Source organism: Drosophila miranda, assembly GCF_003369915.1.
Source record: "Drosophila miranda strain MSH22 chromosome Y unlocalized genomic scaffold, D.miranda_PacBio2.1 Contig_Y2_pilon, whole genome shotgun sequence".
NCBI classification, from domain to species: Eukaryota; Metazoa; Arthropoda; class Insecta; order Diptera; family Drosophilidae; genus Drosophila; species Drosophila miranda.
Window position 1 is genome coordinate 3,535,471 of NW_022881614.1, and position 144,179 is coordinate 3,679,649.

General features: G+C 47.7%; 5 protein-coding genes and 3 pseudogenes across 5 annotated transcripts; 3 read left to right on the top strand and 5 right to left on the bottom strand.

Annotated features, from left to right (window-relative positions):
• Positions 1-394: 394 nt before the first annotated feature.
• On the bottom strand, positions 395-9,269 carry LOC117185933 (serine/threonine-protein kinase 10-like). Its single transcript, XM_033398492.1, is given in 13 exon segments — positions 395-1,711; positions 1,714-1,825; positions 2,702-2,834; positions 2,895-3,001; positions 3,057-5,315; positions 5,390-5,718; positions 5,773-5,848; positions 6,759-6,899; positions 6,970-7,280; positions 7,344-7,542; positions 7,608-8,122; positions 8,432-8,605; positions 9,066-9,269. Coding segments are annotated over 11 exon segments (4,935 nt in total). The 5' UTR covers positions 7,932-8,122; positions 8,432-8,605; positions 9,066-9,269; the 3' UTR covers positions 395-767.
• A 538-nt stretch (positions 9,270-9,807) lies between these two features.
• Positions 9,808-11,352, top strand: LOC117193764 (26S proteasome non-ATPase regulatory subunit 7-like). The gene is made up of 2 exons (XM_033398495.1): positions 9,808-10,196; positions 10,254-11,352. Exons 1-2 carry the CDS (start codon positions 10,022-10,024, stop codon positions 11,108-11,110), a joined length of 1,032 nt encoding a protein of 343 aa, XP_033254386.1. The 5' UTR covers positions 9,808-10,021; the 3' UTR covers positions 11,111-11,352.
• LOC117193763 (sodium-dependent serotonin transporter-like) lies at positions 11,202-49,969 on the bottom strand. The gene is made up of 8 exons (XM_033398494.1): positions 49,471-49,969; positions 48,035-48,590; positions 47,691-47,967; positions 14,156-14,366; positions 13,642-14,094; positions 13,276-13,570; positions 12,474-12,674; positions 11,202-12,415 (listed from the first exon to the last, which is right to left on the bottom strand). The coding sequence occupies exons 2-8, from the start codon at positions 48,242-48,244 to the stop codon at positions 12,170-12,172; spliced, it is 1,893 nt and encodes a 630-aa protein (XP_033254385.1). The 5' UTR covers positions 48,245-48,590; positions 49,471-49,969; the 3' UTR covers positions 11,202-12,169.
• Positions 49,970-58,605: 8,636 nt separating this feature from the next.
• LOC117192902 lies at positions 58,606-62,014 on the top strand (annotated as a pseudogene).
• On the top strand, positions 61,969-62,575 carry LOC117193377 (pupal cuticle protein G1A-like). Its single transcript, XM_033398101.1, has 2 exons — positions 61,969-62,061; positions 62,127-62,575. Exons 1-2 carry the CDS (start codon positions 62,056-62,058, stop codon positions 62,499-62,501), a joined length of 381 nt encoding a protein of 126 aa, XP_033253992.1. The 5' UTR covers positions 61,969-62,055; the 3' UTR covers positions 62,502-62,575.
• Positions 62,576-62,863: 288 nt separating this feature from the next.
• Positions 62,864-72,062, bottom strand: LOC117193759 (annotated as a pseudogene).
• A 3,352-nt stretch (positions 72,063-75,414) lies between these two features.
• LOC108158076 (granzyme C) lies at positions 75,415-76,516 on the bottom strand. The gene is made up of 3 exons (XM_017290225.2): positions 76,219-76,516; positions 75,871-76,150; positions 75,415-75,804 (listed from the first exon to the last, which is right to left on the bottom strand). The coding sequence occupies exons 1-3, from the start codon at positions 76,479-76,481 to the stop codon at positions 75,424-75,426; spliced, it is 924 nt and encodes a 307-aa protein (XP_017145714.2). The 5' UTR covers positions 76,482-76,516; the 3' UTR covers positions 75,415-75,423.
• A 624-nt stretch (positions 76,517-77,140) lies between these two features.
• Positions 77,141-78,525, bottom strand: LOC117192904 (annotated as a pseudogene).
• Between the last annotated feature and the right edge of the window lie 65,654 nt (positions 78,526-144,179).

Below are 144,179 nucleotides of genomic sequence, written 5' to 3' on the forward strand. Positions count from 1 at the left end.
GAGACGAGTTTGTTTCAAAATTTCGCCACACCCCCTTCCGCCCCCGCAAAGGACGAAGATCTGGGGATATTCAAAAATCTCAGAGACTATTAAGGCTAGAGTAACCAAATTTTGGTATCCGCACTCCTGTTAGATCTTACTATAAAACGTGTATCTCAAAATTTCGCCCCACCCCCTTCCGCCCACACAAAGGACGAAAATCTGTTGCATCCACAATATTGCACATTCGAGAAAACTAACGAGGGGGAACGTTGTGAGTTGCTGCGGACACCGCAACTCTACAGTTATACCCGATACTTAGTCAGTATGGTATTGTTTTCTTGATTCTGGCTATAATAATAATACGATCTGGTTGAGATTTTACACTCTAGAACATATAGTCATCCTCTACGATTCTGCGTTTTTGGTTTTATCGTATCTTTAAAAATGTAGAAAAAGCACACAAATCATTCATTTTTCGCTTAACTGACAAAACTAATCAACTTTTGGCAAGACACAGAAATTATGGCAAATCCGGATGCAGACGATGCTTAGGCGGTGTTTAGGGGAAAAGTCAAGTCTGTTATGTTAGTGAGAGATGTGATATGTGGTGGGGAGGGAGGGAGTGTGTTGTTTATTTTGTTAGCATCAGCACCAGCACCAAGCGGGGGAATGGAAAGCGGTTTTGATTTGAGTACAAGTAAGTGTAGGGATTGTATTGGGTATCGTTAGTAGCTGGAGGGTATGCAAGGGACTGGAGTGGCTGATCCTTCTGTAGACGTTCTTCTCTAGACGGCCGATGCATCCTCTTCGAGGCTGAGCTGACGCTGATTGACCCGCGGCAGCTTGTACTTCTGCGCATACAGCTCGTAGTAGAAGTCGTCCGTTGAGGCCGCAGAGTCCGCTGAGACGGAGCTGCCATTCAGGCGGCTGTGTCCCGGCTTCACGGACGAACGCAGATCCGGCTGCACTTCATCCAGGAGGGCGGCTGCTTTGAGGCCGGCGTCAGAGAATATCAGCTCCGCATCGCTGGTGTATCTGCAGTTGGCCAGCTCGTTCATGTTGTACATGGACTGGGCGCTGCTCAGGGAGGATCGGCCGCTGCTGCGCCTGGCCAGGGAGGGTCGCTTGAAGGCAAACGAGGTGGAATGCAGCAGGCGCTTGGTGTGGGCCGTCAGCACCGGTCCCTGCTGGATGCGTAGCTCGACGCTGGCCTGCTCAGCGGCCTTGACGTCGATCCGGCTGAATTGGTTGCTAACCAGCCCCAGATCGTCTGGCGTCTTGGGTAGCGGTGGCGGTGTGGGCGTACTCTGCCTGAAGGTGCTCATGGCGGGCTTGCCATTGGGCTCTTCGGCACTGTTCAGAGGCGGAGTGCTGGTCACCACTTTGACCAATTCGTTGGTCGGCATCTGTGTTGCCGTTTGGGTTGTGATGAGCCTCAGCTGGCTCTGGGCGGGCAGGGTGGTTACGCTGGCCCGCTTCATTTGCTCGATGAGCAGGTCCTCGTCCTCCTCCAGCACCAAGTCGCCCATCATCTGGGCCCGCTGCTGCTTGTGCATGATGGGGGTGCTGGGCACACTGCGGCTCAGATCTGGGGCAGAGCCGCGGAAGTTGTACAATCGTCCGGCACTGCCGCCCATCATCAGGAGCGAGGAGCGCGAGCGCGGCATCTGCTGCACATCGATGAAGGTGTTGCGGGGCACCAGTCTGGTGGAGCGCTCGTTGAATATCCCCGCAACCGCACTGGCAGCTCCACCTCCTGGTCCTCGAACTCCGCCCGATTGGACACTAGACCAAAGCGCTTCTCGTGCTCATCGATGGCCGTCTTGATCAGCGCATTCACTCTCTGGATTCATTCGGTCGTTCGTTTGGTTGGTTGTTAAGAACACATGCAAGACCAATGCCAATGCCAATGCCAATCCCAAAGGTCGATTGATTGGTTGGTTTTTTTTTTGTTTGGTTAGTAGTTGGGAAGCACAGCGGTAAGCATTTGAATTTTTGATTTTGGTATTGGTTTTTGTTTTTTTATATCAGTTATCATATTTTTGTTTTAGGTAGTAGGTACAGTAGGCCACCAAAGAGTATGCATTTGAGTAGGGTGTAAAGAGAGAGAGAGAAAAAGTTGAAAAAATAATTGGATTTTGTTAAGGCCACGGTTCCGCCACCTGGCCGCGGATTAGAGATGAGCAATCACCACTTGCAGTGCCACAAATTAGATCATTAATCACCTGATGATGATTCAATTCAGTTCAAACTTAGTCACAAATTCAATGAATGAGTCAGAGTCAGCGTCGGAGTCTATTTAATTTACGACGAATGGTAAAGAAAATACATCGATGGAGCTTCCTGCTAAAGCATTAACAAGAAAGAAATATTGCTCAAGTCTAAACCGCAGGCATTTGACGGAACGCTTTGCGGATTGGGTTACGCTTTTGAAGGGATATTTTAAGGGGTCCGGGGGGGGGGGGGGAATACACAAGACACCAAATTTCACCGTAAACCAATCAATATACAATAATTACGAGTATCAATACCAACTTAAATCAATTGAGTTTTGATCTACTTTTTACAGCAATAAATAAACACACAAAACACCAACAAAATAAGGCATTGAACGGCACTGGCACAGAGCCAGTGTTTGGCTCTTGGAGCGACTCTTCGAATGGGGGATGGGATGGGTCGGGATGGCCGGGTTGGATGGAAGGATGGAGGGCATTCACACCTGTTTGCGGGGCACCAACTGTTCGCGCCACTCGCGCAGCTCAGTCTTGAGGCGCTCATCGATCTCCTGGAGCTTGACATGCTCGTGCTCCACCAGCGCCTTGCGCTTCTCATTCTGCAGTTGCTCCAGTTCCCTGTGTAGAGAAATGGGATAAGAAATTTATTTTCCTTTCTGAGATTGTCCTAGGACTGACCTTATAGCGCTTTCGCGGGTAGCGCGCAGTTCTTCCAGCTGCTTCTGATGCTTGATGTCGAAGCGACGCTCCTCCTGCATGTAGCGCTTCTTCTCCTGCTCTTGGAACTGAAAATAGAATTGCGGATTAGTTATGTTTAGAGGCTCTATGCTTTCTGCTTACCTTCTTCACGCGATCGCGCTCGATCTCTGGATCCAGGTTCGTCGAAATGCGCAACGATTCGCGGAACATGAGGTCGCGGGCCTTGCGCTCGGCGCGGATACGCTTGGGCAGGGCACGCTTCTCGAGCGTCTGCTTCTTGACCATGTCCTCCTCCTTGCGCTGCAGCATGCGCTTCACCTGATCGAGCTCCTTTTCGTGTCGGACGATCATCTGATGGCGCTGCATGAAGCAGATCTCCTTCACGTGCCTTTTCGACAGCTGATGGCGTTCGTGGAGCTGCTTCTCCTCCAGCTCCCAGAGCAGGGCCTCCCGCGTCCGCATCGCATTCTGTTTCTGCTGCAGGAAGTTGCGGTTGATGGTGGCCCGATGGTCGCGATGCTTCTCGCTGAGCCGCCGCAGCAGCAGCTCGTGTCGTTCCTTAAGGGAGTCGAGGAAGGCGCGCTCCTTCTCCTCGTGGTCGAGCTCCATGGCCGAGCGTCGCTGCTTGAACTCGTCCTTGCGCTTGTCTTTGGGAAACAGATCGACCTCCTGTTTAAGCAAACGGATCTCCTGCTTGAGGTTCTCGCGGAATATCTTCAGTTCCTGCTCCTGCTCGGAGCGGATGCGTTTCGAGGAGGACCTGAGCTCGTTCTCTTGCGTTTGCTCGGTCTTCTCCACGAGCTGCTTGTGCTGGCGAGCCAGCATATCCATATCCGCCTCGTAGGTCTTCTCCAGCGAGGAGCGTTCCTGCTCGAAGCGGCGATCCTGCTGCTCTTTGGCCATCTGCTCCTTCACATGCAACTCGTTCTGCTGCTTCTTCTCCTGCTTCTGCAGCATTTTGAGCTCGCGCAGCTCTTGCTTCCGGAAATCGTGATCGTCGTAGATGCGCCCGTTCTCCTCATCCCCATAGATCACCCGACTCGTGGTGGTCGTCATCTGCACGCCATCGATCTCGAACTTACGCGTCCTCTTGCGCGTTTTCTTGCGCAGATTGCGCAGCTCTATTTCCTCTTTGGTGAGACCACTGGAGCCCCCGGACTTGGCCACCGGCGGTACGCGCGTCTTGGGCCGTATCACGACCTCCTCCTCCTCGTCAATGGTCTGCGTGTGGTTGTTGTACGACGGAGGAGGCGGCGGCATTAGCATACTGGCTGCTGTCTGCTGCTGCTGCGCCTGTGGCTTGTGGTCTGTCTCGTGTCGGCTGTCCTGACTAGTGTTGGTGCCGATGCTGTCCACATCCGAGCCGCTGATCTGTACCTCAATGCCGCGACGTCCTCGCACCGAACCGTTCTCGCTCAACGAGCTGTCCGGCGAGGTGCGCTTTTCATGATCGCTGAAGGGCTTGAACCGATTCACGATTATGTTCACGTCTTCGGGTACAATGCCGTTGGGCTGAGGTCGCTTGAGTACCTCGTTGCTGCTGTCCTTCACCTTGATGACCTCGTCGCCCACAGTGACAACGGACACATGGCTGGTGTCCATCAGCTGGTCGCTGTGGTCGTGACTGTGACTGCCCGAGGCCGTGTTGTACGCCGAATCATCGTCCGCAAAGGAGGGGCTCACAATCAGGACCTCGCTCTCGTCCAGTTTGCGGGCATGCACTGCTGCTGCAGGCTGTGGTGGGGCCGGTGGAGCTCCGGATGGCTCATTGACGGACAATATCATCGATGATTGCTTGTGTGGCGGTGTCGTGGCATCGCCCAAACTGTCGTCCAGTGAGGGGAAGTCATCGTCCGTGGATGACTCATTCAGATGTGTGCTCTTGTTCAAGTCGTTCGACACAATCACCACCGCGTTGTGGGGCGGCACAGAGTTGTCAATGAGGACAGGCGGATGGGTGCTGGTCACGACTGTAATCTGACTAACCGACTCCAAGCTGTTTGGCAGCACCAGGTGCTGTGGTTGCTGTGGCTGGGGCTGCAGATGCAGCTGCTGCTGCTGTGGCGGGGCATCGCTGTTGATGGTGATCAGGGAGGTGCTGGAGCTGAGGACAGCATTCGACACACTGCCCCCGGACGAAGACGACGCGTTGGAGGAGGCTACCGACTGCACGGATATGATGGATGAGGCTGTGGGCGATGGTGGCTGCGGTTTCTGCTGCTCCATTGCCTCTGGGCCACCAATGGCCACCTCAATGGCTGATGTGGGGGAGTGGGAGGGGTGTTCGGGCGTGGTCTGAGGCTTTGCATTGGCAGCGGCAATGGCTGCGGTGGCTCCCGATGGCGATGACGTTGTCGATGGTGGTGGCGGCGCTTTGCTCTTTTCCTTTTTGATAAAGTGCTGTGGAATACAACGAATTTCGTGTGTGAGTACAGCGAACAGGGCATTGTGCTGCATTAAGGAGGGATCCCTACCTTTTTATCCGCTTCTACAGCAGCAAAATCTTCGGGTATCTTTTGCAGTACTGCAGCAGGAGCAACAACTGCTTGGGTTTGCGGCTGTGGCTGTTGTTGTTGCTGGTTTTGTTGGGCAAAGCTGTTGGGTGGCGCTGGGGCAGGCACTTTGGTATGCGGCGGTAGAGCTGCCGGTTCAGCCAGCACCAGCGCATTGTCCTCCTTGTGGTCCTCCTTAGATTGTTTGTCAGGGATTGTGGCTTTAGTTGCCGCTGCTGCTGCTGCTGCTAACGCTGCTGGTTGGGACTGCTCTTTGGAATCCCGCAGTATGGATGTAGGTGTACCTGGAACTGTTTTAGTGACAATTAAGCCCAATGATGACCACGTGTATGCCTTCAACTTACGTTTGTCAATGTCTTGGCTCCGCAGCGAGGCGGAGTCATCGTCCAGGTCGAGCTGGAGCGCCGAGTTGCGGGGTTCCTGATGGAAATCAAGAGGGAAATCCTCATTAGCATTGAATAATCGAGAGGAAAGTGATTCCTACTACTCCAAAAATTAGATACAAAAGATTATCAAGAGCAGATTTCGGCAGGCCGAATCTTCCTTTGAGTGCGTTTTCTAAGGATCTTGGGGCAATACGACAATAGACAAGATAGCATTCTAGGTAAGGCATTGTACAATTGTCACCTGCACCTGCTATCATTAACGCAAGAAACTGATATGATATGAAAATGATAACAAAAGCGTGCAAGATGGAACAATCCAGACTAGACCATGGCTGGAAGGGGCAGGGCAAGGCGGCAGTGGAGGGAGTGATGGGCATTTGGCAACGCTGATAAAATAAGTAAACTAATTGTAGGCCCGTTATCGGAGAACAGTGGAGGCGGGGGGATGGGATGCAGGGCCGGATGGAGCATGGAACGGGGTGGAGTGGTTGCTGTAGAACGACTTACCAACCCTCTGATAGAGCGAGCGCCGCTTCACTTGCCGTTTAAGCTTCTATATTAATCGTTTCGTTTGTGTGAAATAATCATAAGAAATGATAAGAGCGAATATTGCGACAACGGAAGGGGAACGATGGGGGAAAAGAAACGAAACGAAAGAATAACAACCGAGAGAGATAAACGAAAATATATTAAAAGAATTTATCGCACGGTGCGAGAATGTTTTGGAATGTTGTTTTTTTGATTTTGATTTGGTTTTTTGGTTTTGGGTTGAGGCAGCAGCGTGTAAAAGAGAATAGAGAAACAGAGAGAGCGATTGGAGAGGTGAGATTATATAGAATATTGTGTCATATCTAGCATTGGACTACGAGGGTGCAGCAGCGCAGCGCAGTGCAGTGCCAGTGGCCAGTGGCCCAGGGGCACAGGGGCCTTCAAGAAAGACTCACCTCGGTCTCGTCATCGACCACCTCCTCCACGACCTCGGCCTTGTATTCGAGCAGCAGATCCTTGATGGGCTTGCAGTCCAGATCCCTGTTGATGAAACTGTGCTGCACCAGCACATCCGATGTGGGTCTCAGCTGGGGGTCCTGTTGACCGAAAGAAACAAATCATTGAGGGGAGTGGCGATGATAGATCTATAACAGATAGATGATTTACCTTGACTAAAGACTTCTTTAGGAAATCGTTGAATTCCTTGCTCCACTGGCTGGGCTGCTCCAGTTTAGGTGGCTCGCTCTTTTGGATCTTGAGCAGCACTCGCATCGGGGACATTTCACTGTTGGGCGGCTCCATTTGGGCCAGCTCGATAAGTGTTATGCCCAGCGACCAGATGTCCACCTTGTGATTGTACGGATTGTCACGAAACGTTTCGCACAGCACCAATTCGGGGGCCATCCAATAAGGTGTGCCGATGAATGTGTCATGCTTCTGCATTGTGTGTTTATTCTTGGCCGAGACACCAAAGTCCGCTGGAGAAGAGGTTGGAATTATAGATATCGGTAGCTGCCAGATCGGTAAATGCTATAACTTACCCAATTTGACGCCCCCCTCCATGGTGAGGAGAACGTTTCCGGCCTTCAAGTCACGATGAATGACCTTGTTCTTGTGGAGAAACGTCAGACCCTCCGACATGTGCTTGCAAACGTAGGCGATTTGCGGCTCAGTCAATGGCTTCTCCAGCTCCACCATGATGCTGTCCAAGGCCCCACCATCGCAGTACTCAATGAGCATCTAAAGAAAGTCTCGTCTCGGTTAATAATTTATTAATTGATGGGATGCTGGCGAGCCCATCTTACCCACAACTTGTCCTCTAGAGAGAAGGCCTCGTAGAGTTCGACGATGTTGGGATGCTTGATCTCGGAGAGGATATCAATCTCGACCATGTGGTCGCTCAGGTTCTCCTCATCCTCCAGCGTGCACATTTTGGCCGCTGCGAAGCGCCTATGCTCCCTGTGCTGGGCCTTGTAGACCTTCCCGAAGGCTCCGTCGCCTAGTTCGCCAACCATCTCCCAGAATTCCGCCGGATCCGAGTCCATTTTGATGTTGTTGTACAGGCGCTTCTTCTTGGCCTCACCCCCGCCGAGGTGAAAGACCTTTTTAAGGTTAGTTATGAACGACATCTTTGCTCTACTGCTTCTGCTTTCGATTCTGCTTATTCTCGCTCTCCTTCGCCTTCGCTGGCAGGCAATTAGTTGCTACTTTAGTTGGTCTGTTTCTCAGTTCGATGATGATATTTTGGCCTCTTCATAGTGCAGGAGCTGGCGACGGCTCTGGGCGAGAGTCCAACAAGGAAAACTAGATTTGGAGAAAGCTGAAGAGACATACGAGTGTACACTGTACATGGATGGTTTGTATATTTGTATGTGCAGTACGACTGACTGCGACTGCGACGTTCATTGATTGATTTTGCACTTGGCGCAGAGACCAGAGACCAGACACCAGCTACCAGAGTTGGCACGGATGCCAAGTGGCAGCGCGGGGAAGCAGCAGGTGCTACAGATCCGCCGTAACGGAGTTATTTCAGTTAAATCAGGCCAAACCAAACACTACGGATCGGATCGAAGCTCCAAGCTCCATCCCCAAGTGACCGCTTAAGCGCCTAGTTTAAACTGTGGCTCACCTTCTATTAGTCTTTTTCTGCCTGTTTCTGCTCTTCTGCCTCTTTTGTCGTATCTTCTTTGCGCCGCCTCAGCGAAATAGGCCAAATAGTGGGGATTGTGGGCTTGGTTGGACGGTCGTCGTCTTCTTTTAACGCTTCTGTATGTTTTATAATTTAATTAGCAGCTCGCGAGCTCTAATATTTGTAGAAAAAACCCGTACGAATGGGAGGAAAATGATTACAAACGAGAAAAAGTCAAAGACGTAGACAAAAGAGCGTACTGCGTGCGTTCGTGTGTGTGTGTGTTTGTGTGTGTGTGGGGCTCTCTTTCGGTGCCTAAGTATTTGTGAGCTGGTCTCTGGGCTTTCGGTGGTTTTCTTCTCTTTCGATTTGGCAAAATTTCAGTGAAATTGTATAGCCCCCCGTCTGGATAATGTGCCTAAAACACTGATAACACCTTAATTAACGCAAATGCAGGGCCAAATATGCGCCCAACACGCGCACTTCAAGCCACGATTTACAGTTGCGGACCTCGGCGAACGGAACGGCAACGGAGCAAACGACAGCTCATTGATGATAACGACGAAGCCGCCGCCTGACACTGCGTTGGATGGGCGTGAAACTGTAGACGAAGGCAGAGGCAGCCACCAATTACCTCATCCGCACACAAGAGCGCGGCCGCACACTCATTCACTGATATCGGTATGACACAAAGCAGTACACAGTGGATATTTTATGGTCCGAATGAACACTTTGGGGCTTAGATAAAAGCGTGTTTTTAACTGCACACAATTTGACTGCGCTGCGTTTTATTTGTATTGTAATTTCTCTCGCGCAACGGCAGTGTGACCGTGCGCCAAAAATGGCGTTTAGGTCATCTGTGCTAGAGGAGCGCAGCAATATTTGCTTCCGCCAAGGGCACAACAGAAACAACACTACCACACACGCACCACACACAGAAAATAAATAGCGCAAGGAACTACGTACTACATTTATATTTGACGCAGAACTGCAGCTGCAGTCTCACTGATGGCCTTGCACATTTCTTTTTGCACCACTTCTTGCTAATTTTCCGCTTTCTTTCTGTTTGCTGAGCAATTTTTTTTTCATGATTTTCTTCCCGTCGGCAGCAGTGAGACCGCGGATTTATTGATAAAACATACCGCCCGACCCTCAGGAATATACCGAAATATACCGTCTCCATTTCATAATATACCGATGAGAAAAAGCGCACTTAACCCACAACCCTCTTCTATTTAATTATATTATACCGGCAAAAATAACACTGTTTGTAAAAGGTCCTTGTATATCATTTCTCTTTCCTTACAATAAAAACTGCGGAGATATCTTTCACTTGAACTGAAATTTATTTTCGTGGGGTGGTCGAAGTACTCCGTTCGGGGTGAGTGGCGTTTTTTGGAAGAGGAAGAATCGATTCTGCTTGTCATTTCAGGCCTCACAGTTTTTGCCGCAAACGCAACAATACATTTTTGTTGCGAAAAATTTGATCGGAGTTCCCAATTCTGCGCAAACTTCAGAGCTCAGTGAAGAGCCAAGCACGCTGTGCGTAAAGCAAACTACAGTTTACCACAAACTACAACAGAAACAGAAATGCCGTCGATGGAGGTTAGCGTAAACAAAGTGATAGTGCACCCTCTGGTGCTGCTGTCCGTCGTGGATCACTTCAATCGCATGGGAAAGATTGGCAACCAGAAGCGTGTCGTGGGTGTCCTGCTCGGCTGCTGGCGCTCCAAGGGTGTGCTCGATGTGTCCAACAGTTTTGCAGGTTAGTGGAAATATTTACTGGACATAAAAAGATGAACTAATTTGCTCCGCTTTGCAGTGCCTTTTGATGAGGACGATAAGGACAAATCGGTGTGGTTCTTGGACCACGACTACCTCGAGAACATGTACGGCATGTTCAAGAAGGTGAATGCTCGGGAGCGCGTGGTGGGCTGGTATCACACGGGTCCGAAACTTCATCAGAACGATATTGCCATCAATGAGCTGATCCGTCGCTATTGCCCCAACTCGGTGCTGGTCATCATCGATGCCAAGCCCAAGGATCTGGGCCTGCCCACAGAGGCCTACATATCCGTGGAAGAGGTCCACGACGATGGCTCGCCCACCAGCAAGACCTTCGAGCATGTGCCCAGTGAAATCGGTGCCGAGGAGGCTGAGGAGGTGGGCGTGGAGCACCTTCTGCGCGACATCAAGGACACCACCGTGGGCAGCCTGTCGCAGAAGATCACGAACCAGCTGATGGGCCTGAAGGGCCTCAATGCCCAGCTGCGCGACATCAAGCAGTATCTGCAGCGTGTGGGCGATGGCAAGATGCCGATCAACCATCAGATCGTCTACCAGCTGCAGGACATCTTCAACCTGCTGCCCGACATCACCAACGACCAGTTCACGGGCACCATGTACGTGAAGACCAATGACCAGATGCTGGTCGTCTATCTGGCGTCCATGGTGCTCTCGATCATTTCATTGCACAATTTGATCAATAACAAGCTGGTGAATCGGGATGCCGAGGAGGGCAAGAAGGCGATTGAGTCGACTGACAGCAAGGATGCCAAGGACAAGAACAAGGACAGCAAGGACAAGGATAACAAGGACACGAAAGATAAGGATGGCAAGAAGACGGAAGAGAAGTCGGACAAGAGCAAGGACGACAGCAGCAAGAGTTCAAAAAAATAGGAGTGGAAGAAAAAGCACAAGCCACGTCGCAAGCGGAAAAACAAGGGCTGCAGGCGACACTATCACCTCTGAAAACATCATCCTCTAAATCGCCACAACTGGAACAACAATCACCAACTTTCGATCATCGCATCGCTCATTTACTTATTTTTCATGTAGGATCGTCTCCTGTTTTTATTTCGCCCAGGTATGCGTATCAGTTAACGAACGGCAAGTCAACCGAAATAATATGTATGGAATATTTATTATTTAATTTTAATATCAACGAACACGCGTTAGAAAAACAATGTAAATGGCTGTCTTACGATTGTTTCTCTAACCGACAACAGAGGGAAATGTTTTGTGTAAGTGCAGGCATTGTAAAGGGTGTTTCGAGAATGTATTTTATGTATCTACTAGTTTTCTATGAAAGCATTTTACCAAATGTCGCTTTACTTGCGAGCTGAGCTACGCTTAACGCTTACAAACTAAACGTGAAAGAGTACACCTGTCCTGTAATTTGGTACCAAGTGGAGGACACGCACACCGTGCACTTTGGGAAAGCCCTGCAAAATGGCTGCTTGCAGAGCTTTCGTGGGTGCTATCGTCGCGGATGCTCCTTCAAACCAGCCACTCGCTGGCCAGGGGAAACTTCAGCGGCTTGCAGCTGCCGAGCCTCAGGCCGTAGTTATTGTCCTCGCCAGCAGTGGCAGCAAAGGGGGTCCTGCTATGGAGACCTAAACTGTTATGGAGACCTAAACTATTATGGCTATGCGAATGCGAGGGCCTAACACTAGCACTATCACTAGCGCTATACGTAATAATATCATTGTCGATCCAATTCTGATCCACCCCATTCGGGGTGTGGGTGTGCTTTGTGGGATCTGCGTCTGGATCTGGATAGTGGTAGCTAAGATTATTTGTGTGGTAGGAGTGGTAGCTATTCAGGAGCCTATTGCTGCTGCTCTCTTCGAGGGGTACTGGTACTGTCGTTGTTGGTGAAAAGCTTTTACAATTCAAATTATATATCTTGATCTTGGTCCTGTTGGTGTGGATGTTCAAGTGCACGACGTTGTCATGTCACACCGAGGTGCCCTGCTGGCCGGGGACCACCGAGCCACTGCTGTCGTCCGGCTGGAAGGAATCCTTCAGCCGCTGCCGGCAATCACCCTTGGTCGCAAAGCAAAACTTGTAGATGATGTACATGGGTATGCACAGCACGGAGGAGCAGGTCACTGCCCAGCCCACCTTGTAGCTCCAGTCCGGATAGTAGTACTCCTCGCCCAGCATCTCCTTGTAGCCCAGGATCGAGAATATGAATATTGTCTGCAAGTAATTCCCCCTTGAGTGGCTGTCGGGGATGGTAGGATCGAGGCAACCTTACCAGCAGGAACACCGGACTGATGTAGGTCCAGCAGATGCGCCAGAACAGTCCCGGCTTGGAGCCCAGCATCTGCTCTACATCGGAGCTAAAGCGGTCCACGCCGTAGAACCAGAACACTCCGGCAGCCTCCACGAACACCACAAAGAGGATGGCCAGTCCGGGCCCGTAGACATTCAGGAAGTTGACCAGGACAACGCCTCCCTGAAAATACACACACACATTACAATCAATTGAATGCTAGAAGAGAGTTCTGCTCTCCCCCATCCATGGGGGAGGGACCATTGTGTTTGGCACTGATTAATGGATGGGGGGGATGCGGTTGAATAGCTTGATCCATTGACCGATAGAAGCTACTCCGATAGAAGTGTCCGAGTCAGAATATAGAATATAGAACGCAGCAAATTACAATTTCAAATTTAATCAGATAAAGTGGCAGGAGAAGGAACGGACCAGCTTAAGTGTTTGAACAGCAACAGCCAGCACCAGCGCCAGCGCAGGAATAGGAATAGGTGGTGGCTGGTTGCTGTTTGGCCAGGGCTGGGCAGGGGAGACAAGTCCACCGAACTTGACAGGTGATAAAAATGCAGAAAAATAAGAAAGGCAAAGAGTCCATCGAGTGTGTGTTGTGTGAAGATTAACTGGGCGAACGATAAAAAGCACTTAACTCGGCCATCCATCGAGCATTCGAGCGATGGGGAATATGCATATGTATGTATAAGCCACAATCTCACTTAAGCGTTAATTAAACGAATCACTGGATAAGCCTTATACGGATAGGATGGGATGGGATGGGAGTACTTACATAGGTCATTGTGGGCAGGGCGCACAGGAAGATGAAGACGAGCAGCAGCAGGACAAACAGCTCCCGACGCCTGCCAATCGCACGGGGATACTCGTCGCACAGCGCCGTTATCATGGCCTCCAGGCCCCCAAAGGTGCTGTCCAAGCCCAGGGTGATGAGCATCAGGAAGAATATGATGCTCCAGAACACAGAGCCGCTCATCGTGGCTATGGCCTCGGGGTAGACGATGAACACCAGCCCAGGCCCCTCCAGCCCCACCTTATCAATGGATGTCTTTTGCACATAGGCCATGTATCTGCAATCAGATAGAAGCCCCCTCATCAGTAATCCACTGAACAGGGCCGAACTGAACTGAACTGAACTCACCCCAAGACCGAGAAGATGACGAATCCGGCCAGGAAGCTGGTCAGGCAGTTAATGGTGCTCGTTATGAGGGCATCTCGATAGCAGTTGTTGTTGAATTTGTTGTAGCTGGAGAGGGCGAGGAGTGTGCCGAAGCCGGGGCCCAGAGAGAAGAAGATCTGCGAGGCGGCATCTATCCAGACCTTGGAGCTCTTCAGCTTGTGCCACTCGGGCGTCAGGTAGTACTTGATGCCCTCATCGGCGCCAGGCAGTGAGACTCCGCGCACCAGGAGGATGATCAGCACCACATACGGGGCCAAGGCCGTCACCCAAACCACCTTTCCGGCACTCCGCACACCCTTCCACAGCGAGAAGTACACCAGCACAAAGACCCCGAAGACACACAGGGCTAGGGTGGGCTTCACGGGTCCCATGTAGTCCAGACCGTTGCCCTTGTAGCTCTCCAGAACTCGGCGCCTGCATTGAATAGAGGGAATAGAGGGAACCGCTGGACTCCTATAGGACTCTTGGCACTTACTCGAAGAACTCTTTGGCTGGCGAGGTGGCCAATTCGGTGAAGTTTTCGCTGGTCACGGGCATACAGTTGTCCGTGGTCCACGGATTATCGCACGACGTCCACGGCAGCTTCGAGGTGAATGAGGCAAACAGATAGTAGACCGCCCATCCAATAATTGTGTTGTAGTACATCCCCATATAGATGTCGATTAAACAAATCGCATAGCCAACACCTGTTGAAAGTCCATGCCTTTAAAAGATTTCCTCTCAACTTATGTGTATTTCCCTAGAACATTCGATTCAACAAGTAACCATTAAAGGAAACAATAATCTGGCCTGGGACTGGGACTGGGCATGCCAATATTTCTGATTGAAAGAGCGATGGAAAATGAGAAAAAAACGCTAAATTTGACTATTCCCACGTGACATTTTGCAGGTTCTTATCATCTGGCAAACGATTGCATCTACTTAGTCACATCGCTTTCCCCCTCTTTCCCTTTCCACCCTCTCTGGCAGCAGCAGTTTTCCACTCAATTTTACTTATGAGGCCAATAAGACACGTCACGTGATTCCCGAAGCTCCAGCAAGATTTTTCCGCCTTTCCTTTTCCTGACTTTTCTATTCATTTGAATCGCCCTGGCAACAGGTTTCCCAAAGCAAACACTTGTTGAGGAATTGATGACTTGCCACAAAGTGATGTTTGCTGTTCTACTGAAAGAGAGGGGCACAGCCCGTGGGGGAGTGGAGGGGAGGGACTCGGACTGGGACTGGGACTTCGCTTGGTAGAAAAGTTTTGACCGAGTTGAAAGAGAGATGGCAAATCCAAGGATGGAGCATGCAGAGTCGTTTTCAGAGTACATTTTGTTTGTCACCTAACGAAATTATCAAGTTGATATGCAAAAACTCTCTGAATGGAAGTTCCCTCTGGTTCCGTTCCGATTCGTTCGGCTGCTGCTGTAAATCAATTTTGAGCACAATTTAATTAGAGCCCGGACTCGGATTGGGAGCTTGATTTGGGCTTTGTGTCGTTCTTGTTCGCTTGAATGCGCCATTAATTGTTGCAACAAATCTTTCGCATTCAGCCCCAACGACTCTTTTATCCAACGTCCTGTTTGATAATGTCGCCGGCACACAATGACCCGCCTTCCGCCCTCCGCTCCCCTCTTAACTGTGGTCCAGACCCAAAAAACAATGCAGAAACCGAGCACTCGTCCTTTGTGCGGGTAGCCACTGTGGCTCGGGCTCGGGCTCGGGCTTAGTAACAGGACAGATAATATTGCCAAGCAGAGCGTAAAATATCAGACATCAACAACATAATGGCTATCACAGAAAATATTAAATTAAGTTAAGTAGATTACGTAGTTATTTTTTTTTTAGTTGTATAAGGTAATGCCGAATATTAATGTAACGCATATTTTAAGGCTTTTTTTGTTTAATTATATTTTCTATCTTCATTTAAAATAAAATCATTATTATATATACCTCTCTGAAAAGGTAAAACTTCAAGCTTTATTCCCTCATTAAAATTTTTTTATTTTTTTGTAGTTTAATGCATTTTATTCGCGTTTGAAGTTGAAAAAAAAAATGCCGAATATTAAAGTTACCCACTGTAGAAGTAATCTTTATATATTATGTAAAAGAACATTTTAATATAACTAAAAATGTTGAAGAAAAATTATTAATGGCTGCATAAAATTTAAATATTAATATATCAGTAAAATCATTTTATTTTAAAATTTTAAAACCCACGGGCCTGTTAAGGGTTAATCAACATCAACATATACAACATCACTCACACTCACTATACTATGTGCCCTTCACTCGCACTTATTGCTAGCATACGTTAAGAGACTAACTTTTGCCGACGAGACCACCTTGTATAATTGCATCATGGACGGAACGCCGCGGACAGTGACTAGAAAAGCAAGAAAAAGTGTTGAACGGCCGGGCGCGCAAGAAGAGGAGAAGAATGGACGAGCTGCAGGAACACAGACGCCGGATCCGCGGGTGAGCTGGCCGATGGCCAAGGTAGTGGTAGAAGTAGAAGGGAGTGCGAGGGAAACCAGGCCAATAAAACTTCGATCATATGACTAAGAATTCTACTGCTTCCATTTGCTTTCCCCGGTCGGACCACCGACTGCGGTCATCTCTCCCCCCTTCCCCATCCGTTTTCCTGACTGTTTTCGGTCCCTACGCTCCCGCTCTGACTCTGGCAACAGGGTTTTACCCTGCTGGAGTGAGAAGCGGTATGTGTTCTCTTCCTTTCCTCCTCCTCACCGGACCCGCGGCTCTCCTCGATCTTGGCAACAGGAGTTTTTACCCTGCTGAAGTCGGGGTGTGCAGCGTCCCTGGTGAGTTTCGCGCCGCCCGGCCCAACGACCGATTCCCTTTCCTCAGCCCCCCCATAATTTCTCCCGAAGGCCCCGTCGTTGACGACGGCTCGGCGATCCCTGCGCCAACGACCCGCCTCCCCCCAGTCTCAACGTCTCAGCAACTTACAAATAAACTGTAGGTGACCCTGGGCAGACTGAGACTGACCCCAGCCTAGGATCACTACTTTACAGATGGCGCCCGAGCAGGGACTGTTGAGACAATTCAAACGATAGTTTTCTGGGGGATTTCACCCTTCGTGGCCTAAAGACCCACAAGTAGATCGCGTAGGTAGCGCCGCATCAAACCGAGGAGAAATTTATAGGGTATCAATAGGAAAATACGATACGAAGGTACAGGCCAGCAGCGAGCAAAGCGTGGCCGAAAATCTGTACAATCCCCGTTAGCCGTCGGCAAATGGAGAGGAGAGAACGGGAGAGAGGATAGGAGAGAGGAAAACGACAGAATGAAAGTACAGCCCACAGCCAAGCAAAGCATAGCGATGTACTTCCCATGTCCAGCAGAAAGAGAAAAAAAAATGAAAAAGCAGAACGAAAATTCCGTGGTCCCCGTTATACTCGGGCAAAACCATGCGGGATCATAGCTCCCGGTACAGTGGGGAAAGAGCCAAGGGCAGCCAGACCTCTGTTACATTTCAGTGGGGAGAGAGTGGGTGAAGACCGGAGAACAGTTCTGGGCGTCGGCGGCGAGGAGGTGCCGAACGACCCACGAGTATAATACATGCAATTATCCCTTCCTCATACTACCCGCACCCCCGATATTCGACTATTTACCTAACCATTCGCCCGCGGCTCTCTCGCGTGGTGTTCTCGGCCGATTCCGAGACGTCGACGTCGGCAGAGGCTCGGCCGTTCAGCCAGACCCAATATAAGCCGGGTTGTACACAACGCAAGGGATAGTAGTCCTCAGCCTTCGATCAGTATACAACGCGCGAAAAGACAGTAGTCCTCAGCCTTCGATCAGTATACAACGCGCAAAAGACAGTAGTCCTCAGCCTGCGGTCAACATACAACGTGTGAAACAGAGTGATCCCCTGCCTTCGATCGGAACACAACGGGCAATACAGTGGTCCATATCCTGCAGCATACAACGTGCGAAAGACAGCGATCCCGCGTCTTCTGTCCATCTCGCGCTCCCTCCGTAGCTGAACACGAACCAACGGATTCTCATCGGAACGATCCTGCAGAAACCAACGACTAAAGTACCCCTGAACAAGCGCGTGTTAATTGGGTTGCCAGCCCCGTGTACAGGTCCCCGACCAGGACGGCCCACCGGTAATTCACCACCGAATAGTCTCGCACGCGTCTTCGCCGTTTAAGGATTCAGAGCCCCGTCTTTCGCCGCATCATTAGCTACGTTTTTTGATTCTTCGGGCGACGCCCCGGACATTCGATCGTAGACCACGTGCAGCAGCAGTGACCCGGACCAACTCAGCATGGGAGTCAAGTGGATTTCGGTTAGGCGCAAAAACGAGTTGGAGACGATTACCGCGGAGCTTGGGTTAGACAGTGCTGGAACTGTCGAAGAGTTGAGTTGTCGACTCGCGACCTTCGCAAACTCGGCCGATTTACCAAGTACGGTGCGCTCTCGGTTGGTGGAATTGGAGGCCCAGTACGGAGTCGCCGTGACTCCAGAGGTTAAACCACTTTCTCCCCGTCCTTCTACACTCGCGCCTCTTAGCCTACAAACCGTTCCCCCGGCTGCGTATGATGTCGTACCCGCCAGTAGTCGTAGTATCGTGGCGTAGGGATCCGCTGTGCCGGTAGAGAGCCTGCTCCACGGCATCGACGTCGGTGCCGCGCAGAGAAACCTGCACGGTAGCAAGGACCCATCAACGAAGGGGCCCACCTGGAACGAGGAGCATTTTAACGCTGCGATCACCGAGAAAATGGTCCGCTGGGGAATCGTGTTTTATGGGTCCGGCGATCCGTTAAGTTTCCTTGAGCACGTGCAAGAGAGGGCAGCCACTTATAGGATAGATCTACGACACTTATCACAAGGAATCCTCGTGTTGTTGACCGGTCGGGCCGAGAGTTGGTTTCGAACGAGCCGCCTCAGTGGAGAACCATGGGAGACCTTCCGCAAAGAGTTTTCAGAGTTTTTTTTGCCTTCCCGGTACTTTCAACGGCTAGAGGACGAGATCCGAACCCATTTTCAACGACCAAAAGAAGCGTTTAAAACGTACCTCGTGGACATTCGACTAATGATGCAGCGCGCGGGATACACCGAGGCTCAGGAATTGGAAAGGATATACGATAACATGCTCCCGGAATACCAGTTGTTTACGAGGCGAAAAGATTTTGATTCTCTCACCGAACGAAGGCAACTGGTTGTGAACTTCGAGGTGACGCGTAACAAGGGCCCGTCGGAACTCACGGGCTACGCGAACCAAGCACGAGACACCCATCCCCGGGAAACTTCAAGGCCAACGGCCGGCCAACGAGGACCAAGGAATCACGCGGCTGCGAGGACACAGGATCTCCGGCACGATAGAACCCAGGTGAGGGATTGGTCAACGGACTCGCAACAGCCGGATGCCAGGAATGGAACCATCATCCAAGACGCCGACACCATAATCGACGTGCAGCATGCTTGTAGGAACTGCGGCGGGACCGGACACTTCTCCAGGGAGTGTGAACAGCCCCAAGGCTTATACTGCTGGGACTGCGGCCGTCGCGGGCTACGCACCATTGAATGCTGTCGCAGGAATTCGTCGGGAAACAGACAGGCGCTTGACTCGGCAGGGGACCGGGCGAAGACCGCCACTCCCACCCCGAGGCAGTAAAGGGAACCCTGCGGCTGGAGAGAGGACGAATTCGCGCGCAAGTAACCATGGAAGGAGAGGACCTGCTCGCTACTCTGGACACAGGCGCCACACGGAGCTTCGTTAGCAAACGCAAAGCTCTGAAGCTGGATAACGGACAGAGTATAGCGATGGTACGAACGACGATCAGATTGGCGGATGGGTCCCTCCGGGAATTGACTCAGGCGCTGATGGCAGACATACGATTAGGAGATCAACAAGTAAAGATGCCGGTGCTGGTAATGAAAGACGTGCTGGATGACGTCCTCCTCGGGATGGATTTTCTATGCGGAATAGACGCGACCCTGCAGTGTGGAGGAGTCCCCTTGCGCCTGAAATTTAAACACAGCCATGATACCAGGACTCAAGACTCACCCGAGACCGGATCACCCAGCATCAGGACCCGACGAGGAACGACGTACCCAACGAGGAGTGCGTGGCCGATCCCCTGGGATCCATGATGGTGAGGTGGGAAAAACTTGCGAGGGACGACGTACCAAACGAGACGTGTGTGGCCGTCCCTTCAAGGGATTCTAGGAATTCGGACGAGGTTTCGACCCCGGCAGGATACCAACCCGGATAGAGATCGGCGCTCCCCGGCCTCGACCCCAGAGCCATGCGGAAAAACCCCTTCCGAGTACACAAGGTACAGCGGCGATCCAAGAGACTCGTGCGATTCGAACCCGGCACTGGCGACAACGGACCCCGCCGTAGGAGCACCGGTGAATGGCAACGGACCCAATGAGCAACAGTGGCCACCGTGGGTATATCCCAATTGTCCGACGTTTTGACCCCTGGATCCGAGCCCAAAGACGACGAACCCTTGGAACCCTGGATCGCCGAATGGTTGCAACAAGAACTGAAATAATTCGACGGCCTCAGCGGAGTGTCCCCCATTGCAGAACAGACTATCGTGATGCGCGATAACAAGCCTATAAAACAACGTTATTATGCAAGCCGTCATTAATAAACAGGTCGACGAACTGCTTAAGGAAGGGAAAATTGAACCGTCGAAGAGTCCACATAGCGCCCCAATTGTCCTCGTGGGCAAAAAAACAGGTGACATCAGGATGTGCATAGACTTCCGACAGTTGAACGCGCGATCAATCCCCGACGCGTACCCCCTCCCCAGGATTCAACACATATTGGAAAAGCTGAGAGATGCCAGGTACATATCGACCCTGGATCTGAAGCTACTGGCAAATTCCGCTTGCCCCAGCCAGCCGCGAGTGTACGGTGTTCACCGTGCCGGGCCGCAGATTGTTTCACTGGAAAGTGATGCCTTTTGGCCTTAACTCCGCCGGCGCGACCTTCCAGCGAGCACTGAATAGCGTGATTGGCCCTGACATGGAACCACACGCGTTCGCCTATCTTGATGATATTATCGTTATCGGGCACACAGTGGAGGCCCACATGCGGCATCTCGGGACAGTTCTACAGCGACTGCGCAAGGCTAATCTTCGACTCAACCAGGACAAATGCAGCTTCTTCAAACGCAGACTGAAATATTTAGGGCACGTCATCAGCGGGAACGGCATACACACGGATCCTGACAAGATCGCCGCAGTGCGCAACCTGAAACCCCCTGCAGGTGTCAAGGAACTTCGCCGATGCATCGGTATGGATCAGGTTAACTGAAGCGCCGGTTCTCGCCTGCCCTGATTTTCATGAAAAATTCTCATTGCAAACCGACGCTAGCGAACAAGGATTAGGAGCCGCTCTTACGCAAAAGAAAAGGAACGAGGAACGAGTAATAGCCTACGCGAGTCGACGCTTGTCCAAAGCCGAGGAGAACTACTCCGTTACTGAGAAAGAATGCTTGGCAATAGTGTGGGCAATCCGTAAGCTGCGCTGTTACTTGGAAGGATACCGATTTGACGTGATCATGGACCATCTCGCCCTGAAATGGATCAACTCGATCGACAACCCCACTGGACGGTTAGCACGTTGGGCTTTAGAGCTGCAGCAGTATCAATTCGATATCCACTATCGCCGAGGGAAGCAAAACGTGGTAGCAGATGCACTTTCCCGCCAACAATTGGAGTTACTACATAAAGCTCTGGAGGAAGAGTCACAGTGCAAGTGGATCAGGAAAATGTTGGCGAGAATCAGGCAGCAGCCGGGCAAATACGAAGACTACCGAAGCGAGAGTGGACAACTGTATCGGCGACTGCACACCGTGCCCGAAGAGGAAGACTCCACCCCATGGAAACTCTGCGTCGCTGCAGACCACAGACGACGCGTACTAAAAGAATGCCATGACCACCCGACGGCCGGACATCTAGGAATCCGAAGAACAAGCACACGAGTCGCCCAAAAGTACTACTGGCCAGGCCTGTTCCGAGAAGTCGCCAGATACGTTCGCCAATGCGTAGTGTGCCAAAAATACAAGGTGAGCCAGCTCAAACCGGCGGGGAAAATGTTCACCAGACAAGTTGACTAACCCTTCAGCGTGCTATGCGCCGACTTTGTTGGGCCGTTGACTCGCTCCAAACATGGAAACACCGTCCTCCTTGTTTTCTTCGACGCATTTAGTAAGTGGGTCGAACTGGTGCCTACGCAAGGCAACTACGCCATACCTGGAAAGATCGTTACGAGAAAGAATCCTCAGCCGCTTTGGTACCCCTCGTACCTTCGTTTGCGACAATGAGGCACAGTTTACCAGCCGATCGTTCAAAGGATTCTGCAAAAGACTAGGGATGGAACTTCAGCACACTGCCCCTTACACTCCCCAACAAAATCCAACAGAACGCGCGAACAGAACAATTAAAACGATGCTGGCGCAATACATCGACGAAAAACAGAATACTTGGGACGAGCTCTTGCCAGAAATCACGCTCGCGATTAACTCTAGCGTGTCCGATTCAACGCGATTCAGCCCCGCGTTTTTGATCCAAGGTCGCGAGCCAAGACTGCCAGGCGCCTTGTATGATGAGGTTACGCCAGGAACGGGAACCAGCATCGCCGACCCGGAGACCAGAGCCCGACAGATGAGAGAGGTGTTCGAAATCGTAAAAACAAACTGCGACAAAGCATCAGAGGAGCAAAAACTACATTACAACCTCCGCCGTAGGGAATGGAAACCGGCTATCGGATCCCAAGTGATGCTACGTCGCCACACTCTGTCGAAATTCGAGGGACCATACCGACCATACCCGGACCGAACCAATATACAACAATCTTGATTACAACGCGGATCTACTCAAATCGCCACAACGATGCTGACCCCCGGATACACAGAGACGAAACCAATCAGGAACCCGGATATCTTGCGAGGAACGACGCACCGAACGAGGCGTGCGTGGCTGCTCCTCCTGGACACATCCGCTTCAGGAACCCGGATAGCTTGCGAGGAACGACGCACCGAACGAGGCGTGCGTGGCTTCTCCTCCTGGACACATCCACTTCAGGAACCCGGATATCTTGCGAGGAACGACGCACCGAACGAGCCGTGCGTGGCTGCTTCTCCTGGACACATCCGCTTCAGGGACCCGGATATCCTACGAAGAAGCGGGCGTGGCTGTTCCTTCAAGGGCAAACCGCAACCGTGATTGTACCGAACCAAGGCCGACATTTTGGAGATTCACATTACGTCTATAACCACTCCGCCGCACTCGTAGGGTATCAAAGTATTTCTTGCCTGTAGTCAACAAGTCTATTCCTATTCACAGCTCATCGAATGCTAGAGACCCCCGCCGACGGAGAACCACGACAAAAGCCAAGTCCGAGCCCCCAGTCGACTGGGAGATCATCGAGGAACTGATTCTTCGCCCCACTCCGCGAGAATGCCAAGTCCACCCAGAGGTCCTCAGCTGGGAAAATCTATGCGGCGACGTCGTAAGCTGGCCACGCATGGACCAGATCCCCGAGGTGCACGATTCAGACCCCGATCACGTCAATATTACGGGAGACGTGGCCGCCAACGCCCGGGACCCAAGCCCTGGCACCGTCGCCAAAGCCACGTTCACCCACGCTCAGGGCACCGGCCGAGTCAACCCCGACCAGGTCGTCGAAGAGCACGCGCAGGGCCCTGGACACGCCACCGTAGGAGAAGCAGCCGACTTCACCGCTCCGGGTTCGAACCCCGACGAGGGGGCAGAGGCCATCACTATTCCTGACGTACGTACGCCCGACGGCCGGCTGCCAGACACCCTGAAGGCCAGACCTCCTGGCACAACTCGTCGACCCGCGGCGTAAAGATGTCCGATTCTTGGCAGAGGCGGACAACACCTTCTTCCAGGTCCACATCAGCAAGACGAGCAAAGTAACCATTCGCTCACGGGCCCCCGAAGCAAGGAGAGGGTGTGAGGACCCATACTGGGAGCCTCACATAGTAAAAAGAGTTAATTGATTAAGAAGACAACCTGAAAATATAGGACATCGCAATGGAGCGAGATTCGTATCAGTCAAAATCATCTTCTATGTTAGTAAATAAGCTAGTTAATTTTTGCATAGCCGAAATCCCGCCAAACGGCCAGCTCACACAGAATAACCGCAAAGAGAACAGCGAAGAGAGAGAGCCATGCTCAGCCGGAAACAGAGCGGATCTCTTTCGAGAAAGTCCCGTTGGCCAGAAAACGAGCGCCAGGCGTGGTGAGAGCGTCGAGCGACCGTGGCGAGAGCGAGCAGTCGATTTTCGGAAGCGAGCGAAGACGGAACGCCGCGGACAGTGACTAGAAAATCAAGAAAGTGTTGAACGGCCGGTCGCGCAAGAAGAGGAGAAGAATGGACGAGCTGCAGGAACACAGACGCCGGATCCGCGGGTGAACTGGCCGATGGCCAAGGTAGTGGTAGAAGTAGAAGGGAGTGCGAGGGAAACCAGGCCAATAAAACTTCGATCATATGACTAAGAATTCTACTGCTTCCATTTGCTTTCCCCGGTCGGACCACCGACTGCGGTCATCTCTCCCCCCTTCCCCATCCGTTTTCCTGACTGTTTTCGGTCCCTACGCTCCCCTCTGACTCTGGCAACAGGGTTTTACCCTGCTGGAGTGAGAAGCGGTATGTGTTCTCTTCCTTTCCTCCTCCTCACCGGACCCGCGGCTCACCTCGATCTTGGCAACAGGAGTTTTTACCCTGCTGAAGTCGGGGTGTGCAGCGTCCCTGGTGAGTTTCGCGCCCGGCCCAACGACCGATTCCCTTTCCTCAGCCCCCCCATAATTTCTCCCGAAGGCCCCGTCGTTGACGACGGCTCGGCGATGCCGGCGCCAACGACCCGCCTCCCCCCAGTCTCAACGTCTCAGCAACTTACAAATAAACTGTAGGTGACCCTGGGCAGACTGAGACTGACCCCAGCCTAGGATCACTACTTTACAGATGGCAAACGATAGTTTTCTGGGGGATTTCACCCTTCGTGGCCTAAAGACCCACAAGTAGATCGCGTAGGTAGCGCCGCATCAAACCGAGGAGAAATTTATAGGGTATCAATAGGAAAATACGATACGAAGGTACAGGCCAGCAGCGAGCAAAGCGTGGCCGAAAATCTGTACAATCCCCGTTAGCCGTCGGCAAATGGAGAGGAGAGAACGGGAGAGAGGAAAGGAGAGAGGAAAACGACAGAATGAAAGTACAGCCCACAGCCAAGCAAAGCATAGCGATGTACTTCCCATGTCCAGCAGAAAGAGAAAAAAAAATGAAAAAGCAGAACGAAAATTCCGTGGTCCCCGTTATACTCGGGCAAAACCATGCGGGATCATAGCTCCCGGTACAGTGGGGAAAGAGCCAAGGGCAGCCAGACCTCTGTTACATTTCAGTGGGGAGAGAGTGGGTGAAGACCGGAGAACAGTTCTGGGCGTCGGCGGCGAGGATGTGCCGAACGACCCACGAGTATAATACATGCAATTATCCCTTCCTCATACTACCCGCACCCCCCGATATTCGACTATTTACCTAACCATTCGCCCGCGGCTCTCTCGCGTGGTGTTCTCGGCCGATTCCGAGACGTCGACGTCGGCAGAGGCTCGGCCGTTCAGCCAGACCCAATATAAGCCGGGTTGTACACAACGCAAGGGATAGTAGTCCTCAGCCTTCGATCAGTATACAACGCGCGAAAAGACAGTAGTCCTCAGCCTTCGATCAGTATACAACGCGCAAAAGACAGTAGTCCTCAGCCTGCGGTCAACATACAACGTGTGAAACAGAGTGATCCCCTGCCTTCGATCGGAACACAACGGGCAATACAGTGGTCCATATCCTGCAGCATACAACGTGCGAAAGACAGCGATCCCGCGTCTTCTGTCCATCTCGCGCTCCCTCCGTAGCTGAACACGAACCAACGGATTCTCATCGGAGCGATCCTGCAGAAACCAACGACTAAAGTACCCCTGAACAAGCGCGTGTTAATTGGGTTGCCAGCCCCGTGTACAGGTCCCCGACCAGGACGGCCCACCGGTAATTCACCACCGAATAGTCTCGCACGCGTCTTCGCCATTAAAGGATTCAGAGCCCCGTCTTTCGCCGCATCATTAGCTACGTTTTTCGATTCTTCGGGCGACGCCCCAGACATTCGATCGTAGACCACGTGCAGCAGCAGTGACCCGGACCAACTCAGCATGGGAGTCAAGTGGATTTCGGTTAGGCGCAAAAACGAGTTGGAGACGATTACCGCGGAGCTTGGGTTAGACAGTGCTGGAACTGTCGAAGAGTTGAGACGTCGACTCGCGACCTTCGCAAACTCGGCCGATTTACCAAGTACGGTGCGCTCTCGGTTGGTGGAATTGGAGGCCCAGTACGGAGTCGCCGTGACTCCAGAGGTTAAACCACTTTCTCCCCGTCCTTCTACACTCGCGCCTCTTAGCCTACAAACCGTTCCCCCGGCTGCGTATGATGTCGTACCCGCCAGTAGTCGTAGTATCGTGGCGTAGGGATCCGCTGTGCCGGTAGAGAGCCTGCTCCACGGCATCGACGTCGGTGCCGCGCAGAGAAACCTGCACGGTAGCAAGGACCCATCAACGAAGGGGCCCACCTGGAACGAGGAGCATTTTAACGCTGCGATCACCGAGAAAATGGTCCGCTGGGGAATCGTGTTTTATGGGTCCGGCGATCCGTTAAGTTTCCTTGAGCACGTGCAAGAGAGGGCAGCCACTTATAGGATAGATCTACGACACTTATCACAAGGAATCCTCGTGTTGTTGACCGGTCGGGCCGAGAGTTGGTTTCGAACGATCCGCCTCAGTGGAGAACCATGGGAGACCTTCCGCAAAGAGTTTTCAGAGCTTTTTTTGCCTTCCCGGTACTTTCAACGGCTAGAGGACGAGATCCGAACCCATTTTCAACGACCAAAAGAAGCGTTTAAAACGTACCTCGTGGACATTCGACTAATGATGCAGCGCGCGGGATACACCGAGGCTCAGGAATTGGAAAGGATATACGATAACATGCTCCCGGAATACCAGTTGTTTACGAGGCGAAAAGATTTTGATTCTCTCACCGAACGAACGCAACTGGTTGTGAACTTCGAGGTGACGCGTAACAAGGGCCCGTCGGAACTCACGGGCTACGCGAACCAAGCACGAGACACCCATCCCCGGGAAACTTCAAGGCCAACGGCCGGCCAACGAGGACCAAGGAATCACGCGGCTGCGAGGACACAGGATCTCCGGCACGATAGAACCCAGGTGAGGGATTGGTCAACGGACTCGCAACAGCCGGATGCCAGGAATGGAACCATCATCCAAGACGCCGACACCATAATCGACGTGCAGCATGCTTGTAGGAACTGCGGCGGGACCGGACACTTCTCCAGGGAGTGTGAACAGCCCCAAGGCTTATACTGCTGGGACTGCGGCCGTCGCGGGCTACGCACCATTGAATGCTGTCGCAGGAATTCGTCGGGAAACAGACAGGCGCTTGACTCGGCAGGGGACCGGGCGAAGACCGCCACTCCCACCCCGAGGCAGTAAAGGGAACCCTGCGGCTGGAGAGAGGACGAATTCGCGCGCAAGTAACCATGGAAGGAGAGGACCTGCTCGCTACTCTGGACACAGGCGCCACACGGAGCTCTCCCCAGGATTCAACACATATTGGAAAAGCTGAGAGATGCCAGGTACATATCGACCCTTGATCTGAAGCTACTGGCAAATTCCGCTTGCCCCATCCAGCCGCGAGTGTACGGTGTTCACCGTGCCGGGCCGCAGATTGTTTCACTGGAAAGTGATGCCTTTTGGCCTTCACTCCGCCGGCGCGACCTTCCAGCGAGCACTGAATAGCGTGATTGGCCCTGACATGGAACCACACGCGTTCGCCTATCTTGATGGTAATATCGTTATCGGGCACACAGTGGAGGCCCACATGCGGCATCTCGGGACAGTTCTACAGCGACTGCGCAAGGCTAATCTTCGACTCAACCAGGACAAATGCAGCTTCTTCAAACGCAGACTGAAATATTTAGGGCACGTCATCAGCGGGAACGGCATACACACGGATCCTGACAAGATCGCCGCAGTGCGCAACCTGAAACCCCCTGCAGGTGTCAAGGAACTTCGCCGATGCATCGGTATGGATCAGGTTAACTGAAGCGCCGGTTCTCGCCTGCCCTGATTTTCATGAAAAATTCTCATTGCAAACCGACGCTAGCGAACAAGGATTAGGAGCCGCTCTTACGCAAAAGAAAAGGGACGAGGAACGAGTAATAGCCTACGCGAGTCGACGCTTGTCCAAAGCCGAGGAGAACTACTCCGTTACTGAGAAAGAATGCTTGGCAATAGTGTGGGCAATCCGTAAGCTGCGCTGTTACTTGGAAGGATACCGATTTGACGTGATCATGGACCATCTCGCCCTGAAATGGATCAACTCGATCGACAACCCCACTGGACGGTTAGCACGTTGGGCTTTAGAGCTGCAGCAGTATCAATTCGATATCCACTATCGCCGAGGGAAGCAAAACGTGGTAGCAGATGCACTTTCCCGCCAACAATTGGAGTTACTACATAAAGCTCTGGAGGAAGAGTCACAGTGCAAGTGGATCAGGAAAATGTTGGCGAGAATCAGGCAGCAGCCGGGCAAATACGAAGACTACCGAAGCGAGAGTGGACAACTGTATCGGCGACTGCACACCGTGCCCGAAGAGGAAGACTCCCCCCCATGGAAACTCTGCGTCGCTGCAGACCACAGACGACGCGTACTAAAAGAATGCCATGACCACCCGACGGCCGGACATCTAGGAATCCGAAAAACAAGCACACGAGTCGCCCAAAAGTACTACTGGCCAGGCCTGTTCCGAGAAGTCGCCAGATACGTTCGCCAATGCGTAGTGTGCCAAAAATACAAGGTGAGCCAGCTCAAACCGGCGGGGAAAATGTTCACCAGACAAGTTGACTAACCCTTCAGCGTGCTATGCGCCGACTTTGTTGGGCCGTTGACTCGCTCCAAACATGGAAACACCGTCCTCCTTGTTTTCTTCGACGCATTTAGTAAGTGGGTCGAACTGGTGCCTACGCAAGGCAACTACGCCATACCTGGAAAGATCGTTACGAGAAAGAATCCTCAGCCGCTTTGGTACCCCTCGTACCTTCGTTTGCGACAATGGGGCACAGTTTACCAGCCGATCGTTCAAAGGATTCTGCAAAAGACTAGGGATGGAACTTCAGCACACTGCCCCGTACACTCCCCAACAAAATCCAACAGAACGCGCGAACAGAACAATTAAAACGATGCTGGCGCAATACATCGACGAAAAACAGAATACTTGGGACGAGCTCTTGCCAGAAATCACGCTCGCGATTAACTCTAGCGTGTCCGATTCAACGCGATTCAGCCCCGCGTTTTTGACCCAAGGTCGCGAGCCAAGACTGCCAGGCGCCTTGTATGATGAGGTTACGCCAGGAACGGGAACCAGCATCGCCGACCCGGAGACCAGAGCCCGACAGATGAGAGAGGTGTTCGAAATCGTAAAAACAAACTGCGACAAAGCATCAGAGGAGCAAAAACTACATTACAACCTCCGCCGTAGGGAATGGAAACCGGCTATCGGATCCCAAGTGATGCTACGTCGCCACACTCTGTCGAAATTCGAGGGACCATACCGACCATACCCGGACCGAACCAATATACAACAATCTTGATTACAACGCGGATCTACTCAAATCGCCACAACGATGCTGACCCCCCGGATACACAGAGACGAAACCAATCAGGAACCCGGATATCTTGCGAGGAACGACGCACCGAACGAGGCGTGCGTGGCTGCTCCTCCTGGACACATCCGCTTCAGGAACCCGGATAGCTTGCGAGGAACGACGCACCGAACGAGGCGTGCGTGGCTTCTCCTCCTGGACACATCCACTTCAGGAACCCGGATATCTTGCGAGGAACGACGCACCGAACGAGCCGTGCGTGGCTGCTTCTCCTGGACACATCCGCTTCAGGGACCCGGATATCCTACGAAGAAGCGGGCGTGGCTGTTCCTTCAAGGGCAAACTGCAACCGTGATTGTACCGAACCAAGGCCGACATTTTGGAGATTCACATTACGTCTATACCGCACTCGTAGGGTATCAAAGTATTTCTTGCCTGTAGTCAACAAGTCTATTCCTATTCACAGCTCATCGAATGCTAGAGACCCCCGCCGACGGAGAACCACGACAAAAGCCAAGTCCGAGCCCCCAGTCGACTGGGAGATCATCGAGGAACTGATTCTTCGGCCCACTCCGCGAGAATGCCAAGTCCACCCAGAGGTCCTCAGCTGGGAAAATCTATGCGGCGACGTCGTAAGCTGGCCACGCATGGACCAGATCCCCGAGGTGCACGATTCAGACCCCGATCACGTCAATATTACGGGAGACGTGGCCGCCAACGCCCGGGACCCAAGCCCTGGCACCGTCGCCAAAGCCACGTTCACCCACGCTCAGGGCACCGGCCGAGTCAACCCCGACCAGGTCGTCGAAGAGCACGCGCAGGGCCCTGGACACGCCACCGTAGGAGAAGCAGCCGACTTCACCGCTCCGGGTTCGAACCCCGACGAGGGGGCAGAGGCCATCACTATTCCTGACGTACGTACGCCCGACGGCCGGCTGCCAGACACCCTGAAGGCCCGGCTCCTGGCACAACTCGTCGACCCGCGGCGTAAAGATGTCCGATTCTTGGCAGAGGCGGACAACACCTTCTTCCAGGTCCACATCAGCAAGACGAGCAAAGTAACCATTCGCTCACGGGCCCCCGAAGCAAGGAGAGGGTGTGAGGACCCATACTGGGAGCCTCACATAGTAAAAAGAGTTAATTGATTAAGAAGACAACCTGAAAATATAGGACATCGCAATGGAGCGAGATTCGTATCAGTCAAAATCATCTTCTATGTTAGTAAATAAGCTAGTTAATTTTTGCATAGCCGAAATCCCGCCAAACGGCCAGCTCACACAGAATAACCGCAAAGAGAACAGCGAAGAGAGAGAGCCATGCTCAGCCGGAAACAGAGCGGATCTCTTTCGAGAAAGTCCCGTTGGCCCGAAAACGAGCGCCAGGCGTGGTGAGAGCGTCGAGCGACCGTGGCGAGAGCGAGGAGTCGATTTTCGGAAGCGAGCGAAGACGGAACGCCGCGGACAGTGACTAGAAAAGCAAGAAAAAGTGTTGAACGGCCGGGCGCGCAAGAAGAGGAGAAGAATGGACGAGCTGCAGGAACACAGACGCCGGATCCGCGGGTGAGCTGGCCGATGGCCAAGGTAGTGGTAGAAGTAGAAGGGAGTGCGAGGGAAACCAGGCCAATAAAACTTCGATCATATGACTAAGAATTCTACTGCTTCCATTTGCTTTCCCCGGTCGGACCACCGACTGCGGTCATCTCTCCCCCCTTCCCCTTCCGTTTTCCTGACTGTTTTCGGTCCCTACGCTCCCGCTCTGACTCTGGCAACAGGGTTTTACCCTGCTGGAGTGAGAAGCGGTATGTGTTCTCTTCTTTTCCTCCTCCTCACCGGACCCGCGGCTCACCTCGATCTTGGCAACAGGAGTTTTTACCCTGCTGAAGTCGGGGTGTGCAGCGTCCCTGGTGAGTTTCGCGCCGCCCGGCCCAACGACCGATTCCCTTTCCTCAGCCCCCATAATTTCTCCCGAAGGCCCCGTCGTTGACGACGGCTCGGCGATCCCTGCGCCAACGACCCGCCTCCCCCAGTCTCAACGTCTCAGCAACTTACAAATAAACTGTAGGTGACCCTGGGCAGACTGAGACTGACCCCAGCCTAGGATCACTACTTTACAGATGGCAAACGATAGTTTTCTGGGGGGATTTCACCCTTCGTGGCCTAAAGACCCACAAGTAGATCGCGTAGGTAGCGCCGCATCAAACCGAGGAGAAATTTATAGGGTATCAATAGGAAAATACGATACGAAGGTACAGGCCAGCAGCGTGGCCGAAAATCTGTACAATCCCCGTTAGCCGTCGGCAAATGGAGAGGAGAGAACGGGAGAGAGGAAAGGAGAGAGGAAAACGACAGAATGAAAGTACAGCCCACAGCCAAGCAAAGCATAGCGATGTACTTCCCATGTCCAGCAGAAAGAGAAAAAAAAATGAAAAAGCAGAACGAAAATTCCGTGGTCCCCGTTATACTCGGGCAAAACCATGCGGGATCATAGCTCCCGGTACAGTGGGGAAAGAGCCAAGGGCAGCCAGCCCTCTGTTACATTTCAGTGGGGAGAGAGTGGGTGAAGACCGGAGAACAGTTCTGGGCGTCGGCGGCGAGGATGTGCCGAACGACCCACGAGTATAATACATGCAATTATCCCTTCCTCATACTACCCGCACCCCCGATATTCGACTATTTACCTAACCATTCGCCCGCGGCTCTCTCGCGTGGTGTTCTCGGCCGATTCCGAGACGTCGACGTCGGCAGAGGCTCGGCCGTTCAGCCAGACCCAATATAAGCCGGGTTGTACACAACGCAAGGGATAGTAGTCCTCAGCCTTCGATCAGTATACAACGCGCGAAAAGACAGTAGTCCTCAGCCTTCGATCAGTATACAACGCGCAAAAGACAGTAGTCCTCAGCCTGCGGTCAACATACAACGTGTGAAACAGAGTGATCCCCTGCCTTCGATCGGAACACAACGGGCAATACAGTGGTCCATATCCTGCAGCATACAACGTGCGAAAGACAGCGATCCCGCGTCTTCTGTCCATCTCGCGCTCCCTCCGTAGCTGAACACGAACCAACGGATTCTCATCGGAACGATCCTGCAGAAACCAACGACTAAAGTACCCCTGAACAAGCGCGTGTTAATTGGGTTGCCAGCCCCGTGTACAGGTCCCCGACCAGGACGGCCCACCGGTAATTCACCACCGAATAGTCTCGCACGCGTCTTCGCCGTTTAAGGATTCAGAGCCCCGTCTTTCGCCGCATCATTAGCTACGTTTTTCGATTCTTCGGGCGACGCCCCAGACATTCGATCGTAGACCACGTGCAGCAGCAGTGACCCGGACCAACTCAGCATGGGAGTCAAGTGGATTTCGGTTAGGCGCAAAAACGAGTTGGAGACGATTACCGCGGAGCTTGGGTTAGACAGTGCTGGAACTGTCGAAGAGTTGAGACGTCGACTCGCGACCTTCGCAAACTCGGCCGATTTACCAAGTACGGTGCGCTCTCGGTTGAGTTCTCCCCGTCCTTCTACACTCGCGCCTCTTAGCCTACAAACCGTTCCCCCGGCTGCGTATGATGTCGTACCCGCCAGTAGTCGTAGTATCGTGGCGTAGGGATCCGCTGTGCCGGTAGAGAGCCTGCTCCACGGCATCGACGTCGGTGCCGCGCAGAGAAACCTGCACGGTAGCAAGGACCCATCAAGGAAGGGGCCCACCTGGAACGAGGAGCATTTTAACGCTGCGATCACCGAGAAAATGGTCCGCTGGGGAATCGTGTTTTATGGGTCCGGCGATCCGTTAAGTTTCCTTGAGCACGTGCAAGAGAGGGCAGCCACTTATAGGATAGATCTACGACACTTATCACAAGGAATCCTCGTGTTGTTGACCGGTCGGGCCGAGAGTTGGTTTCGAACGAGCCGCCTCAGTGGAGAACCATGGGAGACCTTCCGCAAAGAGTTTTCAGAGTTTTTTTTGCCTTCCCGGTACTTTCAACGGCTAGAGGACGAGATCCGAACCCATTTTCAACGACCAAAAGAAGCGTTTAAAACGTACCTCGTGGACATTCGACTAATGATGCAGCGCGCGGGATACACCGAGGCTCAGGAATTGGAAAGGATATACGATAACATGCTCCCGGAATACCAGTTGTTTAGGAGGTGAGCAGATATTGATTCTCTCACCGAACGAACGCAACTGGTTGTGAACTTCGAGGTGACGCCTAACAAAGGCCCGTCGGAACTCACGGGCTACGCGAACCAAGCACGAGACACCCATCCCCGGGAAACTTCAAGGCCAACGGCCGGCCACAGAGGACCAAGGAATCACGCGGCTGCGAGGACACAGGATCTCCGGCACGATAGAACCCAGGTGAGGGATTGGTCAACGGACTCGCAACAGCCGGATGCCAGGAATGGAACCATCATCCAAGACGCCGACACCATAATCGACGTGCAGCATGCTTGTAGGAACTGCGGCGGGACCGGACACTTCTCCAGGGAGTGTGAACAGCCCCAAGGCTTATACTGCTGGGACTGCGGCCGTCGCGGGCTACGCACCATTGAATGCTGTCGCAGGAATTCGTCGGGAAACAGACAGGCGCTTCACTCGGCAGGGGACCGGGCGAAGACCGCCACTCCCACCCCGAGGCAGTAAAGGGAACCCTGCGGCTGGAGAGAGGACGAATTCGCGCGCAAGTAACCATGGAAGGAGAGGACCTGCTCGCTACTCTGGACACAGGCGCCACACGGAGCTTCGTTAGCAAACGCAAAGCTCTGAAGCTGGATAACGGACAGAGTATAGCGATGGTACGAACGACGATCAGATTGGCGGATGGGTCCCTCCGGGAATTGACTCAGGCGCTGATGGCAGACATACGATTAGGAGATCAACAAGTAAAGATGCCGGTGCTGGTAATGAAAGACGTGCTGGATGACGTCCTCCTCGGGATGGATTTTCTATGCGGAATAGACGCGACCCTGCAGTGTGGAGGAGTCCCCTTGCGCCTGAAATTTAAACACAGCCATGATACCAGGACTCAAGACTCACCCGAGACCGGATCACCCAGCATCAGGACCCGACGAGGAACGACGTACCCAACGAGGAGTGCGTGGCCGATCCCCTGGGATCCATGATGGTGAGGTGGGAAAAACTTGCGAGGGACGACGTACCAAACGAGACGTGTGTGGCCGTCCCTTCAAGGGATTCTAGGAATTCGGACGAGGTTTCGACCCCGGCAGGATACCAACCCGGATAGAGATCGGCGCTCCCCGGCCTCGACCCCAGAGCCATGCGGAAAAACCCCTTCCGAGTACACAAGGTACAGCGGCGATCCAAGAGACGAGTGCGATTCGAACCCGGCACTGGCGACAACGGACCCCGCCGTAGGAGCACCGGTGAATGGCAACGGACCCAATGAGCAACAGTGGCCACCGTGGGTATATCCCAATTGTCCGACGTTTTGACCCCTGGATCCGAGCCCAAAGACGACGAACCCTTGGAACCCTGGATCGCCGAATGGTTGCAACAAGAACTGAAATAATTCGACGGCCTCAGCGGAGTGTCCCCCATTGCAGAACAGACTATCGTGATGCGCGATAACAAGCCTATAAAACAACGTTATTATCCAAAAAACCCCGCTATGCAAGCCGTCATTAATAAACAGGTCGACGAACTGCTTAAGGAAGGGAAAATTGAACCGTCGAAGAGTCCACATAGCGCCCCAATTGTCCTCGTGGGCAAGAAAACAGGTGACATCAGGATGTGCATAGACTTCCGACAGTTGAACGCGCGATCAATCCCCGACGCGTACCCCCTCCCCAGGATTCAACACATATTGGAAAAGCTGAGAGATGCCAGGTACATATCGACCCTGGATCTGAAGCTACTGGCAAATTCCGCTTGCCCCAGCCAGCCGCGAGTGTACGGTGTTCACCGTGCCGGGCCGCAGATTGTTTCACTGGAAAGTAATGCCTTTTGGCCTTCACTCCGCCGGCGCGACCTTCCAGCGAGCACTGAATAGCGTGATTGGCCCTGACATGGAACCACACGCGTTCGCCTATCTTGATGATATTATCGTTATCGGGCACACAGTGGAGGCCCACATGCGGCATCTCGGGACAGTTCTACAGCGACTGCGCAAGGCTAATCTTCGACTCAACCAGGACAAATGCAGCTTCTTCAAACGCAGACTGAAATATTTAGGGCACGTCATCAGCGGGAACGGCATACACACGGATCCTGACAAGATCGCCGCAGTGCGCAACCTGAAACCCCCTGCAGGTGTCAAGGAACTTCGCCGATGCATCGGATCAGGTTAACTGAAGCGCCGGTTCTCGCCTGCCCTGATTTTCATGAAAAATTCTCATTTCAAACCGACGCTAGCGAACAAGGATTAGGAGCCGCTCTTACGCAAAAGAAAAGGGACGAGGAACGAGTAATAGCCTACGCGAGTCGACGCTTGTCCAAAGCCGAGGAGAACTACTCCGTTACTGAGAAAGAATGCTTGGCAATAGTGTGGGCAATCCGTAAGCTGCGCTGTTACTTGGAAGGCTCCCGATTTGACGTGATCATGGACCATCTCGCCCTGAAATGGATCAACTCGATCGACAACCCCAATGGACGGTTAGCACGTTGGGCTTTAGAGCTGCAGCAGTATCAATTCGATATCCACTATCGCCGAGGGAAGCAAAACGTGGTAGCAGATGCACTTTCCCGCCAACAATTGGAGTTACTACATAAAGCTCTGGAGGAAGAGTCACAGTGCAAGTGGATCAGGAAAATGTTGGCGAGAATCAGGCAGCAGCCGGGCAAATACGAAGACTACCGAAGCGAGAGTGGACAACTGTATCGGCGACTGCACACCGTGCCCGAAGAGGAAGACTCCACCCCACGGAAACTCTGCGTCGCTGCAGACCACAGACGACGCGTACTAAAAGAATGCCATGACCACCCGACGGCCGGACATCTAGGAATCCGAAAAACAAGCACACGAGACGCCCAAAAGTACTACTGGCCAGGCCTGTTCCGAGAAGTCGCCAGATACGTTCGCCAATGCGTAGTGTGCCAAAAATACAAGGTGAGCCAGCTCAAACCGGCGGGGAAAATGTTCACCAGACAAGTTGACTAACCCTTCAGCGTGCTATGCGCCGACTTTGTTGGGCCGTTGACTCGCTCCAAACATGGAAACACCGTCCTCCTTGTTTTCTTCGACGCATTTAGTAAGTGGGTCGAACTGGTGCCTACGCAAGGCAACTACGCCACACCTGGAAAGATCGTTACGACAAAGAATCCTCAGCCGCTTTGGTACCCCTCGTACCTTCTTTTGCGACAATGGGGCACAGTTTACCAGCCGATCGTTCAAAGGATTCTGCAAAAGACTAGGGATGGAACTTCAGCACACTGCCCCGTACACTCCCCAACAAAATCCAACAGAACGCGCGAACAGAACAATTAAAACGATGCTGGCGCAATACATCGACGAAAAACAGAATACTTGGGACGAGCTCTTGCCAGAAATCACGCTCGCGATTAACTCTAGCGTGTCCGATTCAACGCGATTCAGCCCCGCGTTTTTGATCCAAGGTCGCGAGCCAAGACTGCCAGGCGCCTTGTATGATGAGGTTACGCCAGGAACGGGAACCAGCATAGCCGACCCGGAGACCAGAGCCCGACAGATGAGAGAGGTGTTCGAAATCGTAAAAACAAACTGCGACAAAGCATCAGAGGAGCAAAAACTACATTACAACCTCCGCCGTAGGGAATGGAAACCGGCTATCGGATCCCAAGTTATGCTACGTCGCCACACTCTGTCGAAATTCGAGGGACCATACCGACCATACCCGGACCGAACCAATATACAACAATCTTGATTACAACGCGGATCTACTCAAATCGCCACAACGATGCTGACCCCCCGGATACACAGAGACGAAACCAATCAGGAACCCGGATATCTTGCGAGGAACGACGCACCGAACGAGGCGTGCGTGGCTGCTCCTCCTGGACACATCCGCTTCAGGAACCCGGATAGCTTGCGAGGAACGACGCACCGAACGAGGCGTGCGTGGCTTCTCCTCCTGGACACATCCACTTCAGGAACCCGGATATCTTGCGAGGAACGACGCACCGAACGAGCCGTGCGTGGCTGCTTCTCCTGGACACATCCGCTTCAGGGACCCGGATATCCTACGAAGAAGCGGGCGTGGCTGTTCCTTCAAGGGCAAACCGCAACTGTGATTGTACCGAACCAAGGCCGACATTTTGGAGATTCACATTACGTCTATAACCACTCCGCCGCACTCGTAGGGTATCAAAGTATTTCTTGCCTGTAGTCAACAAGTCTATTCCTATTCACAGCTCATCGAATGCTAGAGACCCCCGCCGACGGAGAACCACGACAAAAGCCAAGTCCGAGCCCCCAGTCGACTGGGAGATCATCGAGGAACTGATTCTTCGCCCCACTCCGCGAGAATGCCAAGTCCACCCAGAGGTCCTCAGCTGGGAAAATCTATGCGGCGACGTCGTAAGCTGGCCACGCATGGACCAGATCCCCGAGGTGCACGATTCAGCCCCCGATCACGTCAATATTACGGGAGACGTGGCCGCCAATGCCCGGGACCCAAGCCCTGGCACCGTCGCCAAAGCCACGTTCACCCACGCTCAGGGCACCGGCCGAGTCAACCCCGACCAGGTCGTCGAAGAGCACGCGCAGGGCCCTGGACACGCCACCGTAGGAGAAGCAGCCGACTTCACCGCTCCGGGTTCGAACCCCGACGAGGGGGCAGAGGCCATCACTATTCCTGACGTACGTACGCCCGACGGCCGGCTGCCAGACACCCTGAAGGCCCGGCTCCTGGCACAACTCGTCGACCCGCGGCGTAAAGATGTCCGATTCTTGGCAGAGGCGGACAACACCTTCTTCCAGGTCCACATCAGCAAGACGAGCAAAGTAACCATTCGCTCACGGGCCCCCCGAAGCAAGGAGAGGGTGTGAGGACCCATACTGGGAGCCTCACATAGTAAAAAGAGTTAATTGATTAAGAAGACAACCTGAAAATATAGGACATCGCAATGGAGCGAGATTCGTATCAGTCAAAATCATCTTCTATGTTAGTAAATAAGCTAGTTAATTTTTGCATAGCCGAAATCCCGCCAAACGGCCAGCTCACACAGAATAACCGCAAAGAGAACAGCGAAGAGAGAGAGCCATGCTCAGCCGGAAACAGAGCGGATCTCTTTCGAGAAAGTCCCGTTGGCCCGAAAACGAGCGCCAGGCGTGGTGAGAGCGTCGAGCGACCGTGGCGAGAGCGAGGAGTCGATTTTCGGAAGCGAGCGAAGACGGAACGCCGCGGACAGTGACTAGAAAAGCAAGAAAAAGTGTTGAACGGCCGGGCGCGCAAGAAGAGGAGAAGAATGGACGAGCTGCAGGAACACAGACGCCGGATCCGCGGGTGAGCTGGCCGATGGCCAAGGTAGTGGTAGAAGTAGAAGGGAGTGCGAGGGAAACCAGGCCAATAAAACTTCGATCATATGACTAAGAATTCTACTGCTTCCATTTGCTTTCCCCGGTCGGACCACCGACTGCGGTCATCTCTCCCCCTTCCCCTTCCGTTTTCCTGACTGTTTTCGGTCCCTACGCTCCCGCTCTGACTCTGGCAACAGGGTTTTACCCTGCTGGAGTGAGAAGCGGTATGTGTTCTCTTCCTTTCCTCCTCCTCACCGGACCCGCGGCTCACCTCGATCTTGGCAACAGGAGTTTTTACCCTGCTGAAGTCGGGGTGTGCAGCGTCCCTGTTGAGTTTCGCGCCGCCCGGCCCAACGACCGATTCCCTTTCCTCAGCCCCCCATAATTTCTCCCGCAGGCCCCGTCGTTGACGACGGCTCGGCGATCCCTGCGCCAACGACCCGCCTCCCCCCAGTCTCAACGTCTCAGCAACTTACAAATAAACTGTAGGTGACCCTGGGCAGACTGAGACTAACCCCAGCCTAGGATCACTACTTTACAGATGGCGCCCGAGCAGGGACTGTTGAGACAATTTAAACGATAGTTTTCTGGGGGGATTTCACCCTTCGTGGCCTAAAGACCCACAAGTAGATCGCGTAGGTAGCGCCGCATCAAACCGAGGAGAAATTTATAGGGTATCAATAGGAAAATACGATACGAAGGTACAGGCCAGCAGCGAGCAAAGCGTGGCCGAAAATCTGTACAATCCCCGTTAGCCGTCGGCAAATGGAGAGGAGAGAACGGGAGAGAGGAAAGGAGAGAGGAAAACGACAGAATGAAAGTACAGCCCACAGCCAAGCAAAGCATAGCGATGTACTTCCCATGTCCAGCAGAAAGAGAAAAAAAAATGAAAAAGCAGAACGAAAATTCCGTGGTCCCCGTTTTACTCGGGCAAAACCATGCGGGATCATAGCTCCCGGTACAGTGGGGAAAGAGCCAAGGGCAGCCAGACCTCTGTTACATTTCAGTGGGGAGAGAGTGGGTGAAGACCGGAGAACAGTTCTGGGCGTCGGCGGCGAGGATGTGCCGAACGACCCACGAGTATAATACATGCAATTATCCCTTCCTCATACTACCCGCACCCCCCGATATTCGACTATTTACCTAACCATTCGCCCGCGGCTCTCTCGCGTGGTGTTCTCGGCCGATTCCGAGACGTCGACGTCGGCAGAGGCTCGGCCGTTCAGCCAGACCCAATATAAGCCGGGTTGTACACAACGCAAGGGATAGTCCTCAGCCTTCGATCAGTATACAACGCGCAAAAGACAGTAGTCCTCAGCCTGCGGTCAACATACAACGTGTGAAACAGAGTGATCCCCTGCCTTCGATCGGAACACAACGGGCAATACAGTGGTCCATATCCTGCAGCATACAACGTGCGAAAGACAGCGATCCCGCGTCTTCTGTCCATCTCGCGCTCCCTCCGTAGCTGAACACGAACCAACGGATTCTCATCGGAACGATCCTGCAGAAACCAACGACTAAAGTACCCCTGAACAAGCGCGCGTTAATTGGGTTGCCAGCCCCGTGTACAGGTCCCCGACCAGGACGGCCCACCGGTAATTCACCACCGAATAGTCTCGCACGCGTCTTCGCCGTTTAAGGATTCAGAGCCCCGTCTTTCGCCGCATCATTAGCTACGTTTTTCGATTCTTCGGGCGACGCCCCAGACATTCGATCGTAGACCACGTGCAGCAGCAGTGACCCGGACCAACTCAGCATGGGAGTCAAGTGGATTTCGGTTAGGCGCAAAAACGAGTTGGAGACGATTACCGCGGAGCTTGGGTTAGACAGTGCTGGAACTGTCGAAGAGTTGAGACGTCGACTCGCGACCTTCGCAAACTCGGCCGATTTACCAAGTACGGTGCGCTCTCGGTTGGTGGAATTGGAGGCCCAGTACGGAGTCGCCGTGACTCCAGAGGTTAAACCACTTTCTCCCCGTCCTTCTACACTCGCGCCTCTTAGCCTACAAACCGTTCCCCCGGCTGCGTATGATGTCGTACCCGCCAGTAGTCGTAGTATCGTGGCGTAGGGATCCGCTGTGCCGGTAGAGAGCCTGCTCCACGGCATCGACGTCGGTGCCGCGCAGAGAAACCTGCACGGTAGCAAGGACCCATCAACGAAGGGGCCCACCTGGAACGAGGAGCATTTTAACGCTGCGATCACCGAGAAAATGGTCCGCTGGGGAATCGTGTTTTATGGGTCCGGCGATCCGTTAAGTTTCCTTGAGCACGTGCAAGAGAGGGCAGCCACTTATAGGATAGATCTACGACACTTATCACAAGGAATCCTCGTGTTGTTGACCGGTCGGGCCGAGAGTTGGTTTCGAACGAGCCGCCTCAGTGGAGAACCATGGGAGACCTTCCGCAAAGAGTTTTCAGAGTTTTTTTTGCCTTCCCGGTACTTTCAACGGCTAGAGGACGAGATCCGAACCCATTTTCAACGACCAAAAGAAGCGTTTAAAACGTACCTCGTGGACATTCGACTAATGATGCAGCGCGCGGGATACACCGAGGCTCAGGAATTGGAAAGGATATACGATAACATGCTCCCGGAATACCAGTTGTTTACGAGGCGAAAAGATTTTGATTCTCTCACCGAACGAACGCAACTGGTTGTGAACTTCGAGGTGACGCGTAACAAGGGCCCGTCGGAACTCACGGGCTACGCGAACCAAGCACGAGACACCCATCCCCGGGAAACTTCAAGGCCAACGGCCGGCCAACGAGGACCAAGGAATCACGCGGCTGCGAGGACACAGGATCTCCGGCACGATAGAACCCAGGTGAGGGATTGGTCAACGGACTCGCAACAGCCGGATGCCAGGAATGGAACCATCATCCAAGACGCCGACACCATAATCGACGTGCAGCATGCTTGTAGGAACTGCGGCGGGACCGGACACTTTTCCAGGGAGTGTGAACAGCCCCAAGGCTTATACTGCTGGGACTGCGGCCGTCGCGGGCTACGCACCATTGAATGCTGTCGCAGGAATTCGTCGGGAAACAGACAGGCGCTTCACTCGGCAGGGGACCGGGCGAAGACCGCCACTCCCACCCCGAGGCAGTAAAGGGAACCCTGCGGCTGGAGAGAGGACGAATTCGCGCGCAAGTAACCATGGAAGGAGAGGACCTGCTCGCTACTCTGGACACAGGCGCCACACGGAGCTTCGTTAGCAAACGCAAAGCTCTGAAGCTGGATAACGGACAGAGTATAGCGATGGTACGAACGACGATCAGATTGGCGGATGGGTCCCTCCGGGAATTGACTCAGGCGCTGATGGCAAACATACGATTAGGAGATCAACAAGTAAAGATGCCGGTGCTGGTAATGAAAGATGTGCTGGATGACGTCCTCCTCGGGATGGATTTTCTATGCGGAATAGACGCGACCCTGCAGTGTGGAGGAGTCCCCTTGCGCCTGAAATTTAAACACAGCCATGATACCAGGACTCAAGACTCACCCGAGACCGGATCACCCAGCATCAGGACCCGACGAGGAACGACGTACCCAACGAGGAGTGCGTGGCCGATCCCCTGGGATCCATGATGGTGAGGTGTGAAAAACTTGCGAGGGACGACGTACCAAACGAGACGTGTGTGGCCGTCCCTTCAAGGGATTCTAGGAATTCGGACGAGGTTTCGACCCCGGCAGGATACCAACCCGGATAGAGATCGGCGCTCCCCGGCCTCGACCCCAGAGCCATGCGGAAAAACCCCTTCCGAGTACACAAGGTACAGCGGCGATCCAAGAGACTCGTGCGATTCGAACCCGGCACTGGCGACAACGGACCCCGCCGTAGGAGCACCGGTGAATGGCAACGGACCCAATGAGCAACAGTGGCCACCGTGGGTATATCCCAATTGTCCGACGTTTTGACCCCTGGATCCGAGCCCAAAGACGACGAACCCTTGGAACCCTGGATCGCCGAATGGTTGCAACAAGAACTGAAATAATTCGACGGCCTCAGCGGAGTGTCCCCCATTGCAGAACAGACTATCGTGATGCGCGATAACAAGCCTATAAAACAACGTTATTATGCAAGCCGTCATTAATAAACAGGTCGACGAACTGCTTAAGGAAGGGAAAATTGAACCGTCGAAGAGTCCACATAGCGCCCCAATTGTCCTCGTGGGCAAAAAAACAGGTGACATCAGGATGTGCATAGACTTCCGACAGTTGAACGCGCGATCAATCCCCGACGCGTACCCCCTCCCCAGGATTCAACACATATTGGAAAAGCTGAGAGATGCCAGGTACATATCGACCCTGGATCTGAAGCTACTGGCAAATTCCGCTTGCCCCAGCCAGCCGCGAGTGTACGGTGTTCACCGTGCCGGGCCGCAGATTGTTTCACTGGAAAGTGATGCCTTTTGGCCTTCACTCCGCCGGCGCGACCTTCCAGCGAGCACTGAATAGCGTGATTGGCCCTGACATGGAACCACACGCGTTCGCCTATCTTGATGATATTATCGTTATCGGGCACACAGTGGAGGCCCACATGCGGCATCTCGGGACAGTTCTACAGCGACTGCGCAAGGCTAATCTTCGACTCAACCAGGACAAATGCAGCTTCTTCAAACGCAGACTGAAATATTTAGGGCACGTCATCAGCGGGAACGGCATACACACGGATCCTGACAAGATCGCCGCAGTGCGCAACCTGAAACCCCCTGCAGGTGTCAAGGAACTTCGCCGATGCATCGGTATGGATCAGGTTAACTGAAGCGCCGGTTCTCGCCTGCCCTGATTTTCATGAAAAATTCTCATTGCAAACCGACGCTAGCGAACAAGGATTAGGAGCCGCTCTTACGCAAAAGAAAAGGAACGAGGAACGAGTAATAGCCTACGCGAGTCGACGCTTGTCCAAAGCCGAGGAGAACTACTCCGTTACTGAGAAAGAATGCTTGGCAATAGTGTGGGCAATCCGTAAGCTGCGCTGTTACTTGGAAGGATACCGATTTGACGTGATCATGGACCATCTCGCCCTGAAATGGATCAACTCGATCGACAACCCCACTGGACGGTTAGCACGTTGGGCTTTAGAGCTGCAGCAGTATCAATTCGATATCCACTATCGCCGAGGGAAGCAAAACGTGGTAGCAGATGCACTTTCCCGCCAACAATTGGAGTTACTACATAAAGCTCTGGAGGAAGAGTCACAGTGCAAGTGGATCAGGAAAATGTTGGCGAGAATCAGGCAGCAGCCGGGCAAATACGAAGACTACCGAAGCGAGAGTGGACAACTGTATCGGCGACTGCACACCGTGCCCGAAGAGGAAGACTCCACCCCATGGAAACTCTGCGTCGCTGCAGACCACAGACGACGCGTACTAAAAGAATGCCATGACCACCCGACGGCCGGACATCTAGGAATCCGAAAAACAAGCACACGAGTCGCCCAAAAGTACTACTGGCCAGGCCTGTTCCGAGAAGTCGCCAGATACGTTCGCCAATGCGTAGTGTGCCAAAAATACAAGGTGAGCCAGCTCAAACCGGCGGGGAAAATGTTCACCAGACAAGTTGACTAACCCTTCAGCGTGCTATGCGCCGACTTTGTTGGGCCGTTGACTCGCTCCAAACATGGAAACACCGTCCTCCTTGTTTTCTTCGACGCATTTAGTAAGTGGGTCGAACTGGTGCCTACGCAAGGCAACTACGCCACACCTGGAAAGATCGTTACGACAAAGAATCCTCAGCCGCTTTGGTACCCCTCGTACCTTCGTTTGCGACAATGGGGCACAGTTTACCAGCCGATCGTTCAAAGGATTCTGCAAAAGACTAGGGATGGAACTTCAGCACACTGCCCCGTACACTCCCCAACAAAATCCAACAGAACGCGCGAACAGAACAATTAAAACGATGCTGGCGCAATACATCGACGAAAAACAGAATACTTGGGACGAGCTCTTGCCAGAAATCACGCTCGCGATTAACTCTAGCGTGTCCGATTCAACGCGATTCAGCCCCGCGTTTTTGATCCAAGGTCGCGAGCCAAGACTGCCAGGCGCCTTGTATGATGAGGTTACGCCAGGAACGGGAACCAGCATCGCCGACCCGGAGACCAGAGCCCGACAGATGAGAGAGGTGTTCGAAATCGTAAAAACAAACTGCGACAAAGCATCAGAGGAGCAAAAACTACATTACAACCTCCGCCGTAGGGAATGGAAACCGGCTATCGGATCCCAAGTGATGCTACGTCGCCACACTCTGTCGAAATTCGAGGGACCATACCGACCATACCCGGACCGAACCAATATACAACAATCTTGATTACAACGCGGATCTACTCAAATCGCCACAACGATGCTGACCCCCGGATACACAGAGACGAAACCAATCAGGAACCCGGATATCTTGCGAGGAACGACGCACCGAACGAGGCGTGCGTGGCTGCTCCTCCTGGACACATCCGCTTCAGGAACCCGGATAGCTTGCGAGGAACGACGCACCGAACGAGGCGTGCGTGGCTTCTCCTCCTGGACACATCCACTTCAGGAACCCGGATATCTTGCGAGGAACGACGCACCGAACGAGCCGTGCGTGGCTGCTTCTCCTGGACACATCCGCTTCAGGGACCCGGATATCCTACGAAGAAGCGGGCGTGGCTGTTCCTTCAAGGGCAAACCGCAACCGTGATTGTACCGAACCAAGGCCGACATTTTGGAGATTCACATTACGTCTATAACCACTCCGCCGCACTCGTAGGGTATTAAAGTATTTCTTGCCTGTAGTCAACAAGTCTATTCCTATTCACAGCTCATCGAATGCTAGAGACCCCCGCCGACGGAGAACCACGACAAAAGCCAAGTCCGAGCCCCCAGTCGACTGGGAGATCATCGAGGAACTGATTCTTCGCCCCACTCCGCGAGAATGCCAAGTCCACCCAGAGGTCCTCAGCTGGGAAAATCTATGCGGCGACGTCGTAAGCTGGCCACGCATTGACCAGATCCCCGAGGTGCACGATTCAGACCCCGATCACGTCAATATTACGGGAGACGTGGCCGCCAACGCCCGGGACCCAAGCCCTGGCACCGTCGCCAAAGCCACGTTCACCCACGCTCAGGGCACCGGCCGAGTCAACCCCGACCAGGTCGTCGAAGAGCACGCGCAGGGCCCTGGACACGCCACCGTAGGAGAAGCAGCCGACTTCACCGCTCCGGGTTCGAACCCCGACGAGGGGGCAGAGGCCATCACTATTCCTGACGTACGTACGCCCGACGGCCGGCTGCCAGACACCCTGAAGGCCCGGCTCCTGGCACAACTCGTCGACCCGCGGCGTAAAGATGTCCGATTCTTGGCAGAGGCGGACAACACCTTCTTCCAGGTCCACATCAGCAAGACGAGCAAAGTAACCATTCGCTCACGGGCCCCCCGAAGCAAGGAGAGGGTGTGAGGACCCATACTGGGAGCCTCACATAGTAAAAAGAGTTAATTGATTAAGAAGACAACCTGAAAATATAGGACATCGCAATGGAGCGAGATTCGTATCAGTCAAAATCATCTTCTATGTTAGTAAATAAGCTAGTTAATTTTTGCATAGCCGAAATCCCGCCAAACGGCCAGCTCACACAGAATAACCGCAAAGAGAACAGCGAAGAGAGAGAGCCATGCTCAGCCGGAAACAGAGCGGATCTCTTTCGAGAAAGTCCCGTTGGCCCGAAAACGAGCGCCAGGCGTGGTGAGAGCGTCGAGCGACCGTGGCGAGAGCGAGGAGTCGATTTTCGGAAGCGAGCGAAGACGGAACGCCGCGGACAGTGACTAGAAAAGCAAGAAAAAGTGTTGAACGGCCGGGCGCGCAAGAAGAGGAGAAGAATGGACGAGCTGCAGGAACACAGACGCCGGATCCGCGGGTGAGCTGGCCGATGGCCAAGGTAGTGGTAGAAGTAGAAGGGAGTGCGAGGGAAACCAGGCCAATAAAACTTCGATCATATGACTAAGAATTCTACTGCTTCCATTTGCTTTCCCCGGTCGGACCACCGACTGCGGTCATCTCTCCCCCCTTCCCCTTCCGTTTTCCTGACTGTTTTCGGTCCCTACGCTCCCGCTCTGACTCTGGCAACAGGGTTTTACCCTGCTGGAGTGAGAAGCGGTATGTGTTCTCTTCCTTTCCTCCTCCTCACCGGACCCGCGGATCACCTCGAACTTGGCAACAGGAGTTTTTACCCTGCTGAAGTCGGGGTGTGCAGCGTCCCTGGTGAGTTTCGCGCCGCCCGGCCCAACGACCGATTCCCTTTCCTCAGCCCCCCATAATTTCTCCCGAAGGCCCCGTCGTTGACGACGGCTCGGCGATCCCTGCGCCAACGACCCGCCTCCCCCAGTCTCAACGTCTCAGCAACTTACAAATAAACTGTAGGTGACCCTGGGCAGACTGAGACTGACCCCAGCCTAGGATCACTACTTTACAATGCAATTTCGTTTTTCATGTCTGCCCGCGACTAAAACTCAATATTTGTAATTCATTTAAATTGCCATTTCATATCGTATTTAAAGCGGAACGGTGATTGCCTCGAGCCGGGAAATTATGTGTGTTTTTCTTTTTTCGGCTAAGGTATGGTACGGGTCTCTTTTTTCGCCTCAGGTCGCATGTAAATTGCAATCAGAAATGATCTATCATTGCAGAGTTGTGAGCATATAAAAACAGAAATATTTAACTCTAAATCAAAAATTGTTCATTCATTCATAAGGCTAAGAGGCTAAGGCCCCACTTGGATCGATTACTCAATAGACCCACAGTTAGTGCAGTTAATGGGTATCTCCAAAAGTTATTTATTTACAGAATTCGTCTTCAGGAATCACTAACCTTTTAGGGCCGGACAGATGCGCTTCCAGATGCTTAGGCAACCGCATCGATGAAATTGTCCGAGGGCCAATTCCATGTAGAACAGCGGCAGGCCGCCGAAGATGAGGAAGAGGCAGTAGGGCCCCAGGAAGGCACCGCCGCCGTTCTGGTAGCAGATATAGGGGAAACGCCACACGTTGCCCAGATCGACGGCAAAACCGATGACGGCCAGCAGGAACTCGGCCTTCTGGCCCCAAGTCTCGCGGGTACGCTCCGTCACGGACACAACCAGCACACGCTGCAAGGAGGCACCGAAGGAATATGAAGGATTATTTACAGAGAAGGAAGGAGGCTAGAAATGTCACCTCATTGTTGGCCAGACGCGGTGCCAGCGGATCGGTGACCTTGGCGGGTGTGGCAAGTATGTCGCCATCGTCCTCGTTCGAGTCATCCTCGTTGTTCGGTGACTCCTTGTTGTTCGTCCAGGGCGTGGCCGTGGATCTGCCCGCCGTCGAGGCTGAGCTGTGGCCGCCGCCGAACTCGGAGCTGTTATTGACACTCGCGCTTCGTTCCATCGTTCTGGGGCAGGGATCGGCTGCTGCTTGTCCCTCTGCCTGTGCCTTGGCCTGGGCCTGGGCGGGAGGCGTGGCCGTGTACGCCGATCGCGGCACTAGCGTAGCCAGCCGGAATCGCTCCTCAGTCAGCTCAGGGGCCAGGGGCGAAACAGGGGTGGGAGTTGCCAAGGTCTCGTCCTCGGTCCTCTGCTGCTCTCTGGATGGGCTGCTTCCTCGCAGTTTCCTCTATCTTTTCCGGCCCGTTTAGCGCTGTGGACGTGAAAATGGCATTTCGCCACTCGGCCTCTCACATGCTGCACGGTTCCGTCGGACTGGAGGAGGCTTCAATGCCTCTGCTGGCCATTAACTGGAAGCGGTTAAGCATTCAGATTAAATGGAGCAGCAACACGGATGCATGTCATGGACGATTCCATTGGGGGGGCTATTTATTGACTCTGCCAAGCCCTCAAGGGTAGTGCACATTCGAATTACCATACTTTTTCCCCACATCTCATTCGACCCTGCAACAGTTGCAGAATCTCCTCCACCTCGATGACCGTGGCACATGCATTGGTTTCGGATTCGAATTCCCGGCGGTGTCCTTTGCTGGTAATCTGCTGCCAAAACCCATTCAATGTCAATGCTTTAAAGTACCTCTTTTCACAGCTGACCTCAGGACTATTGTGTTTCATTTGGAAATTTAATTATTTAAGGTTTTTACTTTTATCTATTTAAAGTATGCAACCGACGCGGCGGCGTACCGTATGATTAATGGGTTGGATATCATAACCCACTTTGGCTAATGAATACACAATCAACAGAACAAATAGCATATGTAGCTCCCGATCTATTCTCTGGGCCTTCCCCGCACCGAGTGCGAGTGCTGTTGGACTTTTTAATTACCATTTAATTGTGGCACATTCAGAGATAAAGAACGACGCGTCGTCCGCGTGTGGCAACAGATGGAGGTGTTAAATGCGAAATTCTGATAAGACAGGTGCTAAAAATATGCCCCACGAAGGCAGCGCAATTCAAAACAATCAAAAGATACTCAGAGATACCGAGGGGAGGGGCTGTTAGATTCTGCTTTTAGTTAGATATTTAATATACTTCGGGTATCTGTATAAATATTCAAATATATTTTAATACGAAAATTGGTTAAAGGAAGGCACGAATAACAAATCTCAGAAATCATCGACTTAATCAATGGTAAAGTTCTGCTTAAAATAATCTTCAAAATCACATACTTTCGTCAATAGAATTTGAATAGAAATTTCAATAGCCACAATTTCAATTTTCACACATTCTTATTTGTTTTCCGGACACTTTGGAACTTAAGAACACTGTTGGAAGGGGTCCCTTGGTCCTCGAATTGAAAGACGCGCGCCGCTTCGCTGGGCCAACTGATGAATCCTCCGTCCGGAGTGGTCCTTTTATACGCGCGATGCGCAGGCGGGCGCCACGAAGTCCTCGGCAGCAAGCCCCATCGTGTATGTGCAGCCTCGTGCCTGTGCCGGCCACATGGGGCGTGGCGGAACGGATCTGGACAGGTGGCAAAGAGTAACTTAAATTGCAACAAACTGTTGCTCATCGAAGTTGATTGAATCCCATGCCCCACGAGTGGGGTGCGGAGAGGTGAGTGGAGAGTGGACCCCGACGTAAGGGTAAAGTGTCACCTGTACTTGTATGCCTCCCGCTTTGCCCTAGCCTAACTTACACTAGACTTCATGAAATACTATCCTAATAACAATTATTATTATCCAAATGGCGCTACACCGGCCCCGTTGAAGGCCTGGAAGGCTTCAAACTATTGGCAGAAGCGCCAATTTGTGGATTGGCCTCCTGAACGTGGCTCCGCTGCTCGTCCTTAGGCCGACCACCCTTCCCAGGAGCCACTGTTGAGGGGGCAGGTTGTCCTCGGCGACGATTACGAGGTCGCCTTCCTTTATGTTTTGCTCCTCCTGGTGCCACTTGCATCTTATTTGCAATCCCAGCACATACTCCCGGGACCATCGCTGCCAGAACATTTGCCTGGCTGACGAGACAAGCCTCCATCGCTTTAAGCAGCTCAGACCCTCCTGGTCCGGGGTCCTGGGTGCTGGGGGTGCGATGAGCGGCCCGCCTGTCAGCAGGTGCCCGGGAGTCAGCGCGTCACCGTCGCTTGGGTCTGGGCTTAGGGGTCCTAGCGGGCGCGAGTTGAGTACCGCCTCGATCCCGACCAGCACGGTCTCCAGCTCCTCTGCGGTGAGGAGAGCGCTTCCGACTGCCCGTAGGAGTAGGCCCTTGGCAGACTTCACACCGGCCTCCCAAAGTCCGCCCATGTGCGGTGCTCGAGGCGGGATGAAGGCAAACTCGCACCCGCTTCATGACGCAAATTCGCGTATCGCGTCCGCTTCCGCCTCTATCTTCCTCCGCAGTTCGCTGAAGTGGCGACTTGCTCCGACGAAATTTGTCGCGTTGTCGCAGTTCACGCGTTGCGGACATCCTCGACGACCGACGAACCTTTGGAATGCCAACAAGAAGGAATTAGTCGTCAAATCGGAGACAATTTCTAAATGAACCGCCTTGGACGCAAAACAGACAAATAACGTAAATATGTAGGACTTATAAGGGGGCCTTCCACGAATTTTCAGAGTCGTATAGACTGGGCCACAAAAATCAACGCCACATACTGAAAATGGGCGGAGAGCACGGAGCCGGTCTGCGGGTAAGTTGCCCATCATTTGGGTCTGGAGTAGCGGCTTGCATTTAAAGCAACGAATACACGACCTAACTGTCGCCCTGCAGACCGCCTGAGCATTCACTATCCAAATGCGCTGTCTAAGGATACTCACGAGTGCTCGTGGGCCGGCATGAAAATTCGTTTGATGCAGATAGCGAACGTATGTCTGCACAAACTGCGAGCGTTTTGTCAATAACAAGGGAAACTTGGCATTATATGACATAGGAGCGTTAACTAGTCGCCCCCCAACTCGCAACAACGAAAAAGACCAGCATGTCCCAGCCTCTTCATGGATGAAGGGATTCAAGTGCTGAAGACTGGGGCCTAACTTGGTGCCTTTACGAACCTTTTCAATATCTTCTTGAGACTCATTTTTCTGTGTTATTTCGACTATTTTTAGAAACGCCTCGTCGTATTCTACGGATGACGGAATTTTTCCAAAGTTGAGACTTTTGTCTTTGCATTTTCGGATGAAGCGGAACACGAAAACGAACACTCTTAGCAGTGTGAGGTGTGACGAGTATCCCTCGATTACATCCACTAAGTAATTTGGCTTGGCCGCGACGGTCAGTCCGACCGATTTCTTCCGACTTTCCATCTGTATCTCTTCTTCGGAAAGCTCGAAGTGTGGATTTCTGGGCCAGCTCTCTTCTTCAAACTTTAAGAACTCTGGTCCACCAAACCAGATCGACTGCACGATTTCCCCTACGTCACAACCTCTCGAAACTATGTCTGCTGGGTTCTGTTTTGTTGGCACATGCCGCCACGTAGCTTCACTTGACCACTCTTGAATCTCCGCTACTCGGTTCGCAACGAATGTTGACAACGACGAAGGGTGGGATCTGATCCAATGAAGAGTAACTTCTGAATCTGACCAGAATATCATTTTATCAATTGGAACCTTGAGCAGTGATTTGATTCGGTGACAAAGGTCTGCTAGAAGGTGAGCGGCACATAACTCAAGCCTTGGAAGCGTTTTCGTCTTGAGTGGCGCTACTTTCGACTTTGCAGTCAACAAGGAGACCTTGAAACCTTCTGCAGTCTTTCTACGGATATATACGCAGGCTCCATAAGCTCTCATGGATGCGTCGGCAAAGGCATGTACTTGAATCGGTGACATGGGATCAGTATGCACAAATCGAGGTATGGTAATCTTCTCCAACTGACCCAAGGATTCTTTTAATAAGTTCCATGCTGTTTCCAAGTTCATTGGAATTGACTCATCCCAATCTAGCTTGTTGAGCCAAAGCTCCTGCAGTAGGATCTTTCCCTTAATTACTAAAGGACTTAACAAGCCAAGGGGGTCAAACAGCTTTGATGTCACCGATAATATGTTCCGTTTTGTCGCTCGGAGACCCATAACTGACGTGTCAATTTGGAACTTAAAGACGTCTTCGTGTGGCAGCCACGATATTCCTAACGCCTTAGTTGACTCTGAGTCCGAGATCGTTATCGGTTTAACTGTGCTCTCGGATGCGGTGACCTCAGGTGAGTTCGAAAACCATTTAGTCAATTCAAACCCAGCGGTTTGAAGAACCTGAGCCACATCAGACTTAATTGTCTTTAACTCCTCTACGCAACCAGCACCAGTCAACATGTCATCGACATAGAAGTCGGAGTCAATAACTTCAGCAGCTTTAGGGAATGAGAGTTTTGCAGACTCACTCAACCTCTTCAAACACCGAATAGCCAAAAATGGGGCTGGTCCAGTCCCATATGTTACGGTGTTGAGCTGGTATATTCTCAAGGACTCAGACGGGTCTCTTCTCCACACTATGAGCTGAAATTGTCTATCCGCATCAGCGACCCAGACTAGGCGATACATCTTCTTGACATCGGCTGTCAAGGCGTACCTGTGTAGTCTGAATCGGAGCAATGTCGAATACAGCTCATCCTGTATCGTAGGACCGACCATCAATATGTCGTTCAAGGCCACCTGAGAGGACGTTTTACAAGACGCATCGAAAACGACGCGGAGCTTGGTCGACGTGCTTTGGGGCCTCAACACACACTGATGTGGAATGAAATAATGTGGAGTTTTGGGGATTGTGTTGTCTGTGGTAGACATGTGACCCAAGGAGAGGTACTCTTCCATGAACTCCAAGTACATTTTCTTCAACTCGGGGTCACGAGACAATCTTTTTTCAAGCGATAAAAACCGCCGTTTAGCCACTTCAAAGGAGTTGCCTAAGATACTGGGATCTGATTTGAACGGCAGTCTTACTTCAAACCGACCTGAAGGCACGACCTGAGTAGTCCTTCTATAATGTTTTTCACATAACTTGTGTTCAGGAGATAAAGACTTTTTAGAAGACGGCAATTCTTCCAGTGACCAAAACTTTTGTAATGTATTGTCGATGTGGATCACTGACTCTTCTCGACAACTCAAACAATTCCTAGCTTATTGGGTGGCAGTCACCCTTGGAGTGTATCTGCCCGACACAATCCAGCCGAGAAGCGTTTTCTGCAGAGTTGGATAGTCAGGACCTTGTCGAATCTGACCAACAGATAAAAGTTCGAAAAATGTTTCTGCACCTATCAACATATCTATCTTCTGTGGCTTGAAGAAATATGGGTCTGCAAGTGGTAAGTTCTTCGGGATTTTCCAGTCACTCACGTTAAGTGTCTGATCAGGGTGATACCCCGAAATGGACTTTAGAATCCAGAAATCAACCGAAAACTCACTACCAGTAATTCGCGACTTCACCACCGTGTGTATCTTTTTCTTGACTTGTGAATTGGATTCACCAATACCAAGCAAGTTGATACACGACTCCTCCCTACGGATCTGTAAGCGCTGTGCTAAGTCCTCAGTTATAAAATTTGCTTGAGACCCCGAGTCAAGCAGAGCTCGGGCCAAAACATGTTCACCATTATTTGTTCGGACGCTTACGATCGACGTAGCCAGAATAGCTCTATCCATAGCTGTCGCATGGAGAGCATGCGAAGTGGAAGGTTGATTCTGATTGGGAGGAGGAGAAGAATTCTCTGGGGGTGATGGTAACGCTAGACTTTTATTCGCCACTGTGTACCTATGCAATAAGTTATGGTGTGAGCAGCCACACACTCGACACTTCTTAGCTTTGCATCGTACTACAGAGTGGCCTGGCTGCAGACAATTGATGCACAAGGATGCAGTTTTTGCGAATTCGAACCTTTCCATTACTGCCAGCCGACCAAATGGACTGCAATCTGTCAACAAATGGCCTTTCGCATTGCAGTAGCTGCATTGTTGGTTTTTGGTATTCGCGGTGGAACACGCGAATGAGCTCCGATTATGCGGCTTGCTTGGCACAGCTTTCTGCTCCTGCTTTGGTTTGTCCGAATTTTCGGCCGAAAGATGCTGATGTCTGCGATTAAGCAACTTTTCACAGTCCGTCCAAAGTGGCAGTTTGTCATAATCGAGCTGTTCTTCCCATTTCTCTTTGGTCACCGGATCGACTCTGCTCAAGACGAGATGAATAATCATCGCATTCGAGATCTTTTTATCATCGCCTATCGACAACAACGAACCATATATGGATGAGGCGGTATCGATAAGGTTTCTTAAGGACGATGCTGATTGCTGGGTCATTTTGGGAAGACTAAATAGGGCATCAATGTGATTTTTAAAGATCAGACAATCATTATCGTAGACCCGTTTTAAGCTAGCCATTGCTTTCTCGTAGTTGGTCTCGGTTACTTGGAAGGCCCTAACTGTTCCCAACGCTTCACCGGAGAGACACGAAAGCAAATGGTTGAACTTTTCGATAATTGGAAGTCTTTGATCATTGTGAACTAGAGTCTCAAATAAACCTATGAAGTTTTTAAAGTCCGAAAAGTTGCCGCTGAACTGCGGCAGAGCTAACTTCGGAAGGCGAGCACGAGTTGGGCCACCATAAGCTGGTACTGCCGGTATTGTCTGATCAGCTGTCTTTAATGCGCAAATGAGAGACATTAATTTTGCCTTTGTGACAATTGAGAGTTCTTCCAACTCGACTCCAAATTCATCGTCAATGTCTATATCTTCAATCTTCTCTTGAAGTTCGCGTGCCGTGTCAATGCTACGCATCAGCGTTTCGAGTCTGCACTCGAGCTCCGTCAATACCAGCGGAATATCCCCCGCTTCTAAACGGTCCGCTAATAAACGAATGCCTTTGACACGGCAACTGCGCTTTTTCTTCAGCTCTTCAAGGGCAATATTGTTGGCTTTTGTATTGATTCTCAATACAAGCAACTGAAGGCGAAAGATCGTTTCTAATAATCGTAATTAATGCCGAGGCACTTAATGAAATAATGGGTAATTGTACCCACACGAGGTGAAAAACCAATATACCCGAAAAATTTAGGGTAGAGCGTCGCTTGGCTGGCGCGTACACGAAAACCACACAAGAATAGCAACGAACTGCACTGGTGACAAGCGAAAACGAAAAATTTCACCGCTGCAGTTCTGAAGAATGGATGTTGTGTATATGTACGTATGCACCGACAACGATCGACGCTAAATTGATTTGCGGGGCACGACTTTGTCTTAATTGATAGTTGGATCCTACTGACACCAAACGAATATACCCGACGAAAACAGGGTAGCGCGTCACTTGGTGTTTGGTTTGGATCAAGCGCGCCAAACAAAAGAACAACGATAAGCAACGGTGAAGAGCGAAAGCGAGACGAAAATTTAACCGCTGCAGCTGCGTATTGGTATGCGTGCTTGGCCAACGACCCAACTATACATATATTTGACACAACGAAAACGAGAAAGGGGAAAGGGGTGACAGCGATTGCAGTTAAATGAGTTCTGTGTAGTTATTGCGTCCAAGAGGGTTAGATGTACATACATATGTATATACATATGTATGTATTAATATGTATATATGTATATGCTCAACTCTAACTACAGCATGCAATCTAGCTCTACTATGTCATACGTATGTGCCAAGAATTGAAAGCGAGGTGCAATTGTGTCAGCACAAGACAATAATTGCGAGTTTTTTAATCTTTTCGTCTTCACTCGAGCTTTCAATTTTTTGCACAAATACCTCTTGAGAAGATTGGAAATTCCAGGTGCTGTACTCTCCTCTTCCTATACTGGATGCTCCACTTGGATCTTCTTGGGTAGATGGTATATGTGTATCTCCTTTTGTATATAGCTGCAGACAGGGTATTGCACGACCGACGCGGTGATTTTTAGTTTTGTTTGTTGAATTATTTACACACACGTCGCGGTCAATTTGGCAATTTAGCTGCAGCACATATGCATGTACATGTAGGTATAATAGATTTTGGCTATTTATCTTTTCTCCACTGTGTCACTGTCACTTTTGCCTTCCACTTGAATTAATACGTTTAAATTGCAAGTCCACCCGGGGGCGCCATGAAATTTTAGAATAGTTTTTCTAAATAACGATACCAAAACAACTTGGGTGACTGCAATTTTGTATTTTAATACGACGAAAAAAAAGGAGTGCGTGCGTTCGATTTCATGGATTTTTCTCGACTTTTTTCATATATTCAAACAATTTCTTCTGTGCCTACCTTACCTACGGTGGCAAAGCGGGGCGAATTCGCCAAGAGCGAGAGAGCGAGCTTTTATTGCGCTCCCGCTTTGCCCTAGCCTAACTTACACTAGACTTCATGAAATACTATCCTAATAACAATTATTATTATCCAAATGGCGCTACAGCCTTGTTAAATGCTTTCCAGCCGATTGACAAAAGTTTTATTTCACTAATTTAGTTGGGTACTGGAACGGATATCTATACGTTGAAAGTTGAACTAAAGTTAGGTTTCATTGGAAATTTAACACGGTAATGGGGGAGAGGGTTTTTTTCACTTGAAGTACAATGTTCATATATAAATATATCTTTTTTCGATTCCCATAGAGATACTTGGATTCGGTTGAATTTGGTTTCGATTGGATCAAACCGAACCGAATTTCAATGGAAACGACACGATACCCCGAATCGCCTTCACTCAGTGAAATAACAAGTTGTTTACCATTTGAAGAGCTCTTGTAATGTTGTGTGGTTTCCTGCTGGCAATGATTTCGATCGATAAAGAGAACTTCCAGCGAGACCTTTGTTCTCCGTATTTAACAATCTGCTAACTATCCCGAGCGTAGACTGCGCGCGCCTGCAGCTCTTGGAGCTGCTCTGGAGACGGAGACTTTGGAACGCGGACTGGGGACGGGGCACTGCGGACTGCGGATCGACTGTCAAGTAGGTAAATCAACTTAATTGCAAATCGCGTTGTGGTGTGGGGGCGAGCGCGGTATCTGGAGTGAACTGATTGCCACCGCCTGGGGGTGCACACGTTTTATGTGGTTGGGGTAGGCGAGAGATCTCCCAAGAGAGCGACCGCGCACATCTCTTCCCATGTTGACGAAGAACGATACTGACTGATCTGCTCTGCTCATCTCTGATCTGATCTGATCTCTGCTGGCCCCTCAGCGTGGGCAGCGCTCTGTCAGACGCTCTGTCTGTCAATGGGCCCATTGAGATGTACTTCCACAGACGACACTGTGCCCAATCATGGGATTAGTGCTCACCACCTCTGCCCGCAGATCAGCGTGGATGGATACTCGTACGTTGGGTGTGCGTTTTTTAACTATTTTGCCACAAAAGCTGGCTTGTATAACTGTAAGCCGATATCGCATTTCCTAGCCCCAACCGCAAACTACGTCATCTAGGAAAATGTAATCATCATTTGCTGTCCCAGAAGCATGCGGAACGGAACGATGTCGAAGAGAGAGGCTGCAGCTGAAAATATGATATAATTGCTTTAATGGAAATTCAAGTGCATGTGATGATACGTGTGTTAGGCATTTATATTACCGTTTCATGAATCACAATTGCTGCAAGAAAACATTCAAATTTACAATGATTCCAAAACTATGGCGCCAACATAATCCGAGACTCAGCAACTGTTGAAAGCAAGTGGTCACACTTCAGTGTATCGGTATAAAATCATCTTTTAAAACGATAGTTCAAATATCATCGAGTGCGATTATGCAGTGAAATTTTAGAAATGATTTTCGCTTATTTATTTTATTAATTATTATTATTATTTTGGTGGAATTACCGCTGTTTCAATAAATCGCCGCAAAAAATTTGATAAGACGTACGAAGAATTTTACTCTATAACATGTAGTTAGTATGTTCAACTTATGCAGGGTGACCGTTTACGGTATTTTTAATACTTTTTGGTATTTTTTGAGGTCAAAATTTATCCGACGGTAAATTTACGGTATATCGGTATAATATATAATCTATTAAATTTCACTTTCAACGTTATATAGAAATCCAATAAAAGCAACTATTTAAAATAAGCCAGTCAAATAGAAAATTGATTTATCAATCGTATAAAATTATGTGGGCATGGCTAAATGGTCTATTTAACTTGTAATATTTGACGGAAGATAAAAAACGAGGAATATGATACATTTTCGGTATTTTTTAGAGTGAGACCGTATATTTTATTGGGACTTGGAGGGATTTTTCCCCGCGACAATGTCCTTTATCGCCTCAACAATGTCCCTTACATTCCATACTCACTTACGTTTTCTTACGTTTAATGTTGCTGTCAACATTAATTTGTATGGGCCAGACTCATGTGCCGTGAAATCGAGCAGCATTGTCCCTCAACATTGCGCGGATTGAGCAACATTTAGCTACCCTGGGAAATGGATGTTATAGAACTGAGAAAATGTTTGTCATCTAATGCACCAGTAAAGGCCAAAACTAGTCAGTTTCTGTTTTAAAGGTATTTCAACGATATTTTGAAGGTTTTGGTCTTCTTACAGAAACCAAGAATTGGTATCGGGATCGAGAAATATTTACAAGACCCTAATCATATGGATTAATATGTCCCAAACATATAAATCTGAGATCATTTTTATATTAATTACGTTTTAAAACAGCTTGGAAACCAGTTTCTTCATATATGTATATCAACGAAATAGGGTGTAGCTGAGGCCCAAGCTCCGGTTGGCGTGACATTTCATACTCACTTACTCACTTGTTTTCTACACTATAAAATAAAAGAGAGTACTTAAAAGTAGTCAATCAGGTAGAAAATGTATTCATTAATGGCCTAAAATTAAGTGGGCAGGGCTAATGGTTTTAGTTAGGCAGCATTATTCAACGGAATAAAGAAATTGAACAATTGGAACGATTTTTCTCTTACGTATTATTACGTTTAATTTGTTTGACCTTTTTTGCTAAGACCTTTCTTTAAGCAAAATCCAATAAAAGCAAGTATTAAGAATAAGCCAGTTACGTACAAAATTGACTCATTAATCGAATAAAATTATGTGGGCATGGCTAAAAATTTTATATAGCTGAGAATATTCCACGGAAGATCAAAAACGAGGAATATGTAAAATATAACTTGAATTTATTTTATCGATAAGTCCGTATATTTATCGATAGGTCTGGTTTTTTTTGATTTTACAATTTAAGGAAAATTAAGGAAAAATTAGCAAATAAAGCGACGGACGGCAGAGATATGCGCCTGAGCAGACATACATATATCGCAGCTTTGGCAGAACCGTGTCCCAACCGACAGGCACGTGAACACATACTTCTTCTTTGCGGTCGTGCGTCTGGCTCTAGTTTTCGTGCCGCAGCCGGGCTATGTGCATCCCGACGAGTTCTTCCAGAGCGTGGAAGTGATGACGGGTAAGAGGGAGAGGGTGGTATTTTCCGTTTTGCTGGAGCACACACGCACCTAGGAGTTCAATAATTCGATGCCGCTGCGGAGCATCACCCTTCCGTTTGCGCTGCTGCGCGTTCCCTGGAGCTTCTACGAGTTCTTCGCCGTGTACATGCGCAACTTGTGGAATGTAGAGCTGATCAGCACCTACGCGTATGTGGTGTTTCCGCGGCTGATCTACACCCTGATCTCGTACAGCAATGACTGGTGTCTGTATGGCGTTTGCCGGATGTACGGACTGCGCTTTGAGATCCGCCTGCTGGTCTTGGGCAGCTCCTGGGTGCTGCTGGTCTTCGGCACTCGAACCTTCTCCAACAGCCTCGAGATGGCCATGTGCTCGTGGCTGCTCTGCTTGGTGTCCGAGTGCATGCTGAGGACTAACACGGTGGTATACAAGAAGGAGTTCCTGGAGGAGAAGTACGACAAGGCGGAGTCCATCAGCGAGCGCGTCAAGATCTGGAAGCTGAAGAATTCCCTGCCGCCGCACAACTTCCAGCATATGTTCACCGTGTCCAGTATCTGTGTGGCTGGCGTCTTCAATCGGCCTACCTTCCTACTCTTTGGCGCACCCATGGTATTCTTCTGGCTGCTGCGCGGGATGGGCACACGCAGCGTAACCTTTAGGGACTTTAACCTACGCATCGGACTCTTCTGCTTGTACGCCCTGCCAGCGCTGTTCCTGTTCATCTTGTGCGACTCGCTGTACTATCAGCACCTCACAGTGGGAGAGCTGCACATGATGCAGCTGGGCACTGACAACTTTGTGTTTACGCCCTGGAACTTTGTCAAGTACAACCTGAACTCCGCCCAGACGGCCAGCCATGGCGTGCACTCCTGCTATGTCCACCTAATGGTCAACATGCCGCTGCTCTTCAATGTTCTCGCCCTGGCAGGCCTCGGGCATTTGCTCAGATCCTGCTGCGCTTCTTTCGGGCCGAGTACCAAGTGCTTCCGCGCTTCCAAAGCATTGTATCGCTCATGTCTGGTGCCATATTTGTGCCACTATTTTTCCTGTCGCTCATCAACCATCAGGAGCCTCGCTTCCTTATCCCCATAACCTTTCCTTTGCTTCTGCTGCATGGTCCCAGGCTGGTGACTGGTTTCAGTGCCAAGTATCCGTTCCAGAAGGAGCACCCCCTGCTGCGCAGGTTCTACGACCGCCTGCTCTCCAGAAAAGCATCGGCCCCTCATCTGCTGAGGATTTGGTATCTGAGCAACGTAGTGTTGACTGTCTTCTTTGGCTTCATTCACCAGGCGGGTATTCATCCGCTGTCCATTCCCGCCTCCTTGAGTAGGCCTCTACGAGGCCTTGGTTCGCTCCAATGCCATCAGTTATCTAAACTTTGAGCTGCTTCACGTTTTCTATCCACATCTCTCCACGGAGGCTTTTCCCAGAATACTGGGACATCCCTGCAATGTGGATGCTCCGCACTGGGCTCATGACGACCTACGGGGCACCTGTGCCGTGGAGCAATCGCCAGCTTTCAGCTACTCCTACCTGACGAAGCAGTTCAGCTCTTTCGTGCATCAGTTTGGACTGGCGCTCTACGAGATCGATATGCGACGTAAGCGGCAGAGGCAAGTTGTGCGCACCCTTGACCTGGGACGGCACCAGCTCCCCCCTTGCCGGAAGCTGGGGCGTAAGAGTACATGCCATTGATTGCTTTGCAAAGTCCAAGAAGTGCCTTATGATAGTGTTGTTGGCTTGGAAATACACATTCCATTATTAAACTGTACAAAAACGCGTTTCTCATAACTTCACGACAGCGTGAACAGAGTTCTAGTCCAATAATCCATTATCTCTGTTAATATTATGACTTTTGCACAAATCGTTTGCATTTGTAATAATTAATCTTAAACTATTTTATAAGTTTGATGCATACTCGGGTCAATCGATGGTCAATTATCCATGACAATAATACTGCAACATTAGAGTGGAGTGCGTTGGGGCTGCCAGAAAGTGGGATACACGACGCCAGGTGAGATCTCTGCCCACACAGCAAACACAATAATCAATTAACGTGTTCCATCAAACAATCAGTAATCAGAATCGTTCATTTCAGTTGTCGCCGGACTACAAGCGACAAAAGGCATAGAGGGAAAGAGTAATCCATTTGAAACGGCATCGACTGCTAATACCCGGCAAACATCGGACGCTGGGTTCTGTCACAAAGGTGCGGTGGCAGCGGAATCCGCGTTCATTGAACGTTACCATGCAGAAATTCAATGCGGACGCAATTGTGTTCTAATTTAGATTTCGGTTGTTATTGGGAATGCCTAAGCCGCAAACCCGTTTGGAAATGAGACACTCCGGCCAGGCAGGCAGGCCTCCCCCACGCACAAGTGGCCTATAAAACGATCGAGCTAATTGGCAAACAGCATCAGTCACTGACAAACCAACCAACCCAAACAGTTCAACATGAAGGTAAGCCACAGCCAGGTGCCCAGGATGATCTGGTCTTGCTAATGTTTCGCCATTTATCCTTACAGTTCCTCATCTGCTTGGCTCTCTGCTTTGCCGTCGCTCAGGCTGGCTTCCTGGCTTCCCCGGTTACGTATGCTGCTGCTTCATCGTATGCTGCCACCTATGCCGCTGCCCCCGTGGCCTACTCGGCACCAGTGACCACCTATGCTGCTGCTGCTCCGGCTTATTCCACCTATGCTGCTGCCGCTCCGGCTTACTCAACCTACGCCGCTGCTGCTCCAGCCTACACCGCCTCGGTGTACGGCGCCTCAGCCTATACCGCTCCTGTGACCACGTACGCCGCAGCTGCTCCTGCTTTCACGTCCTATGCTGCGGCTGCTCCCGCGTACACCACCTATGCAGCTCCAGCCATCGTCAGCCCCTTCTTGAAGAAGAAGTAAACGCTCTTCCTTTGCGTACCTTCTGAACCATCCGAATAATATGACAACTAAATAAACCTCCCAATCAAACCAAACTTGAATTGAACTTTTAAAATTTATAACTTTCAAAATAACTTCATAGCTATTTGTATTTCAATGTTAAAGAATAGCTTTGTGGTCTCTGGATTACAAGACCGTTAACCTAAGATCTCAGAGCTAAAGATTTATATCACTTTCCCAAAGTACCGCCAGTATTGTTAGAGACCACCCTACACATTTATTTATTTTGAACTAACGCTACACGCCACAGCATAAGAGGACCTAACCCAGTACCAGAGGTACTCGTTTATAAACGATCTTCGATGCACGATCTTTTAATTTCGGAGGCCTCAAGATCGAGTACTTTATTAATTAATGGTTGTTACACCTTTTTAAATGCTTAATACAAACATATGGGACTGGACTGTCAGTAGGTGACTCTACAGCTATCCGTTTTTTGTAAGAACTATCGAGTGGTAGAAGCGCGAAATAGAAAACAAATTGCAATATTCGAGTGTGTACGAGACTTAGGATTAGCATTCGAATTCGAAATTGTGTGTCGTGGGGACTCAGAGGACTCAGAGATTTTGTCTCAAGTAAACGGGACTGTTCGGCGCGTCGACATCCTCGACGACCACCTCCTCCTCTTCTTCGTTCCAGCGCACAGTGCGCTCGCTTAAGCCTCTACCAGTCGGATATCGGGGGTTGGCGTTGGCGATACGGGGAGAGAAAGTAATTTCAGAACATAAAGACTTTGTCGCTGTGAACACAATAAGAATTTGTGTGTGTTTCGGTTGGTACTTTTGTCACTGGCATTCGCACAACATCAAGATTCGATCAAATCAAAAAACACCAAAAAGAAAAAAGCCAATCCAAAAAAAAACTCAAACTAATCAAACTCAAGACCACAAAAAACAAACATCGGTAACAGAATATCAGAATATGATTAATAACGTTGGTAGAACCTGTTCATGCCGGCCGCTGGCGGTGGCGGGGGCGGCGGGCCGCCGCGCGTAGGCGTGCGTCGGGCACTGAAAAATTGTAAAATCATTGGCCATTGAAGAAAAGTATTTATGGAATCATAGGATTCAAGGGTCTTCTTACGCCGCTACGTCCGCCTCTAGATGTGCTCCAGTACCATAGGCATCGCTTTCATCAAAGTCAAAGTCATCGGTACCAGTGCGTTGGCTGTGGAAAAGGTTGGTATAGGTTGATATATGAGGGTTCCGTTCCTTAAGTTTGGATTCAATGACTTTGCTTATGGCTGGGTGAGAGTTGGAATGGAGCGTTGGACTCGAGAAATGGGACACTCACAGACGATGACTCCGCTTGTTGACAATATCCTGCACTGCTCGGGCAGTCAGCGAAACCTTTCTCTTCAAACGCATCGGCGTGCGGGGCATGGGAACGGCGGCCGGAACATCTGGATTGACACTCAATACGGGCGTTACGGGTCGACGAACCATTTCGCTGCTAGCTCTATCCGCGTTGGTACTACGTCTGGCAGGAAGAACAGTGGGGCCCAGAGAGTGAGCCATGGGCGGGCTAAGGACACGCGGGGGACGGACACTTACAACTTCTGCTTAGTACGGAGATTGGAGCGAGTGTCTGTCGGCTGTCGGCTGCGTTGGTCGGCCCGATGGTCGGGACTGGCACTGGACTGGACATGGGAACGCCATCCAATGTCGTCTGGTGACACATCAAAGTCGTACTCCTCGGTGCCCTGCCTCTGACTGTTTCGGGAGGGGGGAAAGAGATCAGCTGTCAGAAGGCGAACGGGGGACAGTGGCGGGGGCCTACTAACTTACAGCGAAGGTGGCTTGATCTTATTTCTCGACTGCCAAATATTGAGAATCATTTTAGTCTGACTGGTCTCGCGCTCATTGGAGGTGGCTCGACTGGGACCACTGGATGAGCCCCAGTTGTCGTCCTCGGGGTCGTGCCTCCTGCAGCAGTCGATGCAATGATGGAATGAGTCTGAGAGATGGCGCACAATCGATGGATCGGCAAGAAAGATCTATACTCACAGCTGTTGGCGACTGCGACTGCGCACGGGCGTGTTGACGGCCGAGACGTCCCGCCCGCGGCTCAGCTCCCGCTCCCGACTGCGCTGATCGCGATCCAGTACCCGCTCCCGCTCCGTCTCCTGGCGCCGTTGCGGTGGTTGCTGCTGATGGGGTTGCCTAGATGGGCTCGAGTCCTCGTCCAAGTCCAGTGTTTCCTCGGTGGCGGTTCGACGTCTGTGGAGCAGCAAATCTTCAGATTGATCTCATTCTGAGTGGCCATCTACTTACAGCGGTGGTCTGGGCCGGGCCGTGCTGCTCGTGCTGCGCTCCCGGCTCTGCTCTCGACGGACACTCCGGCCAGTTCCCGACGCACTGCTCGTCCGCTGCTTCTTCCGGCTCCGACTGTCGCTGCGCTGGTCACGGGCTGCGGGCCTGCGCCGCTTGCATCACATTCAGGCGGGTCTGGATGGTGATCAAGTTGAGACCCACTGGAGTGCCAATGGCCCACAGGAGCAGCGTCAGAAGGATGAAGAAGGTGAGGCCGTTGACGAAGTCCACCATGTTGCGGCAGAGGAAGGTGCGGCTGGCGTCGAAGGTGTCGTAGAAGGGCCGGCACTTGGTGGTGGTGTCGCCCAGCTGCGATTCCATTGTGGCTTTACTGCTGGTCAAGTACGCTTTCAGGCTGTAGAGGAAAAGAAAGCAAAGAATGAAGCATACAATATCCACATGGCATACGTTCACTCCTCTGGAGCCTCAGAGCATGCCACATGTGTGTTACTCTGATGGTGTTGCACACACACACACATCCAAAATGCAATCATGACACTTGGCAAACTTAATCAAACGATTACGACTTTCAATTATCTGATAAAAAGGAAAACTATGTGTAGTCATTTACCCTTCCCCTCCCTTCTTTATCTGAGTTTATTTTGCAGTTGTTTGAGTTCTTTGTTTCTCTGTCGGAATCGAAAAGAGCAGCACGGCAACATCCCCGACCCAGGTGGAATGCCACAGTTTGGATTGCCACAGGGGGGATGGGGATGGTGATAGTGATGCGGAGACCGTAAATTTCGGCAGGAGAATCTCTGTGAATTTGGGCGCAATTAACTCTGTGACCAACGATGCAGGTACTGCTCGTACTGTTTGCTGTGTATAATATATAATTTATCGTTTAGTTTGGGTTGACTTACCGGTCTGTGTAGCGGCGCGTCATGTTGTGGCAAATCTCGCCAGCCTTGTTCTCCAGGTAGCCCTGGATGCTCTTCAGATGGTTGAGCGTCTGATTAACCTGCTTGGCCCAGGGATCCCGCTGCAGTTCAAGTGCCGTCAGATGGTACAGTATCTCGTTCTGCAGGTTCTCCAGTGGTGGTTGCAGGATCGAGGCCTGTAGGCGCTTCGACCGACTGCCCAGGGTTTTCATGCGTGATGATGTGGTAACGTCCTGAATCTGGAAGGCAAATCAGATGCGGAATGGTCTGTATTCAGCGCGTTGCTGAGTCTCGGCCCTCCCAGGCCGCCCCCTCGTGGAATGGAAACTAATAAGACGCTGCAATCGCGCTGGTTATGCGGATAGGACTATGGTCCATACCTGTAGGGCTACCCTCTGCATTTGATCAATGAATGTTGCCAAATCCTTTTCTGGCGTGGGCGCCCCCACACTGCTGCGGTACGTGGTCAAATTGAATGAGGACGTCTGCAGCATATTCTCCAATATACTCTGGACGGATTGGGTCAGCGAGAGCAGCGTGCGCCCCGACACGGAAATTGAATCGATGGCCGTCGACACTTTTGGGAACTGTTTCAAATCAGCTATTTTGGTGGTATTCACGAACGCATCCAATTGAAAGACATTGTACGACGCTTGATTTTGTTCGCAGCCCCTGTTTTGATGGTCGAGAGCGATGTTTGGAGTCGAATTCTCAATGAAACGCCAAAGGGATTGCGCATAATAGTATGCACCCGTATCAAGCATGGGATTTGTGGGACCGGTCCAGGAACCGCAGCGCTCTATCTCTTAGCTTACATGCACACATTGGGGAGGTGGCAGAGTGGTAATGGGGGGGTGTCCAGGAATTTATGCCCACTGGGGGAGTGGGAGAGCTCCACTCCACCCGGCCTGCATGCGCATTTTGTATCTGTTCAGATAATTGGAATCGTGCTTAAAATTTGCGGTTACAAGTTCTATATGTGTGTGCCTGTGCGTGGGTGTGTGGATGGGTGGTGCGTGTGTGGGTGTCTGGATTGGCATTGGTATGTTCTCTGTAAAATTGAGTGCCATGTGGCTAGCAAATTTCATTGGGCTTTCAAAACTTTGTGGCTTAGAGGGTCTCCAACTGCTGCTTGCTGCCTGACAGGCCTGGGATCTGGCTGCTCTGCTCTGCTCTGCTCTGCTGTGCTCTGGGATGGATGGGATTTGAAGCCGAATAACTTCTGTAGTCTGTATTCTACTGAGAGTGGTGCGTTGTGGTTTCTGGTCAGTGACAAGTTTTGGTTTGCGTGGTAAGGGGCAACGAAAGTTATAAGTGGCTGGGGAGAGGCTTGCAATAAACACACAGAGAACAGGAAACCGAAAGGGTTAATCACAGTGGGATCATTTAGGAGCTTTGGCTATCATTTGATTAGCACTTAAGGAGTTTGCAAGTGTTGCCTGAATGTTCATTGATCGAGCAGTGGGTACCCACTCATAGGTACACCCACTCATGGGTACACACTCAGTTCAATTCCTCATCGAACTTTTAATCGATTCCGTCTGTGAAAACTTTTGCACATTTTTGTTGTTTCTTACAGGGCACGGGACCAGGACTCGTTGTCAGGGAACTTTTGGCGGGCGGGCAATCAAAATTACAGACACGTACAGTATCAAAGTAATTGGATAACAAAATTCGTTACTTCAACACTGGTTTGGTGATTGGTGATTGGTTCTTGGTTATTGGGCAGCTCTACCTGGGAATGGGAACTCTAAGTACACATACGGATTAGTGGGCTCGTGAAGATCAGATCACGGACTCACCTGAGAGCCGTGCCGAGGCTGACATTCACCACGGACCGATTGACGCCGGCCGGTCGCAGCAGCTCCCCAATGATACCCGTTTGGGGCTCGCGGGCATAAACATAGCCGGGCTTGTCGAATAGCTTACCCATCATATCGTAGTCCTTGTCGTAGAGCGAGCGGCAGAGGAAGACCTCCGCGTTGCCACCGACCGCCAGCGAGAAGACACCGTAGAAGGTGAGGGCGATGCTGGCGAGGCAGATGATCATCACGGCCACGAAGAAGACCACGCCTGATTTTGTGTTCGATTCACAAAGGAAGCAGCAGTAGGACATCAGCATGAAGACCACCACCCAGACGATCACCATGGCGGCTATCCAGCCCATGCTCCAGTACATGTCCGCCCACTCCTTAAGCTCATTGTAGGCCGGCTGCATCGAGGGCCAGGTGCCCTCCAGGCGCTTCAGCACCACATTGATGGCCGACGTCAGCTGCTGGGCGTTGGCCGTTGTCCTGTGACGAATGCTCGACAATTGCTCCAGCGTATCTGGGGGAAAGTTTGTGCCGATTCAATTAGCATCCACAGACCAGAACCAGGTGACACTAATTAATATTGTGTGCCCCCGCCACACCCTCTCTCCTATCCGCTTTGTCACGGAAATTTCACTGTCAGAATCACATTCAAGGGCTTTTATTGGATGTACGAGTAGATACAGACGACTCGACTACTACAGTAGACGCAAGACGACTCTCGTACTGTTTTGTGGGATGTGGGATGTGGTATGGATGTAGGTCCCATTGATTGAGTTGTACATTTAAATTGATGCCATAATAGAGTTAGGGACATTGTCCAATGTGGACTTGTGTAAGGGTTTCATGGGGATTTACGGCTAGCCAGGTACAGTCAAGTAAATCAAGTATTTATTATGACTTATTTTTTATCGAAACTTTACTTTATTGTGATTGCTTTACTCACAGTTAGTCTCATATGACGTGTCATGTTTAACTTGTTGCGGGAAATTGCTAAAAATGGAACGTAACACGCCAACTTCCGATGTCAGGTTTTTGACAGTGGCACCAAATTCAATTTCGCCCAAGTAGCTCATACGGAAGATGCTCTGGTCCTCTTGCAGCTGACAAATTGTCAGCGTTTTACGTTGTGTCCAGGAAATGAGAAATGGCGTGGCGAAATTAGAAGAGAAAAAACAGAACAGAGAGAAACAGAGTAAAAATATAAGGAAAAATTATTTAAACCCCTAAGAAATAGAAAGAGCGCAAGTCAGAGAACTTACAGTTTTCAGAGCATCGACGACGCCGTTCTCCTCGAAGCTGCGTATACGCAATGTGTCGCAGAGCGGCCGGTCCCGGTACGTGCACTGGCGCTGCAGCACGGACAGTTGTATCTGCAGCTCCTCCATGCGTGCGGCAGCCTCCTGGGAGAGCTTCAGGGCTCGGCCGACAGTCTCCTGCAGCATGAGGACGCGATAGATGAGCTCAGCGTTCGCTGACAACGACAAATGCACGAAAATATTATTATTTCGACTATTATTATAGGATATATATTCGGCCATGGGCAAGGGAGTCGAGAGTCGGGTGTCGGGAGCAGGGAGCAGGTAGCAGGGATCAAAGGAGACTGACATCTGAGCCATTTGTCCTGTCACCCGGCAGCAAAGCTTCTTGCCGCATTCGTGGGTTGTCGCTGGAGGCTCAGGGGGTGGCCGGAAATGGCTCCCAATCCAACCCAATCCAACCAATTGCTTTGCTTGTACAGTTTAAGAGTATATGAATACACATTTATCTCTTGGCTGGGTATTTGAACGGTTTTGGAGGTTGAATGAAATATAAATCAGAGAATGTCCAAAGCTTAAACGGTTTGACCCGAAACGACAAATGAAAGGTCACCATTTCTACGCCCTCTGCGTGCGAGTACTGTAATTTATCGAGCCTGGTTTATTGTCATGTTGGTGCAACACGACCGCAGCTAGGCCTACGATGACCATGCATTGTCATGCCACAATGAACAATGGAATTTGGGTCAAGTCTACAGTCGGACAATCGCATTGCAATCCGGGCTTTGGGTGGAGTAGGGTAGTGGGAAAGTGGGGTAATGGGGTAACGGGGAAGCGGGGAAGCGGGGTAGCACTTAACCAGAATACTTACCCAAGCTAAGTGTCGTCAATGAATCATATGCCAGCTCAAGGCCAGTGTGTGCATATATTTCCGCTTGAATTGGCTCACCGAGGAGAACATCCACGTCTGTGGAAGAGTGCACACGGTATACAGTATATATCAGTGTATGGTATAGTATATTGGGGACTTGCGTAAGAAAGGCGGAGGAGGCCAAGGAGCTGGTACGAGTACTCGTACAATCACTGCAATAACTCAGAATGCAGTGCGGGAAAAGTTTTAGCATAATGCATGAATCGAAAGCTAGAAATGTACTCGGGGTGAGGCGACACAAAGTTGGCAAACCGAAACTAGCGGAAACTTTTGTGACGCGCCATTCTCCAGGGCCAACGCCACCAACCACCACCACATCCACCATTCAGCACCCAGCACCCAGCATCCAGCACTGACCTTCCAAGTCTTTGACGACTCTCTCGACGGAAACATGAAAGCCATTATCCAGTTTGTAATTGATCTGCAGATGCGTGTCCTTTAGGAAGACCTCCACATCGTGCACGGCTGACTTCACCATCTCAGGCGTCATCTCGATGCCAGCCGAGAGGCGGCTGTTGGCATAAAATATGCTAAGGTCGCTCAGCCTGCAAACAGCCATGAAATCATTCGTCCCCTGCCGTCCGGCTCGTGCGAAAACCTTTCACCCGGAACTTACGTGAGCAGCACATAGACGATCCAGAGTGTGACCAGGCCGGCGCTTTTGCGGCACCGCAGATTCTCCTCCAGAGCCTCGTCGCGTATGTGGACGGGGGCTCTACGTATGTGGTCCACCTCTTCCTGCGTGGAGCGGCGGCCGCAGCACCAGGCACAGGTGGCAATCAGCGGGACCAGGGCCAGGATAGCAAAGATGCTCATCAGGCCAATGACAGACACAGATACATCCACAGACTTACATTAGAGGCAAAATCGAGCAGGCTGACATTTTTGTGTAGGACATCGCGTATGGAATCTGGAAATCGATTCAAAGATATCTTTACTCAAATGCTTCAAAAAAAGTCTTATATTAAGTGGTTTTATTGATTTTCAGTCCAAGTTTACATCAGAAATTCGGAGGAGGACTGCTCGGGCTGCTCCTCTTCCAAGTGCTGGATGACGACAACATTGCAGAGATTGGCCTCGGCCAGGCTGCGGGCATCCGTCTCATCCAGCTGCACTCGAGGAGAGCTCGTCATCAGTACGAATCTCCGGCTGGAGTACTGGGGCCGTGCCAGGCGTACATAGCGGTAGAGGTCGCCCACGTTGTGGGTGCGATTGAAGCGGGCTGAGATGCGGCTGCCATCGGAGAGACGCAGCTGGACCGTCGTCATGGCCGACTTCTCGTTGAGGCTCAGTTTGCCCTCGGCATGCTGCTCCTGGCGAGCCAAGGACTCTGATGGCGAGGAGTTCGCCAAGCGAGTCAATGGATCGCCCAGAGTTCGTCCTGGACCCAGAAAATGACCAAGACGCCTAAAGGGCTCGTTGCTGGACGAGTCAGTGGGACTGCTGCTGACAGCAGCCGTGTCCGACTCGTAGGCACCGCTGGCTTGATCCAACGCCCAGTCGTTGGCGACTAGATAGCGACGGGCCACATCCTCCTGCACGTCATGCTTTCTCATAAGACTTTGCAGCTTCTGCTCATCGGACATTTGGCAATTTTGACAGACATCCCAAATAACATATTGTTCTGTGGGAATGATCGCTGAATCCAGGCCGCCTATGTTCCGACACATTTTTAGTTGTTAAACCTTACTCGGATCTTTGCTGAAAGCCGCCTGGTCATGAATACGCATATGATACGAGTATACTATAATTTAATCGAATGCCTCTGAAAAAGGCCAACTCATGCACCATCCTTAGCATCCTTAAAATTTCGAAACTGAGGTGAAGGATGTCCCCCAACGGCACTCTTACGCCGTCTTAAACCACGCACACACAAATGCACTCAGAGAAAGATATTTGTATATCTGTTAAATTGGGAAACTTGAGAGAAGTTGGGATACGCAATCCCCGGGCGGTTTCCTCGGGCGTGATAAGCAATAAAAATTCACTAACGTAGGTGAATATAAATGGTCCTGGCGTTATGTCCATGCCCGGTATGCTGTATGTAAAAAATGTGGCTAGCGTTGTTGTCGGCGTCGAGGCTGTTGCTAATGCTATGGTTGTTCCGGTTTGCGCTGCGATGCTCGCCAGCGCCGCTGTGGTAGGTCCTCCTGCTGCTGATGCTGCTCCCACAAGAGCCCCCACTGCTGCTCCTGCTGCTGCTGATGATGACGAGGACATAATTGTTGTTGCGGCTGGCGGTGACAGTGTTAGATTACGCAGGTCCATCTTCGGCTGGCCGAAAGTCGCCGCCCTTTTGTGGCACAGGCACAGGGACAGGCCAAGGCACGAGACTCCTCCAGGCGCTGTGCTGTGAATGAATAAATGGGGGAACCAGGCATCTGACCATGAATATCACTCACACACGTACTCGCATGGGATGTGAGGGGGAGAGCAGAGCACAGAGCAGGAACAGCAGAGGATGTTGTAAAATATTTTTGGAATTTTATGTTCCAATTATGCATTCATATTGTACTGTATGTATGTCTGTGTGGTACTGGTGTTATGTGGCAGGCAGCAACTTACAAAGAATATGTGACATATACCAAATTAATGAGTATTGCAGCAGCCTGTGGAATTTTCCCCATTGTTTTTCCCCCAAACGAATTTAGTTGGGACTATAAATTGTCTGGTCCAAAGAGAGAGGATACTTTAAGGTTGTAGTAAATTGCGTATACGAAGCGTGGGCTTAGGCTGCGTTCCATTTAATTTTTGTCTTTGGACTTGCTTGCCCCTGAATGCCGCCTTGAATTAAATTTTTCACTTGTTAATTCTATTAATTTAATGTTTATTTTGCTGTCTTTGCCCTTTCCCATGCTGTCAACATGCTGCGGCAAAAACAAAATAAAATCAAATAAAATAAAAACCCAAAATGAAACTAGAAAAGTTTCGATAGAAAACATACTATCAAGTGGTAATGACTTTCAGAGACGCTCACTCTCTCTCTCTCTCTCTTTCTCTTTCTTTGTTGCGTCTCTTTCTCTGTCTCTCTGTTTTCCTGTTTCTCTGTTTCTCTGTCTGCAGGCAGACATCTCTCCTGGGGGCCGTAGAAGAAGTGCAGCTACCCAAGAAGCCACGCAAGTTCTGCTGGAGAACTCAACTCATTTGTTTTCCTTGACAATACAGCGTACAGCGTACCGTTTGCCGCCTTTATCGGCCATTCATGCTGGCCATTGGCAACTGGCCACTGCCGCTAATTGCTCTGCCCTGGGATTTACACTGTCCGCCGGAATTAGAACAAACCAATGGCGCTGCCCAGCAAAAGTTCAACAGTCTTGAGCCCGAAAGTGGGTCATTAAAACTCGATACCCCGCATGGTTTGTGTGTGGGCGGGGATCAGGCTGTGTCTCTGCCACTGCCTCTACCCCAGTCTCCCCCATGTGCAATTATGTTGGTCAATGGACACAAGTCAAGGCGCTCGAATTTGCTGGCCAAGCTCTTTTGAAGGCAACTCGATACGCAATGTGATGAAAGGCAATGCGTGGACTTGTTATCGCCCATTATCTGGCCATTGTTATTGTGGCATGTTCTGCCATGGCTGGCTTGTTAGAAAGATTAGTTAAAACCGTTTTATGATAACACTCTAAGTATTATAATGCGAGGTGGCAGAGTTCAATGCATTGGGTCACATACACGCCACGTACACGTGCACCCTGCGGCTCCGAGTGGAGTTATTGGAGTGGCTTTGTTGTGGCAGCAACAGAGAGCCGGTGGAAAAGAGTTCCTCTTCTGCACTTTGGTGCAAAGCGATAGAAGTACAGTGGTTTTCATAGCTCTCTGGAATGGTTAAGGAACTGTGCAAAGTCGACTAATGGATTCGATGGAGCTGAAGCAACGAAAAGTGAGACAGCGTTCCCTGTACTATCCCAACCACATAGTAGGAGGACATAATGAAGTTAGCAATTTGCATCGCCTTTCACTCAGACCTAGTGCTCCAGTTTTAGCTAGTGCTTCAAATTCGATTAATTAACAAATTGCACGGTAAATAAACTTACGCACCTCGTTGGGCTCGTCCTAATTGATGGATTTCGAATCGAAGTGTCGTCCCTCTTGCTATCTCTGTTACACTTGAACTCACACTCACTCACACAGACACTGTGTCGCACTCTTTCTGCGGCTCTACCAGCTACGTGGCGGCATTACGAAGTCATGTTTTAATTTAAAGTAAGTTTGAATTCGATTTGATATGCAATTAATTTGATATGTGGCTCAGCGGGTTGTTTATTTGTACATTCCGTCACGGAAACCCTAAATGATGTGGAAATCGATTAGTTACTGAACAAACACTCGTCTTGTATGCAATTAATTTCATGCGTGAAATGCATTAACTTTTCTGTTTAGTTTTCATTCAAAAACACAACCAATGCGACAATTGGCACTCGATTATTTGTTTATTTTGGCAAAATATGTTATGCGCCGTGCCGATGCGGAGGTGAGGGTCCTGACCCAACGATTCTCCTCTTGACGGATGTAACCAATTGACCACAAAGCGTTACAAGCGCCGCCGGACGACTGAACGGTGAAAGGTGTTATGCCCCAATAATCGGCAAAAGAAAACTTAAAAATATTTCTCTGTTTTACTTTTTGCGGCGACCGAGCAACCGAGCAGCCGGCCATGTGTGGTGAATTTCTCAATCCAAAGAGAGCTTAACCTATGCTCGATATATCATATATGTCTGTATGGATCTTTAGTGAGTTCCCTAAATGTGAGTAATTTAATCGAGTAGACAGATGTTCTTAGCCTACTCTGGATTGCCCATAATGCCCAGTATACCTTTTATTCCACGATTAACGCAAGTATTTTTACAGGCAATTAAAGATTCTCCCCATTCTTAAGTCTACCATTCTTCCATCGCTTTTTTGAGGAGCGAACGTTTCTGAAATGGCATTAATAGTTGGGCGGGTCTCCTCGGCACTGCCCAATATAGCGGCGCATAAGTACTAGCGACCAATTTCGCAGGATTTTTTTATGTTGGCGGCAGGCGCCTTGAGCTTTGCATTAAGTAGACTTTGTTTTAAAGTTGAATGAGGAACTCCCAGCCCAAACCCAAGCCCAAGCAGAAGCCAGGCAACTTTTCGCCAGGGTCGAAGCAACGTGGAGCAAAGCAGATCTGAACTGTGCCCTCACGTTGCTGCCTCCAAGGCATCCTCCTCAACATATTGTCAGAGCTGACAGCGGGGTAGGAATGGGAATGGGGAATGGGGTCTGCAACGACAACGTCAACAGAGACGCGCCGCAGTGGATGCAATGCCTCTGTGGCAGCCCGGCAGCCTGTTCTGGCTGAAATTCAATTTGCTTTTGATTTATGCATTTTTCCTGAACCGAATTGCTCGGCAGCCCGAAGACGCTTTTAGACTTTAGCTCTGGAATTTTATCAAATGTAAATGATGACATCCCCAGTGCTGCTGGCCACTGCAACTGCACTGACTCGGTATAGGGGCTCCTTTAACTCCAGCACCTGGGATTGTGGCTGAACTGGACAGAATTCCCTTCTGGCCAAGTTCTTTGTGCTCATTTGGCGCCCGCTTCGAAGCGTTTTCATGGTAAAAGAAAGGGGGGAAAGAAGGAAACTCCGAGAGAGAGATGGAGAGATTAATGCTCCCGAATAACTTATACTTATGACAACGTACCTTCCGTGCAGATCAAGATTTAGATTCTATTTAATTGAATTATGAAGCTGAACAATTGGGAGAGTAGCAACAGGAAAAGCGTGTTAGTTGGAGAGAAGGGATCGGCTGCCTGCGCAGTCAGAGCGAGAACCGTCTTTTGGATCCACTTTTCGTGGTGCATATAATTTGTGAACTTCATGGCTTTGCCGCCCTCGCAGAGGTTGGAGCCGCCAATGATTCCAGCCAGCCAGTCCTCGCATATCAGGGGTCCGCCCATGTCGCCAGGACAGAACTCGCCGTCGGCATCGGGTTCAGCGCACAGATGCCCGGCTCTGTTGTACGACGGGATCTTTCCCTCGCAGAAACTGTGGTTGCGAATCAGGACATCCAGCGCGAGAATTTGATTCGAGTAGGGGCCGTGCTGGAAAAAAAATTGGTTCCAGAACTAGAGCTGTGGCTGTGGCTGAGGCTATGGCTGCGTACGTACCGGATACACCTGGCCCCAGCCCATGGTGATGCAGCGCTTGCCCGCGGTGGCGAAGCCGGAGCGGTGACGAGTCACCAGTGGCCGCACGTGGCGCATGTTGCTGGGGATGCGTTGACTGAGCTGCAGCACGGCCAGATCGTTCTCCTTGTAGCGCTTATACTCGGAATGCAACACCAGACGGTCCACGCGTCGGCACTCGGCGGCGTCGTAGAAGGCCAGGCGCAGTCTACTTCCGAACACAATCAGCAGGGCCCTCGGGTTCATGGGGGCCTTGAACCAGCTGTGTGTGACAGGAGCAGGAGCAGCAGTTACCTGGGATTCTCCGTGGGGACTTAAACATTCACTTACTCAGTGACGCAGTGGGCGGCTGTCAACACTGCCCGACTGCTGAGCAGGATGCCGCTGCAGAAGTGGTTGTCGCCCCTGAACTCGATGTAGTTGAGGGTTCGTATGGAGACGATGTGCCTCACCAGATACGAAGTGTCCGGTAGATGGCCGCCGGCGATTAGCATCTCAAAGGACCTGTCATGCAGATCGGCCACTACCCCGCGTCTAGCCTCAGCCACGGAGCTCCACAAGGAGACTCGCAAAATGAAAGCTACAAATAGCATATCTCGAAGAAAAAAAAACAATACATTGATTCATATGTCCTATTTAAAATTTCACCTCAAAGTGAACTCTTCTGACTCGAAAACTGATAAATCAGAATCAGTCAAGGGCCTCCGGAATGGCAAGAGAGGGATGATTTCTAGCGGCTGGCACTAGGTGTGTGTGGCAGTGGTGGAGGAGCAGCAGCCCACTCAAATTATATTCAAATTGCAGAGGATTCAAATTTAATGAAACACCATAAGCAGCCCCAGCCGCAGCCGCAGCAGCAGCCCCAGCAGAGGCACAGCCAAAGCCAGTATCCGAAACCATAAACCGGAAAACCGAACAACATGGGACAGGAACAATAACCGAAATTAAAGCCGCACTAATAAGCAGAGACAAAACCCGAAAGAGTAGCGAAAATGTGGCAACGGGTAGGGGACATGATGAAACGGTCCATGACCGCCGTGGCCACTGTATGTTGCATGTTGCCTGCATGCCAGATGCCAACGACAGTGTGTAAAGTGATTTTGGCCAAAGTTAAAGTGGTTTTCCAGCTTGCTGGCGGGCTGGCAGCCGCAGCTGCAGCCCATCCGGTTTGGGCAAAATGTGCCGGAGAGTCACGTTTCTGGCCAGTGAGAGCCTGTATTGGGTGAAACCAGTATGTTGTCTGGATGCAAATGATGTGATGTTTTCGAAAATGGAACTTATCCACACGGACACGATTTAACCGACCCGAGATTGGAAGTGCTGGTCTCCTTGACGGGCATGAAGCCCGAGTCGCCCATGCAGCGGAGCGATACGTAGCCCGATGGCCGCACAGTCAGCCAGGTGATAGAGCCGTGGTTGAGACTCAGCCGAGTCCAGGCCTGAGGCGGCAACTGAAGGGCACGCAGGATCACATACCGGATGACGTTGGCATGGCAAATGATCAGGAGGTACGTGTCACGCTCCTGGCCGGGCGGGGCACGGTAGAAGTAGTGCTTGAAGGCAGCCTCAATGCGTGGTCCATCCCGGCGAACAGCCTCCTGCTTCCGCGGGCTCCTCTTCGTTGGGGGTCTGCGAAATACGGCGCTCCCTCGCGCAGCTCGTCGCTAGTGACTACCTTGCAGGGATCTACGTCGAGCTCCTTCAGTATGATCGCCGATGTCTGCTGGGCCCGCGTCATGGTGGAGACCACCACCTGGTCCCAGGTGATGTTGAACTCCCGCAGACGCTTCCCCGTCCACTTCGCCTGCTCGCGCCCCAGGTCGGTGAGATGGTCGGGGCTGGTCGGCGCCTTTTCGTATTGTCCGTGCCTCACCAGGATGATATCTTAGAAGTTAAGATTCTCAGATGCAACGCAGACAATTATCGGCCAACAAGTGGGGTTCTTCAGGGGCTTTTGTCGCACTCTTTGCGAGCTATTTTAAAAGTTTATGCAGATCCTTTTATCCGCCAGCTCCCACTGCCGCTCCTGCTCAAGTCTTGATTAGTATTTGTTAGAGATGTGGACTCTTGAAAGGTTTTGGTTTTGCCAAGTTTTGTGTCAAAGTTATTTCACCCTTGGCAGTATACTCTGCAGCAACTTTCGAGCCGTGAAGGCAAACTTTTCGACCTCCACAATCAGCCGGAAAAGAGGCGCATAAGTCAGTCAGTCAGGTGATGTCTTTGGAAAGAGAAGTGCGAAGTAGTCGACTGGGTAGCCGGAGCAGAGCGCCTGGTCGAGTATCATTTTCCGCTGCACATCCCATGGATACCAAGAAAAAGGCAGCAGAGCCTATCGTAAACGGTCTCACTGGCTAAATAACTTTTGCCAAGTTTCTGCTTCATTTAATTTCAGAGTCCAGGGACACACCATCATCATGGTCATCATGATGAATGTCAGGAATTCCACAAGTGGCTGACCGTGGAGGGACGCCATTCTGTTGGCCGTCAGATTTGGCCTAATGAAGTTGACTGAAACTTTTGACAGAGTTGGGACCGGACCTCATCGATTGGTGACCGCATAAAATTGAAATTAAACAAGTTACCTGGACAGTTTAAGCCGGTGCACAGGGCCAGGCGAGGACATGTAATGACATCCATCCCCGTTGTAACTCTTCGGCGTTCCAATCCTTGGGCTTTTACAAGTTCTTTACCGTGTCGCCTTCACTCCCACTCCGACTCATAGGTACAGGTACAGACAGTCACATGCATCCCACCGTGTGGCCTTGTGGCAACTTTTCTTCGGGCCGTTAAAATAAGCCACTTGAGGTTACCATAAAACAGATCTCACATTGTGCGCTCGTTCTGTTCTGCTTCTGTCCTAGAAATGTGCGGCTTACTGGAGCAAGGTGCAGCCATAAATGTGTATGTGTGAATGGCAGTGGCAGTGGCAGCGGCTGCGGCACAGCCGGTGTGGCAGGTGTGGCAGTGTGTGCACGAGTCTCTGAATAGCAGGCAAGTCAATTTAAAGTTTTATTCATGTCCTGAGAGCTTCTTTGAGCATTGAGATATATGTCTACGGGGCAGGTTTAATTCCGAATTTAATTTGCAGACTCAAAGTTGTGGAAAAAGTGTGAATTGATTTCCCAGCGAGGATGTCAGGCTCCTGCCAAAGCCACTTTGACTAACTTTGACTGCGACAAACTATTTTAAGGATTCCATCAGAGAGCTCCGAATGTAAATGCTAACAGAATGATGGAGTTTTCTTTTGAGCTTAGTATTCATTTACATTATTCACACTTAATTACTCTTTTGACCATATCCGGATGTTTTTGCTTTTTAATTAACAAAAAATATTTCATTTCGGCCTTCTCCGGCCTGCCCCTCCCATTGGGCCTGCTCGGATTTCCAGCTCAATCTCTGTCCAGTCCCTGGAATCCATGTAGTTTATGTTTTCAATTTCACCAACATTAAACTGAAACGAGAAAAGCTATTAACTTAATAATCCCATGCCGTCTACCATTTGCCATCCATCTGAGAACTGGGACACTGATGGAATGGGAGTGGAAATGGAAATGGAAGGGGCCGTTGACACCATTTCCTTTTTGAATTTGCTAACAAATTTACACGAATTTTATTATTATTATGATGGCAATTTGCAAAAATGTCATCCCTCAAGCAAGAGCAAACGAAACAAGCGGAAATTTCTCATTGCACAAAGTGGAGCACCCAAAGGGGCGTCCACCATGCAGGCTGACCAGGAACCAGAGCCGGAAAGGGGAAAAGCCCCACCCACATCCACAGTCATTGGGCGTAGTCCTTGGCATCAATTGTCCTCCTGTGCAACGTGGAGAGGAGTGGAGTGGAGTGGCATCTCCTTATCTCGGTCGCCCATAATTATGGTGTACATCTTGGCTGGACGCCCTGCCCCGCTCGTCGCATCCTGCTGCAGGATGTTCAATTTTCTCTTGCCTTTTGCGGCGCTTTGTCGTTTTGATTTCCTTATTGGGATGGGTGCGTGCTCTTTCCCCGCCGTCAGTTTGCATGGCTTTAAGTGGCCCCTAGGCATACCTGCCGCTGCCACAGCCCCAGCCATGGCGCTGTCTTGGAGCCCATTACTCGACTGTCGGCTGTGCCTGGGCTAGCAAATTATCTTGTGGCAAAATCAAAAGTTTTCCGCTTTCGATGGATGCTGGGGAAATGGTGTCAAGGACACAAAACGCTCGCGGTCCCCCACTCCCGCCCTGCCCACTGCAGAGGCGGCAGATCCAAGAAATTATTGCGGAAACGGATAACAGTGCCCGCCAACATTGTTTAACTTTCATTGCTGCCCCGTTTCCCAGCTCCAGCTCCTGCTGCTGCTCCTCAAATAAAACACACAAAACAACGAAAAACGAGGGGGAACGTTGTGAGTTGCTGCGGACATCGCAACTCTACAGTTATACCCGATACTAAGTCAGTATGGCTCTCCTCCGGCAGACACTGCTAATATTAAACGACACGACAAAGAGTGCGTGCGAGAGAGACAGAAAATCAGTCTGAGCGTGACGTCGGGCGCTGCGTAGCCAGTGCAAATTGATTTGTTCCTTTTGGCTATACATATTATCTGATCTGGTCCAGATTAAGCAATCTGATAGATATGGTCGTTATCTATGATTCTGCGTTTTTAGTTTTCTCGAATGTGCAATATTGTGGATGCAACAGATTTTCGTTCTTTGTGGGGGCGAAAGGGGGTGGGGCGAAATTCTGAGATATACGTTTTATAGTGAGATCTAACAGAAGTGCGGATACCAAATTTGGTTACTCTAGCCTTAATAGTCTCTGAGATTTGTGGATGCCCCAGATTTTCGTCCTTTGCGGGGGCGGATGGGGTGTGGCGAAATTTGGACACGAAACGGTCAAGGTCCGATATCACAGGAGTGTGGATACCAAATTTGGTTGCTCTGGCTCTTATAGGTTCTGAGATCCTTGAACTCAGATTTTGCAATTGGCAAAACCGACCATGAAACATGTGTGTTAGAGAGAGACAGAGCGAGAAAGAATGAAATTGTTTTCTTGATTCTGGCTATAATAATTATACGATCTGGTTGAGATCTTACATTCTAAAACATATAGTCATCTTCTACGATTCTGCGTTTTTGGTTTTATCGTATCTTTAAAAATGTGGATGCCACAGATTTTCGTCCTTTGTGGGGGCGGAAGTGGGCGGGGCGAAGTTTTGAAATATTTTTGTAGCAGTGACATATCACAGAAGTCTGGATACAAAACATCGTTGCTCTAGCTCTTATAGTCTTTGAGCACTAGGCGCTGAAGGGGACGGACAGACGGACGGACGGTTAGACGGACAGACGGACAGACGGACATGGCTCAATCGACTCGGCTATTGATGCTGATCAAGAATATATATACTTTATGGGGTCGGAAACGATTCCTTCTGGACGTTACACACATCCACTTTTACCACAAATCTAATATACCCCAATACTCATTTTGAGTATCGGATATAAAAACGAAAAGCAAATTTTCAATGAAAGCCAAGTGTGGAGATAATGTTTTTTATCCCCAATCGGCCGACTAATTATTTCGAATTAAATAAAACTCGGCGCAGAAATAAAATTACGATATGTTCTTTAATGCGTGACATCCAAATTGCAAGTGTGGCTTGCCTGCCCTTTACATTGCCGCTCCGATCGCTAAGCGCAGCTTCGCTCGGCCGACGTCGGTAGGCAGACGCAAAGCGGAGATAGCGAAGAGCTGGCAGAGAGCGTTTAGCAGGGCAAGCAAGCGCAGAGCTTTAACAAACAAATGAGTGACATAGACATAAGTAACAAACAAAATAAGCGGCTGAGGGCCAAGAATTAGGTGCTATTTGGCAAGCAGCTAATCGGCTGGGTTCTGCTCCGAACATTCACCCCCCGTTGGAAGGCAAAGGCTTTCAACAGATCCATCCTGAAGGGGCAGAACCGCTATTTTTCCAACGGCCCTCTTGAAAAGGCCTTTTTGAGTGCGGATGACGGCTACTCTGATGGTTCCATCTTTTCCTGGGATGACGCTCTCAATGCGGTCAAGCGGCCACCTTAATGGTGGCAGCGTTTCCTCCTTGATCATGACGAGCGCTTCTAGCTTGATGTTTGGAGACGATGACCAACACTTGCTCCGCTCCTGAAGAATCGAAAGATACGCCGTGCTCCATTTTCTCCAAAACGCCTGCTTCATTTGACACAGCCGCTGCCATCGACTAAGTAGGTTAACCCGGAGATGCGCCACATCTGGCTCGGCGAATGCAGCTTTCGGGGCTCCATTGAGAAAGTGGTTTGGCGTGAGCACATCTAGATCATCGGGACTTTCTGTAATTGCATAAAGCGGACGGGAATTTAACAAAGCAGAGATTTCACATGCCAAGGTCTGAATTTCATCAAGAGTAAAAATGTAGGTCCCGACGATGCGATGAAAATGATATTTAGCTGCTTTAACAGCCGCCTCCCACAAACCCCCAAAATAAGGTGAGCGAGGGGGGATGAATTTCCAGTCGATTCCACTAGAAACGCAGAGATGTGACACAGCCGACGTATGAGGATCGCTGAGGAACATTTGCCGAAGCTCCAAAAGCTCATTTTTTGCTCCTACAAAATTTGTAGCGTTGTCTGACCAGATGATTCGAGGTTTGGGACGTAGACTTATAAAACGCCTTAATGCTGCCAGAAAGGATTCTGTAGATAGATCCCGAACGACTTCCAAATGAGTTGCTTTGGTGCTAAAGCATACGAAGACAGCGATGTAACATTTGATAGGAGGCCTGCTTTTGACTTCCGACTTGTGATAAAAGGGTCCGCAAAAATCAACGCCCGTTGTGTGGAATGCTGGATTAGTCCTTACGCGATCCGCAGGCAAGTTTCCCATGATATGTTCCCTCAGCACTGGCTTCAAACGAAAGCATCTAACACATTTGCGAATAATTCCCGCAACATATTTGCGTCCACCAACAGGCCAGAATTTTTGCCGAAGCAGTCCGAGCAATCCTTGAGCTCCTGCGTGGAGAAACCTTTCGTGAAAGAAGATAATAATAGAGACAGTGACAGGATGTCCCTTAGGAAGCAGGATCGGGTGCTTCGCGTCGTAGTCCAATTAGGCATTTTGGAGGCGGCCTCCAACACGCAGCAATCCAAAGCTATCCAGAAATGGATTCAGTGAGGCCATCGTGCTTTTTGTGGGTAGGGCCTGTTTGCTGGCGAGGGCCCTTATCTCTTCCGAAAATTGTTGCTGCTGTATTGCCCTTATGAGCAAATGCGTACCATTTTTGATGTCGATTACGGTAAGTTGACCCTTCGACCGCGCTATGCCTTTGTCCTTGAGAATGTAGAATCGATATATGTAAGCAAAGACGCGCTGCATGGATCCGAATGAGTTTTGAAATTTGCAATCGTACGATACATCCCTTTCGTTTGAAACAACCAATGCTGCATGACGACGTTCTGGTACATCGGTCGGCAATTGCAAGCCTGCAGGCCACTCTGAGCTCTCAAGACTCAAGAATGGTGGTCCAGAGATCCAAAGGCTGCTATCCATTAGTTCAGCGGGCGTGGCTCCACGTGATATGATGTCGGCAGGATTCAACTTTGTGGGCACGTGATGCCAAGTCATTCCAGCGGTGAGCTCCTGGATCCGCTGAACTCGATTAAAAACAAATATATTAAAATTCAATGGTGATTCTCGAATCCAGGCAAGGGCTATGGACGAATCCGACCAGCAATGTATTTGGCATGGAGCTGATAATCACTTAACTATGGTGGACACTAGTTCGGCTAATACGAGGGCAGCGGACAGCTCAAGCTTGGGGATAGTCATACTTTTCAAGGGCGCGACTCTGGATTTAGAGCATAAGAGATGACTTTGCACAATGCCAAGTGCTTCCGAACGCATGTATACACAGGCGCCATATGCTGCTTGGCTCGCATCACAAAACGCGTGCATTTCTAATCTGGCTTGCTGCCGAAGCACGTAACGGGGGAACTTAAAGTTTTTAACCATCGACAACTGCGAAGGCAGCTCAATCCAAGTCGTATGTAGATCCTGGGGCAGGCTTTCGTCCCAATTCAATTTTAGGCTTTCGTTCCATAGCGACTGCATAAATATTTTAGCTTTTGTGATGATGGGAGAGATGAGCCCTAGAGGATCGTAGAACCTAGCTAGTGTAGACAGGACCGAACGCTTCGATATTGGGCCTGCAGCGGTTCCGACGTGAGCGAAGCTAAACAGAAGATTGTCCGTGGTGGGATCCCAAACTAGACCAAGCGCCTTGGTTACTTCAGTCCCGTCATGAAAGGTAAGGAACTTTTCGCGATCCGCCTCCGATACGCCTTCCAAAGCAGCGGGTTCATTGGAACACCATTTACGTATGGGAAAACATCCTTTCGAAAGTAACTCCTTTACCTGCTGACGAATCTTGATGACAGAATCAATGCTGTCCCCTCCAGATATGAGATCATCGACATAGAAATCTCTTCGAACAACATCAGCGCCAAGCGGAAAACGCAACTCTTCATCATTTGCCAATTGATGCATAGCACGAATTGCTAAGAAAGCGGCAGGTTTGGTTCCGTAAGTAACAGTCTCCAACTTGAACACCTGAATCTCCTCCTTCGGGTCATTGCGCCATAGGATGCACTGCACGTGCGTGATGCAGTGTGTGATGCTTGGCTTGGCAATTTCTACATGCCCCTGACTTGCAGCGTTGCAATGAATGGCCTTTGTTGAGGCAGTTTAGACATAAATGGCGCTTCTTCACCTCCTTGTATCGAGAAAAAACAGGGAGATCTATAAATGCCTGGCATCGGGATATGTAGTGATCGGAGGATTTGCAATACTTGCATGTTGAGCTATTATGATCGTTAATGGAGGTGATTAGGGTGCTAGGTTTACTTTCTCCCACCTGCTGGCTAGGAATTGTTACCATAGCCGATCCCAAATTTTCCAGCATCCGACATCTTGCTTCCAAGAATGAGGCCATGCGTGACCACCGAGGCAATCCTGACGTCGGCAAGTTCTCTTCCCATTTCTCCTTGGTCTTGTGGTCCAATTTCGTGCCTATGATGAAGATCAGCAACCCATCGGAAATCTCCTGCGGGGTCGCCAAGGTCTGAAGTGCACGCAAGTGCGAATTGATTTTATCGCTGAGCGCGCGCAAGCCGATAGCCGAGCCCTTCTCCACCCCTTGCAGCCCGAAAATAGCCTTGACGTGTGCCTGAAAATGTAACAGTTTATTATCGAATCGCAACATTAGTAAATTCAACGCCTCTTCGTAGATCCTCCTCATAAAGTTCCAAGGAACGAATCGTATCCAGCGCAGCACCATCTAGACATCCACGAAGATATTGGAATTTTTCGATGATTGGTATACGATGGTCTTTGTGCACCATTGTCGAAAACATCGCGTGGAATTCTGGCCAATCCATGTAGCTCCCACTGAATCGCGGAAGCTGCAACTCGGGCATTCGAGAACGGCCTATACTATTATAGGCGAACAACGACGAATTCCCCTCGAGAGTATGCCGAGCCGTTGAATTGGCAACATTTACCGTGCGAGCAGCCATCAACTCCCGCGACAGCCTGGACCTAACCTTGACATAAACATTCGAAAAGTCCAGCCGGGCATCATGGGCTAACTGCAGGAAATCCAGCCTTTCAAGGCTCGTTTGAGCGGCATCGAAATCCGCATTCATTCGCTCGATTTGCTCTAAGCGAGCTTGAAGTTCTGCCTCATCTAACTCGGCAAGCTCTTCCTTGGTAAGAAAGCGATCCATGGCCTTTAGTTGGCGCGCGATGGACTCGGCCTTGTGCTTGTAGAAATCTACATCACTCGGCATTGCTGCGTTCGCGACATTGGTAGGCTCAGGTGCTGCCATGTTGAGGTTTTAAAAGAGTCACTCAGCACGACCGAAAAAGACACCCTGTATACGTATAAACGTGGGAACCGAAAGCAAAGGGATTACAGCTAATGCCTTTAGCTGGGCGGCTGTGCGAGCTGTCCGACTCCGCTTTGTACTCCGCTTGTGTGTATTAGTGAGTTCGCTGCACTGCCTACCGCACTGCACTGACCGAATTGTCGCGACAGAGAAATTAATAGCCAGCAATGCGTGTATGTAGGTGTATGTAAGTGTGTTTTAGCACCGAATTGTGCTTAACCGCCGAAAATTTGCTAGGGCTAACGAATGTCGATCGCGAATGATTATTAATTGACACTGCAACTCAGAGATCACGTCGGGGTCACCAAATTTTATGTGGAGATAATGTTTTTTATCCCCAATCGGCCGACTAATTATTTCGAATTAAATAAAACTCGGAGCAGAAATAAAATTACGATATGTTCTTTAATGCGTGACATCCAAATTGCAAGTGTGGCTTGCCTGCCCTTTACATTGCCGCTCCGATCGCTAAGCGCAGATTCGCTCGGCCGACGTCGGTAGGCAGACGCAAAGCGGAGATAGCGAAGAGCGAGCTGGCAGAGAGCGTTTAGCAGGGCAAGCAAGCGCAGAGCTTTAACAAACAAATGAGTGACATAGACATAAGTAACAAACAAAATAAGCGGCTGAGGGCCGAAGAATTAGGTGCTATTTGGCAAGCAGCTAATCGGCTGGGTTCTGCTCCGAACACCAAGTTTTCAGCTCTTGTTTGACCTTGTGCTCTGTGTGTGTTTTTTTTTTCTCTCTTAATAATCCCTTTATCCTTTATCTCCTTGCATTGCCTGCTCTTTCTTCGCGACGCAGTTTGGTAGCCATAGCTGCGGCCATGAATCTAATCGCGGCCCAGTTTTCTTTCGACTCCAGCAGGCATTCTGCCAGGTTTGTCACCGGGTTTGTCACCAGGTTTTCCAAGCTTGTTGCTTAGATCCTCTCGATCTTGCCGAAATCTTGGACATTCGAAGAAGCAGTGCTCTGCGTCTTCGATGACCCCTGCGCAGACCACGCAGAAGGGGTCGTCCTCGTGCTTAAACCTATGCAGGTAGGCTTTAAAGCAACCGTGTCCTGTCAGCAGTTGTGTCAGGTGATACTCCACTTGTCCATGGCTACGGTTCAGCCAACTCTTCAGGTCTGGGATTAGCCTATGGGTCCATCGCCCTTTGCTGCTGTTATCCCACGAATCTTGCCATTGCAGGATTGTACGCTGCCTTAAGGCACCTCTGGTGTCCTGGTCCGTAGTCCCCAGGGTTCGCTGTGCCCTGATTCCTGCGGCTTCTCTTGCCAGCAGATGGATGGGAATCATTCCTGCTACCACTAGTGCGGCGTCTTGGGATACCGTTCTGAATGCGCAACACACCCTCAGGGCACACAGCCTCTGGACTGCGTTGCATTCTCGGGCATATGTTTTATGCTTCGTTGCATCAACCCATATTGGTGCAGCGTACATTAGCGTTGAGCCAACTACGCTCGCTAGTAGCTTTCGCCTTGGCTGTTTCGGGCCTCCGGTGTTGGCCATGATGCGGGATAGGGCCACTGCCGTCTTTTCTGCTTTGCTGCTTGCATACGCCATGTGATGCTTGAAGCTGAGTCTGTGGTCAATCATGACCCCCAGGTACTTCAGGCTTGGACTGGAACTAATAGTGCAGTCTCCTACTCGGATCGTGGCCGTCTCCACTACTTTCCTGCTGCTTATGAGCACCGCCACCGTTTTGTGGGTGGCTAATGAGAGATCCCTCCCTGATAGCCATGTTCTGGCTCTCTCTACCGCGTCGTTGCAGATTTCTTCCGCCGCTTCTTTCTGTTTTGCCACTACGACTATTGCTATGTCGTCGGCAAAGCATATCACCGTTGCGCCCATTGGCATATCCATCTTGAGGATTCCATCATACATGATGTTCCACAGCAGCGGGCCGAGGGCCGATCCTTGGGGAACTCCTCCAGTGATTTGGTGCTCACGTGTCCCCTTATCCGTCTCATATATGAGCACTCGGTCTCTTAGGTAGTCCGCGATGATATTCTGCAGATACGGCGGTACTTGAAAGTTTCTCAATTCTTCTAGTATGTGATCCCAATTGGCAGAGTTGAATGCATTTTGGACATCGAGTGTTGCCACTATGCAATACTCCTTGGTCCCGTACATCCATCGGGTGCCATCGATAGCTCGCTTTGCTATCTCACATACCTCGCCGATTGCGTCCACCGTGGCCTGCCTTTGCGAAACCCGTGCTGTCTCGGTGAGAGCTGTGTGTGTGTGTTTGTGTTTTTGTGTGCGTGTGCTGTTATGCTGTAAGGCAGAGCTCCCTTGAGCTCTTGAAGTTAGCATGAATTGAATTGGCAATGTTAAAAATTCTGCTGAATAAAGCAAATATAAATATACTCAACTATTTGTGAATTTACAATGTGGCTGCGGAATAACCGATTGGGATTTTCCATGATTAAGGAATGATTTCAGCTACTTATTTGGGTTTTCTTACTGAGCCCTTTGGCAATGACAACCCCTACAATTTAGCTTATGACATACCAGACTGCATCCTTATGAACATCCCATGTTTATGGCTCAAATTATGCTTTCAAGTAAGCCACAAAGCAAATATGATTGTACTTTTACTCACCTTTAAGTATTCCAAATTCCTTATGCATCTCTCAGTGTGTGCTGTGCTGTAAATCTCTTGTTATACTGCAGAGGCGACACAATTTGAAATGAAAGCTGCTTGTAGTTGCAGAAAAAATGCGACACCCAGACACCGGAAACAGCAGAGATGAGAGGAGATGTGTGGGAGGAGTGGACCAGGAGAGCTTACGTACGACTTGCACCACACCCACACATGCCACACTTAATAGCTCGTACGCCCCGTTGGTCCTTTGTTGACTGCCCTCGTTTGTTTACGGTTTAGTGGATTAATTCTGGAGAGAGTACGGAATAAAACACAACAGCATCCGAGGAAAATAAAGAAAAATAAGACCGACTTGGGAAGTAACAACAACAGCAGCAGCAGCCAGTGTTGGGGCAATTTGTTGCCTCCTTTGAAGTCAAACAAATCTGCATAAGGTAAAGCCGAAAGCCGTAACAATTTATGGCCAAAGAACAGCTCCCCCAACAGGCCCAAGTCGAAAGGGGTTCCTCATAAATTATTTATTTCCGCCTTCCCGTCTGCTCTTTTCGCTTAAGCCCAGTGCATTTGCCAAGAGCAACTTGGCTGTTGGTTATTTTTAATATGATTGTTTTCCTAGCTCTCTAATGGAAATGCAATTACATTGCACTTTAAAACTAATTGCATTTCGACCAGTTTTTGTGGTGTCTTTGATTTGCACAAAAGTTTCAATTAAAGTGCATTCTAGAGCAGCTCCTTGCCGCAGCCGCACCCGCACCCACACCCACACTCCAGCCATATTTTGATTACTCCTAAAACTTGCTCATTTTATGATTTTTGGTCTCTCGACAAACTTTTGTGTAATTACATTTTGTAGGCTCTTGTCGTCGTCCCCCACTCAAGAGGCAGCGCCAGAAAGAACTCGAAAATATCATCATGAAAATTTGCCAATGAAAGCGGGAGAAATATATAGTTAAATATCCGCAACTCGAAATTTAGTTTTTAAAAAAGATTTTATTTTTAGTACTTAATTTCTTTATGTCACAAGATTGGTTTAATTTCTCGACTTAACTTTACATCTGCTTGTCTCAAACGGAACTCATCTCTCTGCTGCTGGCTAGTTTCCATGAGCCCTTCTCTTGGAACTCCCGACTCTGGCTTCGAGCGTTGCTTTCCTCGGCTGCATCTTCGTGTCGGTGGCGTACGTGCCTGGATCGATATTTGGGGATGCGTCGGCTTTGATGAAAGGCATCCACTGCTGGCGATCGGTGTTGCATTACATGACGGAGTTAGGAATGTGATACTCCTTGGTTTTATGTCTAGCTTTGATTGGTCGATTTCTCGAGAGTGGCGTGATTCTAATGTTGATGAAACAATGTGGTCCATTGTTTATATTATGGGGGCCCTAGCTTGGAGTATGGGAAGAAACAGTTATTGATTCTTGAGTGGGGTCCTGTTACTTGTGTGGATGGGGTGGATGAATTGTACATAAACCTAATGTGTATGGGATGTGGGGAATTATGGATATGTGACTCCCCCAACGTTTGTTATCAGCCTGTCCCTAGGCGATTACCCTCGGGTATAGTGACGGGGTGTCAAGTGCGGTGGCTGAGGTTGGTTCCTCTTCAGCTTCTATTATAGGGTTAATACATTTAACCGTGACTCTTTTAGAAGTTTTCTTAAATTTAACAGCTACATAACTTAGTAGTACTAATATAATTATGACAAATGAAATTAGTAGACTTATTTGTAATAGGTTACTATATTTGGTGTATTGCATAATTATTTCATTAGTTTGGACATACGACAGTGGTTTTATTTTAGTTATGTTGTTGTTGACATAAACATTCTGGGCAAAATCTAACATTGTGTTTGATATTGTAAATTCATTTAATTGGATTGAACAGTTGTAGATTTTTATAATGGTATTTCCTTCCGCTATGATTTCTTGGTTTACACAATTCTGGTTTAGCGTTGTTTTGGAAGATTCCATGTGATTATTATATTGGGTTCAATAAAGTTTATTTGAAAGTTTTGAAAAGTTTTGGAATATGGACATTTAGTGGGAATTTGCATTAAAATTCCTTTTATACAACTGTCATTGGTTTTCAATCTAGTTTCTTTAACAAATACTTCTTCATTTTTTATTTAGTACTTGTCGTATGTCATATCTGTTAACATGTTATTTAATTCGTCTGGATACGGAACGATTTTATAGATTGGTACTTTTGTAATGTCTTTGGGAATGTTGGAAATTATTAGAATTTCGTTGGTATCGGAGTTTAGCCATGGATGTTTTTATATTTAGTATTTTCTCAGAATTTATTTGTTCCAGGTAGTCTTGTTTTAATAATTTTGGATTAAATATACCGAGCCTAGTTAATTGCATACCTAGTTCTATATCTTCGATATATTCTGTGAAATGTTGTAGATTGAATATCAAAATTTCTATTTGTTGATTCCTGTCTTTTTCTTCATTTAGTTTGTTTATAACGTTTATTCCGCTATTAACTGCATCTATTACCAAATTTAGTTCATTCATTTGAATGCTATGGCTGGCTAAATTTTCTATTTTTTGTTCCAAATCGACTTTATCTTCCTGATCTAGTGTTCCAAAGAGATATTTGTAGGCTGTTCCTACTATATTGATTAGGCCTCTTTTATTTTTTTTGGTTATTTTTAGCCCGTTCATTTCTTTTTGCAATTTGTCTACTAGATATTTTATTTGGATTATGTCCTGGAATTATTATATTTGCTTCTATTAGACTTCTTCTTTTTCTTGAATTTTGATTTAAAATGAGTTATTTTCCTACCCCTATTCTTTTCTTCATAATGTTTTTCGTCTACTGTAGTGGCCAGTTGTGACTCTAAAACTCCAGAGAACAGCTTGGGAACATAACATTAACTCTGCTCTTTACAAAAAAACAAGATAAGAGATCAATTACAAGAGAGCAGTAGTTAAAGCTTCCATTGAAGAGCTTAATGTCTAATTTAGAGAAGCAGCGTGGATCTGTGGGAGTAATGTTTTAAAGCTTTACTAGAAATCATACGATTACTCCGTTAGTCGTGGAAGCTATGTGTAAGCTTTGCTTAGCATCGTACGATTACTCCGTTATCTAGGGAAGCAAGGTGTAAGCTTTGTCTGGAATCGTACGATTACCCCGTTGGTTGTGGAAGGTAAAGTTCCGATCGTAAGGGCTAATGCAAGTAATAGAACTTCTGGCTAGGTCATTGCTATAGTGAAGCTGTGCGAATTCGGATGTGTCTTTTTATACAAATATATAGATCCAAGTGAATTTGAAAACGTTGTGCAATCAAACACGTGCCAAGTAAATTGAAGTTCTGGTGGACTACATTATTCCTTTTGGATTAAGAAAAAATAAAAGGTATTTGGACCTTACAATAGTGACACAGCTTTAACAGTCTCGTATCATAGGGCTGGAAATCTTACTACGTTCGACACTGGGAAAGAAAAACCAATTGACCCCCCCTCCAAGAACGAGGTCGTCAAAGTCCATCGATTTCTTAGTAGATCTGGGAAAGACCTCGGATTTCCCAGGAACCAGCATCTACATAAACCAACGATAACTACAACCAAATAAACCAGAAAGAGCCGTTCAAAGATATACTAGAGTGAAACCCGAAGTTATGTGGATGCATACTTGAGCTGAAGTACATTTTGGAGTAAGACGGGAAGAATGGTTTTCTTGCGAGTTCGGAGAAACTAATATGCCGCCCTCGTCACCCTTCTCGCTTATGAATTAAGCGCGCGGCTAAGGCTTTTGCATGTAGTTCTTCGAAATGTGTGGAGTGGCTCTCAAACTGTGAAAATAAAACATTATTCTGCGGCGATCCAATCTGCCGTTTAATAGTCGTCGTGTGAAAATGTACCAAAGTATTAGTTTTGAGTCTCGTCATGAGATTTTCCATTTATTAAAGATTAGGCTACGCACTAACTATTTTTGTATTGTCTAGATTTAAAAAGAAAAAAAAAAAAACCAATAATGTATATAATTACCCATAATTAGAAATTAGCGCAAATGAAAACCACATTTTTTTAAGATCTGCCGTTGAGTGGCAAATCGTCGTCGTACGGGTATGGAAATGGAAAGAAAATCGGTGTTTCATCCGAATTAGAAGTGAAGACCTGTATATTCATAATTTTTCTCCCTTCCTCAGAATATGTTCCTACGTCGCCCCTTGAGCTCAACGGACACGCCGGATAATTCGTATAAAGTATGAGTGAGTTACGAAACTTCCTTAAACGGAATTCTCGAGTATTTTCGAAATATATATCTGTCTTATAAAACTTCTATTCCGGTATATAAAACAACCATATCCGTGCCATAATTTAAAGCGGATCGGCTACTAATTTTTCTTTCACGTCTGCCTTCTAGTTATATAATTATCATATTTTTCTCTTCTTTCCAATTTAATTTCTTTTACGCCATATTCTCTACACATAAGTCCTATATACATATATACATATAACTAGGTATAACTGGATACTATTTCCTCCTTCTTTATTTAATTACTTTATGCTAAGTTTATACTTATCTGGAAAACCATGAAGTCCAAACCCTTAAATTTTGAATTATTAAATAATAATTAGTAGATAATAATGGAACATTAAACCTTTCGTGTTTGTCCTGAGTAGAGCCTGAGGAAGTCCGATGATCAAATAGAGATGCGCTCGATTAGGGTTATGCTGTCGATTAAACGGCATACAAAGGTAGGGAGGGTAGAGAAGGGGTCAAAGTCATCTGAGTTCCCCAAGAGCGACGGAATATAGCCTGACTATTTGTCGGTAGTCGGTTAAACAGTTAGTTAAAATTCACATTCTTTTCTTTTTGATTTCTTTTGTAGAGTTCCTTTTGAACATTAAATCAAGTGTACCTAAAACATCTTTGCGAATGTGTTCGTATAGCAGATAGGAGAGTAGGAAAGATCCCACGACATTCCGGCGAGCTAGTTAGAGCATAGCTAGAGGTACACGTTCCGAAATCCTGCTATACTATTGGTGTCTGACCGTCAAAAAAAGTATGTACAACCTCCATCCGTACATACAATCTCACACCTCTACGAATATGAATTTATGGCACATTACATAGATTGGCGCCCAACGTGGGGCCAGAGTACGAGTTACTACTGGTTAAAACCCCCAAAAACTTTGCTCGTTGCAATTTTAAATTCCACATTAAAATTAATACTTCCCGTCCAACTACTGTAACGGAGGATATTGATGGAATTTTGGGTTTAAGATTCTGAGTTTCGGAATACCTAACCAAATAGAATCCGCCAGGTAGCAAGGGATGGAAACTGATATTTTTTTTTGTTACCAGAATTAATTTGCGAATATACGACAGCTATTCACAAAGGCGGATAGGTCGGCCAAATTATAATAGGATAACCCCAAAAGAGTTTATGAGGGAAGAGTATCTATGGCTTTCGGAAGTCTAATTTTCTAGATATAGATTTGGAAATTAGCCATTGCCAAGGTTACTGACCACATAAACATACCATAGACCAAATTAGATTTCATTGAGGTTATATTCCGGCGACAAGAGAAAGCGTATATCGGACGAAGTCAAGCTCGAAAAGGACAAATATTGGGTATTTAGGAAAATTTTGTAGAATTTATTGAAGCTTTGGTCCTATAATTAGGGATTTCCACATTTAGTGATCAGAACCCGTATTACTGGGTTACCTTAACATGTCACCAGTACAACGTACCCCAGGGGGCAAGGCGTCGGGTGACGTGGACGCCCAGATCTGTGGTATATGTCAAGAAGCCATAAGAAGAAGTCAACTAACATGTACTGCATCTTGTGGGCACAGGTATCATGATACTTGCATGAAAGAATTCGTGAAAAATAACAGAAATTGCCCCGTATGTAGGGCGGAGTTGAATCCGGAGGAACTTTCGTTTGATGAGAATACTCTAGCAGCCGAATTACCACCCGACATGGGTTCGGGTATAGTGCCGTTAGAAGGGGGATCCAACCCGGAGTCAAACGCTTCAGAGAGAGGACTTCAAAAGTCAAGAGGGGCTAGGCCTAAACAGGGACGAGGAACTACATCGCGCAGAGGGATGCATACTAGGTTGCAGTCTCAACAATTTCGGGATAATTCTTTGGGCAGCATCAGCCATAGGTCGGGCGAAGGAGATATGTCGGAAAGAACCCTTGAGGTTATACAAGCCCTGATAAAAGGGGAGCAGAAAGATATGATGGTGGAGCTAAGTTCATTCGTTAAGAATTTGATCGAAGAAAATCTACGCGGACAATTAGGTAGGATGACTATAGCTTCAGATAGCACGCCTGTGCAAGCGACAAGGCAAAATCACGAGCCTAATATAACAGGAAACTCGTTGTCTTCGGAAAATGAAAGGGAAAGGGGATTACCACATCCAAATGTCTCTAACAGGGCAATAGCTCCTGGGAAGGCCGCTAATATCTTAGCCAGTTGGCGACTAAAGTTTGACGGATCCAAAGACGCTATGCACGTCGACGAATTCCTGTACAGGGTTCGTTCACTTACATCCTCCACTTTAAATAACGATTACGAATTACTCTGTGACAATATGCATCTGCTTTTCTCGTCTAAAGCCAGCGATTGGTTTTGGAACTTCCATAGAAAGAACCCACAGTTTTCTTGGCAAACTTTTTCTGCCTCATTTAGACAACGATTCGATGATGCTAAAGATGATTTCGACTTGTGGGAGTTGATTAGAAAACGCCGTCAGAGAGAGGGTGAATCGTTTGACGATTACCAGACGGCCGTCGAAGAATTAGTGTCCAGGCTCTCACACGAGGTTAGCGAAAATAAGTTAGTAGACATTTTAAAACGTAACACAAAAACGGCCCTCAGATATGAACTCTTGCATCTCAAAATCAGCGATCGAACTGGCCTGAGAGAAGAAGTTCGCAAGCATGAAAACTTCTGTAAAGACAACCATAACCCTTTTCCACGAGGTAAATTCAGCAAACCGAATGTAGCAGAAATACTTACGGACAATGAAGATATGGAGGAAGAAGACGTTTCGCAGATTTATCGTAAGAAACTAGTATGCTGGAACTGCGACCAGGAAGGGCATCGTTTTGATGATTGTTTAGGAGAAAGGCGAATTTTCTGCTATGGGTGTGGGGCTAAGGATATTTATAAACCTCGATGCGTCAAATGTAACCCAGCGAAAAACTTGAAACGGGATGTACCGACCGGAGCCCAGTCAGTACATCCGACCAAGAACAGCAACTAAACGAAAGTAAACCAACTACCTTAAGAGGGCTTTCCGAAGGGGTAGTTGACGTAAAACCGGATATGATACTACACCAAATTTGTACAGGTATAGATGTAGCGACTCAAACGATGGAGAGCAAAGAGTTAGATTCAGAAAATGTGAATACGTGGTTTAAATTGATAGTTAAGCCCAAACGATCAACGGTCCGGAGACGAGCGTTCTGGAAAAAGGTCCAATCTGTTCGAAAACGTTTAGTCTCAGCAGTTATTCTGAGTTCAGATAACCGATTGTACACGGAGGTAATGATCGAAGGGCAAACTTATAAGGCTTTGCTGGATTCAGGAGCAACCATTAGTTGTTTGGGTGGGAGAGCAGCAACCTTTTTAGCACACCACCCACAGTCTCAGAAGTGTTTGGGAACCATACGCACTGCCAGCAACGAAGCTTGTACCGTAGTGTCCAAATTGGTGGTCCCGATTGAATTCCGTAAAATAGTTAAGGAAGTAGAGTTCTTTATCATACCAGATTTAAAGCAAGATGTTTATTTAGGAGTTGACTTTTGGAAAGATTTCGGTCTTCTATCCCAATTATTGACCCGAGAAGGAACTGTGAGCTGTTTGGAGAATAGAGACGACACGATTATGAAGGAAACGCCTAAAATGCATTCCCTAAATGAAGAACAAAGAAACCAATTAGAGGCGGTAATAAGAACCTTCCCGTCATATGAATGCGACGGACTAGGTCGTACACACCTAATACAACATTCTATGGTAATCAATGCCGAAGTACCCGTCAAACAACGACATTGGCCCATTTCCCCGCGAAAGAGAAAGTGATGTTCGAAGAAGTAGAGAAGATGATTAAGCTGGGCGTGATAGAACCTTCAAATAGTCCATGGAGTAGCAATTGCGTCCTAGTAAAGAAAGGGAACAAGAATAGGTTATGCCTTGATTCTCGAGAGATCAACAAATATACCCGAAAAGATGCATACCCCCTTCCCCATATAGATGGGATACTCAGTCGATTGCCACCTGCCAAATACATAACGGGACTCGATATGAAGCATGCTTATTGGCAAATTCCCCTAGAGGAGTCTTCACGCCAATACACCGCGTTTACCATACCTAACCGACCGCTGTATCAATACAAAGTTATGCCTTTTGGTCTAACCAATGCCTCACAAACCCTCTGTCGTTTAATGGATAAGGTAATACCTGCTAACTTGCGTACGAGAGTGTTTGTTTACCTCGATGACTTACTAATTTTATCAGACGATTTCGAATCCCATTTAATGTTACTGAGAGAAGTTGCAGTACACTTACGAAAGGCTAATCTTACGATAAACATTGCCAAGTCGCACTTTTGCATGCGTGAGATTAAGTATCTGGGGTTCATCATTGGATACGGACAGGTAAAGACGGATCCGAGTAAAATTGAAGCTATTAAAGAATTCCCCGTTCCCAAGACGGTGAAACAATTGCGACGATTCCTTGGTCTTGCTGGGTGGTACCGTCGTTTCGTCGACAATTATGCAACGGTAAGTTGCGCCCTCACAGAACTATTAAAGAAACCGAAAGCGTATGCGTGGAACCCTTTGGCCAATCAGGCATTTGAAAAACTTAAACAGTGCTTGACGTCAGCTCCCATTTTGTCTACTCCTGATTTCTCAAAACCCTTTTTGCTGTTATGTGATGCTAGTACTGTAGGAATTGGTTGTGTGTTAGCTCAGAAAAACGAAGAAGGAGAAGAATTACCCGTAGCATTCATGTCCGAGAAGCTATCTAAAGCTCAGAAAAACTACTCAGTCACGGAATTAGAATGTTTAGCGGTGATAAAGGGAATTAAAAAGTTTCGTGCTTATGTAGAAGGTCAGGCATTCGAGGTGATAACCGATCATGCCTCATTACAATGGCTTATGCGTCAGAAGGAGTTGTCTGGTAGATTAGCTCGATGGGCCATAAAACTACAGGGATTCTCTTTTGAGATAACGCATCGGAAGGGCTCACTAAACGTGGTAGCGGATGCCCTATCGCGTAAAGAGGAAATTACTGTTTCTGAAATGGAAGAGCAGGGTCCGATAGTTGATCTGTCTGCCGCAGAATTTAAATCACCAGAATATATGACCTTAATTGATAACATTCGCGCTAAGCAAGACAAATTACCAGACTTGAAGATTCTCAATGATTTTGTCTACAAAAGAACCGAACCTGATCAGGGAAATAATGGTGTAGATAATCTATCTTGGAAATTGTGGATTCCTAGGGAACTCACCCAGGGTGTAATCTCGCGGGCTCATGATCCGCCCAATGCCGCTCACAGTGGAGTAGGGAAAACCATCGAAAAGATTAAAAGATATTTGTTTTGGCCAAAAATGAACAAGCAAATACGTGAGTATGTAACTCATTGTGAAGTGTGTCGTCACACCAAACACCCGAACACCGTGTTGAAACCACCCATGGGAAAACCAATGGTGTCTGATCGTCCGTTTCAAAAGCTTTATATGGATTTGCTGGGTCCATATCCCCGATCCAAGAAAGGGCATATTGGTTTACTTATTATCGTAGATCACTTCACAAAATTTCATTTCCTATGCCCCCTTAGGGTGTTTACTTCCAATCGGGTGTGCGATTACCTCGAAAATTATTTGTTCTGTACATTTGGAGTCCCCGAGGTGATATTAACAGATAACGGATCTCAATTCGTTTCTGGAGCCTTTCAGGCTTTTCTAACCCGCTTTGGGATACAACATATTCGTACGGCGATATATTCACCACAGGCGAATGCCAGTGAGAGACTCAATAGATCGGTGTTAGCAGCTATAAGAGCTTACATAAGCCGGGATCATTCCACTTGGGATACCAAATTACCGGAAATCAGTGCTGCTCTCAGATCCAACATTCACCAAAGCACCGGGTACTCGCCCTATTTCCTAACCTTTGGACAAAATATGATTCTGAATGGCAAAGACTATGAGTTGCTTCGCCACTTAAGACTCTTATCGGAGGATAGCCGCATTAGTTATCCGGAAGCACTACAAATTATTCGCGAATCGGCAAAGAAAAAGGCGAAAGAGTCCCATGAACAAAATGCTAGGCGATATAATCTACGCTGTCGGAAAGTAGAGTTTAAGGTTGGAGAGCCAGTACTTGCCCGCAATTTCTGCCAAAGCAATGCTATTAAAAAGTTCAATGCAAAGTTAGCGCCGGTTTTTATTTCAGCCGTGGTATCTAGACGAGTTGGCTCATCCTATTATCAACTGAAGAACGAACAGGGTAAAAACTTAGGAATATTTCACCTCAAAGACATACAAGTGAAACACTAGGCAACTGTCCTTTTTCCGTTTAGGCTTCGCCAGTTAAAACTAGCGCTTCCTCAACTGTGGTGTAGTGGCCAGTTGTGACTCTAAAACTCCAGAGAACAGCTTGGGAACATAACATTAACTCTGCTCTTTACAAAAAAACAAGATAAGAGATCAATTACAAGAGAGCAGTAGTTAAAGCTTCCATTGAAGAGCTTAATGTCTAATTTAGAGAAGCAGCGTGGATCTGTGGGAGTAATGTTTTAAAGCTTTACTAGAAATCATACGATTACTCCGTTAGTCGTGGAAGCTATGTGTAAGCTTTGCTTAGCATCGTACGATTACTCCGTTATCTAGGGAAGCAAGGTGTAAGCTTTGTCTGGAATCGTACGATTACCCCGTTGGTTGTGGAAGGTAAAGTTCCGATCGTAAGGGCTAATGCAAGTAATAGAACTTCTGGCTAGGTCATTGCTATAGTGAAGCTGTGCGAATTCGGATGTGTCTTTTTATACAAATATATAGATCCAAGTGAATTTGAAAACGTTGTGCAATCAAACACGTGCCAAGTAAATTGAAGTTCTGGTGGACTACATTATTCCTTTTGGATTAAGAAAAAATAAAAGGTATTTGGACCTTACAATAGTGACACAGCTTTAACAGTCTCGTATCATAGGGCTGGAAATCTTACTACGTTCGACACTGGGAAAGAAAAACCAATTGACCCCCCCTCCAAGAACGAGGTCGTCAAAGTCCATCGATTTCTTAGTAGATCTGGGAAAGACCTCGGATTTCCCAGGAACCAGCATCTACATAAACCAACGATAACTACAACCAAATAAACCAGAAAGAGCCGTTCAAAGATATACTAGAGTGAAACCCGAAGTTATGTGGATGCATACTTGAGCTGAAGTACATTTTGGAGTAAGACGGGAAGAATGGTTTTCTTGCGAGTTCGGAGAAACTAATATGCCGCCCTCGTCACCCTTCTCGCTTATGAATTAAGCGCGCGGCTAAGGCTTTTGCATGTAGTTCTTCGAAATGTGTGGAGTGGCTCTCAAACTGTGAAAATAAAACATTATTCTGCGGCGATCCAATCTGCCGTTTAATAGTCGTCGTGTGAAAATGTACCAAAGTATTAGTTTTGAGTCTCGTCATGAGATTTTCCATTTATTAAAGATTAGGCTACGCACTAACTATTTTTGTATTGTCTAGATTTAAAAAGAAAAAAAAAAAACCAATAATGTATATAATTACCCATAATTAGAAATTAGCGCAAATGAAAACCACATTTTTTTAAGATCTGCCGTTGAGTGGCAAATCGTCGTCGTACGGGTATGGAAATGGAAAGAAAATCGGTGTTTCATCCGAATTAGAAGTGAAGACCTGTATATTCATAATTTTTCTCCCTTCCTCAGAATATGTTCCTACGTCGCCCCTTGAGCTCAACGGACACGCCGGATAATTCGTATAAAGTATGAGTGAGTTACGAAACTTCCTTAAACGGAATTCTCGAGTATTTTCGAAATATATATCTGTCTTATAAAACTTCTATTCCGGTATATAAAACAACCATATCCGTGCCATAATTTAAAGCGGATCGGCTACTAATTTTTCTTTCACGTCTGCCTTCTAGTTATATAATTATCATATTTTTCTCTTCTTTCCAATTTAATTTCTTTTACGCCATATTCTCTACACATAAGTCCTATATACATATATACATATAACTAGGTATAACTGGATACTATTTCCTCCTTCTTTATTTAATTACTTTATGCTAAGTTTATACTTATCTGGAAAACCATGAAGTCCAAACCCTTAAATTTTGAATTATTAAATAATAATTAGTAGATAATAATGGAACATTAAACCTTTCGTGTTTGTCCTGAGTAGAGCCTGAGGAAGTCCGATGATCAAATAGAGATGCGCTCGATTAGGGTTATGCTGTCGATTAAACGGCATACAAAGGTAGGGAGGGTAGAGAAGGGGTCAAAGTCATCTGAGTTCCCCAAGAGCGACGGAATATAGCCTGACTATTTGTCGGTAGTCGGGTAAACAGTTAGTTAAAATTCACATTCTTTTCTTTTTGATTTCTTTTGTAGAGTTCCTTTTGAACATTAAATCAAGTGTACCTAAAACATCTTTGCGAATGTGTTCGTATAGCAGATAGGAGAGTAGGAAAGATCCCACGACATTCCGGCGAGCTAGTTAGAGCATAGCTAGAGGTACACGTTCCGAAATCCTGCTATACTATTGGTGTCTGACCGTCAAAAAAAGTATGTACAACCTCCATCCGTACATACAATCTCACACCTCTACGAATATGAATTTATGGCACATTACACTACCTGTCTAATTTCGCCCGTCCTTTTGAAAGGATTTGTTACCTTAGACTTAACTAGAGGTGATAGTTTATAGCGGGTATCTACTTCATACTCTATGCGGTTTTTATTTAATTGAGTGATTTTATTCACTTTATTTAGTTGGGTGTCATAATCAGGTGAGCCTGCATAAATGAATATATCAGCTGGTGTCCTATTTGTGGTATTATGTTTGGTTTTATGATTATAAGTATAAAGAATTAATTCAAACTTCGTGAATCTATCTTCTGGGTTATCCTCGCTAGATATTATTCTTAATTTTTCATTTACTGTTCTATGAAATCTTTCTACGTCAGATATTCCATTTTTGCTGGAAGTGATCTCTATTTTGACGTTTTCCGCATTCAGCCATGCTTGCAATGCTGTGCACATAAAAGCTGTATCTTTATCGGCTTTGATTTCAATTGGTTTGCCCATCTCGTTAAAAACTTTCATGATGGCTCTTTTTGCTTCTAACCAGTCACGACTTTTTACTTCTACAAGAGTGGCAAACTTCGAGAATACGTCAATACATGATAGGAACTGTTGGTTACCAACCATATAGAAATCTATGACGTATTTCTCTCTGATGTTCAGTATTTCCGGTGTAGTTTCGAATGCCAACTTCGTATTACTATGCTCTGTTTTGGCAATATTACAAGTAGGACATTCGTTTATGATGTTTTGGATTAGTTTTTGATAATCCGGGTAATAGTATTTTCCCCTAAACCAATTGACGGTTTTCTCTATCCCTGGATGGAGTAAGCCTTTATGATTCTTTAATATGGTTTCTTTAAATTCAGCGTAATTCTGAATATCTAGGAGTTTCGTGCTTGATTTAATAGCTTTGGTTATATTGTTAGAATTAATGATTTCTAAATATGCTTTTTGGAATGGAGAAAAATCTATTTCGTTATGGAAATATAATGCGCTCTTTTTGGTGCATAGATATTCCTTTATTATATCCTTCGCTAAGGTGTTAGTCATTTCCTTATACGTGATCTTGATGATTAGCTTGTGAAAATAACGAATTGTTAATACCTTATCTTCATTGCCTTTTATTAGCTCAATTTGCCGATTGTAATAGTTAATTGGTCTTTCCGTGATAGCAATGTGATTTAGATTGTCTTCCTGTGCGCTATGTACAGTTGCACCAACGCTATTGGAAGCTTCTCCAAGGAGATTTTCATTAATCTTTACCCTTGATAAGGCATCAGCTACATGATTTTCTTTGCCTGGTAGATATTTCATTTTAAAATCAAACTCATTCAGTTTTATTTTCCACCTTTGTAATTTCATATTTGGCTCCTTGAGGTTGTTCAACCAAATCAAGGGTTTATGATCGCTTTGTATCTCGAATGTTCTACCGAACAGGTATGAACGGAAATACTTGGTTGCCCATACGATCGCTAATAATTCCTTTTCGATGGCTGAATAGTTTATTTCATGTTCATTTAGGGTTCTGCTAGCGTAGCAGATCGGTTTGTGTTCTTGTGACAAAACCGCTCCCAATGCTATGTTACTAGAGTCGGTTGTTACCGTGAACATTTTGTCAAAGTCTGGGAACGCAAGGATAGGGTCTGAGGTGATGAGTACTTTTAGTCTCTCAAATGCCTCGACGTACTTTTCTTCCTTGGGGTCTATGACAGCTCCTTTCTTTAGTTTGAGTGTCATGGGTTTTGCTATGTTTGCAAAATTAGGAATGAATTTCCTGTAGAACCCGCACAGACCTAAGAATGACCTTATTTGTTTAGTCGTTTCTGGTATTGGAAATTTGACAATGGCAGAGATTTTGCCTGGATTTGGTACTATTCCTTCAGTAGTGACTACATGACCTAGGAATTCAGTTTCCTTTTTCATGAATTCACATTTATCCATTTGTAGCTTCAAGTTGGCGTCTCTCAACTTTCCAAATACTCTCCTTAGTGACAACAAGTGTTCTTCCAATGAAGTGGAAAATAAAATGATGTCATCTAAGTATACAAAGCAATCTTTGAAGATTAACTCTTCTAGCAGATTGTTCATACATCTTTGGAAGGTAGCTGGGGCAGTGGTTAGCCCAAAGGGCATACGAGTGAACTCGTAATGTCCATGCTTAGTGGAGAACGCAGTTTTGGGGATTGAGCTAGGTTCCATGGGTATTTGATGGAAACCTTTTGCTAAATCGATTGTCGTAAAATACTGACATTTACCTAGTTTGTCTAGGATTTCATCCATTCGTGGAGTTGGGAATTTGTCCTTAACTGTTATTTCATTTAGACTTCTATAGTCTACTACCATTCGATATTTTTGCTTTCCTGAAGCATCTATCTTATTCGGAAACATAGATATGGGCGAGCAGTAAGGAGAATTCGACTTTCGAATTATTCCCTGCCTGATCATATCTTTGATTTGCTGGTTTACCTCCTGATCATGTATCTGGGCATATTTGTATGGTCGTCTGTAGACCGGGTCTTCATGTTGAGTTTTGATCTCGTGCTTGATTGTACTTGTGAAAGTCAAATTGTCACCTTCTCTGTACTGCACATCCTTAAACTCATATAAGACCTTCTTTAACTCTTCCCTCTCTTCGTCGTTTAAGTGTTCCAATCTTAATTGATTACATTCCCTTAATTCACTGTCTAGAGCGGAAGCGAAGTATTGATCTCCCTCTGGAGATGGGTCAAGGCACTTAGGTGCGATCTTCTCTTCTTTTGTAGAGGGATCAGTGCACTTCTGTGCGGTCTTGCCGGCTTCAATAGCTTCTCCACTCTGAATGATTGGGTACGACCTAGCTCCTAGTGTTACAGTGTCATTTCTGTAATCGATGACGGCTTTACTTGCTATCAAGTATTCTCTTCCTAATAAAATATCATAATTTTCGGAAAAGTTATGTATGTAGAACTTTTGTTCGGACGGACATGTTTTGTTCGCATTCCTCATTATACTCTTAGTTAAACGGACAGGTCCATTGATGGTATGGACCGTAAGGTTATCGTCTTTTATCTCGGAATCTGTATAATTTTCTTTCATGATGTTGATCGATGATCCCGAGTCAGCGATACACCTTAATATTCTTTTATTAATGGTAATGTTTATATAGGGTCCTCCTCGGTTTCTTCCGAGGCGGCTTGATGAAAATTTACGTCCATCTTCGTTTGGCCACTCTGGCTCTCCCTCCCTCTTTTAGTAGGTTGGTTGGGTCCACTCCCACTAGCTTGGTTTTGAGACATTTGCTGATTGAATGGATTCTGAGCCCTACCTTGATTCAAGGAATTTTTGAACTCATTGTATAATCCAGGATTTTGGGAATTTTGATTTTGATTTGTTCGATTAGTCTGACCTGTTCCAGATGAACTCTGAGTTTGATTGTGATAGTTAGTAGTATTATAGTTTGGATAATAGTTTCCAACATTCTTTCGAATTGATTGAGACGATTTCGATTGATCTTTATTTGTACCTGAATCTGTTGTACTAGCTTCGTACAATCCTTCTTCTTGTGCTGCCTTCTTAAGATTAGACAATGTGGTAATATCTTTTCTTGCTAAGGTCATGAACATTCTGTCAGGAAGTTTTCGAGTAATGACATCTTTAATTGTGTTGTTCAAAGCGTTTTTATAAATGACATTATTTTCTGGTATGTTTTCTAAGTTTAGCTTATTGTTTATTAATAATGCTTTTATCTCTAATTCTTCTATAAACTTACGAAGACTGCCGTTGAATCTGGTGGTGTATAGTTGTCGTAAGAGTTCTTCATATGGTGTGTGATTTTTGAACTCGTTGATCAGCGCCGTCTTCAGTTCGAGCCACGTGTTGGGTTGTATCATTTGCGATATGCGTTGTGCCTCTCCTGACAGTTGGATCTCGGTCGCTCCAAATAGGATCCTTTGTTGGCGAAGATCATCAGTTGGATATAATCCGCATACATATTCGATTCGTTTGATAAATGAGCTTAGCTGTCCAGATGAACCGTCATAGGCAGGTATTTGTCTGATCGACAGCAGTGCCTGGTTCAAGTGGATTTCGCTCAATGATAGTGGTGGTAACGCCATGTTGTTGGTGTTGATTGGGTTTTGTTTTGTTTTCAGTAGTTTTTAACTTTATTTTGGTTCACTTGTAAGTTTTTTGATTTTGTATTTAGTGTTTCACTGTTCTTGGTGGATCACTATCTCCGCTTACTTCAGTTCACTTAATTTTTGTTTTGCAAATCGTATGTGCTCGTAACACATAGGTTCTTTGGCGGATTTCACAATTTTATTAACGATTCCGGGATTACGTGATCACAGTAATTAGAAATTACACAAGCTGACCATTACCGAAATATAGGAGTTAATTTTAAACGAAATCCTACCGGCTGCGCCAGTTAAATATCCGCAACTCGAAATTTAGTTTTTAAAAAAGATTTTATTTTTAGTACTTAATTTCTTTATGTCACAAGATTGGTTGAATTCCCCGACTTAACTTTACATCTGCTTGTCTCAAACGGAACTCATCTCTCTGCTGCTGGCTAGTTTCCATGAGCCCTTCTCTTGGAACTCCCGACTCTGGCTTCGAGCGTTGCTTTCCTCGGCTGCATCTTCGTGTCGGTGGCGTACGTGCCTGGATCGATATTTGGGGATGCGTCGGCTTTGATGAAAGGCATCCACTGCTTGCGATCGGTGTTGCATTACATGACGGAGTTAGGAATGTGATACTCCTTGGTTTTATGTCTAGCTTTGATTGGTCGATTTCTCGAGAGTGGCGAGAGTGATGAAACAATGTGGTCCATTGTTTATATTATGGCGGGCCCTAGCTTGGAGTATGGGAAGAAACAGTTATTGATTCTTGAGTGGGGTCCTGTTACTTGTGTGGATGGGGTGGATGAATTGTACATAAACATAATGTGTATGGGATGAGGGGAATTATGGATATGTCACTATATACATAAAAGAGCATTTCCACAGATTGTCCTGAAGATCAAAGGCTTTATGCGTCAGCTGGCGTTCTGGGACGGGGATTTTTTCTCGTTTTACAACAATTTCCCCGCAAAATGCAATAAATATTCATATTTAACAATAATAATTCATCTATACTGCCGTCTAAATCAAGCTAACAAAAGGGAATAGTCGGCAAAAAATACAAAATGCACACGTTTATGGTCTGGCAATTGAACAACTCGTTGGGGTTGCAGGACATGGATATATGATGTCTACGGATAAAACACTGTTATCAGGCCAAAAATGAAAGATCAAATACCGAAATTTGTTGAATATTCCATTGCTTACCTTTTCGTTTTCCTCTATTAATTCCAAAATCTTCCGTTCATTAAACATTTTGTTAGGCGACCCTTAAGCCTAAGCTTTTCTATGCCTAAGCAAAACAAAGAAACTAGCAAAACGAGGGGGAACGTTGTGAGTTGCTGCGGACACCGCAACTCTACAGTTATACCCGATACTAAGTCAGTATGGCTCTCCTCCGGCAGACGCTGCTAATATGTAACGACACGACAAAGAGAGCGTGCGAGAGAGACAGAAAATCAGTCTGAGCGTGACGTCGGGCGCTGCGTAGCCACTGCAAATTGATTTGTTCCTTTTGGCTATAAAAATGATCTGATCTGATCCAGATTCAGCAATCTGATAGATATGGTCATTATCTATGATTCTAGTCATCCTCTACGATTCTGCGTTTTTGGTTTTATCGTATCTTTAAAAATGTGGATGCCACAGATTTTCGTCCTTTGTGGGGGCGGAAGTGGGCGGGGCGAAGTTTTGAAATATTTTTGTAGCAGTGACATATCACAGAAGTCTGGATACAAAACATCGTTGCTCTAGCTCTTATAGTCTTTGAGCACTAGGCGCTGAAGGGGACGGACAGACAGACAGACGGACGGACGGACAGACGGACAGACGGACAGACAGACATGGCTCAATCGACTCGGCTATTGATGCTGATCAAGAATATATATCCTTTATGGGGTCGGAAACGATTCCTTCTGGACGTTACACACATCCACTTTACCACAAATCTAATATACCCCAATACTCATTTTGAGTATCGGGTATAAAAACGCAACCATTCATATGTAAGGTTTATTTTTGACTAATAAATGCTCTGCTCGCAGGCAGATAGAGACCGAAACGAAAGGGAGAACAAAAAGGGAGTTAAGAGAACGTCGCTTCGTTACGTCTCTCACTCATACATACGTCTACATACTCATATGTCTGTCAATACATGCGTGCATTGCTAGAGATGGTCATTCTTCAACACCCTTCCTCAATGCGTGCATGCTTACAAATTCCATTTAACTCAATTTAAACTTAACAATTTTGTAAATTCGACATGCTTTCTCTTAGGGAGATTCTTGGTCAAGATATCTGCAATCATATCTGTTGTACTAGCATACTTTAACTTAACTTGACCTTCTTCTACAATCTGTCGTACAAAGTGATATCTAATATCAATATGCTTGGTCCTTGAGTGATGCACTGGGTTCCTAGCCAGCTCTTGTGCGCTCAGATTATCGTCATATAAGGTAGTTGAGGTAGCTTCATCTCCACAGCCAATTTCGATGATTAAGCGACGTAAGAATATGGACTCCTTACACGCAGCCGACAGTGCCATGTATTCTGCCTCCGTGCTGCTAAGTGCCACGCTGCGTTGTTTCTCAGATCGCCAAGAAATTGGGCCACCTGCCAAAAAATAAACATAGCCCGTATACGACTTCCGGTTAGTTCGATCGCCGCCCCAATCTGCATCCACATATCCAGTAAGTGGCTGGTGCCACCCTTTGTAGTGTAGTTTGAAGTTCATCGTCGCTGCCAAGTACCTCAGAACGTGCTTCACACCAGCCAGATGCTCTGCGTGCGGATTTTTGTTCCTCTGGGCCAACTTTGCAACTGAATGCAAAATGTCCGGTCTGGTTGTGAGTGCCAGCCACATCAGCTCACCAATCATGGATTGATACATGACAGGATCAACCTTTTGACACTGCTCATTAGTACAATCCACCTGGAACCCCGCATCCAACGGAGTAGCCACTGGTCTACATTTGTCCATGTCGTGAGCTTGCAATAGTTCCTTGATGTATTGCGAGTGGCCTATGGTGATAGGCCCAAGCTCACCTTCACGGTGCACCTCCATGCTTAAAAACAGCTCTGGATATCTTTGCCGATACATTCGAACGCATTTGAAATAGCCGATTTGATACCGAGCATGTCCTCTTTGGACTGACATGCTATAAGTAAATCGTCAACATATATCAAGATTAACGATAAATTACCTTTCCCTCTCTGCTGGTAGAGGCACGGCTCGTTGTCACAGGAAACAAAACCCAGATTAGTCAGGACGCCATTCAGCTTCGAATTCCATTCCCTTCCTGACTGCTTCAATCCATATATTGCCTTTTTAAGCAGCATAGCCTTCGCTGGATAAGCTTGATCAATGTACCCTTGTGGTTGCTTCATGTACACCGTATCGCTCAGGTCACTGTTGAGGTATGCCGTACATACATCCATTTGGTTGACATATAATTTCAATTCTGCTGCTAGCGCAAGAATAAATCGCACGCTCTCCAGTCTGCAGACTGGAGAAAATGTTTCCGCATAGTTTATGCCGTACTGCTGGGAGCAACCTTTTGCCACCAGTCGCGCCTTGAAACGTTCGATTTAACCATCTTTGTCGCGTTTCAGGCTATATACCCATTTGATCCAACTGCTCGTTGTCCTGCCGGTAAGTCTGCCAACTGCCATGTCTCGTTTGCCATTAATGCCTCATATTCGCGTTGCATCGCTTCGGACCAATGTGATGCATGAATACTGATCAACGCCTCCTCGTAGGATACTGGAATCTTTACGTCGCTGGCAACCAGAGCACCAAGAATGTTGTACTCCTTTCTCGGACGGCCAAGTTTGCCGGTCCGAATCAGCCTTGGTCTGCCAGGTCCAACGCGAGGAGCTGGCTCATCTGACTCAACCTTTTCTGTTGCGCTCTCGTACCCATCAGTACCGCTGCTACTGGGATTCTCCCCGTCAACGCTTGCACCATGGCTGCTGTCTCCACCGCTGCTGTCAATGTCATCAGTATCGCCGCCTGACTGCATGCTAAGTTCTACCTTCGGAAGTTCGAATGTGACTGTATCCTTGTCGTCTTGGATCTCGTCAAAGAGAACATCTCGCCTCTCAATCACCTGATGAGACACAGGGTCATACAGTCGATAGCCCTTAGCCGCTACTGAATATCCAATCATGCGATATTCTTTGCCTTTTGGTTGAAGTTTACTCTTCCTTGGACCCTTGTCCAAAGCTACTGCAACGGAGCCAAAAACCTTTAGATGACCAACAAAAGGTTTCTTACCAGTCCACGCTTCCATAGGCGTCATACTGGTCAGCGCCTTGGTCGGTGATCGATTCCGTACATACACAGCTGCGTTGACTGCCTCAGACCACAAGGATTCGCCTAATCCTGACTGGACCAGCATACATCTTGACATTTCCACCAGAGTGCGGTTTGCCCTCTCAGCAACGCCGTTTTGCTGTGGAGTGTACGCCACTGTCAGCTGCCTCTCAATCCCATTAGTTTTCAGAAATTCATCAAACGATTTGTTGACAAATTCACCGCCATTGTCGCTCCGGATACATCTGAGACTTTTTCCCGTTTGGAAAAGTCTGGAAGACTTCATCCTTTGTCCGCAGGAAATATACAAATATACGCCTTGATTTGTCATCGATGAAGGTTAGAAAATACTTTGATCCAGCAAGCGACTGTGTGCCAAAGGGCCCGCACACATCTGCATGAACTAGTTCCAATATATCTTGAGCTCTACTGGTGGTTGCAACAGGAAATGGTTGCGCATGAATCTTGCTGACCATACATGTTTTGCAATTCATATTCGCCGGGAAAACCATATTTTCAATGCCGCGCACCATTCCTTTGCTGATCAAATCTTTCATACTACTGATGTTCAAGTGGCCGTACCGTTTATGCCACAGGGCACCATCAGCCTTAACCGCCGCAAAACAGTTGTTTTGTTTTCCTCGAAACATATACAAGTTTCCAACTCTGTTCGCCTTTACAATGCATTCGCCATTTTGGATTATTCGGGCATATTCTTGTCGAAAAGTGACGAAACATTTATTCTGTACAGCGCTGCTCACCGAGAAATAATTTCCATTCATTTCGGGCACATAGAGAACATTCTTTAACAGCAGCGTGCATATCTCTGTCTTCAGCTCTACTTCCCCTTTTCCTTCAGCTTTTAGGAAACCGGAGTCAGACAGACCAATCATTTCTGTGTGTTTCTCGAACTTTGTGAATAACTGTTTCTCACAACACATGTGGCTTGTGGCACCACTATCCAAACACCACATACTCTTTTTCAAATTATCTGCGTCCAACGCATTTAATAGACTGCACTGCTTGTTCTCCACTCTTGCTGCCCTTTCCACATTTGCGCTCTCCTTCTTACACTGAGCCTTCATATGCTCACCACACTTGAAACATATCATTGTATTGTTTCTCTTCTTTAGCGCTCTGTGCGCGGCCGGCTTATGTACTGCGGTATATGCCTTTGCGTATTCCTTTTGATCTTCTGTGTTTCCCTTTCGTTCGCCTTCTTCCTTCAGTTTTACGCATAGAACATCGAAAGTCGGCAGACTGTCGCGCGTCTCTATGGCGACAACGAAATTTTAGAATTGTTCTGGAAGTCTTGACAACAAAACAATTGAGCGCAGTTCATCATTTAGCTCGATTCCTACTGACCCAAGGGCATCAAGAATATCCACGAACTCATTAATGTAGCTTGAAATGCTTTGCCTTTGGTCCATGCGCTTGCTTAGCAATTTCTTGTACAGTTGAACCTTTCGTACAGGTCCACTTGGTTGATGAACACTCTTTAATTTGTTCCATGCTTCGGACGACTTACTGCAATTTTTAATGTATCCCAACTGTGAAGTTTTCACACTCAATGTGATCATGGCCAGCGCCTTTTAATCCTTGGCCTGCCAATTCACACCTTCGAGAACATTCGTTGGTAGCAGGTCACCAGATGCCACACTCCACAATTCAACGTGCACCAACAAAGACCGCATTTGAATACACCAGGAGTCATAATTTCAATCCTCTAATTTGTCTATTTGATACATCCCGCTCATTGCTGATTATCGTTTAGTCTCTGAGTCACACCGATGTTAATAGTTCGTAACTAAAACAATCACTTTACTTTTAATTTACAAAATCCGAACCTGGGCCCATAACCTGTTGGACAGAATTTCGCTGCCGTTGCAAGGGAAGTTCTTGTACCGAAAAGTAACGAGGGGGAACGTTGTGAGTTGCTGCGGAGACCGAAACTCTACAGTTATACCCGATACTAAGTCAGTATGGCTCTCCTCCGGCAGACGCCGCTAATATTGAACGACACGACAAAGAGTGCGTGCGAGAGAGACAGAAAATCAGTCTGAGCGTGACGTCAGGGGCTGCGTAGCCAGTGAAAATTGATTTGTTCCTTTTGGCTATAAAAATGATCTGATCTGATCCAGATTCAGCAATCTGATAGATATGGTCATTATCAATGATTCTGCGTTTTTAGTTTTCTCGAATGTGCAATATTGTCGATGAAACAGATTTTCGTCTTTTGTGGGGGCGGAAGGGGGTGGGGCGAAATTCTGAGATATACGTTTTATAGTGAGATCTAACAGAAGTGCGGATACCAAATTTGGTTCCTCTAGCCTTAATAGTCGCTGAGATTTGTGGATGCCCCAGATTTTCGTCCTTTGCGGGGGCGGAAGGGGGTGTGGCGAAATTTGGACACGAAACGGTCAAGGTCCGATATCACAGGAGTGTGGATACCAAATTTGGTTGCTCTGGCTCCTATAGGTTCTGAGATCCTTGAACTCATATTTTGCAATTGGCAAAACCGACCATGAAACCTGTGTGTTAGAGAGAGACAGAGCGAGAAAGAATGAAATTGTTTTCTTGATTCTGGCTATAATAATTATACGATCTGGTTGAGATCTTACATTCAAAAACATATAGTCATCTTCTACGATTCTGCGTTTTTGGTTTTATCGTATCTTTAAAAATGTGGATGCCACAGATTTTCGTCCTTTGTGGGGGCGGAAGTGGGCGGGGCGAAGTTTTGAAATATTTTTGTAGCAGTATCATATCACAGAAGTCTGGATCCAAAACATCGTTGCTCTAGATCTTATAGTCTTTGAGCACTAGGCGCTGAAGGGGACGGACGGACGGACGGACGGACGGACGGACGGACGGACAGACAGACAGGGCTCAATCGACTCGGCTATTGATGCTGATCAAGAATATATATACTTTATGGGGTCGGAAACGATTCCTTCTGGACGTTACACACATCCACTTTTACCACAAATCTAATATACCCCAATACTCATTTTGAGTATCGGGTATAAAAACGAAAACTCTCCTCCAGCGCATTCCTCTATTTTAACTAAGTAACTATTATTGTTATTCATCTACAACCATCTCAAATTGCTGGACAATGTCCGAAATTCTCCAGAGCACCGTAAATCCAAAACACTTTGAGATTGTTTCCAAGATTGTTTATTTTGCTCAGCATAGATCTATCAGGGTCGATCAATCCGGGATCCGAATTGCAATCGCTAAGTCCACCGATCGACATCGTACATCTCTTGGACATAAGCTACACCCTCTGGATCCTCTTCCGCCATCGTCACCGAACAGGCCGCGAACTCCGCATCCACCTTTGCCCACAGGCTTCGGAGTTGTTCTCGATGGACTTGGGAGAGCGAGCGGGTTGGTGTGCTAGCATCTGGAGCGCTGAGCTTCTGGTCGAAGCGGGTCAGTCTGCTTGCGGCCAAGGCAAACTTAGACTGTGCGGAACTGGCGGCCATAGAGCTAGGAGCCGTGCGAGGGACTCCCGAGGGGAGCAACAAATCCTCGAAGGCATGTGGTGCGTGAGCCCTGGACGTGGTCGGACCTCGCTCAGCTGGGGCCGGACGGGAAGATGTGGGCGTAGTGGCTGAGCCGTTGGAGCTGGGTGGATGGGTCAAACTCAGCGAACTCACCCGCTTAAACTTCTTGCGAGATTTCTTCTCAACAGTGGGCATGTTTTGCTGTTGGATCTGCGATAACGCGTAGTAGAGTCGCAAAGGTAGTTTTTTTTTTTTTTTTTTTTTTTTTTTTTTTTGTATTAAGCGTTGAATCCGTACATTGCATATAACGTATCTTAACATCACTGGTAAATAATATTGGGGTAGCCAAACCTAATGCTAAATGCGAGAGGACTTACAAAAAATATAATATTATAATATTGGGAGGGAAACTTAGAGTTGGCCAATAGTTTTGGCAAAACCCAATCTCTTCAACCGCCTCAAAGGCCTGGCAGGTAGTAATCGTCTGGCGAGCATACTATGGTGTCTAATTAGCCTGTCACTGTATCTGCTGGTGTGCCTTCCAATCTGCTCCTCTACTGTATGCAGATTCAAATCCCGATGTAGGGTGGAGCCGCGCACGTACCAAGGGCAGTTCGTTATTTGCCTCATGGCGCGATTCTGCAAGACCTGTATCCGTTTATAGTTCGATTTGGCAGCTATACCCCAAATCTGCACACCGTAGAGCCAGATCGGGGCTACACAGTGTACATAAACTGCTCTTTTGGCTCTCAGTGACGTGGTGCTTTTTCTGTTAATCAGCCACCGCAATTGCTGCATTCTTTGCCCACATTTACGAACCGTAGCTTTCAAGTGTGGACCAAAAGTAAGACGCTTATCAAGGGTGATACCGAGATACTTTGCTTGCTCTGGTTGGTCCAAAGTTACGCCTTCAAACTTTATGGGTGGGGTGTGGTCTTTGAGCGCTTTCAGGGTGAAGCATGGATTGGTGGTCTTCAGTAGGTTGACTTTTAAATTCCATCTTTTGCACCAAGCTGCCAAAGAGTAGAGGTACTCTTGGAGACCATCTGCTGCCTCAAGGCGGCACTTGGAGCTGTAGAGCAGTGCTATATAGTCCGCGTAGTTAGCAAGCAGAGCCTTATGGGGGGGCTCCATATGTTGCTCGCTTGGGGAGGGTAGATCTGCAGTATAGATAGAGTAAAGCAGCGGGCCAAGGACGCTGCCCTGTGGAACTCCAGCTCTCATTTGGCAAGGTGTTGAATGTGTGTTCCTGAACCTGACCATAAACTGACGTCCTTCCAAGTATGATCGTAGGACACCGTAGTATGGCGTTGGGAAAAGTTTTTTAATTTTGCTCAGTAGGCCGATATGCCAAACTCTATCGAAGGCTTGCTGCATATCAATGAAGACTGCATTGCAGTATTCTAGATCATCATAGGCCTGTAGGATGTGTCCTGCCAATCTGTGGACTTGCTACACTGTGCCGTGTCCCTCCCGAAAGCCAAACTGGTGATCCGGCAAGATACGGCATTCCTTGATTATACTACCAAGACGATTGGCAAGAAGCCTCTCCCATACCTTAGATAAGGAAGACAAAAGACTTATTGGCCGATACGACTCAGGGTCGTCCTCCGGTTTTCCAGGCTTATGGATCATCAGGATTGTTGCTATCTTCCACTGCTTAGGGAAAAACTGCATCCTTAACATGGCGTTAAAAATGAGCACTATGTAGAGTATCGCCCGAGTAGGCAATGCTTTCAGTGTGGAATTGCACACTCTGTCAATGCCAGGAGCCTTCTTCCTCGGTAGGGACTTGATGACTTCAACAATCTCCTCAGCCCTGGCTGGTTTAATGGGTAAGGCCATTTGTAGAGGTGTTTGCAGACTATCTTTTGTCTCTTTGTACTGCGCCTCCGTGGCGAATTGGTAATGGGTGAACCTGTCCCCTAAATGATGTGCAAACGAATTGGCCTGCTCTTCTTCGTTTCTAGCAAGTTCACCGTTGGGACACCGGATGGGAATCTGTCTGAACGGTTGTCTCTTAAGAGACTTAGTGGTCTTCCAAAGCGAATATCCAGCATCCACGGTGTAATCCATGGAAGCAAGCTTTTGTTCAAAGAAGTTGCTTCGAAGTTCTCTCAGGGTGTTTCGAAGTTGCTTGGCAGCCCGGTTCCATAGAATTCGGTCCCATGGGTCTTGAGATCGGATTGCGCGTCTGCGAAGTCTCCTTTTTTGTGACAAAAGCTCTCTGGCCTCTCTTGTAAGAACTATTCCATAGGCGGCGCTTGTCGGAGGATGCGAGGGCGTTGAGGCAGCAGCAGCCATGTGTATACTCTCTGTGATGTTATCTACAGCCATCTCGATATCTTCCTCAGAGTTTAGCGTGACGTTCAGTTGAATCGACCTCTCCAAATGTTGCCTAAATGCGAGCAGATCAGTGTGCTTGGTGACTAGATGAGGGCTTGGATTTTCTATAATGCCATCTGTTTTAATGCTGATGACTAAGGCCAGATGGTCGGAGTCCAGATCCCAGCTCTGACTTATTGTTGCTCGAGAATCCGGAATACCATGATGTACTGCGAAGTCTATGCAGGACGGCGTGTGATTGAGTACATATGGGTACCTGGTTGGTGATCCAGTTGCAAGGATCTTAGCGCCCGTAGCAGAGATGGCTTCCGCTAGCTCTCGCCCCCTAGGGGAATTGTAAGTGTCTCCCCACAGCCAGTGTCGGGCATTCCAGTCACCACCAACCAAATACCTTTGCCCGCAAGCACGGAGTGCATCGATGTAATGTCTTTCCTCAATCCTGACTCTGGGAGGGCAGTAAATGGCGCTGAACTCCACATCGCCCAGTCCTGTGGCTACTTTTACTGCTGACATTTGCATGCTGCGTGTCTCAATGACCCTTTGTGGAAAATGACGAAGCGAAGTCTTAACTAAAACCGCAACTCCACCAACGCTATTATTATTCCGCGATGGCTTGAAGGCTGGATAGAAGGCATATCCATGTATTTTTACAGCTGCCCCTCTTTTAATTCTGATCTCCGTCAAAAGAAGAATGTCAACGCTATTCTTGTGCGCGAAGAGCTCAACTTCTTTTGCTTTCCCTGAAATGCCGTTAGCATTCCAGATGAGAACCTTTAGTGGGTTCATTGAGATGCTGAAACGTTGTTCTGGAGCTGAAGATTAGATCCAGATTTTCGTCCTTTGTGGGGGCGGAAGTGGGCGGGGCGAAGTTTTGAAATATTTTTGTAGCAGTGACATATCACAGAAGTCTGGATACAAATTATCGTTGCTCTAGCTCTTATAGTCTTTGAGCACTAGGCGCTGAAGGGGACGGACAGACGGACGGACGGACAGACGGACAGACGGACATTGCTCAATCGACTCGGCTATTGATGCTGATCAAGAATATATATACTTTATGGGGTCGGAAACGATTCCTTCTGGACGTTACACACATCCACTTTTACCACAAATCTAATATACCCCAATACTCATTTTGAGTATCGGGTATAAAAACGAAAACTCTCCTCCAGCGCATTCCTCTATTTTAACTAAGTAACTATTATTGTTATTCATCTACAACCATCTCAAATTGCTGGACAATGTCCGAAATTCTCCAGAGCACCGTAAATCCAAAACACTTTGAGATTGTTTCCTGTCAAGATTGTTTATTTTGCTCAGCATGATCTATCAGGGTCGATCAATCCGGGATCCGAATTGCAATCGCTAAGTCCACCGATCGACATCGTACATCTCTTGGACATAAGCTACACCCTCTGGATCCTCTTCCGCCATCGTCACCGAACAGGCCGCGAACTCCGCATCCACCTTTGCCCACAGGCTTCGGAGTTGTTCTCGATGGACTTGGGAGAGCGAGCGGGTTGGTGTGCTAGCATCTGGAGCGCTGAGCTTCTGGTCGAAGCGGGTCAGTCTGCTTGCGGCCAAGGCAAACTTAGACTGTGCGGAACTGGCGGCCATAGAGCTAGGAGCCGTGCGAGGGACTCCCGAGGGGAGCAACAAATCCTCGAAGGCATGTGGTGCGTGAGCCCTGGACGTGGTCGGACCTCGCTCAGCTGGGGCCGGACGGGAAGATGTGGGCGTAGTGGCTGAGCCGTTGGAGCTGGGTGGATGGGTCAAACTCAGCGAACTCACCCGCTTAAACTTCTTGCGAGATTTCTTCTCAACAGTGGGCATGTTTTGCTGTTGGATCTGCGATAACGCGTAGTAGAGTCGCAAAGGTAGTTTTTTTTTTTTTTTTTTTTTTTTTTTTTTTGTATTAAGCGTTGAATCCGTACATTGCATATAACGTATCTTAACATCACTGGTAAATAATATTGGGGTAGCCAAACCTAATGCTAAATGCGAGAGGACTTACAAAAAATATAATATTATAATATTGGGAGGGAAACTTAGAGTTGGCCAATAGTTTTGGCAAAACCCAATCTCTTCAACCGCCTCAAAGGCCTGGCAGGTAGTAATCGTCTGGCGAGCATACTATGGTGTCTAATTAGCCTGTCACTGTATCTGCTGGTGTGCCTTCCAATCTGCTCCTCTACTGTATGCAGATTCAAATCCCGATGTAGGTACCAAGGGCAGTTCGTTATTTGCCTCATGGCGCGATTCTGCAAGACCTGTATCCGTTTATAGTTCGATTTGGCAGCTATACCCCAAATCTGCACACCGTAGAGCCAGATCGGGGCTACACAGTGTACATAAACTGCTCTTTTGGCTCTCAGTGACGTGGTGCTTTTTCTGTTAATCAGCCACCGCAATTGCTGCATTCTTTGCCCACATTTACGAACCGTAGCTTTCAAGTGTGGACCAAAAGTAAGACGCTTATCAAGGGCGATACCGAGATACTTTGCTTGCTCTGGTTGGTCCAAAGTTACGCCTTCAAACTTTATGGGTGGGGTGTGGTCTTTGAGCGCTTTCAGGGTGAAGCATGGATTGGTGGTCTTCAGTAGATTGACTTTTAAATTCCATCTTTTGCACCAAGCTGCCAAAGAGTAGAGGTACTCTTGGAGACCATCTGCTGCCTCAAGGCGGCACTTGGAGCTGTAGAGCAGTGCTATATCGTCCGCGTAGGTAGCAAGCAGAGCCTTATGGGGGGGCTCCATATGTTGCTCGCTTGGGGAGGGTAGATCTGCAGTATAGATAGAGTAAAGCAGCGGGCTAAGGACGCTGCCCTGTGGAACTCCAGCTCTCATTTGGCAAGGTGTTGAATGTGTGTTCCTGAACCTGACCATAAACTGACGTCCTTCCAAGTATGATCGTAGGACACCGTAGTATGGCGTTGGGAAAAGTTTTTTAATTTTGCTCAGTAGGCCGATATGCCAAACTCTATCGAAGGCTTGCTGCATATCAATGAAGACTGCATTGCAGTATTCTAGATCATCATAGGCCTGTAGGATGTGTCCTGCCAATCTGTGGACTTGCTACACTGTGCCGTGTCCCTCCCGAAAGCCAAACTGGTGATCCGGCAAGATACGGCATTCCTTGATTATACTACCAAGACGATTGGCAAGAAGCCTCTCCCATACCTTAGATAAGGAAGACAAAAGACTTATTGGCCGATACGACTCAGGGTCGTCCTCCGGTTTTCCAGGCTTATGGATCATCAGGATTGTTGCTATCTTCCACTGCTTAGGGAAAAACTGCATCCTTAACATGGCGTTAAAAATGAGCACTATGTAGAGTATCGCCCGAGTAGGCAATGCTTTCAGTGTGGAATTGCACACTCTGTCAATGCCAGGAGCCTTCTTCCTCGGTAGGGACTTGATGACTTCAACAATCTCCTCAGCCCTGGCTGGTTTAATGGGTAAGGCCATTTGTAGAGGTGTTTGCAGACTATCTTTTGTCTCTTTGTACTGCGCCTCCGTGGCGAATTGGTAATGGGTGAACCTGTCCCCTAAATGATGTGCAAACGAATTGGCCTGCTCTTCTTCGTTTCTAGCAAGTTCACCGTTGGGACACCGGATGGGAATCTGTCTGAACGGTTGTCTCTTAAGAGACTTAGTGGTTTTCCAAAGCGAATATCCAGCATCCACGGTGTACTCCATGGAAGCAAGCTTTTGTTCAAAGAAGTTGCTTCGAAGTTCTCTCAGGGTGTTTCGAAGTTGCTTGGCAGCCCGGTTCCATAGAATTCGGTCCCATGGGTCTTGAGATCGGATTGCGCGTCTGCGAAGTCTCCTTTTTTGTGACAAAAGCTCTCTGGCCTCTCTTGTAAGAACTATTCCATAGGCGGCGCTTGTCGGAGGATGCGAGGGCGTTGAGGCAGCAGCAGCCATGTGTATACTCTCTGTGATGTTATCTACAGCCATCTCGATATCTTCCTCAGAGTTTAGCGTGACGTTCAGTTGAATCGACCTCTCCAAATGTTGCCTAAATGCGAGCAGATCAGTGTGCTTGGTGACTAGATGAGGGCTTGGATTTTCTATAATGCCATCTGTTTTAATGCTGATGACTAAGGCCAGATGGTCGGAGTCCAGATCCCAGCTCTGACTTATTGTTGCTCGAGAATCCGGAATACCATGATGTACTGCGAAGTCTATGCAGGACGGCGTGTGATTGAGTACATATGGGTACCTGGTTGGTGATCCAGTTGCAAGGATCTTAGCGCCAGTAGCCGAGATGGCTTCCGCTAGCTCTCTCCCCCTAGGGGAATTGTAAGTGTCTCCCCACAGCCAGTGTCGGGCATTCCAGTCACCACCAACCAAATACCTTTGCCCGCAAGCACGGAGTGCATCGATGTAATGTCTTTCCTCAATCCTGACTCTGGGAGGGCAGTAAATGGCGCTGAACTCCACATCGCCCAGTCCTGTGGCTACTTTTACTGCTGACATTTGCATGCTGCGTGTCTCAATGACCCTTTGTGGAAAATGACGAAGCGAAGTCTTAACTAAAACCGCAACTCCACCAACGCTATTATTATTCCGCGATGGCTTGAAGGCTGGATAGAAGGCATATCCATGTATTTTTACAGTTGCCCCTCTTTTAATTCTGATCTCCGTCAAAAGAAGAATGTCAACGCTATTCTTGTGCGCGAAGAGCTCAACTTTTTTTGCTTTCCCTGAAATGCCGTTAGCATTCCAGATGAGAACCTTTAGTGGGTTCATTGAGATGCTGAAACGTTGTTCTGGAGCTGAAGATTAGATCCAGCCCATTGCTTAATCGTGTTGGCCAGTTCAAAAACCATTTTTTCAAGTTTTTCAAGGCGTTGATTGGCTTGACTATTATGCTGCTGCTGTTCTTGCTGCTGTTGCTGTAGCCACATAAGAAACTGCTGCTGCTGCTGCTGTTGGAGCTGTTGTTGCCATTGTTGAAATTTTGTCTGCTGTTGTTGTAGCAGTGCATGAACTTCATATGAATTCTGTTGCTGGTTATTCAATCCTTGTGGCTGATGCGCTTGTAGACTATGAAAACGACGCTGAGCAGGTGTAGCAGGTATTTTTATTTATTAAATTAACAAATTATCTATTAATAATGGTACTTCGTTACTAAAGGCGGAAAAGGATAAGTTAAAAGTTAGCTAAATTTAAATGATTATAAATATTGCATGCAATTAGTTTAAGAGACAGTTCAGGGGATAGGGTTTGACAGAGGGAGTTATAATTATGGCATAAAACCCTAAAAGGTTCATGATCATTTGAATTTGATCATTGCATTTGAATTACCATTTGCTACGGCAGCATAGGAGGCTCCTGTATTACTTCTAGTGCCTACCAAAGGTTGGTGCTGAACAATGTTTCGCTGGTGCTGCTGTATTGTTGGTCTATTAGCCCCCTTTTTGTGACTAGACTGCAAGGTAGGAAACTGTTGCTGGTCTCCAGGAAGTGTGGTAGAGTAAGCATATGCCACTTGATTATTTAAGGGGACATGACCCGTCCTGTTCGTATTAATTGCCTTCTTTGCGGAGCCCATTGATCGCCGTAGAAACTCCTGATACCATTGGCACCCTTTGTAACTGGCCATATGGCTTCCAGAGCAGTGAATGCAGGTTGGCTGTGCATCTAGGGGGCGTGTGCATTGTGAGGTTTGGTGATTTTCACCGCATCTGGCACAGTTGTGATGTCGGCGGCAGTATTTGGCTGTGTGGCCGAAATCCTGGCATCGACGACATCGAGCAATCTCTGTGGATTTTCGCATCCTTTCAATCCTTATTTTTTGGCGGCAAAGGGTCTTGACTTGGTAAATTTCGTTAATTTTTGCACAAGGCTTAATATTAATGAAAAAAATATTAAGTTTTTCGTCCTTGTTAGTCCTTGAGCTTGGATTATGGATGTGAAGGACCTCGAAGCCCAACATTTTAAAATCGGCGGTAATATCATTGTTTAGGGTGCTATGATGTAGGTCTCTTACAACAATTCTATAAGGCTTTTCAGTCTGCAATTGGTATGTGTGGAATTCTATTCCAATGGCATCGAAACAATCCACAATTGCTCTATAGGTATCACTGTCTTTGGGGAGGATTCTGACCGTTTCCCCCTGGTTAGCTTTGACGACAACGTTATTCAAATTTGCAACGTCCTTTATGACATCAAATAAGTCATTTAAGTTGCTAATATTGACAACTATTTGCGGTGGTTTTGGAGGGCCTTTAAGCTGATTACCAGAGCTCGTTGATTCTCCTTGAAGACACTGGTCTGTATTAACTGCTTCATAAAGGGGTTCATCCAGTTGGGCATTTCCAGCGTCTGCATCTACATTCATCCGAACTTCCTCATTATTACTATCACTTGGGATGTTCGTGTCAAGAATGGAAAATCTGTTGTTGGTGTTTGCCTGTTGGCTTGTAGTGGGGGGCAAGCCCAGGTCCCGGCCGCCGCTCCCTCGTTTAGATTTAGATGACAAAGTCTGATCGTTTTTTCTTTTGCCCGTTCTCCGTTTTTGAGCATCCAGAAGTCGTTCGGCAGCAGTGCGAAGTGTTTTTGCCTCAGTGTCGTCGGGGCATGTGGATATGGAGTTTTCTTGGCTATCAAAGCTTAGTGCAGGGCAGATACTGCTTATTGTAGCAGTTGCCATGGTGTAGGTGGTGTTGTTGGTGGCACTAGTGAATGTTACTGTTGTTGTGATTTCTGTGCATGTAGAGCGTTCAGCCTCTGAACGGTACTCAGAACGAATCTCAGAAGGTAATTTGCCTGATATTAGAAGCATTCTCTCATGATCAGTCCGCTTATTTCTAAGCCGAGAGTCAGATGAACTATTCGCATTCATTATACCGTAGCTGATAAGCGAAGTTTTTATTGCCCCTCTTGTGCGGCTGTGCGCAGACTGAGGGGAATGTCTTGCCCGAAGGGCAGTGAATACAGTTGTAAAAACGTTCACAAATGTGTTTTTTGTTTTTGTCCAATTGCCGACACCGCAAAAAGCAGCACCCGAATTTACGATGTATGCTATTTTTAGCACACAAGAGAATGCTCCGCTAAAGCAGAATAAAGAAAACAACTTTGCACAAGCGCGACACAACCGATCTCTATGAAAGTTGATTCGAGACTACAAAGGTAGGTGAGCGGAAAAGGCGACGTGGAATTTCAGAACTACGAACCGTGGATATGTGGTTTTGGTGGAATTTATTGCGAGTATTTAAATTATGGAAATTGTACACCGTGGCCGGAATATATAGATATAAATACTACGATTGAACTACGGTTGAAAACAATATACTCTCGAAATGCAGGGTAGCGCGTCTCTTGGCGTTCCGTTACAGTCAAGCGCGGCACCGAAAAATATTCTCCCAACAACTACAACGCAGGCAAACGGTGGAGAAGCGAAAGCGAAAAGAAAAACGAAAAGAATGCACCGCTGCTGCTGCTTGTATGTGTGTATGTATGGCTGTAAGTGCTATGTACCGCGGCTTGGGTTGAAGAGATGTCAAACAACGGGTAAAACGGTGGATAACCGTTTTATATACAATATGTATATTATATAGATGTGCAAGAATATGCTAATTTAAAATGAGTACGTATAGATATGTAAGATAAATACATACATATGTATGTGCAGTATGTATGGATCGTTATTTTGTTGGTAGTATAATTAGTTAAATAAGGAGGCGCAGTGATTTGTTATTTTATTTCCTTATAAAACCGACAAACTATGGAACGTTGAGCATGCACGGAATAAACCATAAAAATAATTGCAAGAATATGCCTTTATGTTTGTTGCCAGCCGCTTGGATTGCGTTGCGATGTGTACATACATGTATGTATGTATGTATGTTAGCAACGAAAGCTCAGCTGGTAGCTGGAGAGGTAAGAATATTATTTACACTGGATCGGAAGCTGAACGCAGGAGTTAGCTCGGATCAAATTAAACCTTTGGAGAAGTAGGAAGCCACAACCGTTGGCAGAACGAAGTATGGTTTAATTTGGAGCTAGAGCGAGAAATAAATACATATGTACATATGCCACGGGAACTCGGACTGGGATGGAAAACTCGCACAAAATCACTGCACTCTTGTTAGGCACAATCGAAGAGTACTTATCTTGAAATTGGAGCGATCCGCCGATGCTGGCTGGGGTGAGCTTCTCCTTATGGGGAAGGCGAAGATCCGGCTCGAAGGACCAATGTTTGTAGTGGGGCGGATCGAAGCTCAACTCTCCCACAACGCAATTGCTGTAGCCGTCATAAGAAATGAAAACCGTTATGTTTAGTGGTATATGTATATATAATTATGTGTGTGTATTTGGTTGGACGGTCGCGCGGTAGATCGGCCGTCTGAAGCGGGGGTGAAATCGTAACTGCTTAACTCTATGCCTTATGGTGCTTTTTCTGCCGTGAGCGCCGTGTGGATCGTGGATTGTGGATCCGAGCGCCCCTCCGAGCGCGCGAGAGCGAGTTGGGACCGGGGCGCACGGAGTTGGCACAGTGCGCGGAAATTGTTTACGGCTGGCCTGAACAGTTGTTTTAGTAGTTGATACCGTAGATTGGTGGGCCGGCTTGGCTGTATTAAGATTTTCCAGTACTCCTATCCCTAAATAAAACTGTGTCAGAACCTTATCTTTCCACGGTGGACTAACGTACCTTTGCTTCTTTCAAGAATTTCACTTTATTTGCACTTTTCCCTCGCGTAGTTCAGCTAACGCCACTCTTCGGATTTATTAATCCAAATAAACAGTGGATGATTGGATAATAGCGAAAAATTGGAAGTTATGTAACTCCACGTGTCTTCACCATTCACTCTGCGATTGCTATCACGAAAATCTATATATACGTGTGCCGTAAGTGAAACTATGCAGGGGAATGATTTCACATGAAGAAAGTCTATTCGCCTGTACCTATTGCGTTCCTAAGCTGAGCTTTAAGCTTTAACATAACTGTGCAATCGGATGATCTTCTGGATCTCCTGCATTCCACCAATTTCTTCGAGCTATGCTAGCGAGGGCGGTATGAAAAGTATCTTTCTAGAAAGTGTACCTAACTTGTTCGACCTTTTCCTTTTTCTTTTGATTTTCGAATAGTTGGACACTACAACCACAGATAATGAAACAAGACCTGCTCGAAGGTACATTATCTGAAAAAAATGCTGTTATTTATTCTTCACCTGAATATCTTTGAGATGGAAAACTCCAATCTTTTTCCCTGCTGGGTTCACCAACTCATAATAATAGGGGCTTCTTTTTTTGAGAACCTTTGCAGAAATGAAAACCGGAGCTAACTTCGAACTAAACTTCTTACTCGCGTTGCTCTGGGTAAAGTTACGAGCAAAAACCTCGTCACCCGTTTGAAGTTGTACGTTCCTACTTCGTAGATTATATTTCTTCGCGTTAAGCTTATGTGATTTCTTTATGTTTTTCTTAGCGTCTTGTCTTGCCAGTTGTAACAGATCGGAGTGTTCTAATCGGACTTCGTTGCTTAGCAGATCCATGTTACGAGCAAAAACCTCGTCACCCGTTTGAAGTTGTACGTTCCTACTTCGTAGATTATATTTCTTCGCGTTAAGCTTATGTGATTTCTTTATGTTTTTCTTAGCGTCTTGTCTTGCCAGTTGTAACATATCGGAGTGTTCTAATCGGACGTCGTTGCTTAGCAGATCCATGTTTCGCAATAGGGTATAACCTTCTCCGTTCAGAATCATGTTCTGACCAAAAACAAGGAAATATGGTGAATAACCAGTACTTCGATGCACCGCGGCTCTAAGTGCACCATTGATAGCGTTCAAATTAGCGTCCCAATTGGAATGGTTACTTCCAATATAAGCGCGGATGGCTGCCAGAACCGATCTGTTTAATCGTTCACTAGCATTGGCCTGAGGAGAATATATAGCCGTACACCGATGTGTAATGCCAAAACTTGTAAGAAAAGCTTCGAAAAAACTAGATTTGAACTGCGAACCATTATCCGTTAGAACAACTTCCGGCACTCCAAAGGTGTAGAATATGGAGCTTTCCAGGTATTCACACATTTTTGGCGCCGTGAACTTCTTTAGAGGGCTAAGAAAATGGAATTTCGTGTTATGGTCTACTACTATAATCAACCCAATGTTTCCATTTTTAGTACGGGGGTACGGACCTAGTAGATCCATATACAAGCATTGAAAGGGGCGGTCTGATGTTAATGGTCGGCCCATCGGAGGTTTTAACATTTTGTTCGGACTCTTAGTAGATCGACAAATATGGCATTCTGAGATGTACTCTCGAATTTGGCTTACCATTCGGGGCCAGAAGAACTACCTTTTGAGTTTTTCTACCGTCTTAGCCATACCACAATGTGCATAGCTTGGCGCATCATGTGCTTGTTGCAATACTTCGGGGATCATCGCGGAGGGTACCTAAAGTTTCCAGGATTCCTCGTGTCCGTCATTATCTCTATTGAACTCGGTTCTTTTATAAACATATCCATCAATAACTTTTAAGTCAAGCAGTTTTGACTGATTCTCTTGTATTCGTTGAATCACTCTAAGATATTCCGGCGACTTAAAATGACTTGACTGTAAATCAATCATGGGACTACTGGCAACGAATTCTTCTATAGCAGGTTGGTTACGTCGAGACAGGGCGTCAGCAACAACGTTTTCTGACCCTCGCCTATGTGTAATAGAAAAATTGAATGATTGTAATTTCATCGACCACCTCGCTAGTCTTCCAGAAAGATCTTTCTGCTTCATCAACCATTTAAAAGACGCATGATCCGTTACTACCACAAAATCTTGACCTTCTATATATGCACGAAATTTTTTTATACCTCTGATAACGGCTAAGCATTCCAGTTCGCTAACGGTGTAGTTCCGTTGGGCTTTCGATAATTTTTCCGACATATCCGCGATTGGGAGTTCCACACCCTCACGCTCTTGCGCCAGGACACAACCTATCCCGTAGGTACTTGCATCACACAGTAAGATAAATTGGCTTGTGAAGTCTGGGGTAATCAAAATCGGAGCTGATGTTAAACGCGATTTTAGAAGATTGAAAGCTTTTTCGGCATCATCATTCCAAATTATAGACTTTTTGTTCTTTAACAATTCCGGCAGTGGAAAGCTTATGGTGGCATAATTTTCGACAAATCGCCGATACCAACCAGACAATCCTAGGAAACGACGCAACTGTTTTATAGATGTAGGAACAGGAAACTCATTGACGGCCTTTATTTTCCCTGGATCAGACAGAATTTGTCCTTTATTTCGCGCATACAAAACTTGGACTTCTCAATATTAATAGTCAGATTAGCCTTTTTTAGGCAAACCGAAATTTCCTGAAGCGTGACCAAATGCGACTCGAAATCCTCTGACAGCACAAGTAAGTCATCTAAATATACAAATAAAGCAAAACGGATCGCTTTGTTCGCGAATGCCATTGAGATTTTCATTACTATGAGTAACAGGCATTTTAGCCATTTATTTTTAATTCACTAACACAAAAAAACTTTTTCGAAACAAATTGCTTATCCCCTAATGTCCGTCTTTCCTTAGCTCATCAATATCTCAAAATACAAGAAAACAGACAAAAAAAACGAAAACTCTCCTCCAGCGTATTCCTCTTTTTTAACTAAGTAACTATTATTGTTATTCATCTACAACCATCTCAAATTGCTGGACAATGTCCGAAATTCTCCAGAGCATCGTAAATCCAAAACACTTTGAGATTGTTTCCTGTCAAGATTGTTTATTTTGCTCAGCATAGATCTATCAGGGTCGATCAATCCGGGATCCGAATTTCAATCGCTAAGTCCACCGATCGATTCCAGCCGAATACAAAACAACTTGTTGTGCAGCAAATGTGAAATATAGTAAATGGATGCATTTGTAGAGCTTAAATGGGACTTAAAGAAAACTTTTCGGGCCCCACGTTGGGCGCCATGTTTGTGTAGTGTTCAGTCTTCGCCAGTGAGTTAGGGCCAGAGCCTATTTAGGCTCTAACTCCGACATTGGCCAATAGATGGTTTTTTTCTGACCTCATGTTAATAGGAAGCTAGGTTCAAAGGCGCGCATTCTCGCTGTGCTCGGGTCCAGCTCGTCGGATTGGTCGGGGTTCTTTCTCCCCTAGCTACACAGTTTTCCTGACACAAATCAATATAATGCGCTTCAAAAAAAATAAACAGGATCTCGACGTTAATATCAATAGCCAAAAAAAAAAACTCATTGCCACTCTGCGCCGATACGCATTTAGAAAACGCTTAGAAAAAGTGTAGTTCGTCTTCTGGAGGGAACAGCGGTGATGTATGTCCCTAGTCTTTACCCACCCAACCATGACAAACGCGTTTACATTCGGGCGTTGTCCCATTTCAAAGATTCAACATCTTCTAGTGCATTTTGAGAGAGACAAGCATAAGTACTTGACGGACGGAGACAATATTTAGTTTAGGCAGACATATTCATGATTACCAATTCATTTTATTTTTATGTTAAATGTCCCTAACCATAAGAGATTGTATTGATATTTTTTACATAAATTACAGATATAATCCGATTCCTTACATTTACAAATAAACAAAAATATACAAACTTCCTTCTTCTTGGATCAGCAAAAAAAACTTAATTATTTGAGCATTTGAGGGGGAAATATTCTTTCAAATCAGTATATATATATATCTACCTTAACAAACTTACGCCTGCATTGGTGTATAGGCATTGTGGTTTCAGCCACTAGTGGTACTCACAGTAATTGATGAAACTCATCGGTGTATCGTTGGGCCCAAGATGACTTTGACGGATTCATTTATATACGCTGTGTAATTTAGAGGTTGGTCAGTTTAAATGTATGTATATATATATATAAAGAGAAACACATTATCCCAAACTCATATTGCTCAGTTTTCAAAATCTTCAGTTACTTTACAAATTTACTCATTGGAGGAAGCTATTTAGTTACTACATTAATCAACACAATGATAAACGAGATATGAATATGTGGATCTAAACAGCTGGTTCTTAGAGCAGCAGCGTATAGATTTTTATGTGATAATGATAAAGGCAAACGGGAACTTGCACTTGAAATTTAATTTGAGAAACACGGGAATCAAAATAAAACAAAAATCTGCTGACAGCAGGAGTGGTTCTGAGGCAATGTGGTTTAGGCTAGCCTAGTTACTCAATCCTTTGTAAATTTTCGTAGGTTGGTGACGATTATGTCCTCCGGCTTTTTGAGATAGGCAGGTTCAAACTGAAGTTCGGACATCCAGCAGTGGTGTATGGTGGTTGGTCTTTCACAAGCCGTAAATGATTTCCGATATTGAGCTAGCCCAACGTCAACGGTTCAGCCTTCACTTTGCCGCCGTGGATGTGCACTGCACTAACTCCCAAACGGTCAGCTTTGTTGTTTTAGTAGTTGATACCGTAGATTGGTGGGCCGGCTTGGCTGTATTAAGATTTTCCAGTACTCCTATCCCTAAATAAAACTGTGTCAGAACCTTATCTTTCCACGGTGGACTAACGTACCTTTGCTTCTTTCAAGAATTTCACTTTATTTGCACTTTTCCCTCGCGTAGTTCAGCTAACGCCACTCTTCGGATTTATTAATCCAAATAAACAGTGGATGATTGGATAATAGCGAAAAATTGGAAGTTATGTAACTCCACGTGTCTTCACCATTCACTCTGCGATTGCTATCACGAAAATCTATATATACGTGTGCCGTAAGTGAAACTATGCAGGGGAATGATTTCACATGAAGAAAGTCTATTCGCCTGTACCTATTGCGTTCCTAAGCTGAGCTTTAAGCTTTAACATAACTGTGCAATCGGATGATCTTCTGGATCTCCTGCATTCCACCAATTTCTTCGAGCTATGCTAGCGAGGGCGGTATGAAAAGTATCTTTCTAGAAAGTGTACCTAACTTGTTCGACCTTTTCCTTTTTCTTTTGATTTTCGAATAGTTGGACACTACAACCACAGATAATGAAACAAGACCTGCTCGAAGGTACATTATCTGAAAAAAATGCTGTTATTTATTCTTCACCTGAATATCTTTGAGATGGAAAACTCCAATCTTTTTCCCTGCTGGGTTCACCAACTCATAATAATAGGGGCTTCTTTTTTTGAGAACCTTTGCAGAAATGAAAACCGGAGCTAACTTCGAACTAAACTTCTTACTCGCGTTGCTCTGGATAAAGTTACGAGCAAAAACTTCGTCACCCGTTTGAAGTTGTACGTTCCTACTTCGTAGATTATATTTCTTCGCGTTAAGCTTATGTGATTTCTTTATGTTTTTCTTAGCGTCTTGTCTTGCCAGTTGTAACATATCGGAGTGTTCTAATCGGACGTCGTTGCTTAGCAGATCCATGTTTCGCAATAGGGTATAACCTTCTCCGTTCAGAATCATGTTCTGACCAAAAACAAGGAAATATGGTGAATAACCAGTACTTCGATGCACCGCGGCTCTAAGTGCACCATTTATAGCGTTCAAATTAGCGTCCCAATTGGAATGGTTACTTCCAATATAAGCGCGGATGGCTGCCAGAACCGATCTGTTTAATCGTTCACTAGCATTGGCCTGAGGAGAATATATAGCCGTACACCGATATGTAATGCCAAAACTTGTAAGAAAAGCTTCGAAAAAACTAGATTTGAACTGCGAACCATTATCCGTTAGAACAACTTCCGGCACTCCAAAGGTGTAGAATATGGAGCTTTCCAGGTATTCACACATTTTTGGCGCCGTGAACTTCTTTAGAGGGCTAAGAAAATGGAATTTCGTGTTATGGTCTACTACTATAATCAACCCAATGTTTCCATTTTTAGTACGGGGGTACGGACCTAGTAGATCCATATACAAGCATTGAAAGGGGCGGTCTGATGTTAATGGTCGGCCCATCGGAGGTTTTAACATTTTGTTCGGACTCTTAGTAGATCGACAAATATGGCATTCTGAGATGTACTCTCGAATTTGGCTTACCATTCGGGGCCAGAAGAAATACCTTTTGAGTTTTTCTACCGTCTTAGCCATACCACAATGTGCAGAGCTTGGCGCATCATGTGCTTGTTGCAATACTTCGGGGATCATCGCGGAGGGTACCTAAAGTTTCCAGGATTCCTCGTGTCCGTCATTATCTCTATTGAACTCGGTTCTTTTATAAACAAATCCATCAATAACTTTTAAGTCAAGCAGTTTTGACTGATTCTCTTGTATTCGTTGAATCACTCTAAGATATTCCGGCGACTTAAAATGACTTGACTGTAAATCAATCATGGGACTACTGGCAACGAATTCTTCTATAGCAGGTTGGTTACGTCGAGACAGGGCGTCAGCAACTACGTTTTCTGACCCTCGCCTATGTGTAATAGAAAAATTGAATGATTGTAATTTCATCGACCACCTCGCTAGTCTTCCAGAAAGATCGTTCTGCTTCATCAACCATTTTAAAGACGCATGATCCGTTACTACCACACAATCTTGACCTTCTTTATATGCACGAAATTTTTTCATACCCTTGATAACGGCTAAGCATTCCAATTCGCTAACGGTGTAGTTCCGTTGGGCTTTCGATAATTTTTCCGACATATCCGCGATTGGGAGTTCCACACCCTCACGCTCTTGCGTCAGCACACAACCTATCCCGTAGGTACTTGCATCACACAGTAAGATAAATTGGCTTGTGAAATCTGGGGTAATCAAAATCGGAGCTGATGTTAAGCGCGATTTTAGAAGATTGAAAGCTTTTTCGGCATCATCATTCCAAATTATAGACTTTTTGTTCTTTAACAATTCCGTCAGTGGAAAGCTTATGGTGGCATAATTTTCGACAAATCGCCGATACCAACCAGACAATCCTAGGAACCGACGAAACTGTTTTATAGATGTAGGAACAGGAAACTCATTGACGGCCTTTATTTTCCCTGGATCAGTCAGAATTTGTCCTTCTCGAATGATGAATCCCAAATACTTTATTTCGCGCATACAAAACTTGGACTTCTCAATATTAATAGTCAGATTAGCCTTTTTTAGGCAAACCGAAATTTCCTGAAGCGTGACCAAATGCGACTCGAAATCCTCTGACAGCACAAGTAAGTCATCTAAATATACAAATAAAGCAAAACGGATCGCTTTGTTCGCGAATGCCATTGAGATTTTCATTACTATGAGTAACAGGCATTTTAGCCATTTATTTTTAATTCACTAACACAAAAAAACTTTCTCGAAACAAATTGCTTATCCCCTAATGTCCGTCTTTCCTTAGCTCATCAATATCTCAAAATACAAGAAAACAGACAAAAAAAACGAAAACTCTCCTCCAGCGCATTTCTCTTTTTTAACTAAGTAACTATTATTGTTATTCATCTACAACCATCTCAAATTGCTGGACAATGTCCGAAATTCTCCAGAGCATCGTAAATCCAAAACACTTTGAGATTGTTTCCTGTCAAGATTGTTTATTTGCTCAACATAGATCTATCAGGGTCGATCAATCCGGGATCCGAATTGCAATCGCTAAGTCCACCGATCGATTCCAGCCGAATACAAAACAACTTGTTGTGCAGCAAATGTGAAATATAGTAAATGGATGCATTTGTAGAGCTTAAATGGGACTTAAAGAAAACTTTTCGGGCCCCACGTTGGACGCCATGTTTGTGTAGTGTTCAGTCTTCGCCAGTGAGTTAGGGCCAGAGCCTATTTAGGCTCTAACTCCGACATTGGCCAATAGATGGTTGTTCGGAGCAGAACCCAGCCGATTAGCTGCTGGCCAAATAGCACCTAATTCTTGGCCCTCAGCCGCTTATTTTGTTTGTTACTTATGTCTATGTCACTCATTTGTTTGTTAAAGCTTTGCGCTTGCTTGCCCTGCTAAACGCTCTCTGCCAGCTCGCTCTTCGCTATCTCCGCTTTGCGTCTGCCTACCGACGTCGGCCGAGCGAAGCTGCGCTTAGCGATCGGAGCGGCAATGTAAAGGGCAGGCAAGCCACACTTGCAATTTGGATGTCACGCATTAAAGAACATATCGTAATTTTATTTCTGCGCCGAGTTTTATTTAATTCGAAATAATTAGTCGGCCGATTGGGGATAAAAAACATTATCTCCACATAAAATTTGGTGACCCCGACGTGATTTAATAATCATTCGCGATCGACATTCGTTAGCCCTAGCAAATTTTCGGCGGTTAAGCACAATTCGGTACTAAAACACAATTACATACACCTACATACACGCATTGCTGGCTATTAATTTCTCTGTCGCGACAATTCGGTCAGTGCAGTGCGGTAGGCAGTGCAGCGAACTCACTAATACACACAAGCGGAGTACAAAGCGGAATCGGACAGCTCGCACAGCCGCACAGCTAAAGGCATTAGCTGTAATCCCTTTGCTTTCGGTTCCCACGTTTATACGTATACAGGGTGTCTTTTTCGGTCGTGCTGAGTGACTCTTTTAAAACCTCAACATGGCAGCACCTGAGCCTACCAATGTCGCGAACGCAGCAATGCCGAGTGATGTAGATTTCTACAAGCACAAGGCCGAGTCCATCGCGCGCCAACTAAAGGCCATGGATCGCTTTCTCACCAAGGAAGAGCTTGCCGAGTTAGATGAGGCAGAACTTCAAGCTCGCTTAGAGCAAATCGAGCGAATGAATGCGGATTTCGATGCCGCTCAAACGAGCCTTGAAAGGCTGGATTTCCTGCAGTTAGCCCATGATGCCCGGCTGGACTTTTCGAATGTTTATGTCAAGGTTAGGTCCAGGCTGTCGCGGGAGTTGATGGCTGCTCGCACGGTAAATGTTGCCAATTCAACGGCTCGGCATACTCTCGAGGGGAATTCGTCGTTGTTCGCCTATAATAGTATAGGCCGTTCTCGAATGCCCGAGTTGCAGCTTCCGCGATTCGGGGGGAACTACATGGATTGGCCAGAATTCCACTCGATGTTCTCGACAATGGTGCACAAAGACCATCGTATACCAATCATCGAAAAATTCCAATATCTTCGTGGATGTCTAGATGGTGCTGCGCTGGATACGATTCGTTTCTTGGAACTTTCTGAGGAGAATTACGACAAGGCGTTGAATTTGCTAATGTTGCGATTCGATAATAAACTGTTACATTTTCAGGCACACGTCAAGGCTATTTTCGGGCTGCAAGGGGTGGAGAAGGGCTCAGCTATCGGCTTGCGCGCGCTCAGCGACAAAATCAATTCGCACTTGCGTGCACTTCAGACCTTGGCGACCCCGCAGGAGATTTCGGATGGGTTGCTGATCTTCATCATAGGCACGAAACTGGACCACAAAACAAAGGAGAAATGGGAAGAGAACTTGCCGACGTCAGGATTGCCTCGGTGGTCAAGCATGGCCTCATTTTTGGAAGCGAGATGTCGGATGCTGGAGAATTTGGGATCAGCCATGGCAACAAGTCCTAGTCAACAGGTGGGAGAAGACAATCCTGTCACCCTTATCACCTCCAGTAACGACCATCCTAACCCCATATGTAACCATTGCAATTCCTCCGAGCATTACATATCTAGATGTCAGGCATTCCTGAATCTCTCTGCGTTTGAACGATACAAAGAAGCAAAGAAGAGCCGCTTGTGTTTGAACTGCTTCAACAAAGGCCATGAATTGCAGAGGTGCAGGTCAGGACTTTGCAGGCATTGCCAGGCCAAACATCACACGCTACTCCACATTCCATCGGGAACTGGTGCTTCATCTTCCTCTTCACCGGCCGAGGAATCGATCCAGCAAGAGGCCGCGACTGTGCTTCTAGCAAGCGGGTGTTCTAGCCCTCCCCCCTCGATCCAGAAATCTCAGCCTAGCCAGAACGTGTTGCTACCTACTGCCCTCGTCCATGTAACAGATCGTTATGGAGCACTTATCCCATGTCGTGCCATTTTGGATTCTGCATCACAGGCAAACTTTGTAACATCTAGACTGGCTGATCAGTTGCAGTTGGATCATCGCTCGTCTTATGTTCACATCTCTGGAATCGGAGATTCCATTCTACCTTCGAGCAAGTCTGTACATATAGTTGTACAATCCCAGGACGCAAGCTATCGAGCTTCCTTCGCTGCAATTGTCACCAACTCAATTACGGAAATGCAGCCTAACTTCGGCGTAGACGCAAAGGATTGGCCAATGCCGAATAATCTAAAACTAGCTGATCCTAATTTCTCCAAGCCCCAACGTATCGATCTGTTGATAGGTTCTGGTTTGTTCTTCGATTTAATGTGCGTCGGACAGATTCGACTATCAGCGCAATTGCCAACATTGCAGGAGACTAAACTTGGTTGGATAGTATCAGGAAGCATTGATAGCTCGGAGAATAAGCGTGCAGCTTTAGCCGCTTTTGAAAATTCCTCGTGCATCTCTATTGACGATTTTCGACCCACAACGCTGGAGTACCAAAACTTAGAGCAGCAATGCAGGAAGCAGCTGCTCGAGTGCCAGGTGCAAGTGGAAAAACTGCGATCGGAGAATCAGGAACTGCACCGCGAACTTTTCCATATATTAAAAACCTACATATCCACGCTAAATGAAATTCAACTTTCAACAATTTCTACATTGCCAAATTTCCTGCCATTCTATGCAATTACAGAGGTTCCCGATGATCAAGACGTAATCACGACAAGCCGCCTTCGTAAAGAAGCGCCGATTGCTGCGTTCGACGATCATCCCAGCGTAGCCGCCAGCTGCGCCCAAGCAAGCATCTTCAAGAGGGCCGTTGGAAAAATAGCGGTTCTGCCCCTTCAGGATGGATCTGTTGAAAGCCTTTGCCTTCCAACGGGGGGTGAATGTTCGGAGCAGAACCCAGCCGATTAGCTGCTGGCCAAATAGCACCTAATTCTTGGCCCTCAGCCGCTTATTTTGTTTGTTACTTATGTCTATGTCACTCATTTGTTTGTTAAAGCTTTGCGCTTGCTTGCCCTGATAAACGCTCTCTTCCAGCTCGCTCTTCGCTATCTCCGCTTTGCGTCTGCCTACCGACGTCGGCCGAGCGAAGCTGCGCTTAGCGATCGGAGCGGCAATGTAAAGGGCAGGCAAGCCACACTTGCAATTTGGATGTCACGCATTAAAGAACATATCGTAATTTTATTTCTGCGCCGAGTTTTATTTAATTCGAAATAATTAGTCGGCCGATTGGGGATAAAAAACATTATCTCCACAATGGTTTTTTTCTGACCTCATGTTAATAGGAAACTAGGTTCAAAGGCGCGCATTCTCGCTGTGCTCGGGTCCAGCTCGTCGGATTGGTCGGGGTTCTTTCTCCCCTAGCTACACAGTTTTCCTGACACAAATCAATATAATGCGCTTCAAAAAAAATAAACAGGATCTCGACGTTAATATCAATAACCAAAAAAAAAAACTCATTTCCACTCTGCGCCGATACGCATTTAGAAAACGCTTAGAAAAAGTGTAGTTCGTCTTCTGTCTGATGTATGTCCCTAGTCTTTACCCACCCAACCATGACAAACGCGTTTACATTCGGGCGTTGTCCCATTTCAAAGATTCAACATCTTCTAGTGCATTTTGAGAGAGACAAGCATAAGTACTTGACGGACGGAGACTGTTAAGCTATTAAGCGTTTTTAACAACTGTTGCAATTTGAAGTTAATGAAAGTCGAGAGGCTGTTTATAATTCACAATTTATTTGCATATGTAAACCAACTTATCGCGTATGTACATATGGGGATGATTGGGGCGAACGATTGATGCGAGGATGTTAGTCTAATAGCTGCGACGATTAGCTCAAGACTGCCCATGCAAGGGCTGACGGGCCAAATTGCCGGGCCCTATGCAGCAAGCTTAGACGCGAGCGAGAGCGTATGATAGCCCGAGAGCGTTAGAGCTGCTCGGGGACGCTGTTAAACCGAGATTACGACATAAGGAGACGAAAGAATTCCGCTGCATGCGCTTATGCGGTAGCAAATGATCTTTGCAGTGGGGGCATTGGAAACGACAACACCAAAATGCATTTCCTTTGGGCCGCACCACTGGCAATAATTTAAAATATTTAAGCTGCTTGACCCGACATACTCCCCCCGTTTGAAGCCTGACTTTCAACAGCATCTTTAAGGGGCAGCAGGCACAGCTTGTTGACGGCGGGCTTGGTGATTCCAGATGACGTCTTCAGCACAGCAACTCGGGCAACGCCATCTCGTCCAGGCAAAAGCTCGACCACTCTCGCCAGTGGCCACTTCATGGGAGGAAGATTCTCATCCTTGACAAGAACCAAATCTGCGACTGCTAAACTAGGCTTCGCAGTGCGCCACTTTGAGCGCTGCTGCAGTGACGTTATGTACTCCTCCTTCCACCGGGACCAAAAGAGCTGCTGCAGGTACGAAACGCGCTGCCAGCCGTCCAGGCGAACGAAGTTTAGCTGCGTGACGTCAGGCTCAGCGAACGAAGCAGGAGGGCCACCATTCAAGAAATGCGCTGGAGTTAGAACATCTAGATCGGCAGGGCTCTCTGAAATTGAAACTAAAGCTCTTGAATTAATCACTGCCGTGATGTGGCACAACAGCGTCCGCTAACTCAGCCAGTCATCTGAGGAGCCGCAAAGAAATGGAGGACCATGAGCCCAAAGAGATGACTCATTCAGCTCAGTCGGATGAGCCCCTCGAGACAGAATGTCGGCTGGGTTAAAAGCTGTGGGAACATAGTGCCATTCCATTTTTTCGGTCATTTCCTGAATCGTTGACACTCTATTTGCAACAAAAATATTAAATCTTGACGGCTCGTCCCGAATCCAAGAGAGCGCAACGGCAGAATCACACCAACAAAAACACCTTCCCTTGAATACATTCATTCCAGCTATCTCAGATATGAGCCTAGCCAGCAACTCCGCTCCACAAAGCTCCAACTTTGGTACTGTAAGTGTCTTCAAAGGAGCCACACGAGATTTGGCACAAAGTAAGTGACTGCTGAAATGCTGACCCTTGGACACGACATAAATGCATGCACCATAAGCCTCGATGCTGGCATCGCAAAATCCGTGAATTTCCAGCGTAGAGTCTGGAAGGAGCACAAGCCGAGGAAATTCAAGTCGACGAATCTGACCAAAACTGGAAGGCGACTGGAAGGCTTTCATCCCAGGACAACTTCTCTTGGCACAAACGCTGGAGAAGGATTTTGGATTTAGTAATTACGGGACCAGCTAGTCCGAGAGGATCGTAGAATCGCGCTATGGATGACAAAACAGAGCGCCTGCAGGAATTCAAAGAAGATTGAAGGGCCGAAAACGAAAATAATAGTAGATCAGAAACCGGATCCCACGCAAGTCCTAAAGTTTTAGTCACATGGCTGCCATCGTCGAACTTCAAAAATGTTTCCTTGTCCTCTTCCGGAACTCCATCCAGCACAGCAGGGACGTTCGAACACCATTTCCTCAATCTGAACTGACCTCTAGACAAAATTCCAGTAGTTTGCTCCCGAATCCGGATAGCCTCCTCCTGCGAGCTGGCTCCAGATATCATAAGTAACGTCCCATAAGTAACGGTGTCCAATTGAAACACACGCCAGTCTTCTTCCCTGGAGTTTCTCCACAGAATACACTGCAAGTTGCTATCCTCGGTCGAGACTCTTACACAACGATACATCTTACAGATATCTCCCGTAATCGCAACGGCGTATGACCGAAATCGAGCAAGAATATGAAACAGTTTGGGTTGGATTACGGGACCAGCCATTAAAACATCGTTCAGGGAATATCCAGATGAGGTTGAAGCGGATCCATCAAAAACGACGCGAAGCTTGGTCGTAGAACTATCTTCTTTCATGACGCAATGGTGAGGCAAAAGATATCGGCAGTTGCTGATTGACTGGGTAGGAACCTGAGACATATGGGCTAAATCAAGGTACTCCTTTATAAATGCTGCATACTGAGATTTAACCTCAGGGCGACGATCTAACTTTCTCTCAAGGGTCAGGAATCTACGAACCGCTTGATTGTAAGATTCTCCAAGGAGATCCAAATTATATTTTGCTGGCAGCCGAACACAATAATCGCCTTTATGTAGTCGACGGAAATGCTGCACAAAGTGTGCTTCACAATCTAGCTCTTCTTTGGTAGACTTTATTATTGGTTCGATGCAATTTTCTACCTCCCAAAACCTCCGAAGAAGCACCTCAAGCCGATCCTCAGCAGCTACGGCCCGAGCGCGAGAGACCATCAACGAGGGTCTTTTAAACGCGAACAACTTCCAGACACGACCCATCCCAAGCGCGTTTTCTGAATGGAAGGCAATCCTGGCAGTAGCTTGACCTGACCAACACACCGGAGCTCGAAAAACAGACTTGCGCCAATTAGCAGATCGACGCGCTGCGGCTTATAAAACGATCCGGAGTTTAGTGGTATGTTAGATGGAATGTTCCAGTTTTGAGTGTCAATTCCAAAGCTTGGCTGTCGATCGGTTATGCTAGAGGCTACAATGGCAGTGATGAGAGTTGAGTAATCCGATGAGCGAGAGTGCAGGCTAACGTTGACCGAAAATCCATCCGTGACGAAGCTAGAGTCGCCTATTCCCGAGACTGCAGTCGATGATTTCATTTTTCGAAGCTGAAGCTGATTCGCGAAACGAGAAGTTATTAGATGCAACTGGGAGCCGGAATCCAGCAACGCTCGGCAGGGAACTAAAACTCCGGAACGATTTTTGACTAAGACCGTGGCCGTGGCAAGTAAAACAACACCATTCCTGAGATCTTGGGCAATAAGGGCAGACGAGGTAGCCGCTGAAGTAGAGGGCGCAGTGGTATGCTCAGACGGCGTAGACTCCGACAGTGCAGACTGAGATGGAGTATACGGCGCTGATTTCCCTTGGACTGCGGTATCTTCAGGGCTACCAAAATGAAGGAGGGTATGGTGCCTACCCCCGCAGGTACGACAGTTGCTCGAGGTGCACTGAAGTATTCGATGCCCTGTTCTGAGACAATTTATACACAACGAAAGCCGCTTGGCTTCTTTATGGCGATTTGTGGAGGACAGCGCTTTAAACTTCTGGCAGTGCTGGACCTCGTGAGCACCATCGTTGCACAGCGCGCAGCGTGCTACGGTTTGGTTCGCTGTAACCAATGTGGACCTAGAATTATTATGCTTTCTACTTCTGCCCACCTGATTGCTCAACGCATAGCTTGCCATAGAAAAGTCCATCGTCTCCAATGATCTGCATCGCTGCTCCAAGAACGAGGCCATAGATTCCCACGACGGAATTAAGTTTGCGAATGCGGGGTCGTTGAATCGTTCCTCCCACTTTTCTTGGCTCGCTGGATCCAGTTTTCGGAGAATTTCCTGCACCACGATGCATCCTGCGATCTGCTCAGTGGTGCCCAAACCCTGGAGCGCGCGCATATGTGAATTGAACTTGTCTGAAAGCTCCCGAAGCATGACCACTGACCCAGGTTCCACAGCCTGGAGCGCCAAGATCTCATTGATGTGTGCCTGAAAGACCAATCGCCGATTATTGAATCTGTTTTCCAACAAATCTAATGCCACAGCATAATTGCCATCTGAGATTCCCGAACAGTCTCCAATGCCGAATCCCGCAGACAGGAACGCAAATGCTGGAGCTTTTCTAGGTTTGTTAAGTCCGGATGGCTGTCAATGATGTTGGCAAACATTGAATAAAAGTCCGTCCAGTTCGCATACCCGCCGCTAAACGTCGGCAATTATATAGGAGGCAGGGATGGTACTTGTCTACGGTGAGGTAGAAATTGCGAGCCGGCAAACTCAACCGTAGTATTTCCTCCAGCCAAGGTAGAATGAAACGGCATGCGGCCGCTACACTTAGCCATTTCCCTCATAATCGCCGCCTTCAGCGAGCTTGCAAGTTACTCAAAAATGTCACACAAACCACTGTGAATTTCGCTTCGATCCAATTCCTCAAGCTCGCCGTGAAACATCTCAAATTTGCTGATCAACTTCTCGACTTGCTCTTGCTTTACCACGAGCATGTAGTAGTCACAGTCTGACGACTCATTCTGCCAAGCGGTAGCTAACCTTTTCATTTTCTCGCATAATTCCGTTGACTTAAGCTTCAAAAAAGACACCCTGTTTTGCTCACTGGTCATTGGAATTTCGTTAGCAGCATTAATTTCCATGGTAGCGGCAGCGTTAGCAGAAAGACCAACGTCTCTAGCGGGAAGATGATCGCAAAGAGTAACACGAGCAATAGACGACAAGAACCGAGCCCAGCAAGCGAACAGCTATGTACGAACTGTATATACAAAGGCGACCGGTGTAAGAAACGTTTCTTGCGGGAAGATGACCGAAAAGAGAAGCGCAAGCCAACAGCTCCGTGCACTACCGAATTTGCAGGGGAGGCCGGTGTATATATGTATGGATAACTTATGTGGTCGATGACACTGGTTGAGATGGCAATTAGTTAAGATCTTTGAATGCTATATTAGTTTGTGATTGCACTGATGGATTATTTATTGCACAATCACGTCGGGGTCACCAAATGTTAAGCTATTAAGCGTTTTTAACAACTGTTGCAATTTGAAGTTAATGAAAGTCGAGAGGCTGTTTATTGTTCACAATTTATTTGCATATGTAAACCAACTTATCGCGTATGTACATATGGGGATAATTGGGGCGAACGATTGATGCGAGGATGTTAGTCTAATAGCTGCGACGATTAGCTCAACTTATCGCGTATGTACATATGGGGATAATTGGGGCGAACGATTGATGCGAGGATGTTAGTCTAATAGCTGCGACGATTAGCTCAAGACTGCCCATGCAAGGGCTGACGGGCCAAATTGCCGGGCCCTATGCAGCAAGCTTAGACGCGAGCGAGAGCGTATGATAGCCCGAGAGCGTTAGAGCTGCTCGGGGACGCTGTTAAGCCGAGTCCGAGAGATTACGACAAGGAGACGAAAGAATTCCGCTGCATGCGCATATGCGGTAGCAAATGATCTTTGCAGTGGGGGCATTGGAAACGACAACACCAAAATGCATTTCCTTCCACTGGCAATAATTTAAAATATTTAAGCTGCTTGACCCGACAGAGACAATATTTAGTTTAGGCAGACATATTCATGATTACCAATTCATTTTATTTTTATGTTAAATGTCCCTAACCATAAGAGATTGTATTGATATTTTTTACATAAATTACAGATATAATCCGATTCCTTACATTTACAAATAAACAAAAATATACAAACTTCCTTCTTCTTGGATCAGCAAAAAAAACTTAATTATTTGAGCATTTGAGGGGGAAATATTCTTTCAAATCAGTATATATATATATCTACCTTAACAAACTTACGCCTGCATTGGTGTATAGGCATTGTGGTTTCAGCCACTAGTGGTACTCACAGTAATTGATGAAACTCATCGGTGTATCGTTGCGCCCAAGATGACTTTGACGGATTCATTTATATACGCTGTGTAATTTAGAGGTTGGTCAGTTTAAATGTATGTATATATATATAAAGAGAAACACATTATCCCAAACTCATATTGCTCAGTTTTCAAAATCTTCAGTTACTTTACAGAATTTACTCATTGGAAGAAGCTATTTATTTACTACATTAATCAACACAATGATAAACGAGATATGAATATGTGGATCTAAACAGCTGGTTCTTAGAGCAGCAGCGTATAGATTTTTATGTGATAATGAAAAAGGCAAACGGGAACTTGCACTTGAAATTTAACTTGAGAAACACGGGAATCAAAATAAAACAAAAATCTGCTGACAGCAAGAGTGGTTCTGAGGCAATGTGGTTTAGGCTAGCCTAATTACTCAATCCTTTGTAAATTTTCGTAGGTTGGTGACGATTATGTCCTCCGGCTTTTTGAGATCGGCAGGTTCAAACTGAAGTTGGGACATCCAGCAGTGGTGTATGGTGGTTGGTCTTTCACGAGCCGTAAATGATTTCCGATATTGAGCTAGCCCAACGTCAACGGTTCAGCCTTCACTTTGCCGCCGTAGATGTGCACTGCACTAACTCCCAAACGGTCAGCTTTGTTGTTTTAGTAGTTGATACCGTAGATTGGTTGGCCGGCTTGGCTGTATTAAGATTTTCCAGTACTCCTATCCCTAAATAAAACTGTGTCAGAACCTTATCTTTCCACGGTGGACTAACGTACCTTTGCTTCTTTCAAGAATTTCACTTTATTTACACTTTTCCCTCGGATAGTTCAGCTAACGCCACTCTTCGGATTTATTAATCCAAATAAACAGTGGATGATTGGATAATAGCGAAAAATTGGAAGTTATGTAACTCCACGTGTCTTCACCATTCACTCTGCGATTGCTATCACGAAAATCTATATATACGTGTGCCGTAAGTGAAACTATGCAGGGGAATGATTTCACATGAAGAAAGTCTATTCGCCTGTACCTATTGCGTTCCTAAGCTGAGCTTTAAGCTTTAACATAACTGTGCAATCGGATGATCTTCTGGATCTCCTGCATTCCACCAATTTCGTCGAGCTATGCTAGCGAGGGCGGTATGAAAAGTATCTTTCTAGAAAGTGTACCTAACTTGTTCGACCTTTTCCTTTTTCTTTTGATTTTCGAATAGTTGGACACTACACTTGTCACATTGGTTGGTTTTCCCCTTGCACTGCGTCCCTGTCCGCAACCTCTCTGCGGACTGCTTCTACTCCATTTGGCCATCTTTCTGAGCCCTAATTGTTGTTGTAATCGGTGCTCTGGTGGCGGGCGAGAATCGTTGCAGCCATCCGCTATGCATTCATTCATGGCTATCCATTTCCCTCGCTTCTGCATTCAGATTTTCGGATTCGTTGCTCATCCCTCTTCCCCTCCCCTCGCCGGGCAATGTCATCAGGAGCCCAGGAGTCGGCGGCTTCCATCTTAGGAGTCATCAGCATTATCAGACGGCCCATGTGTGTGTGTGTCTGAGTGTCCTGGTGGCTAGGCACTTTATTTTAGTTTTCGGTGCAGTTCGGTTCACTGGAGTCTGCAGGCCGAGTGATACGAGTACTCGCACTCGCAGTCGCACTCGCAGTTGGGTTGGCTTCCGCGTGTGTCTCTGTGTCCGTGACTGTGTCCGTGTCCATGTTTTTGCCACTTTCTACGCTTTCCAGTGGCGCACTTTAGTACTTTGCATCGGATGTTCCATTTCCTCCTTTTCCCCGAAGCCCACATGCATACATATACATATTTATATGTATATTTGTGGTTGTGTAAGGATCCATCTTTTGAACCATCTAAAGCTTGGCATTTGAAATATAACCTAGGATAAATTTCCAACCGAATGTTATCCTCGCGATTAAATATTCTAGAATATTTAAGGTATATTTTTGCTTTGGGTGTAGCTATAGTATGCCTAATGGTATTTGCCCCCAAAACAGATTTTCTAATTCCGGCAGCTATGTGTACATCAATTCGGCTTATTGAATGTGGGTGGGGCGGTATGTGGCGGTGCGGTTATTTCCATTTTGGTAAATAGGAAAATACTACTACTGATATTGCCTAGGTACTCCTTTGTTTCATTTGCATTCGCACCGTACGAGTACGGGACTGAGACTGGGTGTGGGTAGGGGTATGGGTATGGGCATGCAGCCGGCAGCAGCAATTGATAGCCTCAATTATGCCGGTTCTACATGGCAGTTCAGTCGCTTCATCAAGATGTATAAAATATACAAATGATTCCAGCTTCAAATTGAGTAAATTTATGTAAAGTTACTCTCGCTTCGCATCGC

What these genes read in the sequence shown, in the direction of transcription:
- LOC117193764 (XM_033398495.1), top strand. Translation starts at nt 10,022, where the DNA reads ATGCCGTCGATGGAGGTTAGCGTAAACAAAGTGATAGTGCACCCTCTG. An exon ending in TGTGTCCAACAGTTTTGCAG is followed by an intron (nt 10,197 to 10,253) that starts GTTAGTGGAAAT and finishes TCCGCTTTGCAG; the next exon opens with TGCCTTTTGATGAGGACGAT.
- LOC117193763 (XM_033398494.1), bottom strand. Translation starts at nt 48,244, where the DNA reads ATGGAACGAAGCGCGAGTGTCAATAACAGCTCCGAGTTCGGCGGCGGC. An exon ending in CGCGTCTGGCCAACAATGAG is followed by an intron (nt 47,968 to 48,034) that starts GTGACATTTCTA and finishes GCCTCCTTGCAG; the next exon opens with CGTGTGCTGGTTGTGTCCGT. An exon ending in TCAGTCCGGTGTTCCTGCTG is followed by an intron (nt 12,416 to 12,473) that starts GTAAGGTTGCCT and finishes AATTACTTGCAG; the next exon opens with ACAATATTCATATTCTCGAT.
- LOC108158076 (XM_017290225.2), bottom strand. Translation starts at nt 76,481, where the DNA reads ATGCTATTTGTAGCTTTCATTTTGCGAGTCTCCTTGTGGAGCTCCGTG. An exon ending in GCCGCCCACTGCGTCACTGA is followed by an intron (nt 76,151 to 76,218) that starts GTAAGTGAATGT and finishes TGTCACACACAG; the next exon opens with CTGGTTCAAGGCCCCCATGA. An exon ending in GCTGGGGCCAGGTGTATCCG is followed by an intron (nt 75,805 to 75,870) that starts GTACGTACGCAG and finishes TTTTTTTTCCAG; the next exon opens with CACGGCCCCTACTCGAATCA.